The following is a 101,629-nucleotide window of genomic DNA, read 5'->3' as shown; positions in this document are numbered from 1 at the left end:
TTATGTAAGAGTCTCAGGCAGTTTTTAGTATATGAAGACAGAAGGTTATATTTGTGCATACACGAGAAGTTTGCACGACTCTACACACAGGCTCTAAATTGGGATCCAGGGAGACTATAACAGGGTTTGTACTGTTGGTGATTCTACTTGCCAAATATCCAGAAGTGTGGGTTGACTGGCTTGGACACTGACTGCTGCTGATAGTCTGTGAGAGAGAGATGTGAGCATGTTAGTGTTGTGACCAGAGGTGGAAAGAGAAACTAAACACTGTCACATTGTCTCTGCTATAGATGTCCGAAGCAGCAGTTTCTATCACTGATGCACATGTTGTCAAATCAGTTTCAAATATTAGATGACTCATTTAGGCTTATTAGGAGATAACGATGTGATGAGTCATTATGCATTCTCTATCAAATATAAGTATCGCCACTGCCAAAGTAGTTTCTGCTCCTCCTAGAATCCACAACATGGCAGTAAAATCAAAGACAAGGGCAGACAAGAAAATAACGAATGACAACATCAATAAAGCGCCCAAAGAATATCTGAGTATTCTTACACTACCAGGGTTCATCGGGGACGTTAACCACGGTTTTTAAAAAAAATGTACCTAAAAATGACCCATGCATTGTGCACTGTCGTCTATAATTTCTATGAGAATTCAAAAGAAACAAAGATAACAGGCCCGCAGAGGTCTGCTGCGTCATCCCGCTCACATTACAGCAGTAGTACATATACTACAGCAGTACTACATATACTACAGCAGTAGACATGTTGCACCCCCCTCCCCCCTAAAAACCACACAGGCCCTCATCCTGAGTCTCCTTTCAGCCAGCTGGACATTATGTGCACTAAAGGAAAACATTGTACAACTGCCTGTAATTTCTATCTCAGTGACAGTTCTGGTAAATATATACATACATAAGAAATATACACGAGGGTAACTCTGACTGACTCTACCCATTGAGAACAGACACCGTGATAATGACTGTATTGCCAAGATTAACGTTCCTGTTCGAGTCATTGCAGACTCATAGCTCTGCTTTTAAAATATCAGGGGGAACAAGTCATCTAAGTTCCTGAGGGAAAACAAGAAGGTTAAAGCTTAAATATCGACGTTTCTATCAAGAAGCGTGGGTTGAAATCACCCAAATTAAAAAAAAAACAAAAAAAAAACACTACCGAGTAAGACAACTTAGAGCTATAATCATGTGGATAAGTAAATAGACAGAGGCAGTGTGGAAAAGAGCAAAGTGCATTCCAAAATATACTATTAATACTTAACTGAAATACATCAGAAGAAACTTAAGGGTTTTGACGTATGCTCCCCGGTTGGATCAGGGGAACGATGAATATCATCAGCAGTAAGGAAGAAATCAAAACTGTCAAATTCCCACAGTAGGGCTGCTAAAATAGGCTATAGCCTAGCAATGAAGACAAGACTTATTATCATCTAGGATGAGCACAGGATTTGGCAAACGGGCAACGGGTTGATGTATACTGCACAAGTGTTAAATGTGCAAATCATGAAATTATTTCAAAATCTTGCACGGGAGATTAATATGCCAGCTCATGACTTTCAGAAATCCTTATGACTAAGACACAACCTTCAGAAGCATAAGGACTGTGGAAGATTTGCAGATCTCTTCATGTTGATTACAATGGAATAGACAAAGGGGGTGATATCAAAAATGTATGCAGCACAGAATCTACAGTGGAGCTGTGGGATTTTACATGTATTTTCTGCATATGATTGGTCAGAGTAGATCAACTCAGCATGAGAAACACCGAACCAAAGAAGTGGCGGGAGTTTTTAAAACATGATGAACATACAGATCCTGATGTCCTGACCTCAGACCAGCGTTCACAAACCTGAGCTGTGTGTCTGCTGTTGATAGCGAGGTCGAGGGTGTCGCCGCTTTGTCGCATCTGGATTTCTGCAGCTTCATCCACTGAGGAGGTTAGCTTAGAGGCCACATGCAGATATCTATCGCTCTGGCCACATGTCCCCACATAAGCCAGATGATGTGTCTATGACCGACCATTAAATCTCTAACAGTATTTGTTGTTCTGAATTTTGTGTGGACTGGCGACATTCGCGGGCTGCGCACAGGAAATGACGCGTTTAAACCTAAACTCACCAATAGCAGACGTACTTTTTATTTGTTTGTTTGTTTGTTCGTTTGTTTTTCTTCTTCTTCTCTCTTTTCTTTTGACCCCTGTTAACTATGTTGTTAACTGGAATGACTTTGTTATTGTAACTCTCAATGAAGTTGAAAATCATGGGGGGTGGGGGGAGTGGAAGTGTAGTGAGTTTCCTAGCAACAGGTAGAAATATGGCCGACAACCAGAAAAAGCGCCCAGGAGGACCATGAGGAGGACATAAGAAGATTTACAAAAGAACGCTCGAATTTGTGTTTTATTGTTAATCTTTACGTTTTTTTGTATTCAGTCCGTATTTGTTGCGGGATTTTTTTTTTTTTTTTCAGAAATGGATTGTACTACAAAGAAAGAGCCATTCAGCAGAATCAAAGAAAGAAAGTGACAGAGGGAGAAGACAAAAGCAGTTTTTTCCCCTATGTGGACAGCCCTGAAAACAGAAAATGGACTGAGGGCAGATGTCGCTTATGGGTAGGATTTATCCTATTTCAATTATGTTCTGGACCTAATGCTAATGCTATGCTAATATGATATAAAGTGCAGGGAAGAGGAGTTATGGAGTATTAAATGGAGTCATAGGAGTGCCATGAATCAATAAAAAAATATATATTAAAGAGACGAGGAGTTTGCTTTTGGTTATAAAAGAGTGTCGATGATTACCCATACTTGTTAATAGATCCATTCTCGATAAATATATTGTTTTGTCTTTATCGTTATTTTTAGTGGTCGGCTTGCGGTATCTGATCATCTTCGAACTTCCAACTTTCATTCTTAAAGCAGAAGTAAGCGATCCGGTCGTTTTAGCTAACTTCTTGTCAGCCGATGGAGTTAGCAGTCCCCGCCCTCGTCATGGATCTATTGGTCCTCGTCCCTACGTCACCACATTCATGCGCAACCCTTGGCTGCACACACAGCCCTTCATGCCATTCTCTCTCCTCATTGGATAAAGGTTGTAGGATACAAGGAAAGTTTTCTCCTCGGCTTACAGCAGAGCAGAGTGACTGACAGACCTGTGTTTCAGACCAAACACTTTATGTAAGTGATGGCTGTCAGAAGATCTAACTATTTAAGACTTATATTAACGCAAACATTCCGCTTACTTCTGCTTTAATTTTCCAAATGTTTTCGCTTTCGTCCGTCTTGCGTCAGTCCAAGAATTTCACTGTGTGCCTGGAGGCTCAAATGTAGTGTGAAAACACGCTTTCCAAAACTCCTCGTTGTCCCTTTAAAATATCTCCTTTTCCTTTACATATTCACAGATTTGTTTTATGATACTCCTATGAGTCCAATGTAAATCATGTTTGAATGATGTTCAGAAGGTTGGCTTTGCATAAGAAATGCAGACTAATTGGCAATACAACATGTTACATACAAGAAAATTACAGACATCATGAATTACATGTCCTCTTTAGTGAAGCTGACCAGTGGTGAATGGTTAATGTCTTAAATAGCTTAATGATACTGTGCCTAAATTGTCTGAATTTTGATCTAGGCTAATTGAAACAGCTTGCTGACTGTCACAGTTAGCAAACTCTCCCAGAAAACACTATTGGACATGGTGAACATGAATAAATACACTCATTAGACTAAACAACCATATCTCTCTAAATATGATTTCCACACATTTGTCCTCATTGGCCAAAGTGTCAACAGATTTGCAAATGACTCATCCAAATGAACTGCTGTGTTCAAGTTTAATCACAGTTCATAATATCAGCTGACTTGACATCTGTCTCGATCGGTGACCTGAAAACACCCTCGTGCAGATTTTCAGGACATTCACTGGCATTTCGCTCTAAGTGCACCTCTGAAGTTTCCTTTGATCTAATGCAAAGAGAGGAAACAACCTGCCCTCCGGGGGCCTACTTCCACTTTCTTCACTAATCTTGTTTGGTTGATTACACGGAAGTCAAGTGCTTTGTGCAAAGTACTCATTAGTCCTGAAGTAAACAGCAGCCTCTGTGTCTTTCTGTTTCCCTCTAAACAAACTGAACCTCCAAATGTTTGGAGTGTTAAAAGAAGCGAGAAAATAACCTTAATTCTCTCTGACAAATTCAGAGGTGTTTGTAATTTAAAACATCAGGAGTGAGTGATAGTCAGTCAGTTTTAGCAAAAAAGTTCAGCTTTATCACCTTTAATATGACAACATGAAAGGAAACAAACAAGCAACAATTCTGCAAAGACTTTCTATGCTTTATTTTTTAAATACCTGACTTCAGTATAAAATACAGGATATAACTTAAAAACATTTAAAAAATGTTACTAAATGTATCAAATTGAATATGTGTGCTCTTGAAATATCAAACAGTCCAGCATGACTTTTATCACAACTAATATTTCAGTCATCACACACAGTGATTGTGAAAAAACACAACTGAATAAGTTAAGGTTTCAAATGAAAAAGGCACTTTTATAAGAGTTATGAAATGAACTGATGTACTCCATTTGATTGATCTGAAAATATTTTTTTCTGATTAAAACACAATTAAGAACAAATGCTAACAGTGAATATATAACTCTATCTTTTCCTTTTATATTTTTCTATTCCTACAGGCTCCTGAGCTGTAGCAGTTTTACATTCATGAATGACAGTAATGTACAAGGACAAGAAACATAAGGATTATACAACAATTAATATAAGCAAGAGTTAAGACACTTTGAGATACACATTTTTATTCTGAAAGTAAAGTGAGAAAACTGATGTTTATAGAATATGAAGCTGCAGCCAACCACTGCTCAGTGCTAAAACAGGAAAGTAGAGGGGAGTGTTAGCCTGACTCTGTCCAAAGCTAACAAAATTAGCCTAGCAGCATCTCATGTGAAAATGGCATTGTATTTTTACGGGACGTGTATGGATGTACCAGCAGCAGTGATTTCCTTGCACGTCCACTAGTTATTCGGCCTAACAGCAAGCCTAAAAATGACAACAAGACTCCAGGAAGTCACTGCCAAGAAATAGTCTGGCACACAAAGTCTCATATAACCTTCACATGTGTTGAGTTTTGTTACCTTCGGTCCAAGCCTGCTGTTTCTCTGTTTCCAGTCTTAACTCATTGAGTGCCGCGCTCCTTTCCAAAGTTTTAGTCAAGTGTACCGGCAAATTAGACCATATTTGACTTTTTATTTTAGAGCCATAGTGTATTCTATATTATTGCCACCAACACATACTGTAGCTCATTTGAAAGGTTTAACTTTATCCTTCAAATGGCCACAAACCGTTTGTTTCTACGTGCCTCCGTTCCTGAGAAAAGTCAAGCTAAACATGGCTGGGTTTCACCAAAATCCCTCCTTTTTTTCTAGAAAAGGAGATACAGCGTCTTTTATGAAAGGTGCGCTGTTTGTGTCTGTCGCTCTTCTGACACTCGCATTTCTGGATCAAAGGGCTCGTATAAGATAAATATACACAACAATTGTTGTTCTATTCACAAAACCACCATCGGGGGCGGGGGGGGCGCCACTAAACAGCAATAACACAGACGCACCGTGCCGTGTCACAGCCTCTCGCCGCGGAACGTGAGGCTCTGCCGGCCACAGCGGCTCGCGAACACCGGTCCTGCCGGTGGTCGCGGTCCGTCTGTGGTACGGGTCGGTGGTGCCGGTCTGCTTTGGTCCAGAGACCATCAGATTTTACCGCGGGAGGACTTTGGGGAGGACACGGTGTTGCTCCAGATGAAGACCGGGCGGGACAGTGGGCTGAGAGCTTCCTGGTTCAGCTCCCAGCTGCTGCAGCCTCGCGGGTGAGAGCGGAGCAGCAGCGGAGCAGCTGCTGCATCCACATGCAGAACTCCGTTTGCAGAAGCTGAGTTATGATAAAAACTTCCAGATCATGAGCTGTCATGTGACTTTGATCGTCATCTATTTCAGTTCTCCTCGTCGTAGAGTCCCCAAATTTACATATAATGTGTATTAAAGTGTCTATTTTCATAATTTAAAAAAAAAGCAAAAAACGAAAAATTTCGTTTTTGGCACTCAACGCATGGGAACGAAAAACGAGAAATTACGTGGTTGGCACTCAATGAGTTAATGTGAAGCTGAGCTGTGAGGCTGCAGGTGGTTAGCTTCATACTTGATGATCAGAATGATCATACAGATATGAAAATGGTATCAGTCTTCTCATTTCACTCTCTGCATGAAGGCTAATTAGCATATTTCCCAAAATGTCAAATTATTCCTTTAAAGTCATTAGACTAAGGAATGTATGAAATCGATACCCAACATGAAAAAATGGCAGCAATAAAGGACGTGCAGTACACCAGTATAGTAAATAGATCTGATGTGCTGTCAGTGTTCATTACATCACATCTAAGGCAAAGCGATATGTGCAGACAGGATGCGCTATTCTAGCTGTGTAGAGTTGCTCCAGAACAGTGTATCATGAGGTCTGATGTTACTTGCGCAAAGTGGGTCACGCACAAATTATACTTACTTCACTCTGGTCAAGAGATCATCTCTGTAATGCTGTTGGATTGTGAATGACAGTCTTATTATGGAGCTACTCCCTGCCTCATCACCACAGGAGCAGCTGACTGCTGTAAGGTTGTGAACCATGATATGATATCCATCACTCATAGACTCCAACTATTATGATGAGCAAAAGGAGGAAACCCGCAGCACCACACGTGGCAAGGCAGAGAAGTTTCTGTCAAAGAGAGAGGAGATGTCAGAGTCAGTTAATGAGGAACGGCACCACAAATCATTTTAAATCTTCAGCAGCTAAACGCATGAATTAATTGTGGGTATGTTGATGGGCAGATGGATGGAGGATGTTTGGTTCATGAAATTGGAAGTTGTAGATGTGGAAGTGTCGTTACCTCACGCGGTAATCACAGTAGGCCTCATACAGGAGGTTTGGTTAGTCCGACAGACAGGCCAACAATTAGTGCAATGACAGCAAGCAGGATCAAGAGAGCAAAGGCAAGGATAATGTATTTCTGCCAAGTGAAGAAGAGGTTGTTATTTGAACTATGACTACAACTCTCACACTCTTAAAAAAAAAGTTTTCAACAGGCAGTTTGAAGTGGTCACATGTGACTGGATGTTTCCACTTGAACTTTGACAACTTGTCTTGTGTCATCGACATTTAAGGGGAGACACTACAGGTGAATAGGGGGGGAAAAATTAACCAGCAGATATCACCATGAGAAATCCCAAGTTTATCACATACATTAAGACAGATATTTTTTGTATTACAAGTTTTGTCAAATTTGTAATATTTGTAATAAATATGTAAATGAGGCAATATCTAATGAAATATGCGCTATTTTGCATACATTTCCAGAACCGAAATCTGAACAATAGATAAAGCCACTTTCAAAATGTTTGTTTTATTTTGTTGACATATTAGAGTCAGAAGTTTTTACAGAGGGGATTTTGGATATCTCTTTTTATCACTCTGTAAATGAGAAAATACTGTCACCAGCCCTAAAAAATCTAATTTTGCCATGTTTTTAGGAATAAAATGTTGTATAAATCAGGCTGTGAATGATATATCAACAATCCCCTCTGTAAAAACCTTCAGAATATAGACAGGAATAAAACTGGAAGGTTTGGTGTCTGTAAGTGCTGCTGAAGTGGAGATTTCGGGTTCAGAGTCTGAGGAAAAACTCATTTTGAGAAAACGGCCTTTAAAGACTTGTACTGTAAAATTCCATAGATTGTTAATGTAAATCGTACTTTTATGATTGGTTGTTGGTACAGAGGAAACAACAATTTTCTGAGCCTACATCATTGTTCAGGAGAGAGAGAGCTTTACAATGATACCTGACATGACATGGGTCAGATAACAGACACAGCACAGTATGTCACAGTAGCTGTTAACTTTTGGTGAATTTAGGAGAAATCTACCAACCAAAGAGACAAAATGAAGTAAAATAAAAACCTTAATGTGGATTTTCTACCATTTCTTTCAACTTTACTGAAAGAATACATGTTAAGGAAGAAAACTAGCCCAAAATCTCAATATTGATCAGTGCATGAAAAAACAGTGTTTTTGCCTGTAGTGTCTCGCCCAAATGTTTTGACTTGTGATACTTTAGCAACACATAACTAGAAAGGAACACATACCCTCCGGGATTTCTTCTGGTATCTCACTGCTTTCTTGGTCTCCTCCTTTGCGCGAAAAATGTACTCGACTGCGTTGGAGACGTTCTTCTCGATGTTGTTGACCATTTCCCCCTGTAAATGACAGAGTCGGAAGGCTTCCATTGCATCTGACAATTGTTTTGGATGTGCGTAGCTTTTTAAAAAAAGATAGTTATCTGTTACCTGAGTCTCCACCAGCATTGCCATGTCCATGAACATGGCATGTAGCTCTCTGATGCTCGTCTCCAGACGCATGATGTCCTGGTGTCTTGACTCGATCTCATTTACAGCCTGACGTGTGATCTGGGAATCTGAGATGATCTAAGAAGGAAGTAAAGACAGATATGGTAAAATAATTAATCCAGAACCAGAACACAAGCAGCCTGACAGCACACTACCTTGCCCCAGATGATTTACTGGTCCACCACTAGATGGCAGTACTAGCTTTTAACCCTGCCAAATCAACACACTGCACAGTAAATGACTTACATCAGATGTGAAGATTGATGGATTTCCACTTTCTAACATGTCTTCCAGCTCCTCATTGGTGGTCACTCTTCCAGCTAGAAATAATTACAATAAAAAATGTGATGATTAGTTGATTCATTTCCTGGCCTGCATGGGGCTTTTGTGTAGAGTGTGTATATTCTCCTTGTTTCTATGTAGTTGCCCTCCAGTACAATTCTTTAGTGACCAAAGGTGTCAATAGGAGCATGTAAGGTTGTTTGTCTCTGTATGTCGGCCCTTAGATAAACTGGCAGCCTGTCCAGGGCGTACACCGCCCTCACCTTATGTCAGCTGGGACTGACTCTAGCCTCCCATGAGCACAAATAAGGGTCAGATGAGTTTAGCGGATGGATGGATGGATGGATGGATGGATGGATGGATGGATGGATGGATGGATGGATGTTAATGGTGAAACTGGAAGGAAACTGGAAGGAAATGTAACAAAATGACCTTTTGTTTTAAATGACTGAGCTGTTTGGACAGTAGACATTTTAACTTGCCATTGTTAGTTGCTAATAACACAACCAACATTGCTAATGGCCATGCCCATTCTATCCCATCGTCCCAGAAACCCATAACAGTGTGACAGGACTGCATCAGGACCTGAAGCAGCTAAATGGAATTCATCCATCATTAATCTTATCACTATGGTATGTCAGAATGTATTTTGTGAAAAGCCAAGGGCTGTTCTCAAAATCACTCCCTAGTCTACTTGCTGTAGTTTCCTATATTTACCCACCACCAATTTATCTGAATCTTTAAAATTTACACAATTGCTTGGAAAAATTGTAGGGAACAACTAATGAGTGTTGATGACTGATGCAGTCCAATTGTAAAATGCAGGGTGAGAGACACACACATACAATCACATATGTCTCTACGTGTGTAGTATTGTTTCATGTCATACAACTGAATTACAACTGTTAAATGAATTATAGTCTGAGAAGAAAATGACAGAGGATATTAAAACCCTTAATCACAGGGGTGTCTTAGTAATCATGTTCATAATGACCTTAAGAGTCAGGCCATAATTAGGCTGTTGTCCCCTAATACTAAGCAACTGGCTCAGAGACATTGTGCTGTGCTACAGACCATCATTTACAGGGCTGAAGTAAAGAGATTATACAGAAAAGGCTTCAGTCATTGATAGTTCCTTTGGAGAGAATAGAGTGCAGACATTTTTTAATATGACACCACTCATACTTGTGCCCTTTTATTATTCCCTCTGGACCTTTTGATTCAGCATCTGGCATTAAATATGAAGGACCAGTGGACTGAGCTCTGCCTGTGACTAAAAGATGACTAACCTGATGTGCCCTGTTCTAATTAGTGTTTATCGTTCATTTAGCATGCTTTAAAATCAATAAAAACATGACATTTAATTTTAATGTTGCAGTAATGTCTTGAATGTCTGTGCTTATCCCTGGTACAAAATATAATGATGTGTGTTTAATCGCAGGATAACACATTTGTCTGCTGCTGTTGTGTGTAAAGCCCACTGTGTGAGGAGGGGAGGCCTCATCGGAGCTCTGCTGATTGAGCTGACAGAAAAATAATGTCTCTGTTATCCACCCAGGGGACACTGCTACAAACACACTGCTGACTTACCCTCAAGTAGTGAGACATGGATTGTATTGTTTAATGGAGTGACAAATTGAGATTTGATTCTAAATGTAAAAAAAAAAGACTAATCGTGTGTTCAGCAGTGTTTTGGTATAAGGCACACTGACTAAAGCTATAGGAGTCACTGCAACACGTGATTTCTTAAAGGTACATTGTGTAGGAATTCCTCCCATCTAACATTGCGGTTGTATATCACAAGCAACTCAATCGTATTTTTCATGCTGCATTCACCTGAAATTGGGCAGACGGCAGACGGACGACAGCCGCTGCACGTAACGGCATAAACAAGCCTCTTAAGTGGTCCGTCAGCATGAGGCAAAACAATACACGTGACAATATGTTGTCATGGCGATGTCGTATTGTTTACCTGGCCCACGTTTTACCAGCTTTCTCTGGACTTCTGTGACTAAAATGACATCAGGTTTGATACCAACGGCCGTCTGCCCGACTGCACCTGAATGCAGCATCAGTGTAACGCTCCATTCCTCCTCACTGCGTTACCGCGGTGACTTTTCACAGACGCCACCTCGACCTGAGCCGACAGCTCCGGTGTCTCTGCTGAGTTTCCGTGGTTTCCTACCATCACGCTAGGGCTGTTCGATTTTGCCCAAAAATAAAATCTCGATTTTTTTCTCTGAAAAATCGATTTCCGATTACGGTTACAATTTTTTTGTTAAATGACAAACTATTTTGTGTGCTGTTTGTGTCTTTTTAAATGGACCTAATGGACCTTGAGAGCTGTAACTGTGTAGTGGAAAAGGGCCATTGGTCTTTTTGGCAACGAAATCCTCACTGGTCTTAGCAAAATGCCGACATGCTTGTTTACAGTGTGTGATGAGAACAGTGGGAGAGCGTGATGGGAGGAAGGAGGCAGCAGTCATTACAATAATTCAGCGCAGCCCAGATTCATGAACGGGGGCTTACTGTAATTACCCTAGTTAGAGCAAAAAAAATAGATTTTTACGATTCCAGATAATCGCAATTACGATTTTAAATCGATTAATCGAACAGCCCTGCCACTGAACGTAAAAACATGGCAACACCACATGGCAGCCAGCACCGAGCTTACCCGCTCCATGTAGATATGAATGATATGAACGGCTAATTCAGAGCTGAAAGGAACACTTCAGTTTGTTGGTGGGGGGGATTACTGATTAATGAAAAACAGACTTTTGAACAAAAGAATTAGATTTTTGTGAATAGATAACAGGAGAAGTTACACAATGTCCCTTTAAAAACAAAGGATTTTGAAGAGGAGAAACTTTACATTACACAGCAACAGCTGCTAAAATGAATCAATCTTAGGGCTGTTAATGGATAAAGTTTGATGTTTAATCACAGCGAGCTCCTGCTGTGGTGTTCAGTTTATTCATGGATAAGGGTTAGCTACTTGTGACTAAGATTAGAAGCCCAGCGCCCCTCACAGAGAAACAGCTGCTGAAACTCTATAAACAGAAAGCTTTCTTTTACTGAAACCATGCCTCCTGTTGTACAACACCCTCCCTGGGGAGACAGGCAAGCTCTGTGCAGGTGCTCGTTGTATGTCGCACACCTTTTCGCAATGGTTATTCCTCAGGGAGACGGAGCCAAACACAGTAAGAAAAAGGCAGCACCGTTGCAGCTCATCAATAGACATCGAGCACGACGCTATCCCCTCTGAAAGACGTGAATGAACGGTGTGAGCCTGTGACAGCACAGACCAAGGTTCATGTGGCCATGTCAAAGACAGGTGAACTACTGTTACACAGGCGGCTGAGCCCTCTGCCCGTTTCCCCGGCAACGCAAACACAGCAAGGTGTCTCCAGTATCAGGCTCTTCCGCCTGCAGTGAGGAGAACTGGAGCCGCTCATTAATGCTGGCCGCAGGGATTGTGGGAGACGGTCCTATTTTTTGCCTTTCACTATTGTCTCATGTTACTCATACATGCATAATACAATGCACCTGATGCACAATGTGTTTGCATTTGGGTTTTTTTCACAGTCATTTTACACAGAGATGACCATACAGAAAAATACTGAAAATATCATGTAGTCCTGTTGCAATGACAAGTAATACACAAACACAATATACACACAAGTTAAAACTAATAACGGAATATACTAGTCTGTTGTGTAAATTAGGTGGTGAATGACTAAATTTACATTTTTGCTTATGCTGCCTTGTCAGGACCAACATGTATGTTTATTTGCCTGGTTGCTGTTCTCTATATTATTTTGTCCAACCAGTCCTACTAGCTAGACCTCATTATACTTCCATCAAATCTTTAAAACCACATGTCCGGCTGTGATGACTTCTAAAATAGAAAATCCCTGACATCTTGAAGAAATCTGAAAAAAAAAATCCCATCCTGCTGCTGGAGTCTGTTTATCAGCAGTTAGGTTGGAGTTGAGAGAAGCAGAGAGGAAACTGGTGTGGTCTGTTTCCTGGATCCTGTCCTAACAGCTCCTCTGGGTTGTATTTGTCACCCTTTTATCTCTAGATTTACACATCTGGTACGTGAAACCAAATTCAATATGCGTAAGGAGTACTTCATGTGAGCATTAACAATAGACATCAATAGGATTTCATTAAAAGCTTCAAAGATGACTGCCTGTACATACGTGTATCTCATAATATCTGACTGCATGAATGGGCAGGAGGTTGCATTATTTGTCACTCACTTATCTCCAGCTGTCTCTGGATCCTTCCTTTGCTTCTTTCCCGAAACGACACTTGTGTCTCGTTGTACTGGGTCATGACCTCCACAAACTTCCTGGACAGCACTGTGTGCTGAGGACAAATGAAAACACAGGGACAAAGGGTGAGAACATGGACTCTTCAGACTCCAAATCTGTGATACTTGATACCCCACAACCTAAATTTGAACCATTGTTAACATTTTTAGACTTAAAGTGATTCGTACACATAATACACATTTCCCTCTAAACATGTACTATACTGATGAATGGTGACATCATCTCATGTTAAAATGCTCACATGTGAGGGGTTTGTTTCCTGACCTGTGTTTTCTGGATCCTGAAGTCAACAGAGGATCTGTTCACCGCATCGTCTTTAGGTAGACTCTGCTCCATGGCTTCAGACGAAGAGAATTACAGTCCAAAATTACACAACAGCAGACCACATCAGCCTTTGTTTGGTGGAGTTGATAAATATTTAAGTGTCAATCACGTAATGATTCGACTCACATTTTAGTTTTGTTCGTACGACATTGGCATTCCCTTTGATGTCGCTGGTCAGCGCATCCAGTTGATCCTTTGTTCCTTCACACAGGAGACAGTGGGGAAAGACGTCAGACTGGCTTTGTTAATGAGAAAAAATAATGTCATCCAGCTAATCTCTCTGCCTCTCCATCCTGTAAATATTGGATTTACTGTGATTTCATCTTGTAACTTGGCAACAACCCCATGGTAACACTGCAGAGGTCACACAGCATAGAGCGCGGGCCTTTTGTTTGTTTCCCTAGTGACCATCTCCACTCCACGTCATGGATCTTAAAACACTGGAATAAGTTACATTAAACTCCATTACTGAATATACCACTGTGCTGTAAACTGCAGAGCCTTTGTCCTGCCTTTAAATAATGTTAAAGTATAAACACTTTCTGTTTAGTGAGAGAAAATCTATTGTAATTCACTTGGAATATTTGTCTTATTTCTTGTCAAAATGTCTAATTTCTAGTCAAAACTAATCTCTTTCCACTTAAAATAAGACTCATCACCTAAAAATCAACTAGTTTTTAGCTAATTTTCACTTGAAATAACTAAATAAGTAGAAAAATCTGCCAGTGAAAGCAGGTTCTTTGTGCTTGTAATAAGAAAGAAAAACTTGCTCCACTATCAGATTTGAAGTGAAGTGAAAATAGGCTTGAAAGAAGTAAAAAGTGTCTAAAACAAGCTACTATTTTATGTGATAAGTCTTATTTTAGGTATTTGAGATTTTGTGTTTAATACGACAAATATTCTTGGTGAGATTTTGAGTTTTTACAGTGAAGGTTCTTAACAGAGCAAGCCAAAGCCCAAACTACGAGGGTTTGTGAGTTTCTGGACCGTTTCCTTCACAGGTTTCCGGCCAGTCAGTCATTCATTTACAATGAGAGGGGGAAATGCAACAAAGGAAGTGAGACATTTGTTACAATGCTCTCTCTGCACCTCTACAGTCAAACACAGGGCGGGCACTTCTGGAGACAACTGAATGCACTGAACTAACCCTTGAAAGCTGCTCTTTTGTTAAATAAAGACACACTTACTGTCATCAGGGTTGGGAGCAGACAGGATCATGCTGTGCATTTTCCTCACCTCCTCCACCTGGTAGGATATCTTATCGAGGAGGCCTCTGACTTCTTCCACCTAGCAATCCACCAATGAATAAATCAACCAACAGTATCATTACCTTGGATTATTCTGGACCAGTGCACACACCCTGGAAGTCCCACTGATACCCACCCTCCTGAAAAAGCTCTCCATGAAGCCATCTCTGTCCACTGTGACTGCAACATCCTCCTCTGCTTGTGTCCTACTCTGAATGGATGGAAAATGTCTTTAGAGAGATATTCTGGGACCATGATCCTGTCGAGGTGTGTGCAGTTAACGCAAGAAAAGACACTTACAGCGGTCAGCTCTGCCAGTCGATCCTTCATCACACCGATCAGCTCGGCTCCAGGCCGGAGAAGTCTAGTAAAACAGTCGCTGGGTCATTCTGAAGTGTCCATGGATAGACTAACGCTGAGCCGAGGTCCACATCAATGAACTGCGCTGACAAACACAGTGGGCCTACATTTACTACAGCGTTACTGAGCCGATACCAAATAGCTCAAAGTTTCACTTCTATCAAAACCAATAAGAAAGAAGCAATAAGAGCTCTACCAAAATAAAAGCCCAGTCTCTGTTCCTGGTTCCATTCAATGTCTGCGGCGATAATTGCCACAACACAAGCGCAGTAGAGGATCCGTAACTGATCCACAATATCTCTCACCCTGGGTCACGCCTTTTTCCCAACTCTCTCTCATCTCTCTCTCTCTCTCTCTCTCTCTCTCTCTCTCTCTCTCTCTCTCTCCCTGCCTCGGGGGAGAGAGACTAGGCTACTCCGCTCTCAATTAAATTTGATCGGCCATTATGATAAACCAACTAAATGAATATAATCCCATTATATTTGTAAGGGGTAGTCAATAAGAAGGTTACATAACATAAAACAAGGTTTCCTCTAAGTATCGCAGTGCAGTCTGTTGTGGTTAATTCCATGAAGACCATATGGTGATTTAGCCTGTTTGTTCATCAGCTGATGGGTTTTAGTTGGACAGCAGCAGATAGACCATGTAGCAGTCAGACACATGAGACAGAGCTCAGAGTGAATAATAGATTAGCAGGGTTGATTGACCACCTAGCCACACGATGGCGCTGTTCACCATCACTTGTGCGCGACTTGACCTTGGGAACTGGAGGAGCTGATGACCTGTGGGAATTGTGCCAATTATCACAGTATTTCACAAACAGGAACGAACTCAAGAAAAAGTCTAACTCAGATCCTCTTATTATTATTTGACACTAGACTGTTCCTCCTACTTGGCATTTCTGCAGTGGCCTGTGTGGTGAGTTGTCCGAGTGAAAGTTTGTATGTGTTTTAGTGAGAATGGTTGAAATACAACCCATCGGGAAACCCATGAAAAAAAGTTGTAATTAGTGTTTCAGATGTTGTATGTGACCGATTCCAGTGATTTCTGGATCTGCCTGACTTTTGAGCAGACTGTTACAAAAAAACAACAAACAACAACAACAACAACAACAAAAAAATACAACAAAAAAAAAAAACACCCATCATCCTCAGCAGCATCCCAGTTGTTCCCAGAGAGTCCGGGGTGTTGCCCTGTAATTTAACCCACTGTGCAAATCTGCCCGCGTAAATACGTGTCTTCTATCTAAATAATATTTGGATTGCTCAGCTCTGATCTTGATCTCATTCATTCCCGGTACAATCTCCAGTTACACAGAAATAATACCATTTACGCACAGCTCTAACGCCCCACCTCAGAAGATCCAAAAATGACATCACGTTTTGCATTTCCCACGTTCAGTCCAGCAACCTCAGTACGCCTCCACGGAGCTCCACAAGCTGCTCTTTGCAGTTTCCAGATGCAGGCACAGAAACTCCAAGAAACAACTACTGGGTCAAAGTGAGAACTGAGATCACGGATTCCAGTTTTCTGCGTGGAACTGCAACTTTGGCTTCACATTTTTTATCATGAAAGAGCAACTTCTGAAGTTTTTCTGCCTCATGCTTGAAGACTAAATTGATTTCCATTTTTGTATTATTATTCAACTATTCCCAACTTTTGACCCATGGACTGATCAGAAGTTTAACATATTGGAATAATGAGCCGCTCCTTCTGGATTCATTTTTATATGGGGATTTAACATTTATTTTTAGAAAAGACTGTGTATGGTACATTTCCTCAGAGCTATGGAATTTTCTTTGCGAATTAACTTTTTTGCAGCTTTTGTCTCATGCATAAAGGTAGGGTCACTTTACTCCTGTCCTCTAATGCTGTGGTATTATTGTCTGTTGTTACTGTAAGCAGCCTTCCTAAAGCCATTTGATTTTTTTTTTCAGGTTTATGCTCAAGTGGTACAACCTGTGAAGCATCCAGGTAGTAATGACTTTCTGTAAAGGGTGATGTGATTGCCATAGACTCGGTTGGAAATTTACAGTGTACTGCCAGAGCAAAGTGTTTCTCCATCTGCTAACTTCCAAAATAGAGAATGTTGTTGATTTGTTTATTGCTCATCTCATTAATCAGAATAGTCTGTTGAATAAGCAACTTTTAAAGCTGTTGGGCTCATCAATCTTTTAACCCCCCCTCCCCCTGCCGCCCCCCCCCCCCCTAAAAAAAAAACCAAATTGGAGTGCCAGGAAAAATAAATTTTGAGTAATGAGACAGAGCTTGATTAGGGGAAAAGCCCTTCTCTGGATCCTTGTTTATTCGTGAACTCTCCGTCCAGGCCTGCAGGTGTTGGCCACGGCCTCACATTATTGGCCCCTCGATGAAGTGGACGGAATCCATGAGCTGTGGGACCAGATTGGAAACAGACCAGGTTATGTTAACGGAAGCAACATAAGTATGTGCATACATAAACAGGTTTGGTATACTCATGGGAATGCATCCAACCATCTAAATGTCTTTCTGGGATTGCTCTCTGCATGGTCTCAATCTGTTTTTCACCATCCACCGTCCAGCCACAGCCATCATGCTTTTTAAATGTGTTGAAAGCTTTTATTTTGTATCTCAGCTTTATTACTCACATTATAGGATAATTTAGGTGGTGTGCTGAGGAATTTATGATTTGGATTGCTGCACTATTACATAGTATCCCATAATCTGGGGGTGGTAAAAGTCTGAAAAAAAAATTGTAAGGAATAAATATTTACTCTACATCTAAAAGCTCTTTCAAATGGTGAAGGACTGAAAGTCAGTTATTTTTTTCACATGCTTTTAGTTTGCAGCCATGTTGTAAATGAACTGGTCAGAGCAAGTATAAAAAATGATAAAGTTGAAGAGGGATCAGGTATAGACTTGAGCATGATGTGTGGAGTCAGTGTGAGTCCTCTTTGAGCACCGCCACTGTGCACTCAGCTCAGCATCACTCTGTCTCATACCTGCGCACCACGTCCCTCCCGTTGTCTTCCTTTCACTGTCTTCTGTTGTGTGTCTATATAGGTGTGAATCACTGTTTCTCTCCGTTGTCTCTGTCCAGCTCTCAGAATCCACAACCACACTGTGCTCCCCTCCTCCCATAACTCTTCCTATGTGTATACCAATGACTCTGCCTACACTAACATTTCTGCAACAGTAGGTGAGGATCAATCACTGAAAATCATTCCTGCATCACCCACCGCTCCGTGTTGTCATCTCTGTGTTCACACACTTCATACTTTGTTCAGTCTTTTGTTTGTTGACCACTGTTTTTTTTAATTTATCCATTTCTCATTGTTTGTTAGCTTTTAGTCAAACCAGAATTGGAGCACATTAGTATATTTAATTGAGTCTGTTAATGCTCTTGTTGTTTGTTGAGATACCAATGAAGCATATTTAACAGCTAAAAAACAATTCATGATTAGTTAAGGTATTATTATAGAGATTTGGAATAATTTCACTCGCTGAATGAACAGATAATTAAACTTTATAAATATTTTGGCACAAATCAATGATGTCCTTGATTTGTGTTTTGCCATAGACATTGTTGAAGGAATGGTTAACAAGGGCATCTTTCTAAATGGGGATAATGGTGGTACCTTTCTCCACTTCGGAAACTACCAGAACTCCTGCATTAGTGACCCGTCATTGTGTGGTCCAGAGGGTGAGTGTAGTTTATGCGTACAATAAATGTCATACTATTTTAGCATCTTGTATTGATAGTAACTGATATTCCATCATTCTGTAGGGATCACCTTTTCCTTTTTTTGGAAAAACCACGAGCCAGAGTCCCGCTTTGCTGTAGCCTCTGGAGGAAAAGTTGTCTCCAATGGGTTCTCTGTCTTCACCAACCCCTTTGTTGGATATGTGGAGTTTTACACAAGAGGCAACAGCCACAGATGGAGGGCCAACATCGCAGTTCCAGGTACTGTGAATAAATCTGCCCTTGTACTTACTTCAGTTAAATTTCCATAGGCACTGCTGCGTTATAAATTTTGTTCTATATATATTTGTCTACTTTTTGTTTTCAGCCGTAAATTGTCAGTTATGCAAGTGCATTCATGGTTTGGTTAACTCAAACCAGATGTAGCTGCAGGCAGTTGATTCAGTTTGTCAAGGATACCTTTGATACATTTTTTGCTGTATCACAAAACATAAAAATATAATGGATGTTTAATGAGCTACAGCCATTTCCCTCCTAAATACAATAATGTTTGGTGAGTGAAGGTCTAAATGGATGAAATGTGAAACACAATAAAGATCAGTGTGACCAATACTTTGCATTTTATCCTGAAAATAAAATTTGTATTATAATGAGACGAAATGATTTGGAAAACTGTTTTGACAAACTTGAATAAACCATATGAGGCTGAACGTTTTACAGGTCAGTACTTTGTACTCAAATGACTTATGTCATCTTTGTTTTTGCTGCAGTCAGTCGAGTTGTATTCACGGGGCGTCATAACTCAATTTTGACTTCAGTATTCAGTTACAGAGGATCAAACATCATCTGGTTCTCATACGGTGTGACATGTCCAACTTTCAGGACATACTGTAAAAATCTGTCAGTTTTCTCCCTTGTGTGTCACAAATGTGAGGAAAGGCTTTGAGGGGGGCTGATTAAACCTGGCGGTGGCGTATTACCAACGTGTGTTTGCGTAAAGGCAAAGAATGTTAAACTACAGATAAAACTTTCTGCATAAAAAGAGGTGAAAGAGAGAGTTGAAGTGTTTAAACTGCAGGGGGGTCTTTGGCACACATGGTTTATATTCTAACCACAAATGAGATGTGTTCTTGGTTGTTGTGCTCTTCTGGCACAAGTGTTTTCAGACAGTGAATGTATTGTCTTTTGGGACTCGCTTTATTGTCAAATTACCTCGAGAAACTAGAGAGAGAAGAGAGTTTTGGGACCAGAACAGACTTTAGCCTGGAGTTCTACATAGGACTTATGTAGCCTTATATTGCGAATTATAAAAATGTTTAGGGCTGAAACAATTAGTTCAATTACTTGAACATAATCAGCAGTTAAATATGATAACAATTAATCATTGTAATACATTTTAACTGAGCTTAATTCTTAATTCAGTTTAAATAAATTATAATCAATGAAATTATAACTTAACTTCTTATTAAACTATTATCAGTTCAAAATAGCCTATTTTGTCCAATACTTGGTTTTTGAAGTTTTTGAAGAGTTAGCGACCTGCCAAACCAGTGAATTATATATTATGTATATATTGTATATTTGTGAAATATATTTTCCCATTAGCTTCAACTGGAGCTAATTTGTGCTCTCTGCAAACTATTTTTGCAAACGTTAGCATGCTAACAAACTGAAGTAAGACGGTAACTTGCAAAAGTCATTGTCTAAATGTTGTCACCGTAAGATGTTACCATGCTTTGTTAGCATTTAGCTCAGTTCAAAGCTCACTATGGCAGAGCTGCGAGCATAGTTGTAGACTATTGCGGTTGACCATAACCTAAATATTTAGCCTACTGGTTCAAGCCTTTTTAAATTTAAGGACTTGTTAAAACTTGGCATTGCTCTTGAATTTGTTGGACCCGATTGCGGTGGTTTGAGCTTCTTAACTGTGACTCAAGTTCACTGCGTAGTACATTCAATGAATGAATCACTTATGCACTGTTCCCTCACAGTGACAGGACTGAGTGAGTGTATCTCTGCATTCGCTCACAGGGACTCAGTGAGTGGGTGCGAATCACGTTACTGCAAACAAATCAATGACTTGAATCACTCTCTCAGTGAGTGAGTGCATCGCTGCACATTCGCTTGCAACAGAACGAGGAGCTCATGAACTTACAGGTCATTTCAGGGAACAGACTCAGTTCCGTTTGTTTACCGAGAACATTTGTCCTTTTGAATCAAACTTTCACAGCAGACTACAGAAGTACTAAGTGGACTTATTGTTGCAGCAAATTAGCGTCATATTTTTAAATTAATTGAATCATTTTAATTACCTGTATGCATTGCCCTAACCTTTGCAGTGGTTATTTTTTTAATATGCTACTTTTATTGTTTATTCCTATTGTACAATTGTTGTTTATTTGTACATAGGCTACTATTATTATTGTCTGTTTTCTTTGTCAGGGCCTTTCTGGACCCATATTCTCTTCACATGGACAAAAAAGGATGGACTAAAGGTGTACATCAATGGGACCTTTACTGCCGGTGACCCTGTTGGCAATGTCTCAGATAACTATGGAGACCCCTACCCTGACCTTGTCATTGGAACTGGCAATGACAGGACGTACGGCCACTACGTAACGGGAGCTTTTGATGAGTTTGTGATCTGGGAAAAGGCCCTTTCTGCTAATGAGATTATGCTCTACTACAGCGCAGCCATAGGTAGGACATTACGCTCTTGTGGAAACTATTTCCTGTCATTCGAGGACATAGCATATCTATTATAATGCTCCCTCCCTCCTGACTTTGCACTGAGGAAATAGAGGTTAAAAAGCAATTTCCGTCTTTTTCCTTTTCTACATTCCGTCCGCGGCATTCATGCATAACAACAAGATGTTAAACTGTACAAATATACTCCACTTTGCTGTCAAATGGTACTTGTTGCACAAAACATATTCATGACCTTCCATCATGCAAGTGCCATGGCTCACATAGTTCTGCCTTATAAGTATTTATAAGAGTGCAGAGGCAGGTTGGGTTGCAGGGGGCAGATCACTTTAATATAAAGTGACAGGTTGTAACACGCCAAAACAAAAACCCCCAGAAACTGTTTTTGTTATGTTGCAGTTTACCTCCTATGGTTAGTGGATTGCCATACATGGAAAAAAAAACATGTTGACATTTATGAGAATATAGAAAAAAAAAAAATCTTTGTAATAATAAGTATTTACTGTAACAAAATCCAGCATATTCAGAGAAAGGTTCAAAGCCTGCTGGAATGAACCTTTTCAGCTCAACAAAGGCTGAATTACCTTTTGGTGTGTGAGAAACTTATTAGTGAGAATATTGTCTTCCATTGTGTGTATGGTGATGTATGAAAACTATGACTGTGTACTGCTGGAGGTTCAACTGGTTATAATGTGTGAAGCATAGAGTGCACTCTGCCTTGCTTTCTTCTTCAAAGTCGTTACCAAAAGCAATATATTCCACAGAACATTACCAGACGCAAAGAGCCTGACTGTTATGGTTACAGAAAAATATTTTTACTTCTCCAGAGCACTCGTATAAAATGTTGCATTGAACCAAAGAAGAGCAGGAATGGTTCACAGTGATACCTCTAAGGTACAGCCATATATGGCTATTTTTTGGTAGCTAGTTAGTGCGGCTTTTATGAAATGACAGCAAAGACATAAAATGTACAGAAGCTAGTGGCAGAGTATTATGTGGTTGATTATCCTAGTTTTGTGAAGGTTGTAATCCATCTCCTTTCATGACTGGGCATGGTCCAGCCTTGTAAACTGCAAGCTGTATGGTGATAAAGTCCAGCTACATTACAGCAGCTAGGCCTGGTCAAGTTCAACAAATGGCCTAATAACAAAATGACAAAAAAGACAGGGGCTATCTAAACTGGGAAATCTACCAGAGATAAAGAGTGAATTACAACCATCTATGCAGGTCACTAGTGTGCCTCCCATCCTATTTTAAAAGATCCCTGGTTATTGTCTTTTCTAGGTGAAGCAGTTGCCTCTGCCACGACACCAAGAGTCTCCAAAGAGGTCACTTCAACAGCGCCAACAGTCGTAAGTGTGTCACTTGTGTCTTAGCAAGGCATAGATACAATTGTTGTACCACGTGCGCGACCTATTGAGGTTTTCCTCACAAATATAGCGTCCAAATTGTATGACAGCTTTGCAGAAAGGTTAAGAGCCAAAATAAGCGCAGGAGGCAGATGGCAGCCTTAGCTTGACTCAACAGTGACACAAACTTCTTATTGAGCTGTTATTTCCTTTTGAAGATAGAGGAGTTGGGAGAAAGGATATTGAGAGCACATGTGAATAGACTCCTGTTTATTAAAAGGCTTTGGAGGTAGAAAACGGATAAAGAACTAGAATAAAGTGGAGACAGCTGCTCAGCACTACACACAAAATGGCTCCCTTAAGGGCACTGGACTGAAAGAGAGCAACACTGAATCACTTGTCCAAAAAGTTATTCCCTGAATCAGGCTATCAGTCAGTAAACATCCTGTGTATGCTGGAACTCCATGCCTCTTTGGAAAGTTCCTCCTGATAGTAACCGTCATCTGATGCCTGATGTGTTGTGTCCCCAGAGAGCCACTGAAGTGAGTCCTCCTGTTGTCAGCAGTCAGCGAGAGGAGGTCCAAACCTCCCCGGACCCAGAGTCCATGCCAGTGTTGGGCTTCCTGAAGGCGCTGCCCAATAGGACCATTCCTCACAACAGTGCCAGCAACCTGACACAGGTCAGTCCCACACACATGGACACACACATGTTACACTTTCAGGACCGGTTCACACACAGATGCAATGCCCACCCATGTGCATATGATGCAACAGTTCTGTGATGTCCGTTTTCTTCTACCCAGGCTTTTCTCAAAAGTGTGGAAGAAGTGCTGTCCTCTCCAGCGCTGCCAGAGGTAAATGAGTTCACACTGTTGTTGTGCAATGTTCAAAGATGACATAATGAAACATATGCAATTGAGTGAATACTTTAATACAGGGCACTTAAAAGATACACGAGTTTGAAATTGTAACACTGCATATTTCTGGCATATGTGGTGCCAGCAGCTATAACAGTATTTGGCATTATACCCACACAAGATTACAGTATGGAGTCAATTACAGTGCTATGAAGTATTTGAGACAATGCTTTGAATGCAAATTCACAGCTTTCCATACTGTGTACTCATCCTGGTGTCTCGTATACACACATACCTTTTCCAGAGGAAAGACATTCTGAGTAAATGTGTGGTTTCAGTACATTTAGTGCTCAGCGTTAGAACGCCTGCTTGTGTGGGAGCATGCTGAAACAGATGTCGCTGTAAATGTAAATGTGAAACTGCAGATATAGTGTTCGGTATCCCTTCAGGACCTTTCTGTCATTACCTTCTCTTTTCACATTTGAATGCATTGCGTGGTTTTTAATCTAAAATTACAGTCAACAATCACCTGTTAATTTGCTCTTTGCAGTTTTTTACTTGATCCAACTGAATTTAATTAAATAGTTGGTTTTCTATTATTGCCAGCATGTAAAAATGATTGATACATAGTATATTAATGCATATTTTGTCACTTTAGCACTTTAGCATGCTACATATTTGTACGTATCTGGAAAAGACTCAATGTAAATTTTGAGGGAACAAATAAAACATTCTTTCAAATAAAGATTTAAAACACACACACACACACACACACACACACAATCAATTAGTTGAGTACACTTAAGATTTTTTCTGGTCAAGTCTTATTTGATCTGCTATGACAAAGTGAGCTAGCTACTGTAAACAAACATTAGCTAACTTTGTCTTTATTATTAACAGTACTGACATTGACTTTATGACTTTTCTCCACTTGTGCTGCTATTAAATCACATCTACTGTAGCATTAGAGCCAATTTTAAACATGAACCCATAATTGTCATTTTTTAGCCAAAGTGGCCGTTGTCCAAAAGCAGTTAAATTAAATGGCTTTAAATGTAATTTGTTGAAATCTATATTTATTATATTACAATTTTTTCTTAGTAGTACATTGTCATGAATTAAAGCTACTCCAACTTTTATTGCACACACATAAAGTTGAGTGACTCAATAGCCAGTGTGATGAGAATCAACAAAAATTAAAGTAAAAGAGGCAGAGGTATTCTGACTTTTACTCCTTGTGGGTCAAATTCTAACATCACTGTGTCCTGCATTGCCATAGTGCAATAAAATGCATAATGTTCTTATGTTTTCCATGCTGCTTTATTTTTTAAAGACCCCATTTGTAGCATGTAGTTTTCATTCTAAATGTGTAGTGTCAAAGCTTTAAATTATATAATTACAGTTATTTTATTAGACTTTGAGAAAGTTCCTCCATGATCACAGAGGGGCTTTCACAACAGGCCTCACTCACATGCTGAGGACTAAGGGAACTGACCTAATGTATGTTTCTGTACTGTGCCTGGTAGGGTGGTCGGCATGAATCAGTGCTGGACACTGAATTGATTGTGAACTTTTTTTTTTTTCTGGATCATTTCTGAGCAGCTGTCCACCCCTGTGGTCAGCGGGCTGATCGAGACCGTGGACAGAGTGATGGAACACATGGTGACTAACCTGGAGCCCAGCCCGAACTCTCTCATCTCCCTGGGTGGAACATCTTTTGTTGCAGGTCAGGATGCTGTCATTTCTCCATAAGGTGACTCAATGTTTGTAGTTTGTGTGGACACGCTTAGGGTAGAAGTACATGGACCGTCACGCTGACATCATTAGTTTTCTCAATCGGAGGACAAATGCAGGTCAAATAAGCAGGGATCACCCCACTCCACTTTGCCTCTCATGGGTGTGGGTTTTTGCATAATATTTTGTTTGTCACTAAGCCCTCTTGTGTCTCTCCCCCAAGGGTTGACATCTTTGATCCACCCCTGAGAAAGCAGATTTGTCTTGTTTTGCTTGCTTCTCTGTTTGTTTGTTTTTTTAACCATTGCCACTTTGTCTAATATCTGACCCTTACAGATTACTCTCTGATGAAACTCCCGAAGAACTACAACCCGAAATATTATCGCTTCCCCACACAGGGCAAAAGCTACATCTCTGTGCCAGGAGAGGCTTTTAGTATGCAGTGTAAGTGCAAGTATTACAAACAGTGTCCTGAGTAACGCACAAAACAGCCCTTTGATATCTTGAATCCTTGTAAAGACAATAGTTACCAGGTTGAGTGTGAATGCTGCACAATATTCGTGCTGATTCCACCCATGGAAAATTGTCCAGCAGGGAGATTCTTGTTATTGGCCAGTAATTTATTATGCTTAGATTTAAGACTACTAACACAACAAACAGTGTAGGACAGGAGTGCCATGAGAGCTTTTGTGTGGCTTTATGGTGTGCCATAGAAATCCAGCCATGGCTTTAATGTTGGCAGTTACCCTTTTATTCAAAAGAGAAAGAATGAGTGAGAGAGCACTTTTCTCCACTTTCCTCTGTCATTAAAAAGAATGGACTCACATAGTGGAGTGAAGGAGAGCAGTAATTACAGTGGGCATTAAAACTCAGTTTGTTTGACTTTGTGTTCAGGTCAGATTCCCTTGGCTCCACCTGGCCGCCGTGTGCACTGTGTTGCAAACGAACACTGGAATAAACAGTTTTAATAATTCATTAAAGGACTATTATCAGAAATGGAAGATATGTTATTGCCTGACACATGAGAGCCAGGTCCAAATTAACTCATAGGTTCTAAATACCTGGCTGTATGCAATGCTCCTGAGGGAGGTTTTATACACTAATTAAATACAGAGAATGCGATAAATTGGCGCGTTTGGATACGATTCGATTTTTTCTTATTCTCTCTACTCCTGGCCACCTCCAGAGCTCTTGCAGGACTTCCTGGGGGGTTTTCCTGTTGAAATTGAATATTTTTTTAAAATCTTAAAAACCCTCTTGCAGTATACACGCCGCACATTTGTTTGACATCTCGCAGCTTTTGTGGCCCCAGTCAGCGGAGCCCGGGAAGCAAGCCTTTGAAAGGAGGAACAGGACCATTAAGGACTTCCTCTAATTTTATTGTTTATCTTTGCGGTGTTGAGATGGGACCAAAGTGGAAGATAGATTAGGGGTGGGGGGATCAGACCCCCTGCTCTCCCAGTGAAGTCATGCAGAGGTTTCATAAGAGTTACCAACATCCACGTGCTTCGCGGCCCTCTCCCTTTCACTCTTGTGCGAGTATACAGTCCCGTTAGCCTGCTGGTGCCAGCGTGTGGCGGCAAGATGGCGTTAATTAACTTCCCTTCTTTGTGAGCATTTTAGCAGCACTGCTTTACATTCCCAGCTCTCTGTCTATGCCTTTCACATTCAACTATAATTTTTTTTTTTTCCTCAGCTCAAACCACGATTGTTGGCCTCTTCTACCACAACATGCACAACTACTATAAAGAGATCAGCCCTGTGAAGACCAGGTAAGAGGATGGGTTATAAATCAAATTAAAAGTGTAAATATATATTTTTGTATTTGTATTTCCTGTGCTGTGGATCAGGTTTACTGGCACTAAGGCGCCCCTGCTTCCTGAGCCTCAGGACAGCTAAAGCCTGGAGCCAAGGCCTTATCTGTCCTCTGGCCTATCTCCCATCTCACCACTCAACCTCCACTGACTGATACACCCTTGCTAATAGCTCTACACATCCACCCCTTCCCCCCTAGTTATTGTCTCATCACTGGACCAGCTTGTTCCACTTGCACAGCAGTGTTTATCTTGTACTAACCCTGACACAGCAGTGACTGAACAACATGTTTTCTTGACTTTATACTTTGGAAAAGTTCAAGTGCACGAAATGTTTGTGGCTGATTATTTTTTCATAAGGCCGTCCTCCCGGTGCTGGGCTCCTCTGTCGTAGAGAGGTGCTGCTTGTATGATCCCCATGTCACATATCGGATGATCTGGAAAACTACTGGTGCAATACTGCTGTTGTCAGCGTGACTGATTATACACAGATGATCAAAGTCCCACTTAAATGCTACTGCTCTGGGACCATGTGTAACACTTTTGTGTAGATTTGTGTCTCAGTGTTTGTTGTTTTCTTTTATTTATATTTCATTTCATTTCATAACGTTTATTTAAACTCTGAGATATACTGAGGAGTAACCTCATTTACAATACAGCCGAGATGAAACACAAAACATTTAAGGACAGAAGACAAGACATTTGAAACATACAAAAGCAGAACATTATACCAGAAGTTAAAGGTGACTAGGATAAATTGAAACATAAGTGTAGTTAAAAAAAAAAGGAGCAGTTAGAGGTAAAATAAGATGTAGTTATGATTTTAAATTGTCCTATTGATAAAAGTGAGGTAAGTTTCAAATGATTTTGCAGAGTGTTCCAGGTTGTAGGTGCAACAGTAAGAGAAGCTGGTCTTTCCAAGTTCAGTGTTAACAGAGGGAACCTGCAGTGTGAGCCAGTCTTTTGAGTGTGTGCGAAAGTGACCTGCATTGAAAGATACTAGTGAGTTAATATAAGATGGTATGACCGTTTATGTCTCTATTTTTTCTCTTCTCCTTTTTCTCTTTTGCTGCCTTTCTTTTCTTTCATCATCTATTTTTTTCCCTCTTTTTTGCCTTTTAGGATTAATGAAGCAGCTGATTTCAAGGACCACAAGATCCAGGTAGCAAGCCGTCTAATCTCTCTGAAAGTGGAGCCTTCACCAGCCTTGTCAGTCAACCTCTCAGGAGCACCACTCATCAAGATCGTGCTCACCCACGTCCTGGTAAGATTCAACCCCATTAGATGTCCAACTTTCTTCGCATTTCATATTTGACTCTTTTGTCTTAATCTTACTTCCTGTCTGGGTTGTTCACACTGGGAAAATGGAGTGCTTTTCCAGTTGGCAGGGGCGGCTGCTGGGTGTGGGACACCCACCTTATCAGTGGAAAGATGGTCACAGTCTGCCTGTGGCTACAGTGGCCGGATACCCCCATATGAAATCCATCAGCTCTATATTTGGCATTTTGTTATGTAAGCAGATGAGTGTCTTATCACTGACCGAAGCTTGTGCAGCCGGGAACTCACCGGCACAAAGAGTGAAGCTTATTTTGGTTTTCATTAGCCTGCCTAAATTTTCCCTCACAGAGCATGTGGCTTCCAGAAAGCAAACTGATTATGGACATTTGAACTGTAGGCTTAGGGTGCTTTGAAAGGAACAATAACTTTATTTTATGAACAACATGTTTTTTTCCTTGCTGCTTTATGGCAGCAGCTGTGCCAGTTTTCCTTGGGAAATGCAGTTGAAACTCATCATAAAAAATTAACTTAAAAATGTGTATTGCATTAGCTTACTTCCTTATAAAAATCAGAGATGCAGCAGTGTATTTTACAGCCATGTATATTTTTGTACTTTTTTGCACAGTGACTGGATTTTGAAGCCATTTTTGTAGTGTAAAGGCATTGCATAGCCTCATGGATCATCCAATCTCATTAATAATTCAGCAGACAAGTCAACTAAACCCCAATAATGTAGATCTGTTTACTTTACAAGACCCTTTCAAGAATTATTCACTTTCTATTGAAGTGAATGACCAATAACTTTTTTTTCTCTCCTCACTCATAACAGTACAAATTAAAACCATGCAGCTTCATGAAACCATGGCAATATTGCTGTGTTTGCCTTCATTTTCCCTGGAGAAATAAATGTTTATGCTGCAATTATCTGGCCTGGTTCCTGTGACAATGATTACTGTGTTTGTTTTAGCAGACACCATGGAAGAGGGCTTATAATCTCCTTTGTTATGGGGCTGCTGGAGATGCTCAGCAGCTCTGCTGTCTGTTGATTCAAGGTGTTTCTGTTTTAGTTGGACGGCCTTTTGCTCTGATGTAAGGATAAATCAGGTTTCTTACATTCTTTCCTCTCTAACCCATTACAAATAAGCTGTTATACTTATTACTAACGCATACTGATTGGAACGCACCGTGCCAGCACTTTCATGCTTTACTTAGGCTGCATGGACAACCATTTATATTTAGGAGCAGCATCGTAATTTGGCACGCAGTGCGTTTGGCTGTGAACACGTCCAGGAAAGGGGCTGTTTTGCTATAACTGGATTGCAGTACAGACCTGTGGTTGGATTAAGTCAAAAAAAGTGACTATTTTTGGAGTTTTAATGTCTTTGGCAACTGGTGGATACTTATCACCTCCCTAGCTTGGAGGCAGGGAGGGTGGCTCACTCAGGCAAAACTTAGCCGCCATTGTTTACGCTGCACTTTACCTCCTGCAAGTTGAACCTTAAAGAAGTCCTCTCATGGCACCGCTTCAGTGAGCTAGAGGAGGTGATTTGCAGCTGACCTCTCAGTTTATCCCAGTGACTTCATTAAAACCTAGCAGGAGGTCTGACTGTGTCTAAAGTAGAAATATGTCAGCTCCCTCATTTGTCTTTCAGGCTGTCATGGTTACAACAAATCCTGTGTGCCACCTCTTGTACTGTACAAACAATCGCCCACTGTCATGGCTCAAACCCAAAGGTCATCTATCTTCTCTATTTGACACCTACCATGATAAAATGTATTGAACAGTGGATTGATGGAGTTGCCGACCTGTAAAAAAAAACGTGACGTGGCAGGTTCCAGTCAGTGAAGGTCAAAGCTCTGTGGAGGGGGTCTGAGTGACCTTGCACTCCTGATTGACGCCCTCTGAGCTCACCGCTGAGGTCATGCCATTCCCAGCTGACTCAGTCAGAGCAGAGATGCCGACATCTCGAGTTATGTGGCACAAAGCAGGTTTGATACCCAGACAAGGTGTTATCAAGGCTGCTGGAGGCCCACGCGCTTTCTCACGCCATTCAGCTGCGGTGTTGATTGGACCATGGCTCCACCGGTGATTTATGAGTCCTGTCTGAGTCCGGTTCAGTTTGAGAGGCCCGGAGGAGAGAAGAGGAGAAGAAAAAGGAGGGTGGGAGGCACTGGGGTCTGTAGTTAAACATTAATACATACATAAAAAGGCACGACACCTCCTCCCTGCCCTCTTCTTCCGTCAAACCATCACACCGATGGTATGAAGTGAATGAATGGAAAGACTGATTTCATGAGCAAAGTCGATTTATAGGGTCAAAACTGAAAGGATTTAAAAAACAGATTTTGACATGGGGTCCTGGCTTTACAGGCTTATAAAGCAGTGTGTTAGTTCGGTGGACGAGGCGAAGGGTGGAACAGGGTGGCAGCACTGGTAGAGCGCTGGTGGCCTCCACCTGTCCCTCAGTTCACCTTTATTTCATTTCATCTATGACGCAATGTAAAACTTGTGATCATTAACTTTAAAGAAATAGTTAGATATTTTATAATCTGCAGTGCTTTTTGGCAGAGTGTTTGAAAAGATGAAGATTGATATCACTCAAGGGAGCTATTTGTAAGTTTTGCTGGCGTTAGCTTTAACAGCTGTTTACATACCAATGTTGAAGAAACTTTGTGAGTTTAGCATTAAATGTCATTTCTTCATGAACTGCCTTCAGTTTTTGAAAGCAACAGTGTTAGGAGTGTTAACTCTGGTCTTCTTCTGCTAACCAGCTAGCCCGCCACAAGCCCCGTCACTGCCATCGGGCTTCCCTGAAGACGTAGCGCTGTTCAGAGAGTATATTATAACCTCTTGTCTTGTTAACACAATGATGGCTAAAGCTCTTGCCAAGCCACAATCACCACCACCCATTTCCTGCATGAAAAACCACATTCAGCAGCAGAAAAAACTTTCAAGTAGCTCCTTAAAATCTGTACGTCAAATATGAAATCACAGCTAGCCTTCAAGTAAGCTTAGCTTACCTTTACAGTAACACTTTAAGTAGAAGGAAACAGCAAGTAGAAAGCTCTACCCCACAAGCAGCTTTAAATCTCATTTTTTCACATGTCACTTCTACAATTTCATTCACTTTATTCAGACAATACACAATTTTATCAGGGGCTATGTGCTGGATTTCTTCTTGGCTCAATCTGAGTTAGAGTTCCCAAAATGTCAAACTCCTCTTACGTCTTCTTTTCAACACTGTTAATATAAATTTAGCATATTCAATAATATTTTTACAGATTGAAAACAGAGTATTGAATTGATTAAATTACCTCAGTTGATCTTATCATGAGCTAAACTATCAGTTAAAATATGACTGGACAGAAAAAAACCTCTACTGACTAAGTTCTCTGTTGTGTTTTATCTATCGGGTCCCTCCCATAATTTAAAGAACATGAGGGAGGGTTTGTGGGAAATGAGTGAAGAGGTCAGGGGCAGAGAGGGGAACTGGATGGCCTTTGTTTACACAGTTGTCTAGACTTGTCGGAGCTTCCTATACGTGTGTGGACTAATGGATTAATTGTTCCGCCGCTTTGAAAATACACACGCAAAGGTTACTTCACATTTTCTGATACCCCTTACGCTTAATCTTTTAATCATGTGTGCCGGTGCTGGTATCAGTTCTCTCTGCCACAATAACTGCTATTTATTTTGCCAGTCTTTTTATAACTCCTAGCACACGCCCAGCTCAAACCTTGTGGGTAAAAGCTCTCCTCCTTTCCTCCTTTTCTCTCTCTCTCTCTCTCTCTCTCTCTCTCTCTCTCTCTCTCTCTTCTCTCCCTCAGCCACCCACGCCCATCCATACACACACATACAAACAGGGACTGTGTGAGCCAACATACTGATCAATCGCAGATGGCGGTCTGGCTATTGCTATGCCTCTCTTGCTAAGAGATTTAGAGTCCCTTTCTTCAGCTCCTCCCATTGAGAGCCCCCCAACACCCAACCCCCATCCTCCCACCCACCTTTTTCAGCACTCCAACCTCACGACCACCACCTCCTGTTAGATGCTGACCAAAGCAGAGCTTAAGCCCAGAGGAAAGGAGAAGACCCTGCTGATTCGTTCTATACGAGTGTTTCTATTGGCTTAGATAAGGGTATATTGGACATAATGTTCAGCTATTTTAAAGCAGAAGTAAGCGATCCGGTGGTTTTGGCTAACTTCTTGTCAGCTGATGGAGTTAGCAGCCCCCGCCCTCGTCCCTACGTCACCACATTCACGCGCAGAGAGGACCGCCCCTTTATGCCGTTCTCTCTCCTCATTGGATAAAGGTTGTAGGATACAAGGAAAGTTTTCTCCTCGGCTTGAGTGACTGACAGACCCATGTTTCAGACCAAACACTATATATAATTGCTGTCGGAAGATATAACTATTTAAGACTAACTAAAACTAAAAATTCCGCTTACTTCTGCTTTAACAATTCAAGTGACTGGTTTTTGTGATATATAGGCATGTACAGGTTGTAAAATGATCACTGAACTAAATCAGCTTTAAGTTTTATATCAATACCTTTTTTATGTGGTTAATTTCCCATAATTCAACTTCGCACCAAAGGCTAAAAAATCTGCCCTCATCTTGCGAATGAAAGTGTCATGTTCCTGCAGAAACTGGCCAGAAACCAGTGGGCCCATATGAAAGCCCGTGAGAATTTAACACATGAATTCAAGCATGGAAGAACCTCTCCCATTGTCATGTGAGCTTAGTTCCAGAAGGAAGAGAGAAAGAAAGAAAGAAAAAAAAAACACAACGCTTTTCACGTTTGTTGTTTTGAACCATAGTAATAGTCACTGAACATCCACCACTTACCGTAACTAAAACAATCCTGTAACTTTTGGGGTTGTTTAATTGTCCCCAGTTTTCCTCACACCCTGAATGCCTATCAACACGTCTGGTTGTTTTCGGTGTCTACCTCAGAGACGGAGCTGAGACCACAGCTGCATGTCTTATTACATCTCCCCTGACGACATGATCTCACTCATGGCCAGTTGTGTTTTGCTGCATGGATTCAGATTGTTACTCCACATGCTGTACGTGGATCAGCTCAAGTCTGGCCCCTGATTGAAAAGCCCTGTTACAACAACCATGACATCTGTGCTCCATCACTGTGATATATATATCGACCTTAAGGTGGTTCAAGGGGAAGATTTTCTCAAACTGCATGTCAAAGTTTGAGCTGGTTGTTGTTTTTTTTTTGTAGACCTCTGGATTGAGTAATATTACACCATACCTTTCCCAGACATACTTCAATAATGTGTTTCCTTTCCTACATTTAACAGCAGTAGACGTAGTTTTGGGGAAATGCATGTATCTCCTGTCATACAGAACAGTGTAGCTTTTGTCAAAAGGCTGGCCAGTTGCAGTTGTTGACTCATATCACTTTAACCTACTGTAGACTTCCACAAAATATGACGGTAGCTTTAAATTACGTTTTATGATTGTGCAAAGTGTGACTGATGAGTTTCAGTGCTGTAATGGCTCAGCTGGCAGCTGCTCTGTTAAAAAATGATACCTATACCAAATACACAGTTGCAGTCCAAATGACACCCTGGCTCTCTGTGCTCTCAAATATTTGAAAAGTTTGAGGAAAAAAGGAGATTGCTCACTTCTTCGCTCACCCAATTGTGTAATGTGTGACTGCTTTTTAAATTTAGCACAAGCAAAGCCTTTATTTAGACTTCATTGCTCCTGAAATATGTCTGACTGCTCTTGTGGTTGCATATTGTTTTACCAGTGCTGGATGGAGTGAGTGGGTGAATGCAGGACTTTCTCATAAATTATATTTTAAATTTGAAAAAACAAAAACGAAAAATCTTAACTCAAAGTCCTCTCACAGACTTTTTCCACTGCATTGAACTACATGCTCTCAAATTCACATGAAAAGCACTCGGGAATACCAGTACATTGAGGGAAGTTTTAATGTTTCTGATTAAATATGAAGATACCACAGTATTTCAGATTCTTTCATTAAGAGCTAAAGGGAACTTTATCGTCCACTTTAACTGCAACAACATTTATATCTTCTATCAAGCACATGTTGACTTTTTACTGATGGATATTGTCACAGTACACGACAGTGGCCATTTAAAAAAGTGACTGAAATGTTACAATTTTCTGTGGAAGTTCTAAAGGCATCATCTTTGGCAGTGACTACAAAAAGCTGCATGCTAATGAGTTTGTATTACTTCAAAAGACAGCATCATTATTTCAGACTGTGTGTGTGAATGTGAAGCTGAAACAAGATGATGGGTGGTGTGTAGCTCACTCCATCTTTTCTTTATTTGTGCCTCGCTTTAGAAGCAGCTGTCAACAGCTAAGACTTAAATTGGCGTGGTGTTGCCCGTATCTTGGGATTTGCTGAGCCATATGTTGTCCGGCGTTTGCTGGAGCTACAGCTCGACCACAGCGAGGCTGCGGCTTCCAGCTATGCCAATCATAGGAGGACTGAAAGACACCAACAACAAATTGCAGGGTGCTGAACGTCATCTACGACTTAAATGCTCAAATGAGAGTGTTTATTTTAATCCCTCATCATTCTACCCAACAAGCTGAAAACAAAAAAGGATGGGGCCTGCTTTGGCTGTCATGTTGATTTTGAGGGTCATTTGTTCCCAATGACAACCAATTGGTGTGTTGGGCTAAGTGACTGATAGGGTTGTGTTTCTATTTGAAAGTCCTCCAGATACACCATTAAACATCTATTATGTAAACCGCGATCATATATCAAGTAATGATGATGACATGGCTGTTAGGGAGCATGGTGATTTACAGCGCTCTTATCCCCATGCAGCTGTTTCACCTGAAAGACTGACTGTTTATTTATCTGTTACATACATAGTTGTACACGGTTGAAATGTAAAATTATCTTGCTCCTTCACTGTGCAACAGTGAATAACAAACAGACAACCAGATTTGACAGCAGACAAATGCTGGTTAATCAAAGATTCATCAGATGCAACTGGAGTAGAAGGTAACTAAGGACACTGACTCTAAATCTGTACTCATGCACTTACTGTATTTCTGCACAAATTCCAACAGCAAATGTGTTTTACACGACACAACATTGATCAAGTTAATCAATTCTGTTTATCTTGCGATATTTGATAATAGATTACAATTCCTACATGAAGTGCTGTGGTTACCAGGTACTACAAAAGAAAATATGCATATTTGAAATTCACAGACATAAGAACCCAACCAATTTTTTACAGTAATGGAACTTTGATTCATTTTTGTGTCACTTCCTCTGTACTTTTAGCTGGAGTTTGAATTCAGGGCATAGAGTGAGCCACTGGTAAATCTAGAGATTAAAACAATTCATATTTTTTGAACTGCACTGTTCCCGGGGTGTCAGTGAGCTGTGTAGCTGATGCTGCACTGAATGAAACATCAAAGCAGCAGAATCACTGGTTATCTATGATTTATCTGCCTGTCTCTTCTCTGTTATCAGCCTGTCGTTCTGCATCACTCCCCTGTCACTCCACTATAGCGTTCGCTTGCTCTTCTTCCTTTTTCTGCGTCCGTTCTCCTTTCACCGCTCAAAGTGATTTCCAAGGCGGTGTTTGCTGGCCTTCTGTTGCTAATAAAGAGTTGGAGCACCAGCCGCAGTCTTGGCTGGTATAGATGCTGAGGCCTGGAGGCAACGGGGGGTAGGGGGGGGAACAACAGCATGTTCACAGAGCTGGGCCAGATCTCTGAGTGCATTTTAACACTTGCCAGTGACTTTCAGGTTTCCTGCACCTCTCGTCAGTCAGTGACTCAAAAAACACATGCTGTGTATACCGCAAACAGACAGTTGCTAGAGAGGAAGCATGGCAAGACGGCACTCCTTATATGTGTGATGGTCTGTTAGTTAATGTATATATTAGCTTGTGTCTGGTACATATCAGGGTTTGATGATGATGATGGATTGTTTCCCATGAGCCAGGGTTTACATTTTGGGCCTAATGTGGATAATTAGTCTTCCTTCATTGCACAGCAACATTAAAGGCTCAGCCATTGTCAAGAGCAAATATGACACTGTAAAGCAAGACTTACAAATGTGTGCCAGCTACAGTTTGTTTCTCTTCCATTTGCTTTCATTTAAAACACACAAAAAAAGTGACTTCTTAAAGCCCACGGGGGAGCAGTAAATTCACCCGTGGGTTTGCCTGCAGCTCCTCTAAGTTGGCCGTCGGCTTGTGATGACGGGCCGCATTTACTGCGCTCTCATGGCTCTTGGATCCGTCGTCCTGCCCGCTCTAATTGGCCAAACGAATATCCGTCCATTGTGTTCATCTTGAGGGTCACACTACACGATGACTAAAGAGCTGCATGTGTGAAACAGACAGAATGAGAGCAGCGATTTGGTTACACAATGAAGTCAACGTATTGTGTGATGCTTTGTAATATGAATCACTGAGCCTATGGGCCAGGAAACAGACAGCCTGACAGTCAGTTTCACTCTCACTCTCACTTTTTCCAGAAGGAAATAGTGCAGACACAGTCCATCTAATCATACACTTACCCAGTCTGAGAGTCAAGGCTCGGGGAGTGAGGAGAGGTGTGGAGTCTCTCCGTGTACACACAAGCAGCCAATGGAAGTGTTGTTTTCCTCAGATGACAGATTGAGGAGGGTAGTGGTTTGACCTGAAACCAGGGCCAAGCCCCAATTATTGCATTCTTGCACTGTAGCCATTAGCTCACTGTCTCTCGGGACTCCAAATCTCATATTATGGAATGACATGGAAAAAGTGATTTATAATCAAATAACGTTCTTAAAGACAGTAGGGATTTTCGCTCAGGGTAATAATCACCTTCACTAAGTGACGATCTGCGTCTTGTCTTTCCTTGTCTATGATCTCAGATCTCTTCAGTTGAAGTCTTTGTTTCCAGGGATTTAGGCACTGGTGAATCGTTTTTAATTTTGTACCATAATCAACATTAATGCAATCTGTATTCTGTGTGCAGGTTTTTTTTTTTTTTAACATGTATCTTTTAATAACATATCCAGATGTGATTCTGTGTTGAGTCTATCACTGGAAAATAAGCCAATGAACATTTTGAAAAGACTGCTGCTAATTGCTGTCTGAAAAATTCCATGCCGTCCTCTGGATCAAAGTAGATTTTCCAAATAGGTTGCTATTAGTTTTGGGAGAACAAAGCATGTAATTTAATGCGCCTGTACAGCCCACAAGCAAATCTTTTCCTATCTCACATACTTTTCTCCCGCAATTAAAAATCTCAATTTTATCCAACCTTTCTTTTTCAGACTAAAGAACAGCAGGACCAAGTACTAAATCAGAGCAATAAAGTCTTCCTCTACTGTGCCTTCTTGGACTACAGGTGGGTTTTTGTTAAATAACTTGAATAGCGTACATTTTAGTTATTCATTCAGTCACAGAGCCAGGGAGATTTTATCTTGATTGGTGAATATTCTTTGCTTGAGTCTTTCAGGCTGTAAATCATAAGAAATCGTTTGGAAATGGTGCATTTCCCTTTTCTCCTTCAATTGAAAAACATCCAGTGTTTCACGTGTTGCTGTTTCAGCCATATCTTGATCAACAGTCTGTGAAAATCTGGAGATCTGATAAATTGAGCCAAAACTCTATTTAGAAAGCATAGATCATTTTAAAAGGGAGTGTGTTTTAGTTGGATTCAAAGGTTTGCTCTCTTTACTCCTCTCTGCCCTGAAACTCAAGAAAAATGTGAATTATTAGATTGTCCTGTCAGACTGCCCTGGTAAATTTAGCACACAAATGTCTCTGTGTGCCTCCCACAGTGGATCGTGTTGTGTGATCTCTGCCAGCTGTGTTCCTATAAAACCTTGTCTAGTTTCTCTGTGTATTGCATTTTGCTCTTTGTGCAAAAACCATGATACATTTCTGAAAATGTTTTTTTCTATATTTTTATATTGTTGTGTTTTTCAGTTCAAAAGAGGGAGTGTGGTCAAACGAAGGTTGTGTGCGCTCAGATGGAAACTTAACGTACTCCGTATGTCTGTGCAACCACCTCACAAACTTCGCCATCCTTATGCAAGTGGTGCCCTTAAAGGTAAAACATTTTGTCTGCAGCTGAAATTGATAGTTTTGCATTTTTTCATGACTATGTGTAATATGTAATGTGAGACGATTTGCTCGTGATGATGAACCCACAAAGTACTGTAGGATCGATTGACTCAGCAGTTCAGGCACGCAGAGTATTTTAACTTCTTGCAGTTTATTGTTCTTGCTTTACTTCCCACGACTTTAAAGGTCTCATACTGTATGAAGTGACATTTCCATGTCTTTCTGTTCTTTTTGCTCTGTTTTAATACTGGGAAACTATGAAAGCGCTCAGTTCATGGAAAAACACACAGTCTGTACTCAAATGAGCCTTAAAACAACTCAGCAGGACTGCTGTAACTTTGTGATGTCACAGTGAAAACAGTCACTGCTTTTAGCCATGTCCCAGCCAAGTCCACATGGAGCCACCATCCAACTTGGGAGGATTTGATTCCTCTGAGTGTTCACCTGGAATCTGCTATCTTTTTACCCAGTTTCTCAGAAAACATCCACAACAGGCAGCTGTTTTATCTGTTTAATAAAATAGCAGAAACTGGCTGTTGAACATAGTGGAGCGTTAAGGTGCTTAACAGGAAAAGAAGAGGGAATGTTGCACTCACATTTACCAGGAAGTGAGAAAAAGGAGGCCATATATCTAGGGTGTAAAATAGGCAACTGTTTGCTAAAGGCCATTGACCATATCAACTTCATTTAAGGTCATAATATGTCAGCATTGTATTCATAGCTTGTTGAACTGCCCCCAAATGTCCAATAGAATTCATTATTTTAGGATTGTGGTTGACATTAGGACGTGTCAGAGAAGGAAAAGTTCAACCTTCAGTTGAGCTGCTTCAGCATCAGAGTCCTGGCCACCGCTGAGTTAAGAGAGCTGGATACGACACCAGCACTCAGACTTGCTGTGTCCCACTTGCAACTCACAGTTCTGTGGACCGAACAGTTTCCCCATAGAGCAACTTCATAAGACAGTAAATCATTTGAACCCATTGAGACTGAGACTTGAAAAACATGATTTATGTGCAGAATGTCATCCCAACATAAAGTCTATGACCTGAGTGGGAGCAATATTCATTTAAAAGAATGACTGCCATCTTTCAATCTAGTATCCAGCCCACGGTATTTTCCATGGCTCACTGGGACATTAGAGTAGAAGCAGTTGTAACACCTTTGCCTTATGCTGTGACAGGTCTGCTGAGAAAAATCCTTCCTGGGGATTTTCACAACAATGCTTTACCTTAAAGGGATAGTTCAACATTTTGGCAAATTGGCCCATTGCCATAATCGCTATAGTCATAGCAGTAGGGTCGTTAACTTTATTTGTCGGTGCAAGCTATTTTTAGAACAGCGGAGCGGAGCGGCAGGCTGCTCAGGGCTACGCTACAGAGGCTAAAGGAATTTCTTGGTTTCCCTCATCAAACTCATCAAATACAAAATCCCAAAACTCCAAAATGCTTTCATGGACAAGTTGTGACCTGCACAATCACCACGCTATGAGATAATAACGGAACGTTACGAAACGGAGCCATTTTCGAGGTAAATACAGAGTCTGCTTGCTAAAAAACTGTCCCTGAACGCAACGTGCATCAGCGGTTTTGCATGAATTTACCTATAAAACAAATCTGTCTCGTAACGTTCCGTTATTATCTCATAGCGTGGTGAATGTGCAGCTTACAACTTGTCCACAACATCGTTTTTGAGTTGTTGGGTTGTGTATTTGATGAGTTTGATGAGGGAAACCAAAAAATTCCCTTAGCCTCCATAGTATAGCCCTGAGCAGCCTGCCGCTCCGCTCCACCGTTCTAAAAATAGCTTACACTGACAATTAAAGGTAACTAACCTACTGCTATGACTATAGGGATTATGGCAATGGGCCAATTTGCCAAAATGTTGAACTATCCCTTTAAATCTGTTGTTTGGAATTTTTCAGAAAAGGTAAACTACCACCTAGTTCAGCTCCCTCTACATCAGCCATATTCATAAGAGGGCCTCTCATTCTGTGTCACAAAATAAGTAGATTTGTAGGAGCGTAATTGGACAGGAAGCAGTGGCTTACCACACAGTAACCCACCAACCAGAAGCCCCATAGCAGCCGCTGGACAGTTCCCTATCCCCCCTGTAAGCAGACCTACACAGTCACACTGTCGGTTTCACTGGTGGTTTTATACAGAAGAAGTCTGGACAACCATGATTAAGTGTGGTTCTTTTGGGTCGCTCCATAGGTCAGTGGTCTATTCCTTCAGGACCACAGTCTCAAGAATTGTTTCAAAACATCAGGGAAAACATTTATCCTTCTCTTCTCTTCTCTTCTCTTCTCTTCTCTTCTCTTCTCTTCTCTTCTCTTCTCTTCTCTTCTCTTCTCTTCTCTTCTCTTCTCTTTAAAACAACAATCCTATGTACACACATTCACCTCAGACTAAATCTTTCTTATCCACGATGAACACAATTCATATGAGTATGGTCAGCATCCATGATGGTTTCTTTAAATAGAAGACCTCTTATTGCAGCAGAGTGGCCCAGTGCAGTTTTTAAGGAGCAGAAGTCTATTTGATGCTATACTTTCCCTCAGTCAGTCTTTAATTAGTGGGCTGCCTTATCCCTCAGCTGCGAGGGAACATCCCACATATCCCTTTTCTGGAAGGCTGAGACTCCTCTGCCCTCGTAATGACAAGGCACATATGAAGACAGTTAATGGAGAATCAAACCCAAACCCTTAAAATAGCTGGAACTCCAAAACAGCATCAATGCACACGTCCATATGTAGCGGATATGTGCATATGGAGGGACACAGTATTTTTTTGCTTTTCCCAGAAGAATAAAAATAGTTTCACAACTGTATTTTAATATGTAGGCTATTTAAAATGTGCAGAAATTAATTCTTACTATTACAAAAAGCTGGCTTGTAATTCCATTGTTAGTCTTTCAGATTTAGCCTTCAAGGGTTTTATGACACTCACATGGTCGTTCCCAGACTGAGAAATACTAATGTGATTCGGTATTGTGTTCATCATCATCAACTCTGCAAGCCTCCTTGGAGTTTCTTGGCTAATGATACAAGCTGAATTAGACAATATAAACTCCAGCTTTTTGTGTGTGCTGGTGGCAATATATACCAAAAGGCAGAATAATCAATCAATCATTTTTAGATGTTTGTTGTCTTGTCTGTTGTTGATGGAGATTTTTCTCCCTCCACAGCTCACCACCGGCCACCAGGTGGCACTGTCAGCCATTGGTTACGTTGGCTGCTCAATCTCCATCTTCTGCCTTGCCATCACTCTGGTCACTTTTGCTGTCCTGTCGTGAGTACTAAATCAGTCAGAGTCATGCATAAGCTGTGTTAAACATATACAGCAATTTAATTTCATAAATCTACTGATCAACAACATGTACATATACAAGCACTGTATAACTGTATGTGTTCTTACCTTTTGTGTACCAAGTGTGTTCTGTTACCAAGTCACTAAGTTAATGTGATGTCATCTTTATGTTGCTGTGCAGGTCAGTGAGTACCATCCGTAACCAACGCTACCACATCCACGCCAACCTGTCCTTCGCCATCCTGGTGGCTGAGATCTTACTGCTCATCAGCGCTAGCTTCGACCCGGGCACGGTAGATACATACAGTAGTGCATACATTGCAAAAACTCAAATGTCTTACCAAGAATATTTGTCTTATTTCTAGTCAAAACAAATCTCACTATACTTAAAATAAGACTCATCACATAAAAAGTAGCTTGTTTTTAGCCACTTTTTTACTTCTTTCAAGCATATTTTCACTTGAAAAAGGTAGAAAAATCTGATAGTGGAGCAAGTTTTTCTTTCTTTGTTACAAGCACAAAAAACTTGCTTTCACTGGCAGATTTTTCTACTTATTTCAAGTGAAGATTTGTTTGAAACAAGTGAAAATTATCTAAAAACACGTTAATTTTTAAGTGATGAGTCTTATTTTAAGTGGAAAGAGATTAGTTTTGACTAGAAATGAGACATTTTGACAAGAAATAAGGAAAATATTCTTGGAAAGATTTTGAGTTTTGCAGTGTATTGTGTTGTTGATTCTATTAATCTTGTGATTATAACAATAAATGCTGAGGAAGATGATGTATGAAGTGAACTATGGTGTGAAAAAAATCCTGAATGGAAGATAACCACAACAAAATGAAAACAGAACAGACTAAAGTTAGATTTTGTCCCCTGTCCCAGCTGCCTTGTAAGGTGATGGCTATCCTGCTCCACTTCTTCTTTCTGAGCGCGTTCGCCTGGATGCTGGTGGAGGGCCTGCACCTCTACAGTATGGTGGTCAAGGTGTTCGGCTCTGAAATGAGCAAACACTTCTACTACTATGGCATCGGCTGGGGTAGGTGTGCTCAGAAAGATACCAGTGTTACTTGTATAATGTATTCCTTGTGTGATTTTGTGTGTGCGCACGCATGTGTGTGTGTTTCATTTCCCTGCTTTTTGTAGTATGCCATCTCATTTAACTGTCCCAGTTTTATGCCTCCACCTTATGCCAGGCCATTACTGTAAATATGATTTCAGTATTTTTTTTTTGATTCACCATGCTGGTCAAATATTATTTGTGGCAAGTAAATAACTCTGACCCTGCTCTGGGGTCTGAATCTGCTTTGAGTTACAACATTCCAGCATAACAACCGGCTCTGCTGATCTCAGTGAAGTGGAGTTGATGGACAGATAAAAAGAACCTGGGACATACGTATACTGTCTTTGGCTGCTGGGGAATGCATAGTCTCTCCTTCACATGCTGAACCCATTAGTGGAAAAACGATCCCTTTTTATTACTTCCTTTCTTCTAGCCAGAGTAATTTTTCATTTTGTGTGGCCAACTGCAAATTATGTGCTGGAGACTTGTTTGACAGAAGTATAGCTGTTATACATAAAAAAAGTAAATACTCGTTTTATAATGAATTGCTGCTTCTATTAGCTGTGATAAGGTCTGTTGACTACTTTTCCTGTCTCAAAGTAGAGGCTTCCTCGCAGCGCAGAGTGCTACAAACCAAACCAAAAGATCAAGGCACTAGAATGAGAAGAGTGATTTTCATGGAAATGAGCAATTAGCAGCACAGCAGATAAATAAAACCGCCGTCCTTCCATGGGTGGAGTTTACCATGTGTCATAGTGTTTAACAAGGCCACAAGCCTGTTTGTTAAAATTCACTGAGGCATATGTTCGGATGACACAACCATTTTGTAATTACTGCACTGTACAGTTTAAATCTGTACGTCAAAAGCTTTTAGGCCTGCAAGGCTGGTTTTAGATGATTCCCAAATCACTTTTGTTATTTCCAGTGCTGCTGATCTAAGAGAGTATTTCTAAATTGTGTTGATCACCAGCCATGTAATCTGGGCAACAGCTTTGGACTCAGATCCACAGGGTCCTCAGGTTTGGTGTATGATTTGATTCGATGTGATTGAATCCACCCTGTGGAGTTTCTGAACACAAGCAGCGGTATGGAGTGATATTTTGGGGAACGGGGTCAGATGTTTGTAATGTCCACTTGTGGGTAAAAGGATAACACACATTCTTGCCACTTGTTTTTGTGCGGGTTTGTTCGTCAGTGGTGACAAAGATGAATGTGATCAAGCAAACATGGATATGAGAAATGCAGAATTTAGAATTTATTTTTTAAAATGTTGTGCTCATGTTACATGTTGCAAAGTATGTTTGTTTGTTTTTTTGTTCATGGACATTTTCAATTCATACATTATTGACAAAATTATAATTCATGCATGGAAAGGAGCAGGATGTTGAAATAATAATGTTTGTAGCATTTATATGATAGTGTACAAATAAACTAAAAATCACAGCAAATAATGAAGCTGCCAAGATATTTTCTGTAGGCAAAGTATCTGATTGGTCCTGGAACACAACAGGATACATACACAGTGTAAGCAGAAGAGGAGAATGATTTCCTGCTTTCCACAGTTTCTCATTGAAAGGTATTCAGGAGTACTATGTGACATTGTTGATTGGTAACATGTGTTTGTTTGCTTTGATTGTCATCAGGCTCTCCATTGGTTATATGTGTGGTGTCCATTACATCAGCTCTGGGCAGTTATGGCGAGGTTGACAAGTAAGTCTGATCTGCACTTTACCAAAAAAAAAAAAATCTTTGGAATTGTACATAGAATTTATTTTACTCTATTAAAACTCAGTGGCATTGTGAAAGAATTACATCACCTGTGGAAATAACTGGAAACAACTGCGTCGTTAATGTTATTCCAATGCCTTTAGGTCAGCATTTACAACCTATGTCATTCCACATTTACATTACAGCATTGTTGCATTTTTTCTCGGAAGGGAAAGCAGTCTGATTTTTCACTTTACCTTTTCACTTCTTGCTTTCTCAGCTGTTGGTTGTCAATAAAGAACGGAGCCATCTGGGCGTTTGTGGCACCTGCTCTCTTTGTCATTGTGGTGAGGAATCTGCAGAAATCAGCATTTTTTAACATTTGGAAACAGTTTCACCTCTATTAATGCAAGATTTTATTCTATTCAACGAGGAATCACACAAAGTCTCATCTCCTGCTTCTCTATGTTAATTGTATTCAGGTGAACATTGGCATCCTGATATCTGTGACCAGGATAATATCTCGAATCAGTGGAGAGAATTACAAGGTTCATGGAGATGCCAATGCAGTCAAGTGAGTTAAAAAAAAAATTCCAGACCAAACCTATTTTAATATTGTCCTTTTTATTGAAAGCTGATTATATAATGACTTTGTTTCCAGGCTGACGGTAAAGGCAGTAGCTGTGCTCCTGCCCATACTCGGCATTTCCTGGATCTTTGGCGTCCTCGCTGTCAACACACACTCTTTGCCATTCCTATATATCTTTGCTGTGTTCAACTCATTACAAGTAAGTCCTTCACCACAGGATCTTTTTTTTCTTTCTAAAATTATCATCAAGGATTTTTTTTCCAAAAATTTATATTTTATCCTTCTTTTTTTTTAGGGTTTTTTTGTTTTCTTATTTCACTGTCTTCTCAACTCTGAGGTAAGTAATTCTCTACACTAATTCTGTTGAAGCTTTAGTGTACCAAACACTTTGGCTAGAAGTACCTGCTTAATGTGAAGTAAATGCAAATGTAATGGCAAAGGTACAGATGCTGTAAAATGTGTTAAAGCCCTCTGTGCCATTTGTCACCATTATCTGTCCTGCCTTTACTTGTCTCTGTAGGTCAGAGCTGCTTTCAAGCACAAAACCAAGGTGTGGTCTCTGACCAGCAGCTCCATCCGAAACATCAATGTGAAGCCATTCAATTCTGACATTGTGAGTGCTGCTGCTTCGGGTTAACAACAAAAAAAAGCCATTCTCCTCTCGATGGCCTGTGTCTAACTCTCTCCCTTCTTTCCCATCTCCAAATCTAGATGAATGGAAACAAGGAGGGCGTCACTCCCACCAAAATGAACACATGGGACAAAAGCACCAACTCAGCCAATCGTATCGACCTCTCCGCAGTGTAGAGCCACAGATCACCATTTCTGTCGATGGCAGAAGAGCGATCTGAAGCTCAGTAGTGTAGAACAACAAACACTGGCCAGAGTATTCTCCCACTATGTTATATAATGTATTGGATTCTCATCCACCAAAGGGAAAGTGATGCCAAATGAGGTGTTGTGGGGCTGAATAATAACTTTGCATTTAAAGACAAACAGACTCCAAGGACTGTGCACGATTACTGTCTCATAAAAACATATTGTGTTCCCAAATTCAAGAGCAGGGATCTCTGAGGAGAAGGTTAGTGAAGTGACAGAGAGTCTTAAGATCCATGAGTGCAGGGTCCGGTAACAACGCTCTCTGTCTCTCGGTTTGTCTGTTGCCTGGCTCTTGTGTGTATTTCCGTATATTTACTGGTTGGCCAGAGTTTATTTAAGGGAATAGGTCATTTAGGAAATTCTTGCATTTACTTTCTTGCTGAGAGTTACATGTGAAGACTGATACCTCTGTATGGTAATTACTGTCAGCTCAGCAGCTAGTTCTCTAAACTTAGCACAAAGGGCGAATACAGCCAGTCTGGCATTTTCCTGAGGTAACAAAATCTGCCTACCACCACTAAAGCTCAGTAATTAAGATGCAATATTGCTTTTGTTTGATCTGTACAAAAAGTAAACAGTGGTAAAAACAATATGTGGTTTGTGCCTCATGTGCCAGACTGGATGATTCTCTCTTTGTTAAACTAAGCTAACATGATCTGATGATGGCAATAGCTTCATATTCAGCGTTCATCTTTTACTCTTAGTAGGAAAGCAAATGAACCATTTTTTTTTCTAAAATGCCAAACAGTGTCTTTAAATCACAGTGAAATTTTTACATGTCATAGCTACACAGTAAGATAATGTGATTGCATCTGCCTTAATTTACTTGTAGAAAATGTAACATTAGATTTTTTTGATGATGAATATTTTCAGGGTTAATTTTAATACAAATGTATAACCCAAAAAAGACCAAGGGAAGAGATATATTTTCCTTAAATATAGTGTTAGATTTGTTACTTAACAACATAATGGTTTCACCAGCTGTAAACAGTAACCACAAAGACACATTTTATCGTTTTACCTGGATGGATTTCCCCAAGAATCACCTGATCCATACAGCTTTAATCCAAATGTGGGGATGGCACAACCTTATATTATGTTGTTCTGTTCCCATGGATGAAGCAGTAGCAGTGAATTAGATCCTATGTTATTCTGGTGTAATGTATTTATTTATTTTGTGAGTTCTGAGTTTTCTATCATGTCTCTTTTCAAGTGTCACAGCTCAATCAGTGTGTTCTCATGTTAGATTCTGTGTATTTGTGTGTTTTCTCTCCTGAAATGAACTGACTGTTATATTTGCAGTACCTCACATCTTAGTAAGCTGCAGTATCTTATGCTTTTTTTCTTTTTTTTTTTTAAAGAATAGTGAATACTGGTTGTGTTTTGGACAAAATTCTGTGAAGTTTTATGGCATATTTAGTTATTTCTGTTGCTAATTTCTTTTACATTTTCTGTACAATTACATACAATAAAATATGAAATACGTTTTGCAGCGGTAGGACTCAATTAGGTTGTTGCTTTTTTTTTCTTAACATACTGTGAGAAGGGAGAGCGATGGCATGTTTTAAAATGTCATTGATCTTACACTGTACCAAGATGAAGTTTCCTAAAACAGGATTTACTGTAGATCACTCTGCGCTCACTTTTTTTTTTTTTTTTTTTTTTTTACGTCAGATGAAATATTTCAATATTTCTAAGCTTGTACATGGCCTTCAATGACTGATTTCTTATGGTACTATGGTTTGTGCTTTTAGGTATCTTTATTAAAAAATGTTTATGACAATGAATCAGTGTTGTCTTTCTTTGATCACAATACTGTAAATAAGATTAGGCTATTACTCATACATTTTTAGTGAGGATGAATACCAAAACGTGTTACCAGCTGTCAATGGAGACATGCTGCCTTATGCAAAGTAGACTACATGACTGAAACGAACACCAATGAATGCTTACAACAAACAGTGGCAGGTGTCTATGATAGCCTACCGTTTCTGTTGTGTTTAGGTGTTGTATTGTGAGAAAAGCCTAGTCAGGAATGCCTGAAATCAAATATTGTATCAGTACAGAGCTCGAGACCTAAGGTTACAGAAATCCTGAGGCAACAAATGCTTCCTGGCAGCCTCTTTGATTTGACAGTTTAGAGCAAGTATTAAAGAGTGGTGGTAGTGGTGGATAGATGATAAACATGGTTCATTTTATTTTAGATTTGGGTGTAGTTTTTTTTTTCAGTTCTTTTTTTGTTGTTGTTTTTAATCTTAGTGTTTGTAGCTACACAGTGAATACATTTTTGACCAGTGACACTGCTATAAGGATCAGACATGCAAGCACAACAGCCACCATGACACTAATTCTAGAGAATGAATCTTTCTTGATTTAGAATTTAAAAATAAATGCTGGCCAAATTAAGACGTTCAATTTTACGAGCTGTCCCTGAAGGCGCCACCGTCAAACGTCTGCCGTGGCCGTCTGCGCATGCTCGCGGTGAGATATGAATAACTCCAGCAGATGGGTAGAAAGGTGAGGAAGATCACAATATCTTAGCACAGTCTGACTTCAAACAGCGTGGAAGTGCAGTACTGTAACTTTTTAAGCAGCACGAGCTGAAGAAAGCGACCGGAACTCATTTCAGCAGTTCAACAAGCAGAGCGGGACCTTTTCATTTTGTTGACACACTTTATTTTCCCCGTTCTGCGCACGTTGTTTTTAACTTTTTGTGTTGACAGAAACTTCGTAATGTCGTCGTCGATATTTCTCTTCGATCATGACTCTTGTGACGTGTGAAAACATTTCTTTATAATCGATGACATGGGATTTACCGGCACGGGGGAAGTGTCGCGGAACTGTACGTCTGTCTGTGTTGGAGAGTCAGCCTCCTGAACCTGAACCTGCTCGGATACTGTAACGTGTTTATGTTTTTTTTTTTTTTTTAATCCATGGAGTCTGTTGGGAAATTTGAGTTCAACAGGAAAGACCTGATAGGCCACGGTGCCTTCGCAGTTGTGTTCAAAGGCCGACATAAAGAGGTAAACTATCATGTCTGCTGAGACAACTTGAGGCTTTTTGTCTGCTCACTGTTGACATGGTATTGGATATGAAAAGCTCTGAGTTTTATCAACTTTTTTACTTTTCAGAGGCGTGACTGGGAGGTTGCTGTTAAGTGTATCAATAAGAAAAACCTAGCCAAATCCCAGGCTCTACTTGGTAAAGAAATCAAAATATTAAAGGTAGGTAATTACTTTTCTAATACTACACACCGTCTGCACCAGTTCATCTGTGTACCTTTAATTAAAACTTCTCTTTCTCCTCCTCTAGGAGCTCAAACATGAAAATATTGTTAGACTACTTGACTATCAGGTGAGAACAGCTGCCATCTCTTTGTTTTGACCCTGTCTCCTCTCTCACACGCACATGCTTGTCCTCAATAACAGCAATGCACGTGCAGTACTGTAGCCACATGGTGCAGGTGCTGACATGATGCAGAAACATTAAACCTACTTATGTGGTGCAGATATGGCTGATGGATTTTGTAGTTTTTTTTTTTAAAAATTATTGAGCTTGTGTGCCGCAGTCATCTGAACTGCAGCTGCAGTTTATAGCCTACTACCTGGTTTTCCTTCTGATGAATTATTCTAAAAAGAGGGCAGAGTCTCTGTGTGACCACAGAGTACAGACAAACAAACAAACAAACAAACTGTAAAACAAGTCACACGTCACTCTGGACATGAACCATTTGCTTGGCTGAGACTTTGCGTGTGTCCTCTCCTCTTCTCGCCTTACCGACACCTGCCAGACAGACACACATGGGATCAGTGTTTTTGACAGATGGCCGAGTGTAGCCGGCTAAACAATGGCTTTAAAGGCAGAGTGTCGTATCCCAGCAGGCACACAACAACATGCTAGGGTAATGGATTGAGACAATAATGTGTTAATTCACCAGGTATCTGAACAATGTGTACTCACTGTTACCTGTCATAGAGACACTTATATACCGTGTTTTATAGAATAGAAGAAGCAATAAGCTTATCTTAGACAACAAGACAAACAAGATTCACCTTGTTCCAACACTTTCCATTCAAGTCAGGTGGGACTGACACCCTAAACCCCACCACCCCATCTCACCTCACCGCTCGGTGCCTTTTTCCAATGGTGACACTGAGCAGCAAAGTATGGACGGCTCCTGTGTGACTTAACAGGCCCAAAGTTGGACAGGGGTCATGACATGGCACCACTTCAGGCCCCTGAGTAACTTGAGGTGCAAGCAGAGGGTCCAGGATTTCTAGAAGTCCTGCTGGTGGTGGGTCAAAACAAAGTCTAGGAAATGAGGCGGGGCCACTTGTTGTGTAACCCAGCTCCACAGCTGCAAACAGGCTGATTTGTTATTGATTCAAGTCATAATTACCCAACTCTCTGCATATTTATTACTAGGGATGTCATGATTATACATTTTCTTGGTACGATTATTGTCAGAGAAATAATCACAGTGTTATGATTATCACAATTATTATGCATGAATTAATTTCAAAACACTATGAATGTGTAAAATCAAATATAGTCAAAATATAGTTACATTACTTATTGTTAACACAAAATGTTTCAAGTATCTATTATTATATGACCAATTATTAATCCCAGGGGAAGTGTTAAGGTCATAAAGGTCATAAATTGTCATCTATACCAAATGTTTACGTATCATTTTTGTTTTGTTTTATTTTTAAATACAAATGACACTAACATTTAAATTCCTATCAATTCAATGTTAGGTTAGTTAAATGGACCAGTATCTGAGCATTTACTTTTATTTTGGTGCACATCTGCCAATATGGTTCCAACATAATTAATTGTGGCGTTTAATACCACGATTAATTGTGAAAACAAGTAATCGTGATTCGTGACATCCCTATTTATAACCATTCATTAAATCAGTGAGTTTACTACTTTGCATTATGTGTATGTCAGTTGATAATTTGCATTTAATCTCATCAACAGGAAATGGGAGGATGTGTGTATCTTGTCATGGAGGTGAGCCGTATTAGAATTGTTAATGGCTGCTTTGTTTTCGATGTAAATCACATATCACATCATTGTCAAGGCTTCTGTTAAGGCTCGTCTTCCTTGTCTTTTCAGTACTGCAATGGAGGTGACCTGGCCGAGTACCTTCACTGTAAGTTTTGCCACATCCCCCATAGAGTTTAATATAGCTCACATCTCACTACAGTAAAGTTTTCCATTTCACCTGTGGTCAAAGCATAAAGAGGGGCATTGACACCACTCCTCACTGTGGCAGGTTGTAAACATATTAGAGCAGCTTACTGTACTGGTAGGTTAGTGTGGTTTCTAAGAGGCTTGGCTAAGCTTTTTCAGTGTTTTGAAGGAATAATGGGATTTTACCAGCACAACGGTAGAATTCAGGTTTAATGTTCCAACAGGTCAGTTGGTAAATTATCTCTTAATACTCCCCGGTGCTTAACCCAGATAAAATTAAAACCCCAATCTTGATTCGTAATCAAGTATTTTTTCCAATGTTGAAGCAGCCAAAATAACTCCCAGGTTTTATTTTTCGTGTCACCGGCTTATGGTAACTTATAACTTGTAACACCCCGCCTTAAGTTTCCAACCTTGTTTCAAAATATGATGACGCAGCTGAGGGTTGTTGAGTTGATTTTTCTGAAGCTAAATATACGGCATAGGTGTCAGTGTGTCTATTTAAATGCTGATGTAGCGTGATGGTCTAATTCTACCATCATGCCAGCGTCTCTTATTTTGTAGACTGGCCCAATCTGTGTCCATGCCAAGAAGGCACATCCAGCTATTTGCAGCACAACACTCAGTCACACTTGGCAGGGTTCACGGAGCACCCACATGACCTCACCCATCTGTCACTCACTTATCCCTCCGGTGGAAAAACACTGCTGCTAGAAATACTGGATGGCCCCTGTAGGAGGAGGGGGGGTCAATAGCATGTCAGGTGCTGTTCACATTAATTTCTAAATGGAGCCTTATCGTAAACAAAATTCTCCTGGACAGGATGGCAGTGACGCTGATGTGTCCCCATCTTACATCATACTGACGCTAATGACAAGAGTGTGACAACAAACAAATGAAACCCAAGGTCTGCACCTGGCAAATACATCCACTTTATAATACACACTATTAAGCATTAGGTAAGCATTAAATAATGAATTCATCATTTTTAACACATGAATACTCATTAGTATGTTGTTAATAAACACAGTTAAAATGTTTTACTCATTGATAAGCACTACCTGTATTTATAAACTACATAGTAATGAGTATTCATGCGTTATAAATGAAGAATTCAGTATTTATTAAAGCTTAACTAATGCTTAATAGTGTGTACTTATTATAAAGTGTTACCATCCATGGTTATTGATTTGTAGATTATTTTCACAATTAATCATTGGCCAAAATTGTGAAAAAGCCTAACTCTAAAATTACAATTCCCAAGATGTAGTTAACAGTTTGTTAAGTTAGTTTAATAAATAATAATGATAAAATGATAATAAAATAATGATAACAATAAACTACTACTAATAATAATACATTGTATTCATATTAATGGCAGTATACTAGTGATGATTAAATAAAATTCTTTAAATGACAGTGAGTTGCAGTCCTACAGTTACTTATGGCACTTCTGCAAGGACAACAAACAAGGAATAAATGTGATGTCAAACCTTCTATCTACTGCCATGCTGACTTCCTCCTGTTTACTGTGTTTCATCCCTCTGATCCACAGCTAAGGGAACGTTAAGCGAGGACACCATCCGTGTGTTCCTACAGCAGATTGCTCAGGCCATGAAAGTCCTGCAGAGCAAAGGCATCCTGCACAGAGACCTCAAACCCCAGAACATCTTGCTCTGTCAGTCAGAGGGGCGCAGGTCAAGTTCCATCAATACCTGCATTAAGATAGGTAATGACCTCAACAAGCAGAGTATAAGATGACCTGGATGTGTGGTGTTACTTTAAAAATGCTTTGTTTTGTTGACACACAGTTTTGAGGTCATTTCTCACCCCCAGCAAGTACACACAAGCACACACATGCACGCACAAACTCTGCTCTCTCTGTCTCACCCTCTAGCTGACTTTGGGTTTGCCCGTCATCTCCAGACAAACACCATGGCAGCCACGCTGTGCGGCTCTCCCATGTACATGGTGAGTGTTAAAGGTGTATTACTCTGGCTTCCAGTGCCAGTGGTTTGTAATGTCAGCATGTCTCTAATCTGTAAGCTGTGTTTGTCTGGACACAGGCTCCTGAGGTCATCATGTCCCAGAACTACGATGCCAAGGCTGATCTGTGGAGCATAGGCACTATTGTGTACCAGTGTCTGACTGGAAAGGCGCCATTTCACGTGAGCACGCACACATTGCAGATACAAAAGACTGTAGCATTGCTGTTTATGTGTTAAGGTGAATGGATGAAGCAATGCCCTGACAAATATTTGCTACTGCAAACACTCATGAAATAGTATGGGCGGTACATTCTAAAAAAGGGCAGATTCATGATCCATCGTTTCACAACACAGAGAAATGACATAATCCACAAGCACCTGCCTGCTGGGTGATACTCTCCCTGATATCCAGTGTTGTTAGCTGGAAAATGTGGGGACAGCTTGACTGCTTGTTAGGAAAGAGCCTTGTTTACAGATGGGGGGCAGGGGGGTAGCATGCGGAAATGGCTGTGAGCCATTTCTCTGAACCTAGAGTAAATATTGTTTCACAACGCCGGGTATTACTTTCTACTTCGGTTCACGTGTCTCCTCAGATTGAGCAGTCGAAGTGCTATTTGCAGATTACCTCAGCTGTGAATTATGAATAGACACGTGGTCGTGTCTTTTTTTTTTTCCTGAAATCCCCTTTTATTCCCATGTATCAGCAGTGAGAGAACATTCTGTCATATGAACTTTTGTACCTGTTGAGAGGTTATTTATGTTGTGGTTTCCTTGAATGAATTTTCCCTGAGAATGAGATTGACTTCTATTTCTGCCAGGCAGCCCAAGTCCATGGATCAGTGTGAGGTTAGCTGATGATGAAGTTGAAGATAATATTTACTTAGCTGGCATCGCTTAGCATTACACGTTGCCCAGAGTGGGATCATCAAAAACCTGTATTGTTACTGTGGATTTTTGATGTTTACAATGATGTAGGCAAACATTTCACTATCATTTTTTCAAATATGTATTTTTAAGAATACAGCTGCTTTCATTTACATATAGGGTTGCAAAGGGGCGGAAAATTTCCAGTAAATTTCCAGAAACTTTCAATGGGAAGTTAAGCTTGGGAATTTTGGAAATAATCCAAATTGGAAACTTTCCATGGGAATTATGGGGATTTATGGGAATTATTGGAATTTATGGGAAATAACTGGAAATTGGGGGTAAAAACAAACTGTGTCATATCCAAACATAAATGTAAATATTTTGTTTTGTCATAAGCAGACATCCATGCAAAATAATACAATTAAAAAACATGACATTTCAACAAATTTGTGAGTAGAACTTTATCAAGTTTTAATTCTTGTTGCTTACATTTTTGACCGTCGGAATAAGGTGGATAGCATAGATATTAAAGTGTACTTGCATTAAATCTGGTTGTTTTAGCCATGATTATGCTACAATATATTTTCCCCAACTATATTTAAGTTCCCTGTTAAGGGCCATCCTTCAATTTTGTAAATTTCTGATTTATTCCCGTTAATTCCCATGGAAGGTTTCCAACTTCCAATTCCCTGAATTTTGCAACCCTATTTATAATGCAGCGTGCATGCACATGGTCATTTTCAAGTTTTGTGTTTGTGTTTGAATAGGCCAGCACACCACAGGAGCTGCGTCTGTATTATGAAAGCAACAGGTCCCTGTTACCCAGGTGAGCACACCTCCAGTAACACCTCTCGCCAACGCACACATAGTTGTTTATGCACGATACGCGCAGCACGCTGACAGGACAGGCTTGTAGAACAGCCGTTACAGGTAGATCTGTCTTCCCTGCGCTCAGTTTGCTGATGAATGACTGACATTAATCTTGTCCTGGTTCCCTCTGCATAGATTTGCGTTTATGTGAATAATGTTCAGTGTGCACGTAGACACTTGACAAAACACATACACATGCACACACATTAGCACTCAATAAATTCACCAGTTTCATTCCACTGCTAAAAATAATCCCTGTGTGGTAGAAACTGATACAGACACCTGACGTGACAGATCATCCAGCACATTCTCCATCGGCCACTCACACAATCGAAAATCCAACAAATGTGGAATGCTGTGTAAACATTGTGTAATATATTGTTTTGTTTATTTATACTGAGAAACTGTTTTGGCCTTTACAATCTCTCTTTTTGACTTTTGAAAACTCATTCTGATGTTCATAAGTCAGACATGGAAAAATGTTCAGAGGGATTTGTAGATTGTTTGCTCATTGTTTTCATGGTGTACTCTGCCAGCTGTGTGGGGCTCCTAGTCCTACTTATCTTTTGCAGTGATAAAGCTGGGCGATAAGTCAGGCTGTGTTTGTGTGTGGGGAGCCATGGTTTGTTGTTTTCTTGTCATTCTATATATAACCTGCTCCGAGCTGCCAGTTAGTGGCCTGCACGGCTATCATTTTCCACATGACCCACATAGTTCAGCACACGCACAAACACACACTCTCACGGTCTGCACCGACTCTGAGTGTCATGACACCCTGAGGTTTTGCACCGTAGCCGCAAATTAGATTTAAAAAATCACATATTCTACAGCTCACCCTGAGCTTATGAAACACAACTGACCTAAATATTATTTCTTTTTAGGTCACATATATCAGCAATAAAATGCAAACACAGAGAACACACTGGAGCTGCATGGTTTTATTCCTCTTCTGCAGCTCTGTGTTTTGACTTTCCATGATTCATATTAATAGCCATGCTATTAATCAAAGTTAAACTTAACAGGAACCCTTTGTATTTTCCCAGCATCCCAAAGGAGACTTCTAGTAATCTAAGACACCTACTGTTGGGACTGCTGCAGAGAAACCATAAACAAAGGATCAGCTTTGGTAAGATGCCACATTTATGAAACCCCCTCCATAATTTTCACTTCAATTTTATATAATAATTCAATTTCTTTACTCGTACAGATGAGTTTTTCCACCATCCTTTCCTGGAGACGAGCTCATCCACAAAGAAATGTACGTTCTGTTTCTTCTTTTTGTCAATATTTCTTCTCTATCCATCTGTCTATCAATATCTGGTGTTGAAGCCAAGATGCTAACACAAGTGCTTATTTGACAGCGTCTCCAGCTCCCATGGTCTCTTATCCCAGCTCAGGCTCAGGCAGTTCTTCTAGCAGCTCCTCCACATCCCATCTGGCCTCACCTCAAGTACGTGCTCCTCCTTGTTTGACTGGTGAAACAAAAGCTACTTGGTAAAAGATGTGAAATACTCATCGTGGAACTGTTCTGGTCTTCACAATCCTTTTTTTTTTACACTCTCAGCATTCCGATGGAGAGATGCACAGACTCCAGCCCAAAGCGCAGTACTCCCCTACACAAAACACCGCCGGCTTCCTGCTGAAAGAAATAGCCAATCAAGACAGTAGGAACACCTCATCTTACACAGATGACTATGTCATGGTGCCTGCCCAGTTTCCCAGTAAGACTTCTGAGCCTCATTCCCACTCTGTAGATATCTGGATTCATAGAGGATCCACTTGTTGAAGTTACTAATTCTATTTCACTCCTTTTTGTAGGCGAGTACACCTGTGAAGTGGATGTTGGGTCACCACTTGAAAGTTGCCTTATTTACAGTGGGTGAGTTGCACACAAACATTTTTGTACATGAGCTAAAACAACATTAAAGGGATAGTTCACCCAAAATTCAAATTGCACTCATTATCTACTCACCCTCATGTCGACTAAGGGCTGGGAGAAGTTTCAGAGTCCTCCGTGGCTTCTCTGACCTTACAGGGGGTCTCGGCGTAGCAGTGCATGTCCATATAACGGTTGCAAATGGATACCAACTGTCTTCGGAACAAAAAGACACACCAAAAAACATCCAAATACCTCCATGCTGCTCGTATGTAATGTCCGTCTTGTATTGAAGCCCCGAAATGCGAAATTGTTCTGAAAAAAATTAAATAAGTCTATATTTCAAGCTTGTTTGTACAAACCAGGAAGAGGATGGACCCTGGTCCGTCCAAACATTTTGGGTGAACTATCCCTTTAACAAAATCCAAGAAACACGCACATCCCAAAAAGTTAAGACTGGTGCTGGACCACAGAGGAAAAACGATAATGAAAACAAAGGAGTCCGCACACTGGACTATAGCTCCTGGCTGTATTTAATAGTCACACAACATGTAACGTTTCGGGCGTCTGCCCTTCTTCAGACAAACGCTAAAACAACATTAAACCTGATATGTCACCTAGATTTACAAGAGCCAACAAATATTTGAACCCTCTCCCCAGGGGCTCACTAGTAGCTGAGAGAAGTCCTGGACCTGCAGGGAAGACACCTCCACCCTCTCCCCTCCTGCACTCTCCCTCCAAGCCTCTGAGGTAAGAGAGAACCAGGCTGGTTCTGGTGACTTGAAGATGAAGGTGATCAAAGATAGGTGTTGAGTATAATCACATCTATTCAATGTACTCCTCGATACTTTTATTAATTACACTACCCCTCTCTCTCTTACATCTTTTTTGATGTTATAATAATAATATACTTTATTTATAGAGCGCTCTTCAGGGAACTCAAAGTCGCTTTACAGACAATAAAAACAGTAGATAATACAAGTAAAATAGAAAAAATTGGGTAACACTTTACTTCAATGTCTCATCAGACACTGTCATAAGAGTGATATGTCACAGTCATGACCATGTCATAAACACTATGTCAATGTCATAATGTTGTTATTAAGTGTCATTAAGTTAACCCTAACCCTACAAACCCGGGTGTTATGACATTGACATAATGTTTATGACATGTTCATGACAGTGTAATGTCACTCTTATGACAGATCTGATATCTGATATGATAGCACATTTGAAGCACTTTACCTTGTTTCCCTCCAGTGATATCAATTTTGTGTTATTACATCCTTTTTATGCAATAAATAATAATAAATAACTCATCACCAAAAAATCATTCGCACTACTACTGTTTTCCTCTGATTTATAAAGCCATCAGAAACACTACTAACAGCTTGCTCCTCTGTGTCTCCTCTTCTTTGGCCTCTTCTTTCATCCACACAGCAAGCCCGCTGAATTTGTTGGCCATAGGTGCAGCCCCTCTGTGCCCATTCCTGTCCCGACGCAGATCCAAAACTACCAGCGTATGGAACAGAACCTGCTACCAGTGGGCCTGCACGGCTCCACCAGGCATGTACAACCCTCTCAGCTGTGTTATCTCTGCACCCACACCATATTAGGGTATCATTATTATTCTCCTCTGCTTTTGGTCTAATTGTGTTTCAACGTGATTCAGGGCCACACTGTACTGTGCTGGCAGCAGCGGTGGAAGCTCCCCGCAGTGCGGAGGCAGTAGAGCTCCAGGTCTCGGGCCTGTACTCAACTCCCCACGGTTCACAACTGGAGGCGCCCAGCCACAGCCGTGCTCCCCGCTCGGTAGGCATCTTAATCCGCCTTTGTTTTACCCATCATCCAGGGAATATTTGGTCTTTTACAGCAGATATTCTTGGTCACACTCGTACATCTCAACACACTATGTGGGAATTTGTCAGTGCAATGTCACTTGTTGCTTGCCATTAGGGGCCGTTTGGGTGTTGACCAAAAATTCCACCATCTGATAATCACGTTCGGTACATTCTCAGAGTTATATCGGGATGACGTATTTTATTTAATTTCCTCTGCACTCACTTTCCCTTTGCCTGACTCATCCATTTTTATTTAGGCACTTTGACAACACCCAGAGAGCACGCCTCGGCTTGTTCTCAGCACTGTTCTGTGTTTGAAAAAAATGTTCCTGTTGACACTGACTTTATAAACAGGCTAAATTCAGCAGTGTTTTTTGCTAAATATGTCATATCTCTAATCCTCTGTGATGTAGTGGGGACTACTGCAAAGATCTCAGAGCAGACTCTCCCGTTCAGCACAAGAACTGGACTGCTCACTGGCTCTCCTGGCATGCAGGACACCTCCAGTCCAAAGGTCAGCTGCTAAAACACGTGGATCATTGTTTTAGTATTATGTTATTGCAAAAAAATATATATATATTGTATTTATGTGTATATTATATTTATATTGTACACATCATGAGGCCAGACAAGCATTGACATAAGAACAGCAAAAGGGGCTGGTGACTATTTCACACTTCCCTGTAAAGGGCACAGAGTTATAATAGAATAACTATGAGTTCACTCAGCAGACTCTAATGGTTCTCACCTGTCATTTGTTTTCAGCAGCAGGTTCAGCCCAGAATGCCAAACCGGATCATGACAGTCCCAGACCTGCAGTCCCTTGGCCCATCTCCTACTTCCAAGACCAACCACATCAGTGGGTCTGCCAACAAAAAGGGTCCCTTTAAAAGGTCAGAACATTATAGTATCGTTGTGAATATAACAATTGTCGTCATACTATATGATAATATGATGAGAGTATCATAAGGTGTGGAGTAGAATGTGTGTTATATAATATACAGTAAATGTCAGTAATCCACATTTATATTATTCATGTGAAATCCTGCCATCTAGCACCTAGAGATGTGACTGTCTTGCCATCTGATAAATGTTTAAAAGCTGATGACGGTGTCTGTGGCTATATCGAATGTCCAGATCACTGAGCACTGGCCGGCTGTCTGACATGCTACTGAAGGCAGCTGTTGGAGCTCACTTGCTGGAAGAGGGAAGTGATGAGAGCCTTAACTGTGAGAAAAGCATGGATATAACAGGTACCAGCTCAAACTAGTACACACAGGGCCAGTCCTGTTTATTTTTGTCTGCCATGTTGTTGTTGTTGTTGTTGTTGTTGTTGTAGTGACACATTTGAAAATTGGTAAATAATTAATAGCTAAGTTTAGTCCAGTTACTAAAGAAAGGAATGGCTTCAAGTAGTGATAAATATGTTTGCTGTAGTTACAAAGCATCTATTTTGAGGCACCTACTGCAGTGACCATGACCATGGCATTTACAGGGCACTTTGTAGCTCACTGTTAACTTCACTGTTAAGAGTATCTTTGTCATTTGACTCAAACTGGCCTTATTCATTCCTACAGCTCCACCTACTGGTTCCAATAGAGCCTTTCAGTACACAGACAGCCCACCTCTCGCAGTCTTCACTATAGGTTCTCCAGCCAGAGGAAACACCCCTCCTGATGCAGTGATGTCCAGGATGTTCTCAGGTACATGTCCTGAATACCCGGAATATTGACCTGCTGCTTATGGAATTCATTACTAACCATGATTTCAGCTTGTCCTGTGGGAGTTTGTTAGAGGTTCCCTGATTAAGTGAATGTGAGTGATTCAGTGAGGTTGGATTTATTATGGACTACATTCTCAGTTTGGGTGCATTGAGATCATTTTTGCAAAATAATGATGTGTAATAATATCCAATCAGAGAATCTAAAGCGCAACATAAAGCTAAGTGCATTTGGTAACCAGGTTAAATTTAAAGCTTTATGGAGATTGGTCTGGTAAAAGAAGAAACATTAAAGGGATAGTCTGCTGTTATATTGGGTCATTGCATAGTTTTGAAAAGTTTTATTAGAGCCCTGTTCCATGCTTGCTCTTTTTTATTACTAAGATATTCAGAGTTAACTTGTATTTGTCTCAAATGCAGGCTCCCCCAGCTACATTCACTCACCATGGCTCCTGAACAGTCGCCTCCTCCAGAGAGGAAGCCGTAGAAACAGTGAGACTGAAGCCATGGAGGCTACTCCACACAGCAATCCAGTCTTTCACCCTCCAGAGCTTGCTGAAGATACACTGATGGAGGTACACAGAAATACATAGATGAAATGCAGATTCTATATAAACAGTTTTTGTTCTTAACATTATTTGATGGGTTGTTTTTTACAGCAAGCTCATACAGATGGCCTGAGTGACCTGCGTTTCACCTTGGCTTTTGTCCACTGTGTCATGGAGCTGGCGTCCTCTAAAGATGCAGGACTGGATCCCATCAGCAGTCCTGATGTTTCCTTCCTAGAGCAGAGCTTGGTGACGGATCAGATTAGTCTTCTGAGTAGAGAATGGAGGTGAGAAGCACAGAGCTTTACATACAGAATTACCTCAGCGTTGTACTGCAGCTCTCTTCCTTCACAAAGCTTTGTGGGAATAACATATGTATTTCATGTGCATTATGCAGCTACGCAGAGCAGTTAGTGCTGTACATGAAGGCTGAAGAGTTCCTGTCATCAGCGCTGCACACAGCTAAAGAGAATATCAAACAAAACAGACTCCTTCCCTCTGCTACAGTCAAACAAGGTGAGACCAGTGACCTTTGATTTTGATTATCACGCACTCTTTTGTAGACCTCAAGTCTGTATAATGTTTGTAGTTTGTAGTAAGTGGTTTTAGGTGTTTTTGTCTTAAGACAGTGCTTCTGCTGTGATTGTCTTGCAGAGTGGGAAATTGTCAATTCATGGCAAGGATGAGTTTCTGTGTATGAGAGTGATGTATATTGTTCTTCCTTTGTGCAGTTATTAGGAGACTGAATGAATTGTACAAGAACTGCGTGACGTACTGTCGCTCCCTCAACAATCGGCTGCAGACCTTCCTGCTTGACAAACAGAAGCTCATGGACCGCTTCAACGGACTTACTGCAGAGAAGCTCATCTACAACCACACTGTACACATGGTGAGCTCACCTCACAGCAGGAGACGTTGATATTCACTCCAAATCAGAGGTCTGTGCCCAGTATACATCTTTATTTCACCCTTAATGTGTGTCTTTTTACTGCATTTAGGTACAGGCTGCTGCTTTAGATGAGATGTTCCACTATGGCACAGCATCAGTCCAGCGCTACCATAGAGCCCTTTTGCTGATGGAGGGTCTTTCCCGAATCATCACGGAGCAAAAGGACATTGACAGCATCGAAAAATGTACGTGGCAGCACTATGGCACACAAAGCTTACAAAAAGTGAAATTTGAGATGCTAGAATCTGTCTTGATTAGAAGTTATTCTCATCTGATATTCTTTTTTTTTTTCATTTCTGTTGTTTCCAGGTAAGCAGTGTATTGAGCGACGCCTTTCTGCCCTGCAGACTTAATAGCATCCATGAGCTCTACAATTGCACTCACAACTACTGGATTATCTTGACTCACACATCTCTCATTGTAGATGGATCCTCCTAGACTGTCAGTACACACAAGCACTTTGATCTTTCTTAAGGGAAATGACCACTGGAGCATCTGCTCTTATCCCACCTCCCAGTCTATAATCTTTACATAAATGCACAGAAAAGACTGGAAGTCATGTTTTGTACTTGTTTTTGAGGATAGATTGTGTTATGATTGTTTCAATACTTTGATGAGATCAATTTCTGTCAGTATTTGTTTTCCTTTGTTACATAATGTCTGCATTGGTGTGTTTTGTTTTCTGTGTGTTTTGCACATAGAATTATCAGATGAAATAACTGATTTTAACTGATTGTTGTACTTGAAACAGAGATTTTTTTTCTGCATTTGAAGCATTTGTTTAAAACTTCTCTGGCCGACAGGTGTCACAATATTCTGAATAAGATGACCAAATATTGCCAGTGTGTAGCAATATAAGTAAATTGTGCCTGCATTTTTGTACATTTTACATCACAGCATAGTAGTGGCTGTAAAGATAATTAAATTATATTTTGACCTCATACAGAAGAATTGTCTTACAGTCATCATAGAGTGCAATAAGTTTTTTGGGGGTTGTTTGTTTTTAACATTTGAATGAGATTTTAGCTTTACAACAGACGATTCAACAATCCCCTGATAATGTCATGTGGTAGCCTACTTAATGACATCTGCATGCCACATTAATGTTTATGTGCTGTTTGTGTTTATGTGTGCACATGTGTTTTATTTTTCAACTGTGTTAATTTCAAGGTTAGAGGTGCAAGTTTGGATTAATGTTAAATTCAATTTGTTAATTTTTTGGACATTAATTTTTGGCCTGATAGAACACTAGTTTGCTACTATTATTATTTAGTCAATATTTTTGTGAAAATGTTTGTTGAAACAAGTTTGTTAGAATTTATGAAATTGCATTTTCTACTTTGTGTTATGACTGCTGGTCACATTTGCCAAAATAAATTGTTACCCACTGTGTGATGAAAATAAATAATATTTATTGTTAAAGCTGTGGGTTCTGTTCAAGTCTATTTCAGCTTAATTGCTAAATCAGTATCGGTCTTTGTTATATTGTTAAATTAGCAACGGCAGGTGAACAACCGCAGATACATTCTTGACAATTATGAAAATCATGGATGTATTCATAGATCCGTTATGTTAATCGGCTATCGGTACCCATTTTAGTTGACGTCATCGTCTCATATGATGACCACGTCCTGGAGACAGAACGACTTCCGGGTTGCCGCGATCCGCCATGTTGCTGAATGAAATTAGCTCCAAAACATTGACTAGCCGCTAGCAATATCGATATTTTATTTTTTCGCGTAATAACATTTGTTACAGCATGTGACTTATTGTAAATATGACATAGGATTGATGAAACTACTACAGAGGCCCCATTCCCTGTAAGTAACATCGCTGACGTGATCAAATGTATTTATTGATTAGCAGATGGCCTGCTAGCAGTAACAAGCTAACACCGTTAGCTGTAGCTAGCACGCGTCCCGCAGAAAGGCTCGTTTTAATTACTGAAATGGCACAGACAGAATTATTGTGGGTGTTTACAGTGTTGTGTTAGTAATGTGTTTTTGCTATTTTTAATATCCAGTTGTTAGCCACTGTAATTATTCTGGCAATAGTAATGTTATGTCTAATTTGAAACGCTTCCAGCTAGCCAGCGCTAGCTTACGTTACGCCCCGGAGCCGCACTGGAGAGTGGGAGCTAACGTTAACGTCGTTACAAACAATGAAAATGTTAATGCGTATCCAGAAAACGCAGTTTTCATTTAGGTAATTTTGGTTTCAGTTATAACGTCGGTGTCGACGAGTACGAAATTGTACGCTTCTGATAATTTATTTCTTAACGCTGTCATGTACTGAAACGGGCCGACGGTTCAAAACAAAATCAGTATGAGTAACGATATATTACCTTTGTTTAAAATGCAGATTGGGTTTGAGTGATTCACAGCTATAAATCACATCATCCTTAACACTCCTATTACATAACAGTCTGGGTTTATGGTATTATTGTTAACTGTTATTTGATTAATGCACACTTTAAGATGATCTGTAGCAGTATTTTGATTTACCTGTATTACGCCTGACTGCAATTAGGCTTATAGATAGCGACCCTCGAATTTTATCTTCATCCTACCGTTTATGTATTTAATGACCACATTTTAGCATGTGGAGTACCACCTGTCAGGTGTAACTACCAAGCCGCAGCCATGCATATTTCTAAATTACCCCTGAGTAATGTGTGCATTTGAAATTGGTCGCGTATATATCACTGTGACAAGGGGTTTGATTGATGATTTTTTTTATGTCACAGTGATTATATGTAATATACATGTATATTATGGTATGGTTTTGTTGTTGTTATTGTTTTCATAAAAATCAGTTTAGAAAGTGTTTGTTAGGGGTCAATTAGTGAATTGTATAACTGGCAAAAGGAAAAGCATTATTATCATTCTCATTTCTTGTCATCACAGTGTTGTAAAAAAGAAAGGAAAAAAACCTTTTGTTGTGAACCGCTACAGCAAGCAGTACAGACAATAACAAAGTATGGATTTAAACACTCTTGAGATGCAGATAATTCATAAAGACATTTGAAATCTGGGACTAGGATGGATCTAATTTTTATTATTTTATGTTTGTAGTTCTCAGGTGATCAACTAGGAGCCCTTTGGTCATGTGCAGTTGTTGAAAATCACTTATTAATGTCTGCTTTGACCTTTTCACAGATTTTTGCGTTTAGACGTAGTAACAGCGCCACGCAATGCACCATGGAAGTGGATCACAGAATATGCAACGACAGCTCCAGAGATCCAAGTCTGTCAGTGGGTCTGAAGCAGAGGAGCAGCAGCAGCCTAACATGGCAGCTTCACAGCAGCAGGCTACAGTTAACCACCCTCAATCTCCTGTGACCACATTTGCCACTACCGCCAGCCCTTCAGCCCCCCAATCACCCAATTATCAGATAATCATGAGTCGTAGCCCAGTCACTGGCCAGAACATGAACATCACATTACAAAATGTGGGACAGATGGTGACTGGCAATCAGCAGATCACCCTAACCCCACTTCCCATCCAGAGCCCAGCATCCCCTGGCTTCCAGCATACAACACCTCAGTGGAGGTTTGAGCATGCTCCATCCTCCTACATCCAGGTCACCTCCCCTGTGCCCCAGCCCATCCAACCCCAGAGCCCCACCCAACACAGCCCAGTCCCCCTGCAAGGTGTGACAAGGCCAGGAGCACCTGCATCAGCACTGAGTGTGTGTGGACAGAGTCCCACACGATTTGTTGAAGCTAGTATGTTAGTGCGACAGATCAGTTTAGGCAGTCCTTCTGGAAGTGGTCACTTTGTTTACCAGGAGGGGACAGGACTGGCCCAGATTGCCCCAGCCACAACTGGCCAGGTACAGCTGGCTCCTGCGGGAGCACCAGGCTCTGTAAGGGAACGCCGGCTCTCTCAGCCTCACTCACAAACGGGGGGCACCATCCACCACCTCGGACCTCAAAGTCCCGTGGCCACTGGCACTGCTCTCCCCACTCTGGGCAGCCCTGGTCACATCACCACTTCCAACCTACCTCCACAGATCAGCAGTATAATACAAGGACAGCTGGCGCGCCCTATGATATTTGAGAAGACGGCACAAAGTGTGGTTCCCGGTTCCACGGCTACGGCAACTTTCAGTATACCCTCCTCCATCCCACCATCTAGCCCCTCACTCACCAGTCCACCCCAAGGAATCCCCAACAACCCTCATGCACCCACCAGCATGGCTGTGGGCACTGTGAAGAAACAAATTCCCAAGAAGTTGGAGGAAATTGCTCCGTCAACTCCAGAAATTGCCCAGCTAAGAAAACAGTGCTTAGAGCACCACAACAAGAAGATGGAGAGCCTCAAGGAAGTGTTCAAAGAATACCTGATTGAGCTTTTCTTTTTGCAGCACCTACAAGGGAACATGATGGACTATCTAGCTTTTAAGAAGAAGCCCTGTGTTCCCTTGTATACTTACTTGAGACAGAATGACTTGGACCTCGAGGATGAGGATGAGGAAGAAGAACAGTCTGAGGTCATTAATGATGAGGTATAAAAACAAGCTGCTTCTTAGTCGGAGACATTTTACACTTTGAGAACTAAACGTCCATTTTATCCAATGAATATCATGTCCCTGTCAAATCTGTATCTTTCTCAGGTAAAGGTTGTTACTGGCAAGGATGGCCAAGCAGTGACACCAGTTGCCATAGCAACACAGCTTCCTCCCAATGTTTCTGCAGCGTTCTCTGCGCCGCAGCAGTTTCAGGTGATAGAGGCAACACTTGTTATTACAATGAAGTTACCTACAGCTGTACTTAAAAAAATATTTTTGAAGATGTTGTGCAAGAGGAAATCTCTCAATAATTCCCTGAGAGGTTGTTTTTACAGGGACACCAGGGGGCTGCTGCTGGCACCAATCCTGGGGACATGGATGCCTTTAAGAGGCAACAGGCTATGGTGCAAGCAGGTAGGGCAAGGATCGTAGACTCCTGTCTCTCCTTTGTTGCTTTGTTTACTCCCCGTTTGCTTTGTTTTCTGTTTCTTTTCTTTTCTCCCTCTAATTGCTTCTGCTTTTAGATATTTGGCATCCTCTACTAGCGCTCTGTGTTGAAGTCTTAACCCGAGGAAGGCGAGGTGACCTGTAAGGTCTTCAGAAGGTCATTGCTCTGTGCCGAGTGCTTTTTTTTTGCGTTATGAGGGTATTGTGTGTTTTAAATCCCAGATCAGGCTAAGAGGTCCCGGATTGACGTTGGTCGCCATGGGCTGATTTTCCAGCATCCTGGTGTAGCTCCTTTAGGATCACCTGGCGTTCCACTCCAGCAGCTTATGCCAACTGCGCAAGGTAGGAGTGCTACTACCAGGCCGCTCTTTGTTCTGTTCGATGCTGCTGGACGTACTCCCTTCCTCAAACTAAGGAGATTTTACAAAAGTGAATCACAACATCCATCTTCTATAAAAAGCTCCGAGCAGCATCAACAAACAGACCTTCATCCATGTGCTGGATTTCTCAGAAGTCCACAGGAACTTCAGGCTTAGCTGTACCAGCACCAGCGCTCTCTGTCAGGATAAATTGGGAAGAAGACAATCCAAGTCTGAAGAAGAGTAGCCACTCGATGGGAAGATGCCATGTCTTATGATTTCCCTTTTTTGTTTTAACTATTGATCACCCGTCGTTCTCCATCTCTTCTTTTCTGAAGTTTGTTCCTGTTAGTCATCTTTGTTTGGACAGACCTTCCCGAGCTGATGGATTCTCATCTTATTTGGAGGTGGATCACAGAATGTGGGAACCCTGTGTGAATAAATTCACTTTCCAATGGGTTTTGCTTGTTTTCCCATTTTATGAATCCACGTGTCATACGTCCTTTTGGTTTCCCATCATCATTCCTCCACGTCTTTTCGTCCGATTGTCCGTCCTTGCATCATCGCCAGGGATACAAAATCATCTGTCTTAATTTCATACGTTACATCTTCAAGATTGTCTTTATTTACCTCATGTTCACATTTAGTTGATTTTCTTCCATGTTATTTCATGGCATTTTGTTCTGACTTGGCTTCTTTCCCTCAGTCTAAGTAGGAGGGGAATCATGTGGAGGAGTTGTGTTCACGGCGCAGGTTTTTGCGATTGTGGTGGTGTGGGTGTGTCAGGGCCAGGTGTTGATGGCGTCTAGGCAAGGTGGTGTGACGTGCAGGGAGGTAAGGCAGGCGCTGCTTTAGTGTGCACAGCTCCGCTCATGCCTGCTGTCTGCAAGACCCCATGTGTGTCCTTTTGCTCATCTCTGTGCTTTGTCGCTATATGAGGCATCCAGATGCCTTGGTTACCGCTAGAATGACATTGCTTCATGCATGCCAAACATATGGTGTTTTTGTCTGTGTCTGCTCTATTTTTATTTCCCCTTTCTTCTCCCTGTCTCTTTACTCTTTAGTCTTTTCTTTTTCATTTTCCTTTGTAACATTTCTATTTTCCTCTCTAAAAATCTTTCTTACTGCATGTACAATTTTTGATGTTTTTAACCACGTTCTCTCAACATTTGAAATGCAATGTTTTGGTTTTGCATTAATCAAAGTAGTGTTTTATTTGAGAGACATGTAGATTCTCACATTGATTTCATTTCTTCTGTAATCATTTTGCTGTATGAGTTTCATTAGTTTCCGCTCCGATCATCCGGAAAGTAGTGTACCACTGTTGATTCATACAGTACATCTAGTTTATTAAGGCAAGTTTCTGAGGAGCTCCAATGGCTGAAGCTCGAACAGTCATTTAAAATGTAAAAGCACAATTTAATTATCAATTTAGTAGATGCAAAAGATGTAACTTGTTCAAAGGGGTCTCTCAAATATAGTATATTAAGGGAAAGCTACCAAGTGACATTTAAAAGACATTTACAAAACACTTCACTTGAGATGACAATATCGACAACTTGGTTTTCAGTGTTCTTCTTTGTGTTGCTCTCTATACCACCCCTTCGTGTGTCCTATACTTTGGTTACTATGTGTACAGGCGGGATGCCGCCAACTCCTCAAGCGGTCCAGATTGCAGGACAGAAGCAGAACCAGCAACAATATGACCCATCCAAAGGACCTCCAGTGCAGAATGCAGCCAGCTTGCACACACCTCCTCCCCAGCTGCCCGGCAGGTTGCCCCAAGGTGCCCTCCCCATGGCAGGCCTGCCTATGACACTCTCTCAGCAGGCTCAGTTAGTGGATACAGCGCAGCCTGGTCAGCTTCAGACACAGGTGAAGGTGCAGGCAGGTGGGCCTGTCATGGCTACAGTAAACCCCCACACACAGCTGCAGGCCCAACTACAACAGCAGATGCAGCCAGGTCTTCATCTTCAATTGCAGCCTCAGCAGCAACAATCCCAGGCCATTCTGCAGTCTGGACAAGCGGTCAGTCTATATGAAAACCTACAGTTAGTGACTGTATGTAGACGTCACGATTTGTCCTGTTTGTAATACTTTCTTCCTTTCTATTCTATAGACGGTGACGCTTGCTCGCCCAGGTACAGAGTCAAACCAGCCAGTTCAGAGGGTCATGACCAACTCAGTATCCATGACATCCATGTCTCCTGCTCCACATTCTACACCCAACTCTGTTCCAACCCCCCATACTGCAAGTCCACTCCGTCCTCTTGGCTCTAATGCCAATCCAAGTACCCAGTCCAAACTGACTGGAACCAATGGCATATCCACGGTCAAAATTGGTGGTTTTGGTCAAACTACGACCATGCAGGCCTCACAGGAGGGTTCTCAGGATAAGCAAGTTGAGCAAGCCAAACTGGTGAGTTACCTAAGCACACTTACCTTGTAAACGGATGTCTGCAAATGAATGAAAACATCTGGCATGTATAGATTCAGTGTCTTTAAAATGTTGTACATCCACATATCAGTTGATGTTGAAACTTAAATGCTGCGTATTTCTTTCTGTTTTTATGGCTGTGCTCCAGGGACAGCCAGAGCGATGCATATTGTTTTCGGGTTCCGTCTGTTCCATACTTATGGATCTCAGTAACATTTTGATGGATCTATTTCAAATTTGGCATAAGCATTCACTAGGGACTCTTCACTCTTCATCTATGTAGAATTTATACGTAAAATTGTGAGCTCATCTGTAAAATGAAAAAAAAAAAAGAAAACACTCCAGGACACCCCATTTATCATTTTCTTTCAGTACAAGTGCAGTGCGTTATGGTAGGTGATGATGACAACATTTTGCAAAACAATTAACATTTTATATGATGCAGGATAAACCGGCATGAAACCTGAAAAACTAATCTAAACGCCAAAGGCAAACAACCGCTTAGCATTAATTAGTAGTTTCTTAAAACAAAATTTATCATTATTATTTATAGTTGCTTCTCATGAAATTTGATGAATAATTGACATAAGGTTATTGATGGTGCCCAGTGATGCCCAATCTCTATCTGGAACAACTGAAACAATGAGATTCTTAATTTCTATTCTAATGTTGCAGCCTGTTCTTATTTTACAGGAGAGTCAAGTGCATCAACGCATCTCTGAGCTAAGGAAGGAAGGCCAGTGGTCAGCAAGTAGACTCCCCAAGCTTGTGGAGGCCTCACGTCCAAAGTCCCACTGGGACTACCTTCTGGAAGAGATGCAGTGGATGGCAGCTGACTTTGCCCAAGAGAGAAGGTGGAAAGAGGCTGCTGCTAAGAAGGTACGGCTGACATGGAGTAATTTAAAGAGAAATGTGAAACAACACACCAGCATAGCAGAATGACAAGTTACAACTGATGTCTTGTTGAAAGCCAAACTGTGTCATGTTTATCTGCTGCAGCTTGTTCGCACATGCGCCCGTTATCATCAAGAGCAGAAGAAAAGTGAAGAGAGGTCAAAGAAAGAAAGGGAAATTCATCTTCGTCACATTGCCAGTACAATTGCCCGAGAGGTGGAATTCTTCTGGTCAAATATTGAGCAGGTGTGTTTATTAATATGTTTATCTTTTTTGGTTATAAATCATTGTCATGATTTGTAAAAAAAAAAAAAAAAAGAAAAAGTGTATCGCCTGTCTAAATGAGGCATTTTTCTTTCAGGTTGTGGAAATAAAACTCCAGTTCGAAATTTATGAAAAGAGGCTTAAAGCTCTCAGCTTACAAAAAGCCTCAAACAAAGGTACGTTCCACTCGACACCACCAAAAAATAAGATGCAACATATTTGCTCTGTATTATACGATGAGTTTTCTCTGTCCCATGCATTTGCAATAACTATACGGCACTTTTGTGTTACAGTACCTGGTCAATCAGCAGGAGAGAATGCAGATAAAGACGTATGTACTACCGTATATGAAACTGCACATGCACAAACTGCATCTAAGATATATTTTTTAATGTGCGTTTTTTGTCTTCTAGGAGGCCTCTTCAACAAGAAAAAGAAAATCAAGTTTATCCTTGTTTGGTGAAGGTGGTATGTGTCTTTCTATTGAAGCTTGTATGAGGAAAAAAAGTAATGATCTTGAAAGAGTCTGCACAGGTGGTGTTGGACAGTGTCCTTTACTTTTCAAAATTACATGCGAGTGTGTGTTGTTTGTCTTGTCTTTCAGTCCCAGATGAAGAGAGCACCATAGAGGAACAGGAAGCCATGGAGGGGGAAGCAGACCACAAAACAGAATTGGTTGACCTTGCCAAAGATGGTACATATTTACTTTTCTTCTTTGCAAATGTTGAAATGTGAAATTAAGGAAATTAGTGTCATTCCCAAGTCCAATTTGTATCATATACGTATCTTTGTTCACATTGTTCATGACACAGTGTGGTCAGAATCAGGATCTAGGCTTTCCTGATATCCATTATTTACATGACTTGTACTGCACTGCAGTGCAGTACAGTTGCTGTTCTACACAACATGTACTGATGCTCTGTACTGTTTTGCCAACAATAACTCTATAAGAAATCATTATCATTAATTATCATTCATTGTGATTCAGTGTGGTGTACATGACTGATGATTGTTAACAAACTTGATATGCCCTACTGTTACTCTGCAATGGTGCATTATGAACTAATGAGCTAAACAAATTTGGTGTTTATTCTGTCAACTTATTTTTTTTAGCATTATATTATACAAGTACTCGTCCTTCCATCTGCATTACCTACTCAAATGCTTCTTCATTTGGCTTTTAGCTGAGATGCCTCTGGAAGCTTTGGTGAAGCAGTATGCCGGTGCCTACGTTGATGGCTTTGAGTGGCCTCAGCCTAGTCCTCATAGTGATGAGGATGACATCAAAGAGACTGAAGGTAAATTTGTAATCAAAAAATGAAATGGTCATCCTCAGCTGCCTCAGGCATTATGTTCCTTTAAAATAATGAATATCCTCTACTTTCCAGAAATGGAGAGTCCTGCAGGAAGTCCAGCTGAAGCAGTGAAGATTGACTCTCTGCTTAGTGTGGACCAGTACCGTGGTGCCGACAAAGCCACCTGTGACACTGATGGGAAGCCTGCAAGAGACATAGCTGAAGTTGCCGCTGCCACAGAGCTCATCCTACCCAAGGGCAGTTTCAAAACCACTTCCTCAGTAAGAAATATACATACACAAATTCACAGACATAAAATGTAAAGGTGTGTTTTGACACTTCTTAACTGAGCTTTTATTTGTTAGAGCCGCAGCCCAGCTCCTTTTCTACTGCACGGGGCACTGCGAGAATATCAGCAGATTGGTGTGGACTGGCTGGTGAACCTTCACAAAAAACACCTCAATGGCATTCTGGCTGATGAGACAGGTCTTGGCAAGACTGTACAGACAGTGGCTTACATGGCTCACTTGGCAGGACAAGAAGGTATTATTTTACTCAAGGATACATGAAATTTGCTTTTTAAAGAGTGAATGTGTCTGTTTTATGCAATAACTTTTTTTTTGCCACAGGCATCTGGGGACCCCATCTTATTGTCGTAAGGACATCCAAGTTGCTAAGTTGGGAGGTGGAGTTCAAGCGCTGGTGCCCTGGCCTGAAGATCCTTTTGTACCTTGGCAACAGAAGAGAGCGCAGATCTAAGAGAATGGTATTTTATTAAACTGTATTTTAACAGTATTATCAATCATTTTTGATTATTTAAAAAAAAAAAAAATCAAATGATCACTGTTCTGCAGTGGTGGGGAGAAGCCAACAGCTTCCATGTGTGCGTGACATCCTACAAGCTGCTGATGAAAGACCAGAGCCATTTTCTTCGGAAAAGATGGCGGCACTTGGTACTGGATGAAGTTCAGCTCATAAAAAACATGACTGCGAAACACTGGGAAACAGTCTTTGCTCTCAGAAGGTGAGCTGGTTGATGATGGTATATATTTTTTATTTTCGAAAGAATCAGGATTATGTCGTTTGTTTGTGATTTGTAGTGGATCATGTGTAGCATACTTTTGTATGTCCTTGGTGATCAAAAGGCGTGATGGATAATTTTAATATCAGGGATTTTTGTCTTTCACTTTGATAATCTGACAATATGCTTATATGTTTTCCAGTGAGCAGAGGATTCTTCTCATCAACACTCCTCTACAGAATACTCTCAAGGAGCTGTGGACTATGATCCACTTCCTTCTGCCAGGGATCACCAGGCCCTTCTCTGACTTCCCTGTTAAGGCAGGCACAGACCAGAACCAGGAGTACTGCCACAAACTGGTCATCCGCCTGCACAGGGTGGGTATAGCCCATGCCAACTCATTTGCATAGCAACAGCACAGCACAGCAACAGCAACATCCTGAAATGTATATTTGATATGAAATCCTCTGTAGATGATCCAGCCTTTCATCCTGAGACGCTCCAAAAGGGATGTTGAAAAACAGCTGCCCAAGAAGTATGAGCACATCCTGAAGTGCCGCCTCTCAAGCAGACAGAAGAGCCTTTATGAGGATATCCTCACTCAACCAGGGTGAGATATTGGCTCCATAGAAATAAGCTCGGATGAATCAGGCCTTACATAGGGATTGTTATTAGCATAAGACATGCTAAATAGAAATCACAAATGATACTGTAACTCACTGCACCTACTATGCATTTATGGATCAAAAACCAAGGTTTTCTATTGTATTGAAGTTTTGTGGCCCCTCACTTGTAAATGTAATGTAATTTGATGTAAGTAAAATTCAAGGCAAATGTTATGAGCATTTCAAATTGATTTCTGGACAGCAGATTAATTTTAAGATTTGTGGCCTTGTGTCATTGAGCACAATTGTTTTTTCTCATGTTTTGAATGCCACTATAACTAAGAGTTATTATTAGCTTTAGTTTCACACTCTAGTTTCAGTGGGAAGTGCCTCTGTTTAATGTGGATTAGGTTTAGTGTGCAATATGTCAAGATGTGCATATGTAGTAGTATTGGTTACTTCTTTCTTTTTCGCTGTGAACTTGTTTCATAATCATGTCTCCTGTCTGGGTGTACCCCCTTAGAGCTCAGGAAGCACTGAAGACAGGCCATTTTGTCAGCGTGCTTCAAGTCTTGATGCAGTTACAGAGAGTTTGTAACCATCCTGAGCTGGTGGCACCGAGAGAGACCAGAAGCTCCTACTTCTGCTCCTCCCTGCAATACAGTGTCCCATCACTGGTGCTAGGAGCTCTTCATAATGACCCATCCAAGGTATATGCTTGTGCTTTGATTTGCCGATGTGTGTTACAGTAAGGTGTTGACCAGTTGAAATGTTTAAAGTCAAAACAACATCATTGGATAATTCCCTTGACAAATTGTTTTATAAAGGTAATATTGGTTTTCTTTGTGGTTCAACATAAATCAAGTCCTTTTTTTGTCTGAATGTCACTTCTTTCTTGAGACACTGTCGAACTGTTAATTATGTGATTCCTTCCTTCTAATTTTGAACTTTCCGCAACCTGTATTGATATTTTCCTTTTATCTCATCATCCTCAGATTGCAAACATGTCCATATTTAATCTGATAAATAATGAGAACAAGTTGACTCGGTATCAAACTGAAGAGGTGGTACCCAAGCTGAAGGTCACTCAGCAGCTCATAGAAGAGATCTACACTGGTCCAGATCCACCACCACGACCCAAGCAATGCCCAATAAAACCCATGAGGTCAGCAATAACATTTCTAATGAGCTAAAAATACATTTTTAATTGATTTAAAATGTAAGTCTAGTATCATAATTCTCATATTCTGACACTAATACTACTTCTTCACATTTTTCTGATTAGATTGTTCCAGCCAGTGCAGTATGGGACGAAACCAGAAGGTCGTCTGGCTGCCATCACAAATGCCGCTGGCCAGCGTCCACCCAGCTCCCCTGCTACAACTAGTGTACCTGCATCCACCACCAGCCAGTCAGTGCAGAGCAGGGGCAAGTCCCCTGTCACTACTGCAACTACTACAGCTGCTTCTCATGGTAAGACCTTTTTAGTGACCATAATCAACAAAGGAGAGGGAATTTTGTTTTCATAGTGTTAGAGATACCAGATGCTGTCACCTAATATCAAACTCTAAAGAACAAATCAACCACCCAAAGCCGTTTTGTTGATGCCACTACTGTGTGTGCTTTTACTAGTTTTAACCTTGTGATATGTGTGTTATGCAATGTTATGCTGCATGATTGCGACACTGTTTTGCATATAAATGACTGTGTCATTCTTTAAAAAAAAAAAAAAAAAAACTAATTTATACTGTACCCATTACCATGTATTGTTGTCATTCATATTTGAGATACAGTTTAGAAACATAATGTATACCGATGCACAGGTCAGGTCCTCCTCCTAAAACTTCAATTTCATGGACAGGTTTACTTGTATGTGTCACAGGCGTTTTAGATGCTTACATTTGTGCTTCCATCCAGCAGTGGTGGGCCGGACACGCCTCATGGCAGCACAGCATTGGTGTAAATGAATGTCTCAATGACTATAATGTCCTTTATAATGGACACACAGATACACAATTACTGCCACACTCACTTTGTTCATTGATATTATTTTTCATCCATCAACTTGTTCCAAGTGATTAATCAATAACGTTCCAGACCCAGCCTGCTGTGCTGGCCCGCCACTGCTGAGTGAATATACAGAGGACACTGTTGACTACTGATGATATGATTGAATATCGGGTTGCCCCTAACATGTAGTGCCAAACCCCATTGCCTTGTACTTCACAGCGGTTGGAGTGGCTGCTCTGAGAGCCCAGACTACCCCTCCTGTCAGCAGCAGCAGCAACACTGCCGCCTCCACTGTAGCCTCCTCTGGGAACAGTGGCATCGGGCAGCATGTGTTGGGGGCTGCCCCGGTGGCCTTGGGCCAGACCTTAGCTGGCCCAGTTGTGGGATCCATAGCTCCTATCAGCCAGCCTGGATTAGCACAAGTCCCCAGGCCAGCTCTAGCCCCCAGCCATGCCATCCAGCCCAGTTTACTGTCCCAGAGGCTGGTTCTTACATCCCAGGCCCAGGCACGGTTGCCTAGTAAGTGGCCTCCCCTCCCCTCCCTCTCAGCATTTCCCTCCACCTCTGGCACAACAGTACAGGCTGCTATACACTGAGGCCTTTACTTGGGGCACTGCTGATATGTGTTGAGTTTTAACTCGCCCAGAGAAATGCTTTTAACACACAGACTTGTAATCCAGCAATTTTGGTTATGGCAGGCATGCCATGTATCTGTAGCTGTACACCTCATTGTAGAAAAAATGGACTATAAATTTTGTCTGTACAATATCAGCAGCATCTCCACAGCCTCAGCATTCCCGGTTTCTTTCTCAAAACCTGCATGTACACTATGAACAACCCACTTATGTTGCACTACACACCACCACACTATTTAACTTGATTATTATGCCCCCTCTTCTTTTAATCCTTTCTCCCCCAGATTACTAATATTCTTTTGTCTCTTGCATCAGCCCAGCTGCAGGAAGAAATCCCAAAGCTTCGGTTGTTTCATGGTTTTTTGTTTTGTTTTGTTTTGTTTGTTTCTTTGCTAATGTTATGATTTTATTCTGGTTTTGAGCATCACTGTTAAGCATGTGAAAATGGTCCCACAAAATTGCCAACCCCTTTCCACCTCAAATGTGAACAGAGAAACCTTGTCAGTAACAACACACAGTATTTAAATATATAAAGGGAGATATTCAAGCTTTGGTTTGTGAAACATTTGATACAACATAATGAATTATCCACACTGACTAATATCATGTGCATACTAATAATAGTTTTTTTTTTTTACCTTTAACTCAATTTCATTCAATTAGAATTAACAGAGTTAATGGAAACTACCTACAATGGGATGCACAACACATTCTTCCTGGTGACCAGTGTGTTGGTGTGAAAAGGCAGTCAAGTGCAGTGCCTTATGTATACGTATTTTCCAGGCTCTCTGTCTCACCTGAGGACTACCCTTATACACGTTTTCTTTCCCCTTCAGGGTTTGTAAAAGTAGGAGCTTCTATGGTTCTGTTGTGGAGGGCAGCTGTGCTCATGCCACTGATTAATCCACCCTGGTTCTGCATGTTTTGTCCTTTTTTTCTACCCTTTAACTAACGGATATTAAGTGTGTTGTGTTATGTAAGTGTTCAAATGTGAGTCATTTCAGTTGACTTTTTAATGCTGTCTGAAAAAGGGTTTGCCTTTTCTTTCCATTGAAGGTGGAGATGTAGTGAAGATTGCCCAGCTGGCCAACATAGCCGGCAGTCAGAATCGCATCTCGCAGCCAGAGACTCCTGTCACTCTGCAGTTTCAGGGCAACAAGTTCACTTTATCCCCCAGCCAGCTGCGCCAGCTCACCACAGGCCAGCCCTTGCAGCTCCAAGGTACACTCGGTAATGTAGATCCCATCGTCATTCATTCTTTTTCATGGTGTTGTCTTGACATTTCCGCATTATTCACCTGCTTTTAGATGACTCACAGAGATTTGTATCAAATTATAGTCTGTTTTCAAGACATCAGAAATGCTTTGGTAGCCTAACACCTAACATGTATTATTGCAACATCCATGTTATGTCATTCTCCTCTCCCCATGGTTCCTGACTTTTTATTTTCCCTTTCAAGACACCTTACGCAACGAATAGTCCTCAAGGAATCAAATATATCAAACATACTGCAGTTAAAAAGAGAAACATTTTTATCTCAAGTTTAGTGTTGTAATATTTGCATTTGCATTATTATTTTTTAATGGCCAAATGAGTCTTCAATACCTTTCTTATAAGAGGGCAGCTCTGATATTGATTGCTGTCTGTCATGTATTTAGGAAACATCCTGCAGATTGTGTCAGCTCCGGGGCAGCAGCTTATCAGGCCCCAGGGATCAATGGTAATGCAAACAATACCGCAAGCTGTTCCTGCCTCTAATGCCTCATCTTCACCTGGCACACCACATCCTGCCATGACAGCAGCCCAACAAGGTGACTCATTCACAGTGCAGATATTGCATTATTAACTGTCTCTCAATCAAGTGTCAAGCCTCATCACGCTGCACCAATTGTTACCATAACTACAAGTTAATATCTTTACGTGGGGACATAAAATGCGACCTTGTTCCCACTTTTTCGCAATTTTCCTCTGCAATATATTTCACAGTGGTGATCACAGTAACACTGCTCTTTTCATTTTAAGCATTAGGAGTGACTTCAAATGCCACATCAACCCCCACCAAGCTCGCTGCTGCTGCTCATGCTGGTTCTCAAGTGAGTATGCCTCTTGATAATGACCACTTTCACTTCTTCATGTTATGTAAAAGCATTTACGGCATGCACACTTTTCTAATAAAAAAAAAAATTCAAATAAATGATTGTACCATCCCACACCATCATGTTCAGGAGACTTCAGAGGAAAAGACTCAGCAGCTGAAGGAGCGATTGAGCCGCTTGTTTGAGGCAAATGAGCGACGCTGCAGCCGCAGAGTGTTATATGGGTCGGACCTGCTGCAGGCATGCACCTTGAGCTCAGAGCCTGGTCACTCTGCTCTGACTGCTGGAGGCTGGAGGTGGGTGGGGAGAGAGAGCTGCCTCCGGGCTCAGAGAACCTGTGTGGCTACCACCTCTACACTGCAGTCCACTCTGCTCTCTGTTGAGGATCGCCTGGAGGCTGCCAACAGCCTCATCAAGAGGTAAAGTCTCCTGATGGTTGTTTGAAACCGTCATAAAACACTTATTAGCCATATTCTTTGATGATGTATTTGTTGGCTTAAATACTTTTTGTACAGTATTAAGAATAGACACAATCTTTGCCACTGTTTTGAAAACTGTTCTGTCACATTTAAGCTCCATATGTTTTATTTCTTCATTGAATTAATGACTGTGTACATACATTCACCCTTCAGTGTTGACTGCTTTTGTCGTCCTTTAGGCTGGTGTGTGTGGTGCCTCCAGCAGTAGCACCAACTCCTCAACTGTATGCAGCCAATCCCCCAGTTCCCTACAGCCTTGAGCAGAAGTCTCTTTGCTATCGGCTACGAGAGGCCTCGGCCCCCCACAGTGCTGACATCCACCACTTGGCATCCAGGCGTCTCTTACATTTTCCTGACCTGCAGCTAATGCAGATGGACTCAGGTTAGCTCAACATGCAGCAAAATTAGACTACAAAAGGAATTAATCAAAAATCTAATCAATTAACAATTAACAGTTGTGTTTTGAATGAAAGAAAAGCACCTCTTAAATGCCTCTGCATACACAGACTGGATGATTCACCCCACATTTTGCTGAGTACTTATTTCCTCAGAAAGAAAATAATGAATAAACTGCCAATCCCCTCTAGGCACAGCAAATGCACTGACATCTGTAAACAATATTTCAGTATGGTTTAAAAGAAGCAATGTTAACATCACCTTTTTTTCCATACTCAGACCCAGTATTTTTGATAAATTGCAATTGAATAATGTAAAAAAAAAAGAAGAAAGAAAGACATCTGAAACTTGTGACCATGCCACAAATAAGTTTTGATATTTCTCTTTTCCAAAGGTAAACTGGAGGCCCTTGCCATCCTGTTGCAGAAGCTTAGATCAGAGAGCCGCCGTGTCCTCATCTTCACTCAGATGGCGAAGATGCTAGACATCTTGGAGGCCTTCCTTGATCACAGGCAGCTCACTTATGTGCGGCTGGATGAAAGCTTCTCTTCTGATGAACGACAGGTAAAAATTCACCACCATTTAAAATTGGCCTGAACATCTCATGATTCAACCTTGTGGATTAGCACCACCTATGTCTATTACTGCACATTTGACAGAAGCAGAAGTCCCCTCCAAATGGTTAATGAAGAGAAGCTGTAACTTGAATAGGCCTGTTGGGGTTTTAAGTATTTCATAAAAATAAAAAATGAAAAAATGATCGAGGGGAAAAGCAAAGCAAAGAATATTCCTGAAATACCTGTGTTGCCTTTGTTGTAGTGGGTTCAAACGATTGGTTTTGTTTCCCTGCAGGAGAGCATGAAGAAGTTCAACAGGAACAGGCAGGTGTTCTGCAGCATCCTGACCAATCGATGCTGCTCGGCAGTTGGGACTGTGTTTGACGCAGACACCATCATCTTTTACGACACAGACCTCAATCCCAGCATGGATGCTCGCACTCAGGAGTGGTGTGACAAAATAGGACGTTCCAAAGATATACATATATACAGGTGATTATATATGTTGTATATCTTGTACTAACAAAGTGCTGTTAGTATGTGATGGCTTGAGGGAGGATAGTTGATTTTTTTGTGTGTTGTATTCAGGTTGGAGAGTGGGAACTCCATTGAAGAGAAGTTGCTGAAGAATGGGACCAAGGATCTGATCAGAGAGGTGGCTGCCCAGGGCACGGACTACACCTTGGCTTTCCTCACACAAGTAAGATTAACTTGCTGTGGTCTTGCTTTGAAGTTGCAGGAATTCTTCACACTTAAAGCAGCGTTTATTCAAACCGTGTAAGCTTTCATGCATGAATCAGTTAGGCTGTCATTTTTTTCACATTTAGAATCAAGATTGCTGTAGATTGCTGATTCAATATTGTGTGATTGTAGCGGACAATCCAGGATCTGTTTGAAGTGGAGGCGGGATCTGGGGAGAAGGTGGAGGAGTTTGTGGTTCTTCACCAGGAGCCGTCGGCCTCTGAAGCCATTTCCCCCCGAGTAGCCAGACCCTACATCCAGGCTCTCCACAGCATAAACCTGGATGCCCCATCAGAGGAGGAGCAGCAGCAGCAGCAGGAGCATAAGGAGTTAGCAGGCAAAGAGTCAGCAGAAGACAACCAGGAGTCAGAGAGCCAAGTGAAAGAAGAGCCTGCTCAGATAGAAGAGCTGAATGCAGTCATGGAACAGGTAGCTTCACTTTTTCAGGAATTGGTGGGAAAAAAAGAATGAATGACATGACTAAATAAGAATAAGCTTACATACTGTTGTTTTGTCTTCCTGTGTTATACATCTGCATTCACTTTCCCTTAAACAGCTCACGCCAATCGAAAGGTATGCCCTGCATTACCTCGAGTACCTCCACATCAGCGACGATGAAACCGCTCTCAAGGTAAGTCAAACTTTAGTGTGACCAAAGCTTTTTTGAGCAGTTTAGCTCTATCTTGGTACTTGAGTGTACAATATTTTCTGTGATAAATTTGACTAATTGATGCATGTTGTGTGTTTATTTTCCTCAGGAGCGGTTGGAGTGCTCTAAGAGAGGCTGGGAGCTGCAGCAGCTGCAGAAGCTGAAGGAGCAGGAGGACGAGCGGCAGACGGTGGAGGGAGATGAGGATCTATTCACCTACACCAGAGAGGATGCCTACAACATGGTGAGTTCTCTGCTAATCAAATAAGAAGTGGTGTTTGTACCATGTCACACTGTTATTGACACAAACACTTTCTCTGTGCCTCAACAGGAGTATGTGTTTGATGCAGAGGATGGCCATACAGAAATAATGCCGGTAAGACAGCGATGTAACTGGAAACATTCATGGGGTTGAGCACAATCTTCCCTATTCTGTTCCTGGTTCACCTGTGTTGTTACAACCTGCTCCATCCTCTGGCGATGTTCTGACTTGTGATTTCCCAACACAGCTTTGGACTCCTCCCACACCACCACAGGATGACAATGACATTTACATCGACTCTGTAATGATGCTGATGTACGACACCACACCTATGCCTGAGTCCAAGCTGCCTCCTGTCTACATCCGCAAGGAGCACAAGAGACTCAAGATGGACCCATCATGTAAGAGGAAACTTGCCATTAAGGGCTTTACTAGCAGTTGTATAACAATATGTTGTTATGTGCTACTTTTCCCTCTGCGCATGCGCAAATGTTGAGTATGTTCTGAGTCGGGAAGTGCGGTGTCAGTCTTTGTTGTTGTCGTGCACGAGTTGGAGTAAAGTCATGAAAACGTACAGTTGAAAGTAAAGAAAGACAACGGATGTGATTGGAAGACAGCCCTAGACTGGGCCCTGATGGCAAAAAACTCTATGCACAATGTGCATGGCTACAGTCCCTACCAGCTAGTGTTCGGGCAGAACCCAAATCTACCGTCAGTTCTCACTGATAAGCCGCCAGCTCTAGAAGGGACTAGCGTGTCTACTTGGATAGCCCAGCACATCTCAGCATTACATGCCACAAGGAGAGCATTCACTGAAGCAGAATGCTCTGAGCGGATCCGAAGAGCCCTTCGTAAACAACTGCGACCCACTGATGACCGATATGAAACGGGGGATAAGGTTTACTACAAACGGGTGGATTCTACAGAGTGGAAAGGTCCAGGTGTGGTCATCGGCCAAGATGGTGTGGTGATATTTGTTCGCCACGGGGGCACTTATGTTCGTGTACATCAAGCCAGACTTCGAAAGGTTGATGGCTGTGTGTTGAGAGAAAGAGATAATCAGCTGATGAGAACTGAAAATGCCACATTACCAGAAACAGGACTCTATGAAAATGACAGTGTAAATGAAAGTGAGGAAGAGGCACCCTCAAATGATGAAGATACTGAGGATAACAAGATAAATAATGAGCCCCCTCACACATCAGCACACTCAAATACTACTTGTGAAGGACTTAAGCTGAAAACTGGACAAGTAGTTACATACACAGACAGTGGAAGTGGCCAAGCACACACTGGAAAAATCCTCAGCCGGGCAGGAAAGTCCACTGGAACATACAAAAACTGGTATAATTTACAGTTCACAGAGCCTGAGGAAATTGCTGGCACAACTGGATCAGTGGACTTAGGACAAGTGGACAATCTTCAGCTGGGTCCAACTGAGGATGCTGAGTTATGTGCAGACTGCCATGAAGAGGATGTACTGATTGTGAATGATGATGCCTTCATGCCTGCCAAACACGCTGAACTCAGCAACTGGAAACAGAACAATGTGTTTGAAGAAGTGAGAGATGAAGGTCAGAAATGCATCACTACAAGGCGGGTGTGTACACTTAAGGAAACACCACAGGGGGTTGTACCTAAAGCCAGATTAGTTGCAAGAGGCTTTGAGGAAATGAACACTGAGGAGCTCCCAAAAGACTCACCTACGTGTGCCTCGGAGTCTCTAAAAATGATCATGGCTGTTATATGTCAAAAGAAATGGCAGCTGAACTCCATGGACATTTTTGTAAGGTAAAGAGTTAACCCAAAATGTCTACATTAGGCCTCCCCAAGAAGCTCAGAGCAAAGGAACTGTGTGGAAGTTGAAGAAGTGTGTTTATGGCCTGGCAGACGCTTCTCTGTATTGGTATAATAGGGTTAAGGACATTATGCAGCAGTCAGGAGGTACTGTGTCAAAAGTGGACCCTGCAGTATTCTACTGGCTGGATGACTCTTGCAATGTGATGGGAGTCCTTGCTTGTCATGTGGACGATTTTATCTGGGGGTAGGGTTGGGCGGTATGAGCAAAATCTTATATCACGGTATGAGTAATTTCATATCACGGTAACGGTATATATCACGGTATGTTTTTTTCCCCCTGTAAATTCAATTAATGGCTTAAAATAACCATACTGTCGCATTTGATCATTTTCCTCTTTTATTTTTTAACTTGGATTTATATATTATATTATTATATATATTTATATATATATATATATATATATATATATATATAAAAAGACAGGAAAAATGCCAGAGCAGTCTGGCTCCAGTTAGTGCAATTATATATAAAAAAATAAATCACAGAATCACAAATTTGCATTTTACAAAAATGGCTACGGTCTGTGCTGTCTACGGCTGTTCAAACAGGTCAAACCGGGAAAATCAAAGAAGTTACTTTGAGTTCCTAAGTAACCTTACAGTCTATGGTAGTACACAAAGGGCTCAAATTTCAACAACTGACGGAAAAACGGTGTGTGGGAGGGACGGAAGTGACCATAATAAACAAAGTGTCCTAGCCTGTCCTACAGTAAAAATGGCACATAGAAAGAGGAGTAAAGCAATAGCCTATGTTAAGCGGCAATATATATTTAAGCATCAAAGATGTTCAATCAAATCCACATAGTTTGAAACAACGTTTAAAACACACACAGCCAGTGTCACAACTAAGCATAAAAAGCCCGCTAGCTTAATGCTAACGTATAATGTAAAACACCATAGACGGGCTAACAGAAATTAGCATCGCTTATAACCTGACTTACTCCTCTTCTGAAAAACTCTGACAAGTCAAACTTTAGGATGTGTTAGAGGTCTAATTCATCTGTCTAACCATCAGAACTATGACACATGAAACGGTAAACACAGCTGATCGATCGAAAAAAATTACGGCTGGAGTGAATTACTTTCACTTTTCACTTTTTCGTCTTGTTGGGCGGGTCGGGCTGCCTCCGTTTCCTCGTGACTCCCACTCATGGATGCTCCCACTCCTGCTTTCACTCTCCGCCTCCGCCATGGTTGTTATCACTTAGAACGTCTCTGCTTATATCTATCGCTCTGCATTCCGGTAACCGGTAAAGCTGTTTCTTCTTCGTCGTGCTCATGCAACCACGCCAAGCAGTCTGCTGCAGTGCCGGCTCCCCCGTGTGTCGAGGCGGTGTAACTACAGTGACTTCAGAGAGATGCCGCAGACATCTGCTCTTTCTCCGGTATAAACGGTATTGCAAAATCTCTACCGGTAGACACTTTTATACCGTCACACGGTATAATACTGTCATACCGCCCAACCCTATCTGGGGGGGTTCAGAAATGTTCTCCATGACAGTCATCCCTTACCTGAAAGCTGCTTTTCAAATTGGACGTGAAGAACACAACAGCTTCAACTACATTGGAATGGAGGTTCTCTCTGTGGAGGATGAAATACAGGTGCAACAATGGAGGTACATAAAAAATCTCCAGCCCATTCCTGTGGACCCCACCAGAGCCACACAGCGAGAGGCCCCCCTAACAGACACTGAACATGATATACTTAAGTCAAAGATTGGCAAGATATTGTGGGTGGCGAGGCAAAGCAGACCCGACATACTGTGTGACATATCTATCCTAGCATCCAGTACAAAGCACGTCACTGTTCAGACTTTGCATTGTGCAAATAAACTGATCAGAAAACTGAAGTCAGAGGAGGTGACTTTGAGGTTTCAGTACTTGGGAAAAGACAGCTCCTTAAAGCTGGTGGTGTTCAGCGATTCATCCATGGGAAATCTTCCAGATGGAGGCACTCAAGGAGGACATCTAATCATGCTCATGGGAGAGGCTGGAAGATTCTCACCTATATGCTGGCAATCAAAGAGGATCAGAAGAGTTGTTCGAAGCACTTTAGCTGGAGAGACTTTGGCACTAGGAGATGGCATCGACAGTGCAGTCTTCTTAGCTACACTCTATTCAGAGCTCAACACAGGTGACTGTACACGCAACACTTTGCCTATTGTGTGTGTAACAGACAACCACTCTCTTTTTGATGCTATCAAATCCACCAAATCAGTCACAGAGAAAAGACTCAGACTCGAGATCAGTGGTATCAAGGAACTTATCAGCTCTGGGACTATTCAGCAGATCATGTGGTCAGCAACTAAGGAGCAACTCACTGACTGCTTGACCAAGAAGGGGACGTCCGCACTCGTTCTGCTGAGGGCTCTCAGCGAAGGTGTATGGCAGCTTAAGAGCTAAATGGACTAAACAACAAAGACTTTTTCTCTACTGTTCTACTCTAGTTATTAAAGTTGAAACTTTAAACCTGGTTATATGTTAAGGCAATTTAAAAAGGAAAAAGAAATATTTTCTTTGCACTGTTTTTCTTTAAAGAAAAAAGGGGAGTTTGTTATGTGCTACTTTTCCCTCTGCGCATGCGCAAATGTTGAGTATGTTCTGAGTCAAGAAGTGCGGTGTCAGTCTTTGTTGTTGTCGTGCACGAGTTGGAGTAAAGTCATGAAAACGTACAGTTGTCGTCGGAGTTATTGAACTAACATATGTCACTGCAGTTAAAGGTATGATATGTAAGAATGTGGCCAAAAATGTTGCTGCAGTCAAATTCAAAACACAGCAGCGCGTTGTCCCCCCTCCCCTACCCACCAGACTCGAGGTTGCCAGACAGCGACGCGCTAACCTCCGCTCTGCTCATTCAGTCTCAAAGCAGAGTAAAAAGCTAAATATTCATCAACAACCTCACTGTTTTATTGCTCTGACTCACAGTAACTACGAGCGGAGTTCACGTCACTCAGGTGATCTGCAAGTTATTGTTACATTCACCGCTCCGACGCTGTGTCTGTGTGTGCAGCGCTGACACGCACACACACACAGACACACACTGTAACCCCGCATCTACCAGAGCCTAGTGCGTGTTATTCACGCCGTAGATGAGCCAACATATGAGACGTCTTACCGCAGAATAAACAACGCAAGCCGCTCCAGTTCTCCTCCACCGGAGACAGGCGACCTGACCGGGCCGGACTCATCTAATGAACTGCTCCACACGTTCACAATCACTTCATTTACATCGGCTCCATTTCGCCGCATTTCCTCCCTCTTTTCTAACTTTCCCTTAAGCTTTAGCTTTAGCAGCAGCTCAAACTAACTAGGCTACATGCTCACAACAGCAAGCTGTGTAGCCTATTAAACGGCAGAGCGACAAGCCGCTTATTTCTACCGTGTGATATCAAGCAAATATGACTATAATAACCGATAATAGAACACAATCTTTTTTTTCACGATCTCGTTTTATCTCCCAGCCGTAGTTGCAGCTAAGTGGAAGCTAACTGGCAACCCGGAGTCTGAAATGCCACAGACGCTGTGACAGGGAGAAAGCGCTGGGTGGCGACACATGCTAACCATAGAAATTCAAAACATAAACATGATTTGCGGTCTGCAAAGAAAAAATTTTAATGCGAATATCTTGGCTGTAGGATTGTTGTTGGTGAGTTCAATATGTTATATGAACATTATTCCTGAGTCTCTGTTACATATTAAGACAATTTTACAGCCAGTTCCTTTAGATTTCTTACATACTGTACCTTTAAATATTTTGTTACATGTGCATCTCATGTATTGAGACAATGTATTGTTGTTTAAGTGTTTTTTCTGCCTCTCCATAAGGAATTGTCGTTGTAAGTCGTGAAGTCAGTGTGTATTTAACAGAAAAGACTTCTTAAGATTAAAGACGTGCCGTTTGCTTGGTATCTCTGTCCTCACTCAACTGTGTTTGCCCAGCAGCAGCCAGGAAGAAGAAGAAGGGTCACGGGGAGACGGTCATTCCTCCACGCTCCCTTTTCGAAAAGGCCAGCATGCTGAAAGTTCGCCGCGAGGGCAAGGACCAGAAAAAGAACTTCTCCCTCAAACAGCAGGCACCCTTTGCCAAACCCTTGCCCTCGCTGGTTAAACCCGCCATGGAGGCCGGCCAGGACAACCCAGAGTGGCTCATCAGTGAGGACTGGGCTCTGCTTCAGGTACTTTCTCACTGCCCCTTCATCATGTATTGACCCCAGATTAAAAAGTCCATTGAACTACATGTCAGTTTGTGAAGTCCTTCTATATTCAGCATCCAAATATCCCACTTCTGTGTCTGACAGGCTGTGAAGCAGCTGCTGGAGTTGCCTCTAAACCTGACAATTGTGTCTCCTGCCCACACTCCTAACTGGGATCTGGTGAGCGATGTGGTGAACTCCTGCAGCCGCATCTATCGCTCCCCCAAACAGTGTCGCAACCGCTACGAGAATGTCATCATTCCCAGAGAGGAGGGCAAGGTAATGAACACCTACCTACTTTAGATATAAAACTGGCTTAACCACTTTGTTCTTTTTCTTCTAAAACAATTCTCTAACTTTTTGCAGTTGGTGTATGAGGCCAACCCCAAAAAGAAAACCAAGAGCATATACAAGGTAGATTATACTGGTCTTTGTATTTGATAAATGTTTCTTTGTTTTGAATTCCTGGCCTTAACCTTTGTTTTGTGTGTCACTTCCTTGTGTTCACAGTCTAAGAACAGTCGTCCTCTAAGAACCTGTCAGATCTACACACAGGATGACAATGCCACACACATCCAGCTGTACAACAGCCGCTTTGAGCTCATGAAGATCATTGCCAGCAAGAGGAGCCCACCAATAAAACCACTGTAAGCACTGCTGACTGCCTCATTTATTATAAATGTGTTCATCTTATCAAGCAGCCGACACCAAATTGGACATTCTCTCACTAGTCTCACGTAACATTTGAGTAATTGAGTATAATTTGATCTTAGTTTCATCTTGAAAATATGTCTGAATCATTGTGTGATTGCAAGATGGCAATGTGCAACAATCTGTGTGCCAGATGAAGGAGTCCAAGAAACTCTACATTTCAAGCTATTTACTTTCTGTCTTAAATGAAGTGAAAATAAGTTCAGATGCATTAATTTGATGAACACTATTTACAGGCTCGGCATGAATCCGTTCCAGAAGAATCCCAAACATGCATCAGTCTTGGCAGAAAGGTGTGTACAGTTCTGTCATTTCTCTACTACAGCAGTCTTATATAGATTTAAACATAGAAACAAATGAAAAAACCCTAACACATGTTCTTGTTGTCTTCAGTGGGATCAGCTATGACAAGCCCCTGCCTCCCATTCAGGTGGCATCTCAGCGTGCTGAAAGGATCGCCAAGGAGAAAAAGGTGAGTGTCGGCAGTGTGCCAGCAACTGCTTGCAAATGTGTATGTTTAGTTACGTGATGCTTGGAGTATGCAGGTCTTATTTCAACAAACAAAGATAGCATTCAGTTTGACTGTTTACACAGCTAATCAGATAAATCTGATGCTCTAGTCTTCACTGCAAGTGACAACCTGCATACTTCTGTTACGCCAAGGTATACATAGGTGCCTATCTCTCCCACACTGCAACTGTTTCAAGTACAGTTATGCAGGTATGTTCCTATATGTGTGTGTTGACATGCACTGTCTACAACAAAAGGAAGGAAGGAAGTTAAAGAACAGGACTAAAATGTTAAAAATAAGACCTACACGCACCAAATTCCCCCTGTTCTTCGTCTCCCCCAGGGCCCCTGCTTTGTGTTCCTTCACTGCCTAAAGTGTTGCCTTCCACCGACAGGCTCGTATTTGATTTAGTGTATTGTGTTTGCAGGCCCTAGCGGAGCAGCAGAAGGCTCAGCAGTTGGCCCAACAGCAGCAGACTGGAGCTCCCCAGACCCAGGCTACACCAAGCCAGGCTCAGACCCCTGCTGCGGCTCAGGCTCAGGCCCAGGTCCCTCAGGCTGCGGCTGTGGCTGGAGCTGCTGCTGTGCCTAATGCAGCTGTCATGGTGAGGATCAAAACACGCTGCATCGATATGCATCAACACAGAAGGAGATTGAAACGAAACCTCTTCACTCAGTGAAGGTTCTAAAACAAACATTTCATGTTTTCCCAGGCTGGAGCCATAAAAAATGTCACTGTGGGCACAACCATCCAGGCTGGTACGTTGACACTCGTGGTTCACGTTACAGAGTTGTTGGTATTCCAGTAGTTAATTCTTTTCTTTGCTTCTTCCAGCCACTGTAGGGGGGAATGTGATTGTGAACACAGTAGCTGGAGTTCCTCCAAGTTCCTTCCAGGCCAACAAACGCCTGGCATCTTCAGTCATACCAGGCACACTGTCTGTGAGTCATGTTCATTTATCATTGCTCTGACTGAACTCAACCACCTACTGACTATCAGGAACTCATGATGCAAATAGACTTTGAAACGGTATCAAGCAGAGGGCACGTCCACTGCTCTGTTAGACACAGTGATGGTTTCAAGTGCTCCAGCCTTTTGCTCATTGTGTGGCTGCTATTGTTGCTGTTACAGCCTGCAGGTGCAGCCGGAGCTGTGGTCCACGCACAACAGAGGGCAGTTGCAGCTGCTGCTGCTCCTGCTGAAGTGGTCGCCATAGCTACAGGGCAAGGTGTTCGAGCCGTTACCCCAGTGACAGCATCCGCAGTAGTTTCTACCACCCTGAGCCCAGTGCAATCACAGACCCGCCCTCTGGTCACCCAGGTCACACAAGGTACTGAACAGAGGAGGCTTTTCTCCGATGGGACAACCTGCAGGTATGTTTTTATAGATTTCACTTAGCTCTTGTCCTCCTTCCAGCCACAGGTATGCAGCTACCACAAGGAAAGCCTCTCACTCCAGCCCACCTACAGATGCTCCGACAGCAACAGCTGCAGCAGCAACAGCAACAGCAGGCTGCTTCCTCACAGATCAAAGCTGTACCCAAATCCCAGGTACACCACCGACATCTTTATGCAATTGAAGCACAAAATGTTGGATAAATCCAACACATTAGCTGAGATATTCTTTTTAGTATATAATTACCACATCTTTGAACTCGTACTCTGTGTGTTTGCAGGAGTTGTTGAAGATGCACAAGCAAAAGATGCTGCATCAGCAGCAGCAGCAGCAGCAGGTGGCAGCAGCAGTGGTGGCTCAGGGCCAGCAGGCTGCCGGGGCCCAGCAGGCCACTCAGGTGCAGCCGGCTCAGGCTGCTCAGCCCAATCCCCAGCTAGCAGCCGTGGCCGCAACCAGACCCGGAGCTGTGCTGACGGGTACCACTGTGCAGGTGGCCAGACTGGTAAGAGTGTGAAAATTGGCATCATCAACATACAGATGAAACCAAAGTGGTTCATTATATGTTGGCATATGGATCAGAAGAAAAAATTATGTTTTATGGAACAGTCAGTTTTTTGCTGATTCTTCTAGTGGATGAAGAAGTAGTATATTGATTACAATTGGGTATTTTTTGTCTACCACACATAACGTTGTCTTCTCTTCATCTTTGTCCTTCCCGTTCTTGTCCCTTCACAGAGAATGCCCACTCAGGGCCAGATTCAGGCCCAGGCAGGACAGACAGCCCAGGTGACCCTCACAAAGCCTCCTGTGGTCTCAGTGCCAGCTGTTGTCTCATCAGCTGGCGTCACCACACTGCCTGTCACTGTAGCAGGCATTAGTATGGCTCTTAGTCAGGCCCAGAAAACAGGCAAGTTTAAATTCCTAATAGGATACTGAACATACAAATCAAAATGTTCAGTGTTGACTGCATCATGTCCTGAAGTTTCCATATGTGATTTTTTCCCTTTTTTTCCTCTGTCAGGTGGGCCTGTGCTGACACCATCCTTCCCCCAGATGCAGGTGCAGCAGCTGCTTCAGATGAAGAAGCAGCAGCAGCAACAGGCTGCAGCAGCCCAGCAGAAAGCTGGCCAGCCACAGCAAGGACAGACCACAGTCCAGCAGAAGGTAGATGAACCATCAGTCCCTGTCCACAACAGATACAATAAATACTTCAATGTATCTGTTGTATCAACATTCATGTCAGCTCTGTAGTCAGGAATCTTATTGGGAAAATAAAGTGAATGGATTTCCTGTATTACCCATAGTTTTCTATTTATCCGTAGATCGGCACCCAGCAGGTGACAGTGCAAGCAGCCCAGCCAGCCCAGCCACAGCAGAAGATGACCTATGCTACCACTACCCAACTCCAACCAGGGATCAAGACCCAGTTCTTCACTACATCTATCCCCCAGGCTCAGAAACCCATTGGAACCCAACAAATCCCGGTACAGCATCAGAGGCACTCACTGTTGCAAAGGACATTTGCAAATAATCAGTGGATTTGTGAATTGATATGAGATTTTCTTGTTCATCTTTCATCAGGTGGCTAAACACACACAAATAGTGCAGCAACAACAAACCACGGTGGCCAATATGCAACAAATAGTGTCTTCTCAGGTAGGGTTTTAGTATGCATCATGCTCCTAAAGGTATATTCTGTATAGCTGATGACTTGAGCATGTGGTTTACTCTGTCCCTAAAGATGTTTCATAGACTTCATATCCTCAGCCAGAGTCTTTATGTTCCAGGCTTAAAGGGATAGTTCAACATTTTGGCAAATTGGCCCATTGCCATAATCCCTATAGTCATAGCAGTAGGTTAGTTACCTTTAATTGTCAGTGTAAGCTATTTTTAGAATGGTGGAGCGGAGCGGCAGGCTGCTCAGGGCTATACTATGGAGGCTAAGGGAATTTTTTGGTTTCCCTCATCAAATACACAACCCAACAACTCAAAAACGATGTTGTGGACAAGTTGTAAGCTGCACATTCACCACGCTATGAGATAATAACGGAACGTTACGAGACAGATTTGTTTTATAGGTAAATTCATGCAAAACCGCTGATGCACGTTGCGTTCAGGGACAGTTTTTTAGCAAGCAGAAATTTACCTCGAAAATGGCTCCGTTTCGTAACGTTCCGTTATTATCTCATAGCATGGTGATTGTGCAGGTCACAACTTGTCCATGAAAGCATTTTGGAGTTTTGGGATTTTGTATTTGATGAGTTTGATGAGAGAAACCAAGAAATTCCTTTAGCCTCTGTAGCGTAGCCCTGAGCAGCCTGCCGCTCCGCTGTTCTAAAAATAGCTTGCACCGACAAATAAAGTTAACGACCCTACTGCTATGACTATAGCGATTATGGCAATGGGCCAATTTGCCAAAATGTTGAACTATCCCTTTAAGACTAAACATCGCTGTGGGTCTTTGGCTCTAGACAGCCTGTTTAAATAAAGTGGGCTCAACAATTATGAAAATGTTTTATGACTCGTACAGAGCTCTTTGTGAAAGCACGATGCAGTCAATAATTTCAAATGGAACCTCTGATGTGAGATATGAACATTTAGTTTGTGTTGCTCTCGTCAGATCCAGGCCCAGCCTCAGACTGTGACTTTGACCCAGACAGTCACATCGGCTCCTGCTCAGGTGCAGATGATTCCCGCCGGGACGACAACAGCCCAGGTCCAGGTCCAGCAGAAGATCCTCCAGCAGCAGGTGGTGACCGCCGCCGCCGCCTCCCCCCAGATCCAGACGCCGCCTCCTCACAGCCCCGCCCAGCAGGCCGCCGCAGAGTCCCCAGTCCAGCAGCCCGCTCAGCCCCAACAGACCGCCAAGGGTCAAGCTCGCCAGGGGGCCATGAGGGCCAAAACTCCAGCCAAGTCCAGTGGGGGCAACAGCTAGGAGAGCCACGCTAATGAAACTGTATTTATATCAGTAGTTTTCCTGCAGTACAGATGTGGATCCCACAGCAGCTGAGGGCAGAGAAAGATTTTCTGTCACATTCTTAACCACATCAGATGATTTAATGTTAAAAGGGCATCTGGGTGTCACTCAGTGTAACACTTCTGACCAGTTGGTAGACCGAAACTGTTTTTGTAGATCAGTCGCCACACTTCTACCCATAAATCTGGTCACATCTATATTTTTTCATTAATGACAATACTACTTCAGTTCTTCATTTGATTCATGAAATGTGGAGTGCTTCTTGAATTTACCACAACCTAACATTTTCCCCCACAGCTACTGTGGCTGCCAGTCTAACAACCGACAGACACAACATTCAGACAAGTGATGATTACAATGTTCCTCAACAGAGACGAGGCTTATTGGTTGGTCTGCATCGGGGCAAGAGCTGTCCATTAGAATAAGTGTATTCATAAATAGTCCCTTTTATGTCTAATTCCCTTGTTGTCTATAGAAACTGAATGGAGAATAATGCACGTTCCTTTAGTCATTTTGTTTTTTATTGCAGGAAATACACTGTAAACATGTACTTTAGTATTTTGTGTTTTCTCATAAATTGTCTTTTTTTATTGATGTCAAAGAAAAGAAAAACTGTAAATATCAACAAAAACATTTGTACTTGTAAAGTAGTCGTGTTTTCATTGGGTTTTTTCAGCCTAATTGTAATAAAGTGTTTTGTTTTTATACACAAATTCATCTTTTTTCCTCCAATTTTTTTTCCCATTAAATCCATTGTAAGTACTTGGACATCTCTTGAATTATTACAACACACTCCCTGGTTTTGTTTGCAGGAGTGGTCCTGTGTTGATGGCTGCGAGAAGCAGGATCTCATCTTAACCAGTGGGTTTCAGTTGCACAAAACACCTGACAAAACAGAAATTTGGTGTCAAAGGGCTGCTGTAGGTCTTCAGTAAAAGTTTCAGTTTTGGCAGGTGGTTGATTTTGCATTTTTAGCATCTTCACTGTAGACGGTCTGAGGAAGGCACTGGAGACTAGAAATCCTCTCTCAGCACTGACTGCTTGGCCTGGCTGACTGCTGACTCTGGCAGATATGTCAGAGTGAAGTGAAGCACACACAAGGGCAGAGGGATTAACTCAGACACTCTACATTTAACACTTCCTTCAGTCCTGTTCCTTTGCAAGCTCACTTCCCAAATTAGGAAAATGCCCTCAGAAAAAAAACAATAATGCCAAAAAAAAAAAAGTGGGTGCAGAATTACATTTCTCCACAGGAGTGCACTGTTGCACCTGTATCATGCTGCTCTTTCTCAGAAGAGTGCTTACCACTACTTTGGATTTTCCAACTCATTGAAATTTCCCATCTGCTGTTCAGTGCACACACCCTGCGTCTCCCTTTTCCACTGGCACTCGGTGGCCGGTCCACATTCACCACTAAACGAGTGAGACAAGGGAGGTGAGGTGGAAGAGAGGGCTGAGGGATGAACAGATGGGCAGAGCTGGTTCCTCTGGCCTGGATATCACTCCATCCCTGCGTCCGACGACTTCTCTCAGAAACTGCTGAGAAAAAATGTTATGGATGGAGGTTTGTTTAGTGACATCAGGGCTGGGGACAAGAAAAGCTATGGTGGTCCTGTCTGTGAGCTGGCCTGGTTGAGGAGAGCAGATGAATCTCACATCAGTTTACTCTCACATCACTAGCTTCTAGAGATGCACCGATCCAGTTTTTTCCGATCCAATCCGATACTACTGTTGAATGAATGAATGAACCGTATACCTTGTCATGTGAGTGAAGGCATCAGGCTTGACATAAACATTTAGCCTTGTTTAAAAAAAAAAAAAGGTAACAAATTAACACAGATATACATTTACTTAATATTATTAACAAATAACAAAGTGTAGCCTACATTAGCAGCAAAAAGAAAGAAATTAACACTAGATTGCTATAACTGTATTGTTGTGTATGATATTAATAAAAAAGAAATGACTGGATCAGAAAGCTGGATCCTCATTAATCCAATATCTGACCCAGCAATATCGGAGCCGATATCCAATCTGGGTATCAGATTGGTGCATCTCTATAGCTTCACACTACTGAATGTGAATGTGTGCATTTGATGGAGAGAGCAGCACAGAAAAAGGAAATGTAAACACTTCTGGATGCATTTCCCACTTGTTTTCCACCTTGTTTTGTCAGTTTACAGCATGAAGGTGAGGGGGTAACACTTCTGACACAGTGCTGCCACCCTGTCATATAAATAAACCCAAGAAACAACACAAGCTCTGTGATTAAGGAGCTCAGTGTGTGGTATTTACAGCTGCAGAGTGCAGAAAGCCCCCATGGCAGCACTTTGGAGTGCACGCTTGTATTTTGATATCTTTATTTCCAATGGAAAAGCAGCGCATTAGGAGGAGTGCAGCAGGGTAAACGGTGCAGGGTGAGGGCTGCTCATGGCTGTCAGAGCTGGTTTCATGTTTGTGCTCAGACACCAGTCTTCCCGCCATGTGAGTGTTTACCTCAGGAGGGTCTTTAAAGCCTCTGAATACTGTCAAATGTGTGAGCTGGGGATCAGGGCTGCTGCTGCTGCTGCTGCTGCTGCTGCTGCTGCTCCACTGTTGTGTGTTTCCATCCATTTGCACAGAGCCGTGAACAAGAGCCCCCCTATATGCATGTCAGAGAACAGAGTGGCCGTGTGAATGGCAGCCTCTGGAAATAGGGATGATACAATCATTACCTGTGTTGACACGACAACAGTGAAGAGATCAACACGACCAGGGCTCTGTTGTTGCCTAAGAGACGAGCAGGGCTGACGGCAACAGATGCAGAGGCAAGCTCAGCACACCGCGGGGGGTGGGAGGTAGGGGTGGGGGGAGACCATACCTCGGTATGGAGGAGCTGATGGAGGTTTGTCTCTTCAGACGATGAAGGCCAAATCCTGTCCATCATCGTCTCCACGCTCTCTAATGTCCTGAGCAGGCGCTGATGGCTCAGCCCCGGGGAGCTTCCTGCTAATGATGCGCCTGCAATGATGCTGATGATCACCGCAATTGGAAAAGAAACAGGCCATCTATACTGAAAGGTTGCCATGGCAACCCACTGCGACCCCTTTAGTGCAAATCACAGGGGCTGGTGGTGAAACAATGGTTTTTGTAGCACACTGCTGGCAATACAGACACGCCTCAGTCCGGGCTTTGGATAAATTAATCACACCAAATATACAGCTATTGGACATTTGGGGAGAAAAAATAATAATTATCATTTTCATTCTTTGTTGTCCGAAGGGCTGAAAGCAAACAAAGCAAGGTGTAGGCTAGTCATCTGTGTGTGTGTGTGTGTGTGGGGGGGGGGGGGCTGCTGCTCTGTGCTGGACAGAAAAAGCCTACAGCAGCTTTTGAATAATGTTAAAACGCTGCCTTTTTTTAATCCATACTAATAAGCAGGAGATGAGAAGTTGGGCTGATTTCTGTGATGTCCTTCGCTCTGTATTCTGTTTGGTCATTTCCACGGTTTCCTTAAGCATCCAACAGGCTCCTGAGGCCAGGACAGGACAGGCCTATTACTCTAAATGATGAGTCACAGGTCTGCTGGCTGATTTCACTGAATTTCAGCAGGGGTGATGGTGGGGGGTTGGGGTTGGTGGTGCTGATGTTGGTGGTGGAGGTGGAGGGTGTGTGTGTGCCAGCGGTAATTGCTCTGCATGCAAGATGAGAGCACCGGAGCTGACACGCTCCACTTCCCTCCACATAGTGATAGGAAGTGTCATTCAGCACTTTGAAAACATACCACCAAGATCTACAGTAGAGTCTAGTCTGCCGCTCGCTGCTCCTGCCTCTCACTCACGCCCTCTCTGCATCTCTCTCCCTCCCTCCTTCTCCTTCTCTGTTTCCCTTGGCTTCCCTTTCTTCCCTGCTTGCCTCTTCCCCTCTCTTCCTCCCTGCCTGACTCTGTCAGCTCGCTACGCTCGGCTGCTCTCATCTTCCACGCAAACGTCTTGTGGTATGACAGTCATGTAAGCGAGTGGCTGTGAACCACAAAGGAGGATCTCTGTCTTCTCTCTCTGAGTCTCTGCGATAACCTCGGCTGAGGTGTGGCCCTGCTCCAGCTGCCAGCATGCGCACACACACACACACACACACACACACACACACACACACACACACACACACACACACACACATGCCGGCCATAACACACAAGCCCCTGCTTTTCAACCTGACCTGCCTGTCTTGTCATCTGCCTGTTGTGCATGTGCTGTGTGACACATTTAATAGTGCCCGTAGTTGTAGTTCCTCTTTTCTGAGTGCATGCTGAATCCAGTCACCAACTGTCACTAAATATGTCCACTCCCCTTGTGGAGATGAAGGGCAGTGGCTTAGTCGAGGACTTGCTGGAATGGTGCATCTATGTTACCAATGGCTGATAGCTCGTACCCAGCTTTTAGGACTTCATCAATGGCATTCCCCTTGGAGACTAAATGCAAATCTAAGTAAATCTAAATCTTAATCCGAATTTGTAAAGCAAAGTCCACACTGAAGAAGTCACTCCGGGTTAAGGTCTCCAAGGGGAATGCAGGTGATGCATCACTGTCATTGATGGATCAGACCAAATAAACCTGCCACCAGCACTGAACCCACAGGAATTTGGATGAAAAAAAGATTCCTGCGATTCATGTGAACAGGTCACTGATCCCAACCATCTACCAGAAGATGCCACACTTGTCCCAGACTACATTCTAGAGATATCCAGGTGTGGCTGCAAGAGTAAAACCCCATGCAACATGGAAATGTTTCCATGTGGGATGCTCAAGAGCATAATTGTTGTTGGTAATAAACGCCACAGATGCCTGAGCAAAAGAGAGTTATTTGCATTGTCTTTGCAGAATCAAATCAAAATAATTAAATAGATTATTATCAATAATAATAATAATAATAATAATAATCATCATAATAATAATAATAACAACAACAATAATAATAATAATAAAATAAATCAGAATCAAAATAAAAACCTAATACATACCTTCAATCTCTGTTGACCTTTAGACATTCAGATTTCTTCATTAATTGGAAAGTGACACTTGAATGACCATCAGACCAAACATTCCGTTTTGTTTGATTTGAGGTGACCATTTCCAGCCATAGCAAGTGCATCTTTTGAGATAGAAAGGTCATCCTGGGCACAAATTGAAGCTTACAAACTTAGGGAGGTTTCTATATACATGTGAAGCAGTGATGTCTGAGATAAAGTGGTAGAAAAATTTCATTTTTGACAAGAATTTGTCGTACGGACAGTAATTTCTTTGTCTTTCTGGAGAAATTATTGGTGATTTTTTTAAAATAGCATGGCAGCAGGTCCCAGAAACTTTTTCTTTTTACTTTTCCCTATGTTTCATGATACTCCCTGCCATATATCATACACCCATGACTATTTGTAGTAACTAAATCGGGGCTTACATTATTTTTACTGGGATTTTGGCGCTTTGGGCATTAAGGGGTTAATATTTAAAAATGCTCCATGGATATCACCGGACACCCTCTTGGATTTTGAAGAGGTACCCCCCAGCTACAAGAAACAGCAGAGAAAAAAACAAGGTTCATCAAAAAATCAGGCTTTGGCTCCCGGACTAACTGGTTAGAGCAGGAATCATCATCTCCTCTGCAGCACACATGAGCTGGTACAGTCTGAGGCCGTCACTTTATTTAATGAACAATGACCTGACATCAGCAAACAATCACTAGAAAAATGTGTCGTATTCCCCTGTTTTTTTAATGTAACATTTACATTACAGACACTCTGCAGCTACGTGTGGGAGAAGTGTGACATAGATGAAAACAAGGATGATCAAAATCTAATAAGCTGCAGAGGTGGAGACATCCTGTGATTTATGGTCAAGTTTAAAAAGCACGAGCCATTTAAACTGATGCTATTAGTTTATCTTTAGTTTAGGAGAATTTAGAGAACAAAAAAAAAGACAAATTGTATGCCTGAACTAAAATGAGTTTGGAGGTGTGAGGCAGCCACACTGAAGAGAAGATATGGGCTTTTTTGTTTTTCCTCACTGCTATGGAGCAAAAGCCAAAGTGGCTAATGTTTAAACCACCCAACTCACTCAGTGAAACCACAGTGCAGAGCTTAGTGGTCTGGGGGGGCAGAGAGAGTATAGAGTAGTGTATGGGGGGAGAAGGGGATGGGTTGGAAAAGAGAAGATGTAAAAAACACTCTGACAAGACTCTCCACTCCACCACACATACACACACACACACACACACACACACACACACACACACACGCATAGACCTCCACCCCCCCTCCATCTCCCCATCCCCGTCCCCACCAGATCCTGCCAGACCCTCATCCACTAAGCCCCCGCCCCCCTAAACAAACTCACACACATGCTGAAAGATGAATGTCCAACAAATGGAGGCAAGAGGTGAGTGAAGGCCCCGTATGAGAGGTGTATTGTGCAGCCGGGGGCCGCCATCCCCCCCTCGGAGGCCAGTAATCAAGGGGGCCCAGTCGGCGGGGCCAAGGGGGTCGGGGGGTGGGGGTGTAGAATGGGGCAGTGGCGGCTGAGGGGGAGGCAGTTGCTGTCTCACTAGGATGTTATTTATTGGCCTACTTTGAATCTCCTGCTGCCTCCTGCACTCCCTGTCACTCCCATTGATCTTGTCCTGATCCCCCCACCTCCACCCCCTCTTCCTCTGATGTACACTGTGTAAAATGTCTGCTGCTCCTGCCATGATGTCCAGAGGGACCGTAGAAAGTGTTTTAGCATCACTTAAGTCCATGTGACTGTAGGCAATGTGCTGTATATTTCTATAGGGTTATTAAAGGCGTGTCATTGTTTACCTAGCAGGAACAGCCTGTAGCTCTGTCAGGGGACCAGCTGCTTCTCTGCACAATCACTGTATGTTAAATATAAATGTGGATGTAGGCTCACAAGACATAACTTTTTTATTGCTTGTTCACACACTCATTATAGGTGAGATTATGATGAGCTGCAACCGTGGTAACTCACACTGTGGCCAGAAAATGGAAATAGGGGGATGGGCGAGGGGCGAGGGGTTTGAGGCACCAACAATGAACCCAATGCCCCCAGCTCCAGTCTGGCTAGGGATCTTTAAGTCTCTCCCTCTCTCTCTCTCTCTCTCTCTCTCTCTCTCTCTCTCTCTCTCTCTCTCTCTCTCTCTCTCTCTCTCTCTCTCTCTCTCTCTCTCTCTCTCTCATCTTCTGTGAAATCTGTGATAAATGCAGAAAAATTCATGCGCCAGAATGTGATGACAACATTTCAACAATTAGCCTATTCATATCTAACAATGAACAAAGTGTAAAGCTTTCCAAGTGAAGTGAAGCTTGATCATGTTATTAAATGTTGGAATAAAAGTCATTCTAAAACAACAGGAATTGATTTAGTCATTAATCAACAATGGAAAGCCCCATCAAGCAAACACAACCAACTGTGCCACTCCTGGCCTGTCACTAAGACCTGCTCAGTGTTGTAGTTGTATTTTGCTAACACATGTGTCAGTAATGCATGTTGGTTAGGATTTCCCAGAGACATGGATAGCCTATATAATCTGCTCCACAGAGCTTTCATGGGTTACTGACACACACAAGTACAGTGATGCTATGCTAGCATGCTGATTTGTATTGGGTATGATGTTTACTATGGTGTAATATATATAAGCTTTATTTCAGACACAGGTCCATATCACAAGTCAAACAATATAAATAGTACAAACATAAAAAGAAAGTACAAAGTGTGTGTTAGCATGCAAACATTTAGCCTGCTAATCAGCAGTCAGTGGATCACCACATCTCTGAGAGTTATAGACACACTATTTTTGCATCAGTCTATCAATTATATGTAGTGAAGACACTGACCTGCTGAAGGCTCTACATTTAAAGTCAGACAATCATTAAGTCTGTAGGACTTCATTGCATCAATGAAAAAAAGATAACAGCTCTATCTAGAGAATTGCAGACCTGAATACTCCCAATAACCTAATAAACCTACTAGTAGAAATGCAAGTGGAATACATAAATAATATAGTAAATACATCAGAGGTAAAAGACTAAAACTAACAGCAGAGGCTTTAAAAGAGACATTCTGAAACTGGATGATGAAGGAACTCACATTGGTGTCCTACCTACAGTTTCTCAATATTCATTTATCATTTTGTAAATACTCAGCTTGATATATCAAATTACAACACATTCTCAACATCTATACTGTGACCATTTGTGAGACAAAGACAGGCTGTGCAGCTTCTCTAGGAATTTTCCCACCTCCAGAGTGACACTGTGCACAAGGTTTAGGTGGCTTCCACTGGAATTAGGTGTTCAGCACAGATTTGCTAACAAGCGCACTTAATGCCATCACCTTTACCGTACTA

The 101,629-nt window shown here is 41.7% G+C and overlaps 4 protein-coding genes across 21 annotated transcripts; 3 read left to right on the top strand and 1 right to left on the bottom strand.

Annotated features, from left to right (window-relative positions):
• Nucleotides 1-6,169: 6,169 nt before the first annotated feature.
• Nucleotides 6,170-15,296, bottom strand: stx2b (syntaxin 2b). 2 transcript variants are annotated; one of them, XM_085787512.1, is made up of 11 exons: nt 14,975-15,240; nt 14,811-14,885; nt 14,615-14,714; nt 13,554-13,628; nt 13,368-13,441; nt 13,029-13,137; nt 8,728-8,801; nt 8,422-8,559; nt 8,221-8,331; nt 6,969-7,088; nt 6,661-6,796 (listed from the first exon to the last, which is right to left on the bottom strand). In XM_085787512.1, the coding sequence occupies exons 1-10, from the start codon at nt 15,002-15,004 to the stop codon at nt 6,993-6,995; spliced, it is 882 nt and encodes a 293-aa protein (XP_085643638.1). In that variant the 5' UTR covers nt 15,005-15,240; the 3' UTR covers nt 6,661-6,796; nt 6,969-6,992. The 2 variants fall into 2 exon arrangements, with proteins under 2 accessions (XP_085643639.1, XP_085643638.1); XM_085787513.1 differs by lacking the exon at nt 6,969-7,088 and having other exon boundaries at nt 6,170-6,796; nt 14,975-15,296.
• Nucleotides 15,297-16,418: 1,122 nt separating this feature from the next.
• adgrd1 (adhesion G protein-coupled receptor D1) lies at nt 16,419-47,872 on the top strand. 2 transcript variants are annotated; one of them, XM_085787475.1, is made up of 26 exons: nt 16,451-16,875; nt 16,972-17,008; nt 17,361-17,477; nt 18,114-18,212; nt 18,594-18,716; nt 18,801-18,977; nt 21,159-21,416; nt 22,707-22,774; nt 23,302-23,451; nt 23,575-23,625; nt 25,231-25,354; nt 25,699-25,806; nt 27,059-27,134; nt 28,299-28,440; nt 37,746-37,819; nt 38,404-38,527; nt 41,728-41,831; nt 42,031-42,142; nt 42,733-42,886; nt 44,554-44,620; nt 44,898-44,964; nt 45,100-45,191; nt 45,279-45,405; nt 45,502-45,543; nt 45,727-45,819; nt 45,918-47,870. In XM_085787475.1, the coding sequence occupies exons 1-26, from the start codon at nt 16,801-16,803 to the stop codon at nt 46,011-46,013; spliced, it is 2,757 nt and encodes a 918-aa protein (XP_085643601.1). In that variant the 5' UTR covers nt 16,451-16,800; the 3' UTR covers nt 46,014-47,870. The 2 variants fall into 2 exon arrangements, with proteins under 2 accessions (XP_085643602.1, XP_085643601.1); XM_085787476.1 differs by lacking the exon at nt 18,114-18,212 and having other exon boundaries at nt 16,419-16,875; nt 45,918-47,872.
• Nucleotides 47,873-48,624: 752 nt separating this feature from the next.
• Nucleotides 48,625-63,368, top strand: ulk1a (unc-51 like autophagy activating kinase 1a). 2 transcript variants are annotated; one of them, XM_085787511.1, is made up of 27 exons: nt 48,625-49,108; nt 49,217-49,309; nt 49,398-49,439; nt 51,072-51,104; nt 51,210-51,246; nt 52,843-53,016; nt 53,185-53,258; nt 53,354-53,455; nt 54,910-54,968; nt 56,056-56,138; nt 56,220-56,270; nt 56,374-56,462; nt 56,577-56,733; nt 56,831-56,891; nt 57,549-57,638; nt 58,329-58,454; nt 58,561-58,700; nt 59,143-59,243; nt 59,498-59,622; nt 59,867-59,982; nt 60,307-60,432; nt 60,870-61,024; nt 61,109-61,284; nt 61,395-61,513; nt 61,729-61,886; nt 61,996-62,131; nt 62,256-63,368. In XM_085787511.1, exons 1-27 carry the CDS (start codon nt 49,019-49,021, stop codon nt 62,297-62,299), a joined length of 2,757 nt encoding a protein of 918 aa, XP_085643637.1. In that variant the 5' UTR covers nt 48,625-49,018; the 3' UTR covers nt 62,300-63,368. The 2 variants fall into 2 exon arrangements, with proteins under 2 accessions (XP_085643637.1, XP_085643636.1); XM_085787510.1 differs by having other exon boundaries at nt 59,495-59,622.
• A 207-nt stretch (nt 63,369-63,575) lies between these two features.
• Nucleotides 63,576-94,015, top strand: ep400 (E1A binding protein p400). Of its 15 annotated transcripts, none has more exons than XM_085787484.1 (54): nt 63,599-63,766; nt 65,105-66,456; nt 66,565-66,665; nt 66,782-66,873; nt 67,129-67,248; nt 68,905-69,293; nt 69,385-69,684; nt 70,396-70,581; nt 70,702-70,842; nt 70,958-71,036; nt 71,154-71,191; nt 71,274-71,328; nt 71,465-71,554; nt 72,045-72,158; nt 72,249-72,436; nt 72,521-72,698; nt 72,785-72,921; nt 73,010-73,179; nt 73,379-73,553; nt 73,650-73,786; nt 74,305-74,491; nt 74,777-74,946; nt 75,067-75,254; nt 76,011-76,310; nt 77,483-77,647; nt 78,085-78,237; nt 78,449-78,519; nt 78,652-78,941; nt 79,181-79,383; nt 79,792-79,961; nt 80,250-80,446; nt 80,543-80,654; nt 80,828-81,124; nt 81,252-81,326; nt 81,454-81,588; nt 81,676-81,720; nt 81,854-82,007; nt 87,409-87,641; nt 87,765-87,938; nt 88,026-88,073; nt 88,170-88,306; nt 88,607-88,663; nt 88,764-88,842; nt 89,309-89,485; nt 89,594-89,639; nt 89,716-89,822; nt 90,013-90,211; nt 90,298-90,431; nt 90,557-90,778; nt 91,012-91,183; nt 91,298-91,440; nt 91,599-91,760; nt 91,858-91,932; nt 92,897-94,015. In XM_085787484.1, exons 2-54 carry the CDS (start codon nt 65,140-65,142, stop codon nt 93,209-93,211), a joined length of 9,399 nt encoding a protein of 3,132 aa, XP_085643610.1. In that variant the 5' UTR covers nt 63,599-63,766; nt 65,105-65,139; the 3' UTR covers nt 93,212-94,015. The 15 variants fall into 15 exon arrangements, with proteins under 15 accessions (XP_085643612.1, XP_085643619.1, XP_085643610.1 ...); XM_085787483.1 differs by having other exon boundaries at nt 87,406-87,641; XM_085787478.1 differs by having other exon boundaries at nt 77,483-77,656.
• Nucleotides 94,016-101,629: the final 7,614 nt, after the last annotated feature.

Source organism: Trachurus japonicus, chromosome 9 (assembly GCF_045865225.1).
Source record: "Trachurus japonicus isolate A0001 chromosome 9, Traja_1.0".
NCBI lineage: Eukaryota > Metazoa > Chordata > Actinopteri > Carangiformes > Carangidae > Trachurus > Trachurus japonicus.
Note: the sequence above shows the minus strand (reverse complement) of the source record. Positions and strands in the feature narration are given on the sequence as shown.

Bases quoted from the DNA above. Each gene is read 5' to 3' on its own strand.
- stx2b (XM_085787512.1), bottom strand. From the start codon at position 15,004: ATGAAGGATCGACTGGCAGAGCTGACCGCT. The intron at 14,715-14,810 runs GTGGGTATCAGT...GTGGATTGCTAG, and splicing joins TGGAGAGCTTTTTCAGGAGG to GTGGAAGAAGTCAGAGGCCT. The intron at 13,442-13,553 runs GTGAGTCGAATC...CTTCGTCTGAAG, and splicing joins CGTACGAACAAAACTAAAAT to CCATGGAGCAGAGTCTACCT.
- ulk1a (XM_085787510.1), top strand. From the start codon at position 49,019: ATGGAGTCTGTTGGGAAATTTGAGTTCAACAGGAAAGACCTGATAGGC. The intron at 61,285-61,394 runs GTGAGAAGCACA...TGCATTATGCAG, and splicing joins CTTCTGAGTAGAGAATGGAG to CTACGCAGAGCAGTTAGTGC. The intron at 61,887-61,995 runs GTGAGCTCACCT...TACTGCATTTAG, and splicing joins ACAACCACACTGTACACATG to GTACAGGCTGCTGCTTTAGA.
- ep400 (XM_085787477.1), top strand. From the start codon at position 65,140: ATGCACCATGGAAGTGGATCACAGAATATGCAACGACAGCTCCAGAGA. The intron at 71,192-71,273 runs GTATGTACTACC...TTTGTCTTCTAG, and splicing joins GAGAGAATGCAGATAAAGAC to GAGGCCTCTTCAACAAGAAA. The intron at 90,212-90,297 runs GTACTGAACAGA...TCCTCCTTCCAG, and splicing joins GGTCACCCAGGTCACACAAG to CCACAGGTATGCAGCTACCA.
- adgrd1 (XM_085787475.1), top strand. From the start codon at position 16,801: ATGGTACATTTCCTCAGAGCTATGGAATTTTCTTTGCGAATTAACTTT. The intron at 17,009-17,360 runs GTAGTAATGACT...CTCTCCGTCCAG, and splicing joins ACAACCTGTGAAGCATCCAG to GCCTGCAGGTGTTGGCCACG. The intron at 42,143-42,732 runs GTAGATACATAC...CCCCTGTCCCAG, and splicing joins CTAGCTTCGACCCGGGCACG to CTGCCTTGTAAGGTGATGGC.